This window comes from Pelophylax lessonae, assembly GCF_965119305.1.
Source record: "Pelophylax lessonae genome assembly, chromosome: 9".
Classification (NCBI taxonomy): domain Eukaryota; kingdom Metazoa; phylum Chordata; class Amphibia; order Anura; family Ranidae; genus Pelophylax; species Pelophylax lessonae.
In genome coordinates, this window is record NC_138776.1 from 21,491,750 (window position 1) to 21,599,028 (window position 107,279).

The window sequence follows — 107,279 nt, forward strand, 5'->3', positions numbered from 1 at the left end:
TCTGACGACGTAGTACTACGTCGTCAGACACTCCCCCTTCTGGGCGGCGCTTGCGCGCCGCCGGAGGCTCGCTCCCGCTGTTTTCAGTCACAGCGGGAGTCCGGCCAGGGGGGGAGCAGCGGCGATCGCCGCCGCTCTTCCCCCGATCGTCGGGGATCTAGTGTGGAGATCCGCCCGCCTGTGTAAACAGAGCGGGCGGATCTCCCTAGTGACAGGGAGTGACAGATCGGACTGTTCAGCATAGCTGGACATCCGATATGTCCATGACTCACTCAGTCCCCTCCCCCCCCCCCCACACGTCAGTAAGCACCAGGCATACATTAACCCCTCCCTCTCCAATAAAATTAACCCCTTCCCTGCCAGTGTCATTTTTACAGTAACAGTGCATATATATAGCACTGATTACTGCAGTAATGTCACTGGTACCCCCAAAAGTGTCAAAAATGTCAATCAAGGGTCCGATCTGTCCGCCGCAATGTCGCAGTCCCGCAAAAAAAATCGCAGATCGCCGCCATTACTCGTTAAAAAAAAAAACATCAAAAATGACAAATCTTTCCCTTTGTTAGTAAACGCAATAACTTTTGGGCAAACCAATCAAAATACGCTTTTTGCGATTTTTTTTTTTACCAAACCTAGGTAGCAGAAAACAAATTGGCCAAAAATTTTTAAAAAGATTGGTTTTTACATTTTTTTGGGGGGGAATTTCAAAAATGTTAAAAATATTGTTATTTTTTCAAAATAAACGCTATTTTTTTGTTTATAGCGCAAAAAGTAAAAATCGCACAGGTGATCAAATACCACCAAAAGAAAGCTCTGTTTGTGGGAAAAAAAGGACGTAAATTTCGTTTGGGTACGGCGTCGCACGACCGCGCAATTGTCAGTTAAATTCGCACAGCGCCGAATCGCAAAAAGTGGCCTGGACGGAAGACAGCAAAATCCTCCGGTGGTAAAGTGGTTAATTTTACCTACAGGTAAGCCTTATTTTAATATAGGCTTACCTGTATGAACTTTAAACCAGGGCACACGTTAATTACACAGGTTTTGTGGCTGGTTAAGGTGGTAATTAAACTCAGTGCCTTATGTGCATTATATAAGCCTGTGTAATGTGTCCTGGTTTAAAGGGATGAGGTGGCAACCCTACTGCTAAAATCTGCAGGAAAACCCAAGACTTCTGGCAGTGGTTCCTTCGCAGCGCTCTCTCCATGTCATTCCTGTATCCTGCAATGAGGAGATCTGCCGGCGCCGAGTCGGGGCTGAGATCTGCCGGCGCCGAGTCGGGGCTGAGATCTGCCGGCGCCGAGTCGGGGCTGAGATCTGCTGGCATAACGTTAAAAAAACCCTACCTCGTGAAAACTCCCTACCCTCGTCACTTCCTGTTCACATACGTCATGGAACAGCTGAGCAGCTTCCCACTGCGCATGCTCATAGCTGCGGAGGGTAGGGAATTTTCACCGGGTAGTGTTTTGTAACGTTACACTGCATCAGCTGTTGCCGTGGGTACATTAAATCATCTCTGCTCCAACCCCCTCTGACTTCCCTGATCTCAGCTCCAAAATGTAAAAGCGACGGCGGGTCTATGAAAATATAAATCACAGAGATCTCAGCTCCATTAGTTATATTTTCATAGACCCGCCGCCACCTTTTATATTTTGGAGCCGAGATCAGGAAAGTCAGAGGGGTTGGAGCGGAGATGATGTAATGTTGGAGCAGAGATGATGTACCCGCTCCAGCATCTGATGCGTTGTAACGTTAAACACTACCCCGTCAAAATTCCCTATCCTCCCGAGCTGTGAGCATGCGCAGTGGTAAGCTGCTCAGCTGTTTAATAATGTAGGTGCACAGGAAATGACGAGGGTAGGGAATTTTCACGGGTAGGGTTTTTTCACGGTACACCCGCGTGGAGTCGGGCTGAGATCTGGCGGCGCGGAGTCGGGCTGAGATCTGGCGGCGCGGAGTCGGGCTGAGATCTGGCGGCGCGGAGTCGGGCTGAGATCTGGCGGCGCGGAGTCGGGCTGAGATCTGGCGGCGCGGAGTCGGGGCTGAGATCTGCCGGCATAACGTTAAAAAAAACCCTACCTCGTGAAAACTCCCTACCCTCGTCACTTCCTGTTCACATACGTCATGGAACAGCTGAGCAGCTTCCCACTGCGCATGCTCATAGCTGCGGAGGGTAGGGAATTTTCACCGGGTAGTGTTTTGTAACGTTACACTGCATCAGCTGTTGCCGTGGGTACATTAAATCATCTCCGCTCCAACCCCCTCTGACTTCCCTGATCTCAGCTCCAAAATGTAAAAGCGACGGCGGGTCTATGAAAATATAAATCACAGAGATCTCCGCTCCATTAGTTATATTTTCATAGACCCGCCGCCACCTTTTATATTTTGGAGCCGAGATCAGGAAAGTCAGAGGGGTTGGAGCGGAGATGATGTAATGTTGGAGCAGAGATGATGTACCCGCGCCAGCATCTGATGCGTTGTAACGTTAAACATTACCCCGTCAAAATTCCCTACCCTCTCGAGCTGTGAGCATGCGCAGTGGTAAGCTGCTCAGCTGTTCAATAATGTAGGTGCACAGGAAGTGACGAGGGTAGGGAATTTTCACGGGTAGGGTTTTTTCACGGTACACCCGCGCGGAGTCGGGTTGAGATCTGGCGGCGCGGAGTCGGGTTGAGATCTGGCGGCGCGGAGTCGGGTTGAGATCTGGCGGCGCGGAGTCGGGTTGAGATCTGGCGGCGCGGAGTCGGGTTGAGATCTGGCGGCGCGGAGTCGGGGCTGAGATCTGGCGGCGCGGAGTCGGGGCTGAGATCTGGCGGCGCGGAGTCGGGGCTGAGATCTGGCGGCGCGGAGTCGGGGCTGAGATCTGGCGGCGCGGAGTCGGGGCTGAGATCTGGCGGCGCGGAGTCGGGGCTGAGATCTGGCGGCGCGGAGTCGGGGCTGAGATCTGGCGGCGCGGAGTCGGGGCTGAGATCTGGCGGCGCGGAGTCGGGGCTGAGATCTGGCGGCGCGGAGTCGGGGCTGAGATCTGGCGGCGCGGAGTCGGGGCTGAGATCTGGCGGCGCGGAGTCGGGGCTGAGATCTGGCGGCGCGGAGTCGGGGCTGAGATCTGGCGGCGCGGAGTCGGGGCTGAGATCTGGCGGCGCGGAGTCGGGGCTGAGATCTGGCGGCGCGGAGTCGGGGCTGAGATCTGGCGGCGCGGAGTCGGGGCTGAGATCTGGCGGCGCGGAGTCGGGGCTGAGATCTGGCGGCGCGGAGTCGGGGCTGAGATCTGGCGGCGCGGAGTCGGGGCTGAGATCTGGCGGCGCGGAGTCGGGGCTGAGATCTGGCGGCGCGGAGTCGGGGCTGAGATCTGGCGGCGCGGAGTCGGGGCTGAGATCTGGCGGCGCGGAGTCGGGGCTGAGATCTGGCGGCGCGGAGTCGGGGCTGAGATCTGGCGGCGCGGAGTCGGGGCTGAGATCTGGCGGCGCGGAGTCGGGGCTGAGATCTGGCGGCGCGGAGTCGGGGCTGAGATCTGGCGGCGCGGAGTCGGGGCTGAGATCTGGCGGCGCGGAGTCGGGGCTGAGATCTGGCGGCGCGGAGTCGGGGCTGAGATCTGGCGGCGCGGAGTCGGGGCTGAGATCTGGCGGCGCGGAGTCGGGGCTGAGATCTGGCGGCGCGGAGTCGGGGCTGAGATCTGGCGGCGCGGAGTCGGGGCTGAGATCTGGCGGCGCGGAGTCGGGCCTGAGATCTGGCGGCGCGGAGTCGGGCCTGAGATCTGGCGGCGCGGAGTCGGGGCTGAGATCTGGCGGCGCGGAGTCGGGGCTGAGATCTGGCGGCGCGGAGTCGGGGCTGAGATCTTCCCAGAAAAGAAGCGTCCTGGAAGTGTCAGTCTTCCTACAGATCTCTCAGGATCGGAGCAGAAAGTATCCACATTGTTCTTAATGGCCTGGCTTAGAAATATTTTTATTTTTTTTACATTTTTTTTTTTATTTTTTTTATAGCATCAGGGCTGCGTTACGTTTTTTTTTTTTTTTTTTTTTATGTCCTGTATCCTCATTATTATTAAACAGCATCAATTAGGAAGCAATTGTTTGCACCGATTTCTTTAATTGTCGTCCTAACGAGTGGCGCTGACACAGCGGTGATAAAATATTGTCTATATTTCCTCCAGGTGAGACACGTTGGGGTAATTAATATGTGAGAAGCGCGGTGGCTGGCAGCGTCTGGTGTGGAATTTGCATTCCTGAGGCCCCCGAGCGGGAGATCGATGCCGGAGCCGACTGGTGAAGTCTCGTTATAAGTCTGCTAATTACAGGTAAAATCCATCCCGCGTAGATGACTTTCTGCAGATAGGATTTTGTTAATGTGGCGTGGACGGGGGAAGGGAATGATTAGAACGTGTCTGAGATCTCCATGAAGTCGCATCCACAGCCTCTTCCGGCCTTCTATTCTAGATCCCTCATTGATGGGCACTTTGTGGGTGGATGAAGGTCTGGGTGACGTCACAGCTGCAGGTGATTTATGAATCAAATAACGATTGTGTGATCTGCGGAGTCCTGGGAAATATCGATCAGCACTGACATGAGTTGTAAATGGTCCTTCTAGTGGTCCTTGCTGTCTCGGAGAATGTGATTTGCAGCCCACCCTGCTTAACCACTTCTGTACTGGAAGGATTTGGCCCCTTAATGACCAGGCCAATATTTAAGATTCGGCACTGCGTTATTTTACCGGAAAATTGCGTAGTCGTGCGACGCTGAACCTAAATAAAATTTACGTCTTTTTTTTTTTTCCCCCCACAAATAGAGCTTTCTTTTGGTGGTATTTGATCACCTCTGCGTTTCTACAGTGGTGTAGTGGTTAGCACTTTCACCTAGCAGCAAGAGGGTCGCTGGTTCGAATCCCAACCACGACACTACCTGCCTGGAGTTTGCATGTCCTCCTTGTGCCTGTGTGGGTTTCCTCCGGGTACTCCGGTTTCCTCCCACACTCCAAAGACATGCTGGTAGGTTAATTGGATCCTGAATAAAAAATTGGCCTTACTATGTATGTATGTGAGTTAGGGACCTTAGATTGTAAACTCCTTGAGGGCAGGGACTGATGTGAATGTGCAATATATATGTAAAGCGCTGCGTAAATTGACAGCGCTATATAAGTACCTGAAATAATAATAATAATAATATATATATATATATATATATATTTTTTTTTGTACTATAAACAAAAAAAGCAACAATTCTGGAAAAAAAAATGTTCACATTCTGCTATAAAATATTCCCTGTAAAAAAAAAAAAAAAAAAAATGTAAAAATCTCTAATTTTTATTCATCCTTTTAGGCCAATTTGTATTCTGCTTCATATTTTTGGTAAAAAAAAAAAAAAAAAAATCCCAATAAGTGTATTTTGATTGGTTTGCGCAAAAGTTATCGTGCTTACAAACTAGGGGAAAGATTTATGTCATTTTCATTTTTTTTTACTAGTAATAGCGGTGATCAGCCATTTATAGTGGAACTGCGACATTGCGGCGGACAGATCGGACCCCTGACTGACATTTTTGACACTTTTGGGGGGTACCAGTGACATTACTACAGTAATCAGTGCTAAAATGATGCACTGTTACTGTAATAGTGACACTGGCAGGGAAGGGGTTAACCCAGGAGTGATCAAAGGGTTAAGTGTGAGCCTAGGGGGTGTTTTCTAACTGTATGGGGGAGATGGACTTGTGAAATGACCATAGAGACCTGTGATCCTGTATAGTGAAATGACCATAGAGACCTGTGATCCTATATAGTGAAATGACCATAGAGACCTGTGATCCTATATAGTGAAATGACCATAGAGACCTGTGATCCTATATAGTGAAATGACCATAGAGACCTGTGTTCCTATATAGAAGGATCACAGGCGCTTTGTGGTCATTCCAGAGAGAAGAACGGTCGGCTGTGTTTACGCAGCAGACCGCCGTTCTCTTTAAGCGGGGAGCGATCGCGGGTGCTCGCCCCCTAGCACCACTAACGCGACCGACGTAACCCTACGTCGTTTCACACAGCTGAGCCAGCCTACTGCAGTAAAACTGCGGCGGGCGGCAAGTGGTTAAATAGGTTGTAAATCTCCAAAAAAATAAAAAACGGAAAGACAAAGGCATAATGCGCTAGTTTGCATCGCATAGTAGCTCATTATGAAATACCTTAGAACGAAGCCCGCACACCGCTGTCACGACCGACATGTCTTCTTTCCGGTTTCGCATCCTCCGGCCATCTGATTGGCTGAAGCCGCGATGACATCACTCTCGCGCACGGGAGCCGCTGGTAACGGCACAGGGCTCTAAAGGAACAGCACGGGCGGCCGTTGCTTCAGAGCGCATGCGCCAGTGATGTCATCGGCTGCATGCAAAGTAAATATCTACTAAACAGTACATGTTTAGAAGATATTTAGAGTACCTATAGGTAACCCTTATCATAGGATCACCTATAGGTACAACTTACAGAGGAAGCTTTGCTTCCTCTTTAACCACTTCAGCTCCAGAAGATTTACCCCCCTTCCTGACCAGGCCATTTTTTGAGATACGGCACTGCGTTACTTTAACCACTTGCCGACCGCCGCACGCCGATCTACGTCGGCGGTCAGCCCCTCACAGGCAAAGTGACGTAGGGCTACGTCACTAGCTTGTGAGGGTCTAGGGAGCGAGCGCGCGCCACCGGAGGCGCGCTCCCGCGTGGTCACGGACCCCCCCGCGCGTGTGACCGGCGGACCCGATGTCCGCCGGCCACTCTGCTATCGGCGGGGGAGAGGGAGAAAGTCAGGCGGCTTATGTAAACAAGCTGCCTGTCATTCTCCCCTCTGTATGAGAGCTGATCATATGGATCTACTATGTATATCCGTTGATCACTCTGCATACAGCTGAAGCCACAGCCAATCACAGTTAGAATCACGCCCCTAGGGACACACACAGCCCCTCCCTCTCAAATAAAGTTAACCCCTTCACTACCAGTGTATTTTTACAGTAACAGTGCATATGTATAGCACTGATTACTGTAGAAATGTCACTGGTAACCCCAAAAGTGTCAAAAATGTCAGTCAAGGGTCCGATCTGTCCGCCGCAATGTCGCAGTACCGCAAAAAAAATCGCAGATCGCCGCCATTACGCGTTAAAAAAAAAAACAACAAAAATGACAAAAATCTTTCCCTTAGTCAGTAAACGCAATAACTTTTGCGCAAACCAATCAAAATACGCTTTTTGCGATTTTTTTTTTTTACCAAACATAGGTAGCATAAAACAAATTGGCCGAAAATGTTAAAAAATTTAGATTTTTACATTTTTTTTGGGGGGGAATTTCATATAAAAAAAAGGGAAAAATATTGCTATTTTTGCAAAATTGACGCTCTTTTTTTGTTTATAGCGCGTGATCCAAAAAACGCACAGGTGATAAAATACCGCCAAAAGAAAGCTCTGTTTGTGGGAAAAAAAGGACGCCAAATTCGTTTAGGTACAGCGTCGCACGACCGCGCAATTGTCCGTTAAAGTCACGCAGTGCCCAATCGCAAAATAACCCCTGGTCGTTTAGCAGCCAAATCCTCCGGGGCTTAAGTGGTTAACTGACAATTGCACAGTCGTGCCACGCGGTACATAAAATTTGTCTTTTTTTTTTTTTTTTCCTCCCCCATAAATAGAGCTTTCTTTTGGTGGTACACCTCTGCTTTTTTTTTTTTTTTTGCGCTATAAACAATAAGTGACAGTTTTGAAGAAAAAAAACAAGATTTTTAATTTTTGCTATAAAACGCATCCAATAAAAAAAGAAAAATGTAAAAAATCTTTTATTTTTTTCATAAATTTAGACCAATTCTGCGACATATTTTGGTGGAAAAAAAAAATCCCAATAAGTGTATATTGATTGCTTTGCGCAAAGGTTATTGCGTCTACAAACTATGGAATATATTTATGGAATTTTTATTTATTTTTTTTTACCAATAATGGCGGCGATCAGCAACTTATAGCTGGACTGCCATATTGTGGCAGACAAATCGGACACTTAAGTGACGCTTTTTGGGAACCGGTGACACTAAATACAGTGATCAGTGCTAAACAAATATGCACTGTCACTGTACTAATGAGATGTCAAGAAAGGGGTTAACATCAGGGGCGATCAAAGGGTTTAATGTGTGCCTAGGGAGTGTTTACTAACCATGGGGGGAGGTGCTTGTACTATGGTAAGGCAGAGATCGGTGTTCCTGCTTAGCAGAAACACAAGATCACTACTTTCCCTACTGACGGAAAGGCAATCTGCCTTGTTTACATAGGCAGACCGCCGTTTTGCTTCTCTCTCGAACGATTGCCGGGTGTCTGCGGACGTAGATTCCGCCCGGCCCCCTGATTGGCTCCCGCTGTGTCCAATCACAACGGGAGCGTGTCGTTGTGTGCCAGACCTTGAAGTGCAGAATTACCGTACCTGTGCGTGATTCAGCTTAGAGGAGCCGCCGCCCCGCAGTGAATGTACGTGGGGCGGTTGGCAAGAGTTTAAAGTGATATTAAACCGGGAAGGGCGAATTGCTATAATTCAGTCACATAAATAATAGGCACTAGATTGTCAAAAGTATTGGGACGCCTGCCTTTAAACGCACATGAACTCTAATGGCATCCCAGTCTTAGTCTGTAGGGTTCAATATTGAGTTGGCCCACCCTTTGCAGCTATAACAGCTTCAACTCTTCTGGGAAGGCTGTCCACAAGGTTTAGGAGTGTCTATGGGAATGTTTGACCATTCTTCCAGAAGCGCATTTGCGAGGTCAGGCACTGATGTTGGACTAGAAGGCCTGGCTCGCAGTCTCCGCTCTATCGGGTTGAGGTCAGGACTCTGTGCAGGCCAGTCAAGTTCCTCCACCCCAGATTCGCTCATCCATGTCTTTATGGACCTTGCTTTGTGCACTGGTGTGCAGTCATGTTGGAACAGGAAAGGGACCATCCCCAAACTGTTCCCACAAAGTTGGGAGCATGAAATTGTCCAAAATGTCTTGGTATGCTGATGCCTTAAGAGTTCTCTTCACTGAAACTAAGGGGCCAAGCCCAATCTCTGAAGTCCCCCCTTCCACCAAACTTAACACTTGGCACAATGCAGTCAGGCAAGTGCCGTTCTCCTGGCAACTGCCGAACAAGTTTTATGTTCCTATTTGTATTTTATCTCCTTATCTGTTACATTTGTGAGGAACTACTACAGAGTATTTTCCTTTTACTAAAGTCAGTACTGGACCAGTTGTAAAAATTTAGGAAAACAAAACTTAATGTTACGGTCATCTATAAAATATATATTGTATGCTGTGCCTTTTTCTTGCTTAATGTGTGTTTGTTTGATGGTGTCATCGGATAGAAGATCTGTATCATTACATACTGATTCACTTCTGTGTTTTATGTCCTCCAGAATGTGACTTTATTGCTCTCGCTGTGTACAGCACAGATGAGGAGAGCCGGTCCCCTGACAGAAGGTAACGGCCTCCTTCTGCTAAAAACCAAGATGCTTCATTTTCTGTCCTCTGTTAGATTGTTAAAATGAAGATAAAAATCAAGGTTAGCCAGACCCGACTTTACTTACAAAAACAAAAAAATAATACGGCAGTTTCTATAGTTGTCCTGCATGATTGCAGCTCCACCCAAGACTAAAATGTCCGCTTTATTGTAAATGCTGAAAATCATATTGTCCTTTTACTTCAAAGGGTAGGTTTATAACCCCCCCCCCCCCCCACACACACACACACTCTCTCTCCCTTATTTCCCTCCCTTTCTCTTCCTCTTTTTCTTTTTTCCTCCTTTTTTCATCTTGTCCTCCCTTTCATCTGCTTCCTCTCCCTTCCTCCCTTTTCCTCTGCTTCCTCTCCCTTCCTCCCTTTTCCTCTGCTTCCTCTCCCTTCCTCCCTTTCCTCTGCTTCCTCTCCCTTCCTCCCTTTTCCTTTGCTTCCTCTCCCTTCCTCCCTTTCCTCTGCTTCCTCTCCCTTCCTCCCTTTCCTCTGCTTCCTCTCACTTCCTCCCTTTCCTCTGCTTTCTCTCACTTCCTCCCTTTCCTCTGCTTTCTCTCACTTCCTCCCTTTCCTCTGCTTTCTCTCACTTCCTCCCTTTCCTCTGCTTCCTCTCCCTTCCTCCCTTTCCTCTGCTTCCTCTGCTTCCTCTCACTTCCTCCCTTTCCTCTGCTTCCTTTCACTTCCTCCCTTTCCTCTGCTTCCTCTCCCTTTCTCCCTTTCTCCCTTTCCTCTGCTTCCTCTCCCTTTCTCCCTTTCCTCTGCTTCCTCTCCCTTTCTCCCTTTCCTCTGCTTCCTCTCCCTTTCTCCCTTTCCTCTGCTTCCTCTCCCTTTCTCCCTTTCCTCTGCTTCCTCTCCCTTTCTCCCTTTCCTCTGCTTCCTCTCCCTTTCTCCCTTTCCTCTGCTTCCTTTCACTTCCTCCCTTTCCTCTGCTTCCTCTCCCTTTCTCCCTTTCTCCCTTTCCTCTGCTTCCTCTCCCTTTCTCCCTTTCCTCTGCTTCCTCTCCCTTTCTCCCTTTCCTCTGCTTCCTCTCCCTTTCTCCCTTTCCTCTGCTTCCTCTCCCTTTCTCCCTTTCCTCTGCTTCCTCTCCCTTTCTCCCTTTCCTCTGCTTCCTCTCCCTTTCTCCCTTTCCTCTGCTTCCTTTCACTTCCTCCCTTTCCTCTGCTTCCTCTCCCTTTCTCCCTTTCTCCCTTTCCTCTGCTTCCTCTCCCTTTCTCCCTTTCCTCTGCTTCCTCTCCCTTTCTCCCTTTCCTCTGCTTCCTCTCCCTTTCTCCCTTTCCTCTGCTTCCTCTCCCTTTCTCCCTTTCCTCCTTTCCTCTCCCTTTCTCCCTTTCCTCTGCTTCCTCTCCCTTTCTCCCTTTCCTCTGCTTCCTCTCCCTTTCTCCCTTTCCTCTGCTTCCTCTCCCTTCCTCCCTTTCCTCTGCTTCCTCTCCCTTCCTCCCTTTCCTCTGCTTCCTCTCCCTTTCCCCTTTCCCCTCCCTTTCTCCTTTCCTCTCCCTTCTCCCCTTTCTCCTTTCCTCTGCCTTCTCCCCTTTCTCCTTTCCTCTCCCCCCCCCCCTTTCCTTTCCCTAACTTTCAGCTTTATTGTAAATGCTGAAAATCATATTGGCATTTCTTTTTTTTTTCAAAGGGTATGTTTATAATCACTGACCCACCACCAACCGGTCATGCTGAACAATGTTACAGGCAACATAACGTTCTCAACGGCTTCTCCAGACCCTTTCACATCTGTCACATGTGCTCAGGGTGAAGCTGCTCTCATCTGTGAAAAGCACAGGGCGACAGTGGCAGACCTGCCAATTCTGGTGTTCAATGGCAAATGCCAATCAAGCTCTACAGTGCCAGGCAGTGAGCACAGGGCCTACTAGAGGAAGACGGGCCCTCAGGCCACCCTCATGAAGTCTTTTTCTGATTGTTTGCTCAGACTTTTACACCAGTGGCCTGCCGGAAGTCATTTTGTAGGACTCTTGGCAGTGCTCATCCTGTTCCTCCTTTCACAAAGGAGCAGATACCAGCTCTACTGATGGGTTAAGGACCTCTTTACGGCCCAGTCTAGTTCTCCTAGAGCAGTGATGGAAAACCTTGGCACCCCAGATGTTTTGGAACTACATTTTCCATGCTCAGCTACACTGCAGAAGGCATGAGCATCATGGGAAATATAGTTCCAAAACATCTGGGGTGCCAAGGTTTGCCATGCCTGTCTCCTGGAATCTCCTCCATGCTCTTGAGAATCTGCTGGGAGATGCAGCAAACCTTCTGGCAATGGCACGTATTGATGTGCCATCCTGGAGGAGTTGGACTGCCTGCGCAGCCTCTATAGGGTCCAGGTATGGCCTCATACTACCAGTAGTGACACTGACCCCAGCCAAATGCAAAACTAGTGAAAAACAGTCAGAAAAGATGAGTAGGGAAAAAAATGGCAGTGGTCATCACATGTAAAACCATTTCTGTTTTGGAGGTTGTCCCATTGTTGCCTATCTAGTGCACCTGATAAGTTCACAGTCAACAAAGCACCTGAAACTGATTAACAGCCCCCTCTGCTACTTAAAGTGGAGTTCCACCCATTTTCGTAACTTTAGATCTATGTAATCCCCTTTAAAACGGCTTTTACCAATGGAAACTTTTTTTTTTTTTTGCTAGTAAATACCTTAATTTCTGCTTTATTCCTCCTCTCCTCACTTCCGGGTCTGATCGGCGTTGACGTCATTCGGCGATTCGCAGTGTGTGCTGGGATGTATTCCATTCCAGAAATCTTGCAGTATTACCCAGGAGCTGATCTGTACTGTGTGGATTCAGGCCGTGACCTGCCCCGCCTCTGCCCCACCTCCTCTCATTGAGTTGTACTGTATGCATTGTATTCAGGACGTGCTCTGCCCCGCCTCCTCTCAGTGAGCTCAGTGAGGATATAATGCTTTCAGTCCTCGCTCACTGAGAGGCGGGGCAGGCACGGCTCAGTACAGCTCAGCTCCTGGGTAATACTGCGAGATTTCTGTAATGGAATACATCCCAGCACACACTGCGAATCGCCAAATGACGTCATCGCCGATCGGACCCGGAAGTGAGGAGAGGAGGAATAAAGCAGAAATTAAGGTATTTACTAGCAAAAAAAAAAAAAAAAAGTTTTAAAGGGGATTACATAATCTATGTAATCCAACCTATTTAAAATGGGTGGAACTCCGCTGTAACTGACCAGCTCAATACCCCTGGAGTTTTATTGACTTGATGCTATACTCTAATTTAAAAAGTGTTCCTTTCATTTTTTTTGAGCAGCGTATTTTGAACCTGCGGGAACTTGGCCTGTCATTTCATGAGCATTTGAAGGGTCATTGAGTCATTGCTGGGATGCTGCATTATTGTTGGTGTAAATGGCGGCATGGACCCATAGCACAAGCTGCAGTAAGTGGCCTTATCTGGTTGTGGTTGCCAAGCGTATACTTCACACTTTACAAGCTAAACACTGCGATTTCTCCTAGTTTTCCTTCATCTTCTGTTACAGCACAGCAGCTCTCTTATAAAATCCAAGGCTATATCCTAATCGTACATAGGACATTTATTATACCTTGAAGGGTGCTTTAACCAAGCCCTGAAAATTCACTGTAGTAGAATTTGGATTATTAATATCTCCTGAAGGTCCCATATTAACCGGCATCATACACCGTGCCCGAGGCTGTCTCAGCATTTCTGCAGCCTGGCGTTCACAAGCACAGCGTACGAAACTGTGAATCTGGAGCCAATGTTATCTCTAGCAGAGCTGAGTATCAGTATTCATCTACGCCTCTCAGTGGAATCCACTACATGCATCTGGATGCATCATGCTGGGTTTTTTCGCTTTTTATTATAATTAATTTTACGTGTGTCTAATATGAATTTCCAAAAGAATGGGTGAACGTGAAGGCAGTGCTTACTGTAGGTCCACTTCCATGCATGGAGCAGTAGTAAACGAGAACAGAGTATTAGTATGGAGGGAATTGTTTGTGTGTTGCTTTTTTTCTCTGCAAAAGTGGAGCTTCATTTTTATTGAAACAAAATTCAACATTTCAGACTGATCATATGTAAAAAAAAAAACAAAAAAAAAAACGTAAAGCCACCCCTGTTGCTGGATCCTGTGTTGTGAATTAAATGGGATCTATGAATGGAGGGGGGTGGATGATTGAAGGGTCCACCTCCTCCATCCATAGATTCTGTTTCATAGAGATTGTGGCACGGCGTCTTTGAATGGAGGAGGGGGGTGAAAAAGGAGAGCATAGTTGGGCACCCTTGTTTTAGAGCCTGTGACCCTTTCCCTTCCTTTCTTTTTTTTTTTTCTTCCTTTCTTTTTTTTTCTTCCTTTTTTTTTTTTCTCCCTTTCTTTTTTTTTTCTCCCTTTTTTTTTTTTTTCTCCTTTCTGTTGTTCCTCCCTAAATTGCGTCCACCTCCATTTATAGAGCCTGTTTCATTCATAGAAGCTGTAGTATGGCCTCTTTGAATCAAGGAGGGGAGTGGAAAGGCATAGTTGTTCAGAGCCTTTGACCCTTTCCTCTCTTCCTTTCCCTTTCCTCTCTTCCTTTTTTACTTTCCCTTTCCTCTTTTCCTTTTTTACTTTCTCTTTCTTTTTTACCTTTCCCTTTCCTCTCTTCCTTTTTTACCTTTCCCTTTCCTCTCTTCCCTTTTTACCTTTCCCTTTCCTCTCATCCTTTTTTTCCTTTCCCTACTTCCTCTCTTCCTTTTATCCTTTTCCCTACTTCCTCTCTTCCTTTTATCCTTTTCCCTACTTCCTCTCTTCCTTTTTTTCCTTTTCCCTACTTGCTCTCTTCCTTTTTTTCCTTTCCCTACTTCCTCTCTTCCTTTTTTTCCTTTCCCTACTTCCTCTCTTCCTTTTTTTCCTTTCCCTACTTCCTCTCTTCCTTTTTTTTCCTTTCCCTACTTCCTCTTTTTCCTTTCCTCTCCTCCTCTTTTCCTTTTCCCTTTCCTCTCTTCCTCTCTTCCTTTTTTTTCCCTTTCCTCTCCTCCTCTCTTCCTTTTTTTCCCTTTCCTCTCCTCTCTTCCTCTCTTCCTTTCCTCTCTGCCCCTTCTACCTGCCAGATCATCCTGTTAATTAGCACCCCCTACATAAATGTACCAATAGAAAGTTTAAAAATGTGGAAATGGCAAGATAAGTTAACCCCTTTTCAAGAAAGTATGGGACCCCTGGGTGAGGTACCTGTCTGGGCCTGCCTGATTGGAGGGACAACTTCTGACCCATGAGGTCGATTCGATAGGACTTCTATAATGGAGTCATGATCAAAACGTTCTGGACACCGACGCCTTCTTAACCTTTTTCTCTTTATTTCCTTTTTATCCTTTCCTATCTCTTCCTTTACCTTTTGTTACTAAATTCAGTTAGAATGGACCACTGCTGGTCCCCAGTTATTAAATTCTGTTACTTTGTTTACAGTAAGCAACTTTGTGGACTATCCGCTTAGAATTAAGAGGGTAGGTACTTTCAAAGATTGCTATGGCAATAATGGCTGGGGGTCGGGCGGGTTGCCCCCTACCTCGGGACACAGTTTGACCCCAGTGGGGTGTTGGAGGGGGGAGCGGCGTGGCCCAGGCTGGCCAGTACAGTTAGTCAGTATTGAATGGTCCTACCAACTACAAACGAAAATGTTGAAATATTGTGAATGTATGTACCATGATAGTTTCTAAAAGACATTGACTTTCTTTAACAGTCATGGATTTTGTACCTTTTTGTCTACCTTTTTTTTCTTTTGAAACCAATAATGTTGAAACATAAAAAGGGGGCCAAGCCCAACATTTACAGGAGAAAGGTTACATTTGCATATATGGAGGGTCTATACTTATCACAGGGGTAGTTTAAATGATAGAGACAGAATATCAACCAAAAATCCAGAAAAAACATGATACTAATGTTATAAATCTAGTTGCAGCTCAGTGAGTAAAAAAAAGTATTTGATCCCCAAGCAACCAACGAAAATTCTGGCTCTCAGACTGGCTACAGTATGTGGTACACAGATTAGTCCTGTCAATTTAAGAAGATGCTCTCAATGACAACTCGTTATATGTATCAAATACGCCTCTCCACAGAATCTTTCTTCCATTTAAACCTCACCCTCATGGGCAAGACCAAAGAGCTGTCAAAGGACGTCAAGGACAAGATTGTAGACCTGCACAAGGCTGGAATCGGCTCCAAGACCATCAGCAAGAAGCTTGGTGAGAAGGAGGCAACTGGTGAAGAGATTATTCGCAAATGTAAGAAATACAAAATAACAATCAATCGCCCTCAAGTTGGAGCTCCATGCAAGTTTTTACCTCATGGGGTAAGGATGATCATGAGAAAAGTGAAAGATCAGCCCAGAACTACATGGGAGGAGCGTATGGAATGATCTCAAGGCAGTTGGGACCACAGTTCTCAAACAAACCATTGGTAACACAATATGCCACTATGAATTAAAATCCTGCACCCCCTCCTTAAGGCACATGTACAGGCCCGTCTGAAGTTTGCCAATAAACATCTAAATGATTCGGAGAAGGAGAAAGTGCTGTGGTCAGATCAGACCAAAATTAAACTCTTTGGCATTAATCACTTACCGCATATCGACGTATATATACGTCGGCAGACTTTGCGGTAGTATACCGGGGATGATGCCTCTAGCTAGAGGCACCATCCCGGTACCATGGTTTACAGCCAACGGTCGGCTTTCCGTCCCTAACGACCGATGCGGCTTGGGAGCCGCTTGATCGTTACCCGGGTGAGCGGGAGGGGACGTCCCGCTGCCTTCCGTGACTTTGCACGGGGCTCCTGTCGCACCGGTAGCCCCCAGCACCCAGCCGGCACGTCCGCCGGCTGGATGGAGTCCCGATCAATGCCGGAAACGGCTTCGATCGGGTCTCCGATGACGTAACACGGAGGCGGCGTCCATGACGTCACTTCCGGGTTACTGTGCTGCAAAAAGCGGCAGATTTAAAAAATGGCTGTATGCAAAAACGCAGTTTTCGGCGTTTTGCATACATAGAAGTGTAGTGGAGGGGTTTGGGGTCTTTTAGACCCTCGATCCCTCCATAAAGTGTACCTGTCACTACATATTGGTGTAACAAGGGATGTTTACATTGCTTGTGACAGCAATAAAAGTGATCAGATTTTTTTTTTTTTTAAAAACCTGTAATAAAGTAAAAAAAAAAAAAATTTTAGCTGCCCCCGTCAGCTCGCACACAAAAAAAACGTATACGGAAGTCGAGCCACGAATGAAATCGCTGTTCAAACCACACATGTGAGGTATCGCCGCGATCGCCAGAGCGTGAGCAATAATTAAAAAAAAGAGCTACACTCTATAACTTTAAACTGGTAGCCGTTAAATAAATTTAAAGCGTCGCCTATAGAGATCTCTATTGACCGTAGTTTGTCGCCATCCCAACTCGACTTGCTGTTTGGAGGAAAAAAATACTGACCCCAAGAACACCAACCCTACAGTGAAACACAGAGGTGGAAATGTGCTTTGGGGCTGTTTTTTCTGCTAAAGGTACGGACTGACTTTGACGCATGATGGGACCATGTATTGAAAAATATTGGATGAGAACCTTCTTTCCTCAGCCCAGAACACTGAAGATGGGTCGTGGATGGGTCTTCCAGCATAATGACCCAAAACATACCACCAAGGCAAGAATGGAGTGTCTCAAAAAGAACATTAGGGCTTGGAGTGACCTTGCCAGTCTTTAGGCCTTAATTCTATAGAGAAACTGAGTTGCCAAGCGACAGCCAAGAAACCTTAAGGATTTAGAGAAGATCTGCAAAGAAGAGTGGACCAAAATCCCTCCTAAGATGTGTGCAAACCTGGTCACCAACTACAAGAAATGTGTCACCTCTGTGCTTGCCAACAAGGGTTTCTCCACCAAGTACTAAAGCCTCGTACACACGCAACCATTGTTGGCCTTGAATTTTCGGCCAACGTCTGATCGGCCGATTGTCGGCTTGTTAGTATGATGCTTCCGACTGCGACTTTTCGGCCGAACAAAATATGGTGTGCATGCTATAAAATTTTTGTTGGCCGTCAACAGAACGGCCGATTGTTCTTCAGTCAGTACAGATTTCGTCAGACAAAAATGTGATGATCAAGACTGGGCATGCTCAGAGAAGAAAAAACACACGGAAAGTAAACCAGCACATGACATCACTTCTGAAGTTGGTTTTTGTTGGACGATAAAATTTGTTTGCAGTCTAGAGCACATTTCAACCAACACAACAACACTGGACAAAAGTCGGCCGATCGGTCGGCCAACAATCGTTGCGTGTGTACGAGGCTTTAGTCATATTTTGCTTTGGGATCATATACTTATTTTATTCACTGAACTGCAACTCCATTTATAATATTTGTATCTTGTTTTTATTTCAGGGCTTTTGGTTGATATTCTGTCTTTATCATTTAAAATACACCTATGATAAAAGTTCTAAACCCTTCATTTCTTTGTAAGTGGGCAAAAAATCTGCAGGGGATAAAATAGTTTTCCCCGCTATTTTTAAATGTATTTTTCTAATACACTGATGGTTACCATTTTTTGGTTATGTATTATCATCTACTCGGTTATAATTTCCTATGTTTACGGCAGGTTCTCTCTAAAGTAAGAATGGGGGGGAAGGGGAGACATCCTCTGCTTCCATTATCTGTGTGCCCCAAATGTCAGTGGCGCTCTGGTATACATATACTGACCTAGCCTCCTAAACCTACTTACCCAGCACTGTGAAGTGTCACTGGCTGGTCACGATGCTTTTGGAGGTGGCAGGGGGTGGGGGTCACACTGTCTCCAGGAAGCTGGGTCAGGATAGTAGATCACCCTGGGGGGCTGAATTAGAAAACTGACCTGATTGCTCAGGGTTACGGATGTTTGGCTGTACATGGCTTACATTTTGATAACTCCTGCTACATCGGCCAAAATTGGGGGCTGTGGCTGGCCCTGGCGGCACCATCCAGCTCCACGAACTTCCATCTGATAATTGAAGAGGCCAGATGGAAAATTCTGAGCCAATCAGATGCTGGGCAGCCAATGTCTGTCACTGTGAGCGCCAAACACGAAAACCAAGCTCTTGAAGACCACCCTTGACTAAGGCTAAAGATTGGTAGCTGGCGGGACCAGCTTTCATCATCACATGATTGTCAATCCTTCCTGGTGTTTATAAACTGTTGTAAGAGATGAGTAAGGGGTTTAGATGGATGGGGGAAACCGTCTGATTTCTCTTGTTTAGCCAAACAGGGTTACTTCGGCATGCTTGTCTAGCCATAAGTGGCCTGATGTGCAGTGATAGATGGTCCCTCTATAAAGTGTTCAGGGTCCCAGCCGGTTCCAGAGAAAGGGGGCCCTAGCCAGTTCCAGAGAAAGAGGGGGGGGGGGCAGCCGGTTCCAGAGAAAGGGGGGGCAGCCGGTTCCAGAGAAAGGGGGGGGGGCCAGCCGGTTCCAGAGAAAGAGGGGGCAGGCCCCAGCCAGTTCCAGAGAAAGCAGAGGGGTGGGGGCCCCAGCCGGTTCCAGAGAAAGAAGGGGGTGAGGCCCCAGCCGGTTCCAGAGAAAGAAGAGGGGGAGGCCCCAGCCGGTTCCAGAGAAAGAGGGGGAGGCCCCAGCCGGTTCCAGAGAAAGAGGGGTGGGGGCCCCAGGCGGTTCCAGAGAAAGCAGAGGGGTGGGGGCCCCAGGCGGTTCCAGAGAAAGCAGAGGGGTGGGGGCCCCAGGCGGTTCCAGAGAAAGCAGAGGGGTGGGGGCCCCAGGCGGTTCCAGAGAAAGCAGAGGGGTGGGGGCCCCAGGCGGTTCCAGAGAAAGCAGAGGGGTGGGGGCCCCAGGCGGTTCCAGAGAAAGCAGAGGGGTGGGGGCCCCAGGCGGTTCCAGAGAAAGCAGAGGGGTGGGGGCCCCAGGCGGTTCCAGAGAAAGCAGCGGGTGGGGGCCCCAGGCGGTTCCAGAGAAAGCAGAGGGGTGGGGGCCCCAGGCGGTTCCAGAGAAAGCAGAGGGGTGGGGGCCCCAGCCGGTTCCAGAGAAGGGGGGGGGGCAGTCCCAGCACAGTATGAAAATCTGTCTTTGCTGAAAACTGCAGGATAAGTCATTAAAGTGGGAGAGGACGAATCACTGAATGGATCACTGCCTTTTTGATTGTGCGATTGTTTGGAGAAACGCTGAATGTTGGATCTCTCCCGATATGGTTGCAGATATGATTCCATTTATTAAGATGAGAATTGTACGGCTAGGTGAAGCTTTTGATGTGATCTTTGCAATTTCCTCCTCGGTCAGAAGCGTATGAGATGATGGGACCCCTTGCTGAGATGTTTGGTATAATATAAATTGAATGTAATTATTGGGTGAAGTCCTCTGGCAGATGATGGCTCAGCTCTGGGATCTGCAGCATTATTAATGTTTTCTACGCAGTCTAATCATTTAACTGGCCTAATAAATGAATTTATACCCCGCAGTAACCACTCTATTCTCTTCCCTGATGCTCTGCTTGCTTGTAGGAGAAAAAATAAATCTCTTGTAATTCCAGGTATGGGCAGTGTGCTCCTCTCTCCCCCCTCAGTTCAGCACTGGGTCAGGCTCTAACACTGATGTAGGACCAAGTCCTGTGTAAGCTTTGATAAAAGTGAATTTGGGGTTAAAAAAAGGTTCCCCTAACTGCCCCCACTCCCTTTTTCCCACCCCTCCCCTTTTTCCCCTTCTGCTTTTTCGCCCCTCCCCTTTTTTACCCTCCCACCCTCCCCCTTTTCCTCCCCTGTAACGGAACCACTACCCACACTGTTTGTGGGCTTCCTTCAGTCTTGAACATAGATATCAAATATTCCAGCCGCCCCCCATACAAAGCTAGCCGACAACTTAGCTTGTTCTGGAACCTTCTTTTTTTTATTGAACATTTTATATACAGCATGGGCACCCCCCCTCCTGATCAGATTACCCCCCATCAGGTCAGGGGTTGCCTGATTACATTATCATATGCAGATGAAATTGTATACAGAAATGGAAAACCTGAACTAATTATCTAGACATCTGGACAGAAACAATATGTGAGTTCATTAACAATTAACAATGGGACAGACAGGCTTGACAGAATACACATCACACCTCCATACACAGACAATAGGAAGCGACCCCCGTGACAGATTGTCTGTCTCTGGCATAGAAGTACAATACACATTATCATAAGTGTAAACACAGAACCCATTTGAAGCAATCCAAGCTATATTCTGTCTCTCACTCCCAGCAATGGTGAGCACCGTCACCCCCCCCCCCCCCATCCACCTTTATCCCCACCCCTTTTTTTTTTTTTTTTTTTTTTACAAATAGCTGGTTGTTAAGCAGCAGGCCAGGAAGCTGGCCACCGTGTCCTTAACTCATGACTCATCAGCTGTCAGCGGGCTTCCCTGTTCACAGCTGATTGTAAAGCAAGCATGAAAAAAAACAGGTCTGGTATGGAGTTTAAGGGGAACCCCACGCCATCTTTTTAAAAAAAATCTATACCAGACCCCTATCCAAGCTTGCAGCCTGGCAGGTCAGGAAAGGAGGTGGGACGAGCGAATGCCCCCTACCCCTCCTGAACCATACTAGGCCACATGCCCTCAACATGGGGGGGCGGGTGCTTTGGGGCAGGGGGAGGCTCTTGATGGGGACAGGGGCGTCTTCCCCACAACCGTGGCCGGTGGTTGTGGTTTTCGGGCGGGAGGCTTATCGGAATCTGGAAGCCCCCTTTACATCGTACTCCTACCTATTCACAGAAAGTGCCACAAAGTAAAAAAAAAAAAATCCATCGCCAATCATGACGCCTGCGCACCGCTGGAACCCGAAAAAAGCTTTGCTCCCAAGGACTGCTTTCTCCCGAATACCTCCTTCACCATTTGACAGTTCTTATATAGGTAAGGGGCGGGGTCACCTGGTGGCCCCGCTCCCTCATGATGTCAGACTGGTGCATGCGTGGTCCATGACGTCACAAGGAGTGGCCCTTACCTATATAACAACTGTCAATTTATGAAGGAGGCATTCGGCGGCCAGCCGTCCTCGGGAGCGAAGCTTTTTTCGGGTTCCGGTGGTGCGCAGGCATTATGATTTGACAATGGATTTACATCTACAAATGTAACAAAAGACTTGTCAAAAACGTTTACTTTTTTTAACTTTGACACTTTCTGTGAATGAGTAGGAGTACGATGTACCCGAAACTCATTTGCATGGGGGGGGGCTAGGGGCCCCCTTCTCAAAGGGGGGGCTTCCAGATTCTGATAAGCCCCCTGCCTGCAGACCCTTATAACCACTGGCCACGGTTATGGGAAAGAGGCCCTTCTCCCCATTAACTTGGCGTCAAGGTGCCTTGGGACGAGAACCAAAAAGCCCCCCCCCCCATGTCGAGGGCATGCGGCCTGATATGGAATAAGAAAAATAATACTGAAAGTGTTGGTCTCCTCTTAGGAAAGGGGGGGGGGGATTTTTAAGGCAATAATTACTGAAAAATTACAATAAATAAAATGTAAATTGTTTATTGTTATGATAAAAATTGACAACCCATGTCATTGATTTACAGATATGAAGGCACAATGACCGGGCATGGAAAACCACCATACATGCGGCCTGATATGGTTCAGGAAGGGTGGGGCTTGCTCGTTACCCCCCCCCCCCCCCCCTTCCTGACCTACCAGGCTGCATGTTCGGATACGGGTCTGGTATGGATTTTTTTTCTACGTTTAGCTGTCATCAGCTGATAAGGCATCGGTTGTTAACCACTTAAGCCCCGGAAGATTTTACCCCCTTCCTGACCAGGGCCTATTTTGCGATTCGGCACTGTGTGACTTTAACGGACAATTGCGCGGTCGTGCGACGCTGTACCTAAACAAATTTGGCGTCCTTTTTTTCCCACAAATGGAGCTTTCTTTTGGTGGTATTTGATCACCTGTGCGATTTTTTGATCACGCGCTATAAACAAAAAAATAGCGTAAATTTTGCAAAAATAACTATTTTTCACATTTTTTTTATATGAAATTCCCCCCAAAAAAAATGTAAAAATCAAAATTTTTTTAACATTTTCGGCCAATTTGTTTTACGCTACATATGTTTGGTAAAAAAAAATCGCAAAAAGCGTATATTGATTGGTTTGTGCAAAAGTTATCGCGTTTACTAACAAAGGGAAAGATTTTTGTTGTTTTTTTTTTTTAATGAGTAATGGCGGCGATCTGCGATTTTTTTTTTTTTTTTTTTTTTTGCGGCACTGCGACATTGCGGCGCACAGATCGGACCCTTGACTGACATTTTTGACACTTTTGGGGTTACCAGTGACATTACTGCAGTAATCAGTGCTATAAATATGCACTGTTACTGTAAAATTACACTGGCAGTGAAGGGCTTTACTTTTTTGAGAGGGAGGGGTGGTGTGTGTCCCTAGGGGCGTGATTCTAACTGTGATTGGCTGTGGCTTGAGGTGTAGGAACAGTGATCAACGGTCCTACATAGTAGAATCGTATGATCACTATTCCTACACAGGGGAGAATGACAGGCGGCTTGTTTACATCAGCAGCCTGCCTTTCTCCCTCTGCACCGACGATCGCCGAGTGACCGGCAGACATCGGGTCTGCCGGTCACACGCGTGGGGGGTCCCCGTGACCGCACCTCCGGGGCCGCGTGCTCGCTCCCTAGACCCTCACAGGCTAGCGACGTAGCCCTACATCGCTCTGCCTGTGAAGGGCTGACTGCCGACGTAAATAGTTGTGCGGCGGTCGGCAAGTGGTTAAGGACATGGCAGCCGGCTTCCCAGCCCGCTACTTAGCAACCAGCAATGTCAAAAAACATCCTGGGGGTCCACGATCCCCATGCTGTTTTTGACAAATCCTGGTTCGCTCCTTTGCAATCAGCTTAATGCGGTATAAAATATCGAACAAATAAAATCGAACAAATATCGCATTTGGTGTTTAATGGTAAATTCTTAGTGAATTGAACTTTCACAACTGATTTACCGCATGTAGTATTTTACCGCATTTTATTTGCCTTTTTTTTTTTTAACTCTAGTGAATCCTTATCAATCATTAGTGAATCAATCCCATAGTGCATTATCCTGCTGGAAGGAGCCATCAGAAGATGGGGACACTGTAGTCATAAAGGGATGGGCATGGTCAGCAACAATACTCAGGTAGGCCGTGGTGTTTAAACCATGCTCAATTGGTACTAAGGGGCCCAAAGTGTGCCAAGAAAATATTCCCCCACACCATTACACCACCACCAGCCTGAAGTATTGATACAAGGCAGGATGGATCCATGTGCCAAATTCTGACCCTACCATCTGAATGTCACAGCTGAAATCGAGACTCATCAGACCAGGCAAAGTTTTTCCAATCCTCTATTGTCTAATTTGGAGTGTGAATTGTAGCCTCAGTTTCCTGTTCTTAGCTGGCAGGAGTGACACATGGTGTGGTCTTCTACTGCTGTAGCCAATCTGCTTCTAGATTGGATGTGCTGTGTGTTCAGAGATTGTATTTTGCATACCTTGGTTGTAACGAATGGTTATTTGAGTTACTGTTGCCTTTCTATCAACTGGAACCAGTCTGCCCATTCTCCTCTGACATCAACAAGGCATTTTCCTCCACACTACTGTCACTCACTGGATATTTTCTCTTTTTACCACCATTCTCTGTAAACCCCGAGAGATGGTTGTGTGTGGGAAAATCCCAGTAGATCAGCAGTTTTTGAAATACTCAGACTGGCACCAACAACCATGCCACATTCAAAGTCCCTTAAATCCCCTTTCTTCCCCATTCTGATGCTCCGATTGAAATTCAGCAAGTTAGCTTCACCACATCTAGATGCCTAAATGCCTTGAGTTGCTGCCATGTGATTGGCTGATTAGCAATTTGTGTCACCAAGCAATTGAACAGGTGTGCCTAATAAAATGGTCGGTAAGTGTACAGTATAGGTGCAAACAAGGGTTTATTTTGGTAAATGTTGGTGATTTTATTTTGCAAAAATGTATTTAATAATATTTGAGTAGAAAAATGAATTAAATAGCGTTTCAGTTTCTGGTGCTCAGATAATGGCCCGTGTAACCTATACATCTGCACAGTTGCATAGCCCATGTGTGATTCCTCTACAAAAGACCTTTTCTAGGCAGGTACATCTCGTGCAATCCATGAGAGGACATGATGGGTTTGTTTGGGTTTTTATAGACTTTTCCCTCTGTGGTATGTTGGCCCCAAGGTCTGATCTGAGTCCACCTCCCGCTGTGGTAGGTTGGCCCCAAGGTCTGATCTGAGTCCACCTCCCGCTGTGGTAGGTTGGCCCCAAGGTCTGATCTGAGTCCACCTCCCTGAGGTATGTTGGCCACAAGGTCTGATCTGAGTCCACCTCCCACTGTGGTAGGTTGGCCCCAAGGTCTGATCTGAGTCCACCTCCCGCTGTGGTAGGTTGGCCCCAAGGTCTGATCTGAGTCCACCTCCCTCTATGGTATGTTGGCCCCAAGGTCTGATCTGAGTCCACCTCCCGCTGTGGTATGTTGGCCCCAAGGTCTGATCTGAGTCCACCTCCCTCTGTGGTATGTTGGCCCCAAGGTCTGATCTGAGTCCACCTCCCGCTTTGGTAGGTTGGCCCCAAGGTCTGATCTGAGTCCACCTACCTCTGTGGTAGGTTGGCCCCAAGGTCTGATCTGAGACCACCTCCCGCTGTGGTAGGTTGGCCCCAAGGTCTGATCTGAGTCCACCTCCCGCTGTGGTAGGTTGGCCCCAAGGTCTGATCTGAGTCCACCTCCCTGAGGTATGTTGGCCACAAGGTCTGATCTGAGTCCACCTCCCGCTGTGGTAGGTTGGCCCCAAGGTCTGATCTGAGTCCACCTCCCGCTGTGGTAGGTTGGCCCCAAGGTCTGATCTGAGTCCACCTCCCTCTATGGTATGTTGGCCCCAAGGTCTGATCTGAGTCCACCTCCCGCTGTGGTATGTTGGCCCCAAGGTCTGATCTGAGTCCACCTCCCTCTATGGTATGTTGGCCCCAAGGTCTGATCTGAGTCCACCTCCCGCTGTGGTATGTTGGCCCCAAGGTCTGATCTGAGTCCACCTCCCTCTGTGGTATGTTGGCCCCAAGGTCTGATCTGAGTCCACCTCCCGCTTTGGTAGGTTGGCCCCAAGGTCTGATCTGAGTCCACCTACCTCTGTGGTAGGTTGGCCCCAAGGTCTGATCTGAGTCCACCTCCCTCTATGGTATGTTGGCCCCATTGTCCGATTTGAGTCCACCTCCTCCTGTAGTATGTTGGTTCTGGTGTCTGATCGGACTCCACCAGATACGCCAACAGTCATCTATTATATGTAGGGATAGACCGATTATCGGCAAGGCCGATATATCGGTGGGCGATATGCACTTTCCCCGATATATCGGTATCGGCCCCGGAACTGGCTGATATTGCCTATATTTTTGTGACGTCATTCTGCCTTCTCAGTTCGCCTCCCTCGCCTTGGACAGTCTCGTCTGGAGTCGGGACTAGTCTCGCGGGAGTGTATCACAGCCATACACCCACCCACAGCAGCCTGGTGCCAGCCGGCCACCCACATCTACAGGCCCTGTACCAGCCAGCCACCCATAGGCCCTGTACCAGCAAGCCAGCCACCCACAGGCCCTGTACCAGCGAGCCAGCCACCCACAGGCCCTGTGCCAGCCAGCCACCCACCACAGGGAGCCAGACAGCCAGCCACTCAGCATTAAACAAAAATTAACATGTTCAGTACCAGATTTGTATCAAAAATTTTCTTTATTTTTCAAAACTTTAAATGTACAAAATATCGGCCCATACTGGCCAATACCGATATGTTGTGACCAAAATATCAGTATCGGGCCTGAAAAAAACATATCGGTCTATCCCTAATTATATGTGCTTAACTTTAGCCTGTAACTTACAAGCGCCACATAATTTATTTATTTATTTATTTTTTTTCCTTCACAGGCACGCCATTCTGCCCCCTGTACATACAGGTCAATATGGACAAGTGCCGCAGTCGACCTCGAAGACCTGACCAGGCCTTATATGTGCCCAAAGCCAGGCGAGGTATGGATGAGCCGCCCAGTGTAGCAGACACTGAACAGCCACCTGCTTCTATTCCCAAATCTCCCATCCAGAGGAGACACAAGAACATGAAGGCTTACTCCGTTTCTCGGCTCCATGAACATGGGAAACACAGAAGTTGTAAAAATACCAAATCCCCCGATCCAAAGAGCAACCCTCAGCACAAAGATGACAGGGAGCCGCTCTGCCACGGAACAGAGATTGCGGGAAATGATTCCTTGTGTGAGGGTGTTGGTAACCTAGTCCTCAATGAGGAAACTTTGTCATTGGGCTTAGTACAGAACTGTGTGCAGGAATCTCGCCTCGTTCCCTCTGCCGCAGCCTCCTTATCAAAGGAAGAGGAACAGTTTGATGTCCATAGCAGGTCTGCCAGTCATAGTCTAGGAGAGCAGCATGAAAATACAACACAGATGTCTGTAGAAAGAAAATTAGAGCGAGACCGGATGACGATAAAAGCAGAAGATCAGGGAAGGTGTCAGTCTAGAGAGGCATCTCCATCAGATGGACGTATAGAGAATCCCAGGCAGTCCAAACATATAGACGTGCCATCGAGCACCATAGACAAGGTGACAGGGGGCTCAGAGTTTACATGTCAGCAGGAAATTATGGATTTACCAACGAGGAACATACTTCAAAGCTGTGAACCCGAAATACAAAATATAGACAACACGACTGAAAAACAAAAAGCTGCTTTATTCCTCAGCACAAACTGCACAGAAGTCATTACTACAAGTGGCCTTGTTGGGGATCAGCTTGGACAGCTTACAATCTGCACAAGCGATGTAGAGAACATGGCCCATGTCACCCTCTATAAAAAGCCAGCAAGTATTGCTGGAGAAAAATTAGATTTCACTCCTGCAATAGCAGAGCATGTCTGGGAGCTTGCAGAGGAGAATAACCGTGTCGTATTGGATGCTATTGAGCCCAGCATTAGAGCTGCGGAGGAGGTTAACAGTGCTGTACTGGGTGCTATAGAGCCAAGCATCAGAGCTACAGATGGGGATGACTGTGCCGTACTGGGTGCTATTAAGCCCAGCATCAGAGCTGCAGAGGAGGATAATTGTGCCATACTCAGTGCAATTGGGCCCAGCATCAGAGCTGCAGATAGGGATAACTGTGCCGTACTGGGTGCTATTGAGCCCAGCATCAGAGCTGCAGATGGGGATAACTGTGCCGTACTGGGTGCTATTGAGCCCAGCATCAGAGCTGCAGAGGGGGATAATTGTGCCATACTCGGTGCAATTGGGCCCAGCATCAGAGCTGCAGAGGAGGATAACCATGCTGTATTAGGTGCTATTGGGCCCAGCATCAGAGCTGCAGATGGGGAGAACTGTGCCGTACTGGGTGCTATTGAGCCCAGCATCAAAGCTTCAGAGGAGGATAATTGTGCAATTGGGTCCAGCATCAGAGCTGCAGAGGAGGATAACCATGCTGTACTGGGTGCTATTGGGCCCAGCATCAGAGCTGCAGATGAACACATCCCTGATTCAGAAGCATGCTTGTCTGAAAGCCGCGCAGGTGGATTAGATGGCATTTATAAATCTGAATTGTCTGGACTTTGTAATGCAGCACATATTAGAGGGAAGAATCAGAGTGAAAATGCTGGAGAGGGCGAGGCTGAGAGTGAGACTGGTGGTTTTTCCCATACAGATATACAGGAGGAAGGCAGAAAGCATATAACTGGAAGCAGTGGAGTGATCTGTGATAATCCTGGAATAGAGAAACTATTTACAGAGGCTCTACCAGCTATGGTCAATGTGGAGCCAAATCTGTCTGCCACCAATGCAGGGCAATTACCAAATGGGGCAAGCATGGGGGAAGAAGGCTCTGCAAGGACTAAGCCCTCTTTGGATAGTAAGCAAATGCCCCTGGCAGTGGTAGAACGGGTTTCTTCTATGGAGACCATGGAACTGGTGGTAAGTTCTACAACTGTTGGCCCTGCAGAATTATCAAAGCAGGTGACCTTAGAGGAGCATGTGCCATCTGCCATTGAGGAAGATGGAGACTCGATGAGAATGCACAATGTGGAGTCAAAGCCTGGTGGTGGTTGTACAAACTTGAGGGAACTTATCCAAACGTCTAGTGGTCTGAAAGAAGACCCTTCAACTGGAACTGACTGTGAACTGGAGGGGAGTAAAGATGCCCCAAAGGACAACTCTATAGGAAGACAAAGTAGGATTGCTATGGAAACGTCAGAGAAGGTGGTTACTTCTGCTGCAGCTAACGATGAGGAGGAGGAGGAGAGCTGGGACGCCCTTTTCAATGATGATGGGGAATGCTTAGATCCTCAAGTTGTGGAAGAGGTAATGCTTTGTTGAAGTTCTGTCTTGATTTCTCTTTCGTTCGACGGACACAGCGCTCCATAATTTATAGCTACTGGGGTTATATTGCCTCCTCCATGAGTGTAGGACTAGGCAGAACAAAAAACACCTGGCTACGCCCATGGGCCATCCTCAGCTTGGTATATAACCCCCCCTCTCTGTTCTAGGTAATCGGTTTTATTCTGTCTAGTCAGGAGTAAGGACCTAAGCTCCCGGCTGGGGTCTCTGGTCCTAGCAATTTTTTTCTCCTTCCTTACATCTTTTTTGTTTTTTTTTTCTCTCGGGAGATCTACAATCAACTGCCGGGCTTGGCAACAGGCTGGATAATCTAGATCCAGTGGTCCCCCCTAGCCCATCCAGCGAGCATGTGCAGACCTCGGTTACGTGCTAGGTCGGCCACAACATAGCCTGGCCCGCGAGTTAAACATCTCGCATGGTCGCATACGACCGGGCTTGAGTCGCAGCGGTCCCCTGACCAACAGCTCCTCTACTTTGGTGGCGAGGATTCTCTCTGGAGCGTTACCCACACCATGGAAGGGTAAGTACAGTCCCCCCCTCTCCCCTTTTGGCGTTTTTTTATGGGGGTGGACGCAGGTAACATCCAAGGATGGTTGGACCTGAATGCAGGTTCCCTCCTCTCAAACTTAAATCCCTCTGAGATGGGCTTCCCCCCAGTCTGGACTTGGAGTCTGGTGGGGGTCCCAGGGCAGAGAATGCAGCGGAGACCCTTAGGGTCTCCCCCACTATCCCTACTCTGTAAGGTTCCTGGGATAGTGTGTGTCCTGCCCTGGTAGTCTGGAGGGGTCCCAGTGTAGAAGATCCCTAGGTGCATGCCCTACTGTTTGCAGTGTGGGTATAGTGCGGGGGGGGGGGGTCCCAGTGCACAGCAGAGTCTCCCCTAACGGGTGGGGGGGTTCCCTTGCAGAGGGTGCAGAGAAGATCCTGGCAGCATGCTTCAGCATTTATAGCTGATGATAGAGGTGTGTCTGGATCAGTGATCCCTACTATGGTGAAGGCGAGGAAGTCCTCTTCCAGCAAGATATACCATCGTACGTGGAAAGCGTATGTTTCTTGGTGTGAGTCGATTGGCGCTCATCCTTGATCCTTTTCTGTGGCTCGGATCTTAACTTTTCTTCAATAGGGCATTGTTCAGAAGTTGGCCTTGAGTACAATCAAGGGCCAGGTGTCTGCCTTGTCAATCTTCTTTCAGTGACCCCCTAGCCACGCACTCTTTAATTCATACCTTCATTCAGGGGGTTCGACATGTGGCTTCACCTGTACGGTCTTTTTTGCCGCCATGGGATTTAAGTTTAGGGTTTTTGGTTCTCCAGAAACCTCCATTTGAGAATATTCGGGAGATTCCCTTGTCTAGATTATCCCAGAAGGTGACATTCTTGTACCTCGGCCCGCAGGGTATCGTAATTGGGGGCATTATCCTGTCGCAGTGCCTATTTTGTGATCCATAGGGATAAAGGGGTTCTTCATCCCTGTCCATCATTCCTGCCCAAAGTTGTCTCTTCATTCCATTTGAATGAAGATGTGTTGCCTTCCTTGTGTCCCAAGGAATTTGCTTTGCATACCTTGGATGTGGTTCGTGCAATTCGGGTGTATCTGGCAGCTACTGAGTCCTTTTGGAGGTCAGACTCGCTTTTTGTAGTTAAGGATGGACCAAGAAAAGGGCTGGCCGCTTCTTTGGCTACGATCTCCAGATGGATCCGAGAGATAGCGTCTCAGGCCTATTCCATTAAAGGTCAGGTTCCACTTTTCCCTGTCACGGTGCATTCTACTCAGGCGCCAAGTTATTCTTGGGCCATCCGTCATCAGGCACCAATATCGCAAGTTTTCAAGGCGGCCACTTGGTCGTCGGTGCATACCTTCACAAAATTCTATAAGGTATGACTGCAAAGTTTTGCAGGCTGCTGTTTTAAGAGGGGCTGTTCCATCTTGAGGGGTGTTTTTCTTTTAAACTATTATTTTTTCAGACTGGGCTCCTGTGACCCGGTTAAGGCTCCTGTGTCCTGGTTAAGGGCTCTTATGTTTAGCCTTGGATTATTTTCCCCACCCCTCATTTTCCTTTTGGCACTGCTTTTGGACATCCCAGTAGTTATGATTTATGGAGCGCTGTGTCCATCAATGAACGAAGGAGAAAATGGGATTTTTGTACTTACTGTAAAATCCATTTCTCTGAGTTCATCGATGAACACAGCACCCACCCCTCTATGGAGTTCTGATACTTCTAATACTGCTTGCTACTAAACTGATTACCTGGAGCAGAGAGGGTGGTTATATACCAGCTGAGGACGGCCCATGGGTGTAGCCAGGTGTCTCTTTTGTTTTGCCTAGTCCTACTCCTGGAGGAGGCACTATAACCCACTAGTTATGATTTATGGAGCACTGTGTCCGTCAATTAACTCCGATAAATGAATTTTACAGGAAGTACAAAAATCACGTTTTTTTTCATCACTCTGGTCAGGAACGGTGTTAGGATTTGCTAAAACAAAATTGCAAGCAATCAACTTTTCTTTTAGATTTGGTGCCCCCGGTATATCTGTACTGATATTGCACAGCTATTCATTGATATTCACCTTTTTTATTGAGAGCTCTGGCAAGTTATATACCATTATAGTTTTGGCAAATCAAAAGCAGTGTATGTATTCTGATCCTTCAAACAAAAAGGGTGCAAATGCTTATCAAAAGCACTTTTATTGAAGAATAAGTACATACTCACAAAAGCAAATATTGTAACAATGTATCTAAACCAAGGAACCAAACGATCTTGCACACAATGGAATTCTGGTTAACAGAACATCATAATACCAGCTGACATGTTTCGGGGGACATGCACCCTTCTTCAGAGCAACACTGTATATATTTCTAAACTATGAGTTTTGTTACATAGTTACATAGTAGGTGAGGTTGAATAAAGACAATAGTCCATCCAGTTCAACCTGTGTAGGTGTGTGTGGCTGTAATAATTTCTCATACCCCTGAATGTTCTGATCCTTGAGATGTACGTCTAAGAGTCTTTTGAAAGCCACCATACTTCCCGCAGAAACCACCTCTTGTGGTAGAGAATTCCACAATCTTGTAGCCCTAACAGTAAAGAACCCCCCACGTTGCCTGAGGTTAAAACACGATTCTGTCTCTATCATTTAAAATACACCTATGATAAAAATTCTAGATCCTTCATTTCTTTGTAAGTGGGCAAACTTACAAAATCTGCAAGGGATCAAATAATGCATTTTCACACTGTAGAATCTTATGGAAACTTGTTGCAAAGAATGGTTTGTCGGCAGGGTCTTTTTAAAATACACTATTAATATACTAAACAAAATTACAAACGCAACACTTGTTTATGCCCCCATTTTTCATGAGCTGAACTCAAAGATCTAAGAAAACCGGGATTCATCTGTGAAGAGAACACCTCTCCAAAGTGCCAGACGCCATCGAATGTGAGCAGTTGCCCACTCAAGTCGGTTACGATGACGAACTACAGTCAGGTGGGGACCCCGATGAGGAGGAGGATCATGCAGATGACCTTCCCTGAGACGAATTCTGACTGTGTGCAGAAATTCTTTGGTTATGCAAACAGATTGTTGCAGCAGCTGTCCGGGTGGCCGGTCTCAGATGATCTTGGAGGTGAAGATGCTGGAAGTGGAGGTCCTGGGCTGGTGTGGATTGTGAGGCCGGTTGGCTGTACTGCCAAATTCTCTGAAATTCCTTTGGATATGGCTTTTGGTAGAGAAATGAACATTCAATTCATGGGCAACATCTCTGGAGGACATACCGCAGCTATGCCCGCCCCTCCCCTCTGCTGCCCATTCACAGAAGCCTTTGTATTTTGTGAATGAGTTCCTATCCTACAAAGGCTATAATTTTGTTCAGTGTATGTGACAAGTTTATATCACTCCCGGAGGACACACCGCAGCTATGCCCTCCCCCCCCCCCCCCCCCCGCTGCCCATTTACAGAAGCCTTTGTATTTTGTGAATGAGTTCCTATCATACAAAGGCTTCTGTGAATGGGCAGAAGGAAGAGGGGTGGGCATAGCAGTTTCAGCAACGCTGCTATTGAAGGAACTGAGAGCACAGGGAGCAGTGCTCACTAACCGATTTAGACAGATTTGTGAACAATATTTGAGAGAAATATGCCTTTTGTGTATATAGAAAGTCTTAGATCTTTGAGTTCAGCTCGAGAAAAATGGGGGCAAAAACAAAAGCGTTTTTATAATTTTGTTTAGTGTATAATAAAAATAATCCAAGTGATGTAAAAGGTGTAGAAGCAGGGATTACTATCTCGCTGCTTTGTGGGGTTCTCTTTTGGAGCCCTCCAGCATCTCCAGAGCCCCGGTCACTCAATATGTCAACTTCCTGATCTTAAGTTGGAGCTCTGCTTTGTCCTCCGCAAACTTAGACAAATCATCTTTTTTTTGGCAAAGATGATTTTGCATTGTCATTATTTTGGTAATTAAATTCATGTTTTCCTTGTGTTTCCTTTTTTATTTTATAATCCTCTGTAACCTGTTTTTAATTAGTTCAGGTTAATATTCTACATTGTGAAAATGTCATTGAGTTTTTTTTCCTTTCTTCTCTTAGCTGACAGCGAAGGGGGAGAGCCAGCAGAGCGGAGAGAAGTCTCGATATAACTATTATCACTATGAGCCCCAAGAAGAAGCCATAGATGATTCAGAACTGTCACATGTCATCGAGATCTATGACTTCCCCGCTGAGTTCAAGACGGAGGATTTACTCCGCGCATTTGCTACTTACCAGTGAGTCAGGTCTCTTAATGCCGTACCGTTCCTCGTCCTCATTAATTATGCAGCACAGAAGAATATTAAGTGTCTCTGTCAAATGGATATGATTTAAAATGGCTTATTTAAACCTTATTGGGCTAATTTAATAGCGCGAGGCATTCTACTGAATCCTCTGGCAACAAAACTTCAACTTATTACTGCAGAAAAAAAAACGTAAATACAAAAAAAATAAATTCTGCTTGATTGGTGTTGCAACGGAAATACACGTTACTTGTATATCAAGACATCGCTTGTTTATCAAGTCAAAATCTATTTAAAAAATGTCTTGTCTTGCAAAACGTTCTCAATCCAAGGTTTTACTGTAATTTTGAGTTTAGATCCACTTTAACTACTTCAGCTCCAGGAGATTTAACCCCCCCCCCCTTCATGGACCAGGCCATTTTTTGCTGTTCAGCACTGCGCTATGTTAACTGGTGTTTGCGCGGTCATGCAACACTGTACTCAAGTGGCATGTGTGTGTGTGTGTGTGTGTGTGTGTGTGTGTGTGTGTGTGTGTGTGTATATATATATATATAATATAGATTATAAAATCTCTATCTAAGTATGTCATTTTCTAGCAAGAAAAAATATTTTTACATGTAAGAGCGGAATGCCGGAATTCGCCCAGTTGAAGTTGCTGGGCAAAGTCGGTTCAACAGTCGTATGACTGTTCTGTCGAACCAGTGTGAACTGGGCCTAAAGGCGCCTGGCAAAGTCATGCTAAGTTGCGTAACTTTCAGGTTGTGGCAGTGTGATCCTTAGCCTAAGACCCCATTCACACTAGCGCGACTTGGTCGCCTGACAAGTCGCGGTGGGTCGCCTGCCATTGATTAGCACAGGACCCGCTCTAATAGGAGCGACACAAGTCGCTCCGACTTAGAAAAAGGGTCCTGTACTACTTTGGGGCGACCTGGAGGTGACTTGCATTGACTTCAGCGTGCACCGCGACTTCTCAGGTCGCCCCAGCAAGTCGTGTCGCCCCTGTGTGAATGGGCCTTTAGTGGTATTTGATCACCACTGGATATTTAATTATATAAACAGAAACATTTTGAAAAAAAAACAATATTTTTTACTTTCTGTTCTAAAACGTATCCAATCAAAAATTAAAAAAAAAAAAAAAATCAAATGTCTTTATGCTAAAATATATTCTGCTGCATTTCTTTTGTAAGAATCACATATCTCACAAAAGTGAGTACACCCCTCACATTTTTGTAAATATTTTATTCTATCTTTTCATGTGACAACACTGAAGAAATGACTTTGCTACAATGTAAAGTAGTGAGTGTACAGCTTGTATAACAGTGTAAATGTAACGCCACATAAATCTCCTCGAAGGATCACATTAAGAGGGACAAGAGAAAGAGAGGATTCCATGGTGTATAGAGGATTCCATCGCCATTTATTAAAAATATATGTAGGTTAAAACCACTTTAAAAAAAAAAAAAATATATATATATATATATACACATATACGAAAAACAGATTTGCTTCTATAAAACAAGCAGGGACGATTGTGATTGCGCTCCACTTGCATTCCAGACGCCGTAAATAACTTCATTTTAGATGGGGGGGGGGGGGGAATAGTTCCATCTACCTAATGTGGTTTTACTGTGGTGGCGACTTTGGCTCTGAGGAAGAGGGTCCTCCCTCGAAACGCGTAAGCCACATCAGGTTTTGAGGACGCCATCACGCTATCCAGCAGTAGAGAAGTGTCCTGGAAGCGAGCGGTGCCCATTTCCTATATGCTTGTTCATATGCTACGTTTGTGAGTATATTGTACGCTACCCTTCTTTGATTTTAATAAACTTTTAAGTGGTAATGCACAAGGTCGGTGCGCCCTTCTCTTGTTGTTTTCTTGTAGTGCCTTTTGGATACCCTTGGTCCTGAGGGGGGCAGCAAGACCACTTCATTTGTGTCATAAAACTGCCTAGAAGATTCACCTTCCCGCATACCACTCGAGCGTAGGAGAGATATTGTTGTTTTTTACTGTGGTGGTCCCAGTGGAGAATTTTATGCTTGTGATTTGAGGATCCTCTTAGGGTGCTTTCACACGAGCGATCCGATCAGATCCGCCTGTCAGTTTTTTAGGCGGATCTGATCGGATCCTCCATGCATCCCTATGGGGCAGCGGAGAGATCTCCGCTGACACCCGCTGCCATCCGCATCCGATCATGTCCGTGAAATCCGGACGGATGGAAACCCTTTTTTCCATCCGTCCAGGGGATCGGAACCGATGAGAGCGGACAGGTGATCCACTCTCATCCGATTCCCCCATAGAGATGCATGTGGCTCTGACACCTCCCTCTCCGCACACAGAGCGGAGAGGGAGCTGTCATCCCCCTGCTCAGCGGGGATCTGTGTATCGATCCCCCGCTGAGCAGCACGGATCCGCCTACGGAGCAGACCGTGTGAAAGAAGCCTTACTGTGATATGCAAGTTATATACCTACCTCTTCTGGTGAGTAGGTACTTCTACCGGTGGTGGATTTAGGCGCTATGTTTGACACAGCCCATGGATGGAATTTTCCGAAGAGTGATCCACAAGAGTGTGCACGTGTGATTCACATTGGTGTTTATGGACATTTATTTTTAACGATTGTGATTCACACTAATGTTTTGGACATGGCTCATATTTAGTCATATATTTTGATAGCACTTATGCACATATTGTCACTGTATGAATTAACCATTTATTAATTTATGCACTTTAATTTTGCACTTTATCACTTTATGTTTAAGTGCGGTTTGTCCGATTAATCGTTCAGTCCATTGGCTGACCGGTCTTCCTGATATTTACTATGATTCCCATACCCCTGACATGTGCGTAGCTGGGCAGGCGACACCATGATTTCCGGTTTCAGCTTCCTGTGTCACCTCTGTGACTAGTATAGATAAAGGAAGCTTGATGTGTTGTAGACATGCGATGAGAGTAAACAAAGATCTTGTGATTAGTCAGGTGACGGGTGCGTCCACTTCTAATTATGAGTACTGTTCTGTTCTTCTTTACCTACAGAGACTGCACACATCACATTGAAAGCACATCTTTAAAATTGCAGTTATCCTTTATCTTTCCAAATCAATGTAAACAACCCTTGTGCCCCCCAAGTATTTTCTTCTTTGGACTAATCATGAAATGTGTCTGATCACACTTTTTCTCTCCAGGAAGAAAGGATTTGACGTGAAATGGGTTGATGATACTCATGCCCTGGGCGTGTTCGCCAGTCCCATCCCAGGTACAGCGGGCTACGATTTTTATTAAGGACCTAAATATTATTTCTCTTTGCATTTTCTTTTGACAGAACCAAGCTTGTCCAAACTACTGGGCTGTGTATGATTCTAGTATATTCCAATATTCAGGACCTTTCTTGGTCCTTAATGGCAACCAGTCATTATTGGCCTTAAAGGATAAGTTTACTTTTTGAAAAAAAAAATGTTAATGCACATTTTTCGTTTTTTCTGTGTTTCAGCAGCGAAATGGGACTTCCCATCTCACTCCTGGGCGGAGAGCTGATCACGGTCAGGTGTCAGGGTCGGAGACCAGTAGCTATAGCAGTAGAGGGGCTCCCAGTAGAGGGGCTCCCATGACCCTGCTGGAAAAGTACAGAAGCAGGTCACCCTGGGGGATGACACGGGTTCACCTGAGGTGCGGGGTTTAAGTACTGACCAGAGTTCCTGATGGTGGGGATGGGTTTTGCTGTGTGTTAGCACCAGGTCGCAGTCCTCAGGATCGCACCACCAGGAGGTGACAACCCGGGGTCCAGTAGCAGATATAGCAGGTAGGGCTCAAGCAGAAGCATAATCAGTAAACAAGCCAAAGATCAGTAAGGAAGAGTTGCAGGTTGGGATTAATCAGAAGTGTAGTTGAGGAACAATCCAAATGTCAGTAAGGGATAGTTGCAGTTTGGGATTAAGCAGGAGTGTAGTCAGTAAGGAATAGTTGCAGGTTGGGGTTAAGCAAAAGCGTAGTTGAGAAACAAGCCAAAGGTCTGTAAGGGATAGTTGCAGATTGGGATTAAGCATTGGTTCTGTAAGGGATAGTTGCAGATTGGGATTAGGTATAAGCGTAGTCAAGGAACAAGCCAAAGGTCCGTAAAGGAATAGTTGCAGATTGGGATTAGGCATAAGCATAGTCAAGGAACAATCCATAGGTCAGTAAGGAATAGTTGCAGATTGGGATTAGGCATACACGTAGTCAAGGAACAAGCCAAAGGTCCGTAAAGGAATAGTTGCAGATTGGGGTTAGGCATAAGCATAGTCAAGGAACAAGCCAAAGGGGTCAATAAGGAATAGTTGCAGATTGTGATTAAGCAGAAGTGTAGTCAGTAAACAAGTCAAAGGTCAGTAAGGGATAGTTGCAGTTTGGGATCAAGCAAAAGTGTAGACAATAAACAAGCCAAAGGTCAGTAGGATATAGTTGCAAATTTGGATTAAGCAGAAGCGTAGTCTGTAAACAAGCCAAAGGTCGGTAAGGAATAGTTGCAATTTTGTGATCAAGCAGAAGCATAGTTGAGGAACAAGCCAAAGGTCGGCAATGAGTAAAAAGCGGGGGATATTGGCAATAGAGAGCACAATAATCTGGCAACCAGGAAGTACAGATGTATGGCTTAAATCAGGAAGTTCATGGGAGGAGCAAAGAGTTCCAGGTTCACCAGAAACAAGAGACAAGGCAAGAAGAATTGTCCAGAGGGCATCCCAGGTGGCTCAGCAAGAAGAGATACCCCCCCCCCCCAGACACCACAGAGGTTGCAGGTTAAAATCCCGGTCCCGACAGCCATTCTTTGGAAGCTCTGTATTCTATGAATAAATTCAAAGCTTCCTCTAATTGGCTGAGTTGGAGAGGTGTGCAAATTTCACAAACTCCACCTCAGCCGATGGAAGAGGAAGCTTTGTGTTCATTCATAGAATACAAAGCTTCCAATAAATGGCTGATCAGCTCTCAGCTTGACTGTCTTGTTCCTGGAGCCATACAGGAAGTCCCCGTCCCACTGCCGGAACGCAGCATTGTATACCTATATCTATATTGCTTAAGCTCCATATAGTTCTTACAGTGCGCCCAACAAGCCCACCTATTAGTGCAGTAAAAAGTTTGGGAACTTAAACATGGATTTAGGCTTTAAAGTATCCAGAATAATAACTTCTGCACCATATCCTGCCCCCACTCTTCACGTATGAGGGCAGTCCCATAATACTGGATAAAAAAAGTACTGACTACTGTATTCCCTTTTTTTCCTGTTTATTGTATTTTTAATGAGGAACAACTGACTTCAACAAGTTTCCCTCTTCCGCAGCCCGTGATGCGTTGTCATCTAAAAATCCTTTGTTGAAGGTGCGTCCGCTATCACAGGCCACCAAAGCATCCAGAGCCAAGGCCCGAGCGTGTGCAGGTAGGAGGAAATACATATATATTTCTTTGTTTTCAGTTCCTTCTGTTATGGTGTTCCTCGCCTTAAAGCAAAATTAGACCTTTCTGTGTTTTTTTGCATAGACTTAAAGTATAGTGGACATCGCTGCCCCACCTCTCCACATCCTCCAATCAGAATGCTTTGCAATGGAAAACATTTTGTGAATGGCTCTGTGGCTGAGCAGCTGACCACCTGTGCTCAGAATGCATCAGACTGGTCACTCAGCACAAGACCCAGAAGCTAATGAAGATCACTGTGGTAGTGGTGTCTAGTTTAGTTTTTTCCAGCAATCCGGGGCATCAGCCAAGTATGCTTTACCTGATTGGGGACCGCCTCATTTACATGTATGGCGGCAGCGTGGCCTCTCTGCATTGTATCACCTAGAGGAGAGGGACCTTCTGGCTTGCTATCGGCACTCCATTCAGAACCTGTCCTCCTTGATGGTATGAGGAGAGGGGGGTATTAGTGCATATGGAATGGGCAGCTTGTACATCAAGAAGGGCACCATCATTGGTAAAAGATATATATCCACGTTTTAGCGCAAAATATGATCCCATCCAGGTGACGTCTTTTCAGGGAAGGCCTTGCATATTGCAGGCCCAGCTTCTCCACATAGTGCTAAACATGGTTCCGCCTCAACTTCTCCACACTGTGCTAAACATGGCCCCCACCAACTTCACACTGCGCTAAACATGGCCCCCCACCAACTTCTCCACACTGTGCTAAAAGTGGTCCTGCACCAACTTCTCCACACTGTGCTAAACGTGGCCCTGCACCAACTTCTCCACACTGTGCTAAACGTGGCCCCACAGCAACTTCTCCACGCTGTGCAAAACGTGGCCCCCCACCAACTTATCCAAGGTGCGCTAAACATGGCCCCCACCAACTTCTCCATGCTGCGCTAAACATGGCCCCCCACCAACTTCTCCACGCTGCGCAAAACGTGGCCCCCACCAACTTATCCAAGGTGCGCTAAACATGGCCCCCACCAACTTCTCCATGCTGCGCTAAACATGGCCCCCCACCAACTTCTCCACGCTGCGCAAAACGTGCCCCCCCACCAACTTATCCAAGGTGCGCTAAACATGGCCCCACCCCAACTTCTCCAAATCATGCTAATCATAGCCCAACTTCTTCACACCGTGCTAATCATAGCCCCCCACACCAACTTCTCCAAACCGTTCTAAACACGGCCCCACCCCACGTTCTCCAGACCGTGCTAAACATGGCCCCACCCCACGTTCTGCAGACCGTGCTAAACATGGCCCCACCCCACGTTCTGCAGACCGTGCTAAACATGGCCCCACCCCACGTTCTGCAGACCGTGCTAAACATGGCCCCACCCCACGTTCTGCAGACCGTGCTAAACATGGCCCCACCCCACGTTCTGCAGACCGTGCTAAACATGGCCCTGTCCTGTCTTTTGAGACTCGTTGCTGCCATCAATTTTAGTCACCTGATTTTTTTTCTTAATGATCCGTTTTCCAAGTTTAAATATTTATAAAAAATATGCGTTTGACATTTTCAAATCATTGCATTCAGTTTTTATGTAGGTTTTACATAGCGCCCCAACTTTTCTGGAATAAGGGTTTTACTACTGCACACCCTATCTAATAATGTGTCATAACCCTAGTGGCCACTTTCTTTCAAATCCAAATGTCCTTTAGGTAATACTTCCAGGACTAGTAGTCACACTTTACACCTCTCCGTGCACAGTGTGCGTCAGGCGCAGGGCATGGAGATGCAATGACATCCAATGTCACAAGGAGCTGGCCGTCTATTTAAATAGCATTCCTCCCAGTCAGAAATTGTTTGTATCATGCTGAGCTCCCTTTGGGATGCACATTAGCAGAAGATCGCATTTTACTTTTTTTTTTTTCCATATTTCCAGGACTGAAAAATGTTCATCTTTTATCTAGTCTCCCTCTTAAACTATCCTATTTTGATTTTTTCTTTTAACTACTTGTTTACCAGAGTACGTTTTATAAACAGCGGGGTAGACAAGTGGTTGCATTAGGCTCACGGCTGCTGCTGCAGTGGTACTGGCTTTAATCCTTTCGCTGCATACAGACCTGGCAGCGGGGGGTCTCGCACACAATGCCGGGGCTTTAGCCCCTGGGTTTTATGTAAAAACTGACAGGCAGACTCCTGCCTATCAGATGAAAGCATTCAGAGGACAACGTTGCCGCCTGATGGCTCTCACACACACACTGTACCTCCCCCCCGATGTTTTCTGGGCTCCGCTTGCCCAACTGCGGCCTGAGGACCGACATGGCGGAGAGAGGGGGAATAGAGCAGACACGGCCGCTCTCTTCACCTTCTGGCCGTGTCCCGGAAAGTTGACATCTATGATGTCCCTTCCGGGTTAGCCTCTGTGTTCCCGGCTAACATAGCCGGTAAGCAATACGATCTGCATTGCAAAACATTCAGTGGCTCCCAGGGGAGACATTGGGGGTCTCATTACTTTACTTTGTCCCCTATGTGATGAAAAAAAAAAAGTTAAGTAAAATAAAATTAAAAAAAAAATAAAGTTCCACCGAAGCACATAACCCCCCCCCCCCCCCCAAAAAATGGACCCCCACATATACGCACATATGAATGTAAGCGCTTGTGTCGGGGGTGCCTATGTGTAAAAACGTTGCTTGCGAAACAATCACGCGTGCCTGCACACCTGATTGGTTCCACTGTGCCGCTACTCACGGCGCGATTGGCTTCCTGAATGTGCCATTGAAAAAACTAGGGAGGAGAGTAAGACTCACTGAATGTGTGGGGCGGGCTGCAGTGCACGAGTGAGTAATGTATGTATGCGGCTGTGCTCCTTTCCAGGCTCCTACTACCACCACTATGAGAGACTGTCTGTCACTGTATAATCTGATCGAGTCCACACTGACACTGACTGACTGTCACTGAGTAATTGATGTTACCACATTAACCCTGACCTGCCCAGTGCCCTGTATCTGCAATTAAAATTTACAAGGCTGCCTGCATGCTTCCTGATTTCCATTCCCAGCATCCTTCCCAATCCCTACAGTGTCACTAACATTAACCCTATGGTACAAGGCTGCAGTGTGCACTGAATCCCATTCCCTACAGTAACATTTAGGGAGAGAGAGAGAGAGACATGAGAGGACAAGAGAGAGAGAGAGTGAGAGGACAAGAGAGAGAGAGAGAGAGACACGAGAGGACAAGAGAGAGGACAAAAAATTGGCAAAATAAATGGAAAAAATGCGAAACACCGCGTTCGGTATTCGGCCTTCGGCCAAACATTTCATTATTATTCGGCTTCGGCCAAGAATTTCATTTCGGTGCATCCCTAGTTTTGTATCTTAATGCATTAAAATAAACCTTCTGCCTTTACAACTCCTTTAAAGTTCCATTACTTGCCTGCATGCGCACCTCGGTGTGCAAATCTAGGCAATGCTGAGATGAATGCATGAACTGCACATGCACGGGAGTGATGTTATCTTATTCTAGGCCAATGAAAAAGGTCAAAGATTGGTAATCCAAAGCCGATCTGGCTGAAGATGACATCGACTAACAGGGAACTCTGGGTGACCGCAGCCAGGGCCACTGTTAGAAATCACGAGGCCCCGTACAGCCCACCTGACGCCCCACCCCCCTCCAAGGGGGCCACAATCAAACTGTGTGTGTGAAGACTTGAATGTGATCTACAGTAAGAGCAATCCTTCCTCATGTGTTTTATAGATGGACGCTTTTCTGACAGGAGGGAGAGCACAACACAGCGCACCTCCTCCTTGCTCTTTCCTCTCTGCTCCATCCTCCCATCTCCTTGTCCCGGCTGTAAGTGCAGGGCGAGAGCGGGGGAAGGAGCTCAGCAGCAGCCAGCCAGGGGGGGGGGGGGGGGGGGCGGAATTGAGATCTGGATGGGCACAACCAACCCCAGCACCCCCTAAATCTGGCTCGCTGTGTCTCTCACCCAGCAACTGAAAGCCGGGGAGAGGGGGAGAAATCGGCTGTCAGTTGCTGGGTGAGTGACACAGCAGGCCAGATTTAGGGGGTGCTGGGGTTGGTTGTACCCACCCAGGATTTAGTTCTGCACAGAGGGCACTGTTCCCTTTCTGCTCCACGGGTCCTCTAGCTCAGTGTTCCCCAACCCCCGAGCTGTGGACCGGTACCGGTCCGTGTATCAAACGGTACCGGGCCGCCCGAGGAACTTTAAATTATTTTACTGTCTCGCCGCAGTGGCGGATGGTGCGTTGGGGGCGCCGGGGCGCCGGGGCGCAGAGCTGTGCGCCCCGAGCCCACCCATTGTGTGACAATATCGAATGAAAATTCGCTATTGTCACACGTATCCTCCTGGCCAATCAGGAAGCGGGTCCTCCCATGCCATTGGCCGAGGAGGAGGCGGGAGGACTCGAGGAGACGCCGGGGACTGAGGACTGAGGAGAAGCGGCCGCTGCCTGAGGTAAGTGCACTGGTCTCGGGGGGGCATGCTGGCATCTCTGCATTGAAAGGGGGCACGCTGGCATCTCTGCATTGAAAGGGGGCACGCTGGCATCTCTGCATTGAAAGGGGGCACAATGGCATCTCTGCATTGAAAGGGGGCACGCTGGTCTCTGTGCATTGAAAGGGGGCACGCTGGCATCTGTGCATTGAAAGGGGGAAAAAATCAAAACAAGCGGGCCACGGAAAAATTATCAAACGTTTACCGATAAAAAGGTTGGGGAGCACTGCTCTAGCTTGTGTTCCCGGACCCCTACAGGAGGACCGGTGGTTCCCCCCCCTCCCAATCAGAAGCCCTAGAGAATGCAATTATAGTTGCACTTTAACTTCCACTTCTGCTAAAATGCAAATGCATTGCGCTGTGCTATTAAAAATGAATTATGTGTTGTTCGCCCCCCATTGTGTTTTCTGTGTTGCAGTAACACCAAATTGTTAAAAAATAAATAAAATGACCATGGATTGCTCAGAGAATCACTAATTTGGGTGTTTTGAAATAAGCAAACTTTTTTTTTTTTTTAAGTCTGGTCCGATGCAGCAATTTTGTAACTTTGTAGCTTTTAGCAGCATTTTCTATCTCAGGGAGGACATGAGAGGAATTCTCTGGTGGCTCAGCATTTGTGAACTTTCTTCATCTTCTCTCTTTCAAACCGAAACTCTTTCTGTGGAACGGTGAGCTTTGACCTGACGGTGTCTTTCTATTGGGGAACACAAAATATAATTTTCTTAACAAGCCGCCTACTATCTTCAGGCTGTCTGTAGTGGGAGAAGCCGAATAAGAGAATGAGCTCCGAATATCATTTCACAAATCAGAATTTCTGCACTATGGTAAATCAGTACAGGGGCAATGTCTTGTGTGCTGCACTGCCTCCGTCCATTGGGGTGACGTATAATGCACACCACTCATTTTTAAACACTGTGTTTTAGACCTCTTGCACATAGATGGACATCATAATTTACTGACATTTATATTCTTGGCTTGGCTTGGAGACCGAAAGATCCCAAGTAAAATGTATACATACAGTACAATGTGTGTATGTATGTGTATATATGTGTGTGTATATATGTATGAATGTGTGTGTATATATGTGTATATATGTATATATGTATGTATGTATGTATATATATATATTACACACACACCTATACATGCATACATACATTATATATTTGTGTGTGTGTATATATATATTATACATGCGCACGCACACACATATAAATATTGCCAAAAGTATTGGGACACCTGCCTTTACACGCACATGAACTTTAATGGCATGCCAGTCTTAGTCCGTAGGGTTCAATATTGAGTTGGCCCACCCTTTGCAGCTATAACAGCTTCAACTCTTCAGGGAAGGCTGTCCACAAGGTTTAGGAGTGTGTCTATGGGAATGTTTCACCATTCTTCCATAAGCGCATTTGTGAGGTCAGGCACTGATGTTGGCCTGGCTCGCAGTGTCCGCTCTGATTCATCCCAAAGATGTTCTATCGGGTTGAGGTCAGGACTCTGCACAGTCAAGTTGCTTCACCCAAAACGCTCTCATCCATGTCTTTATGGACCTTGCTTTGTGCACTGGTGCGCAGTCATGTTGGAACAGGAAGGGGCCATCCCCAAACTGTTCCCAGAAGTTGGGAGCATGAAATTGTTCAAAATGTCTTGGTATACTGACGCCTTAAGTGTTCCTTTCACTGGAACTAAGGGGCCAAGCCCAACCCCTGGAAAAACACCCCCACACCATACCCCCCCCCCCCCTTCCACCAAATGATTTGGACCAGAGTCCTTACCTCAACCGATAGAACACCTTTCGGATGAATTGGAGCACAGAATGTGAGCCAGGCCTTCTCGTCCAGCATCAGTGCCTGACCTCACAAATGTGTTTCTGAAAGAATGGTGAAACATTCCCATAGACACACTCCTAATCCTTGTGGACAGCCTTCCCAGAAGAGTTGAAGCTGTTATAGCTGCAAAGGGTGGGCCAACTCAGTATTGAACCCTACAGACTAAGACTGGGATGCCATTAAAGTTCATGTGCGTGTAAAGGCAGGTGTCCCAATACTTTTGGTAATATTTTGTGTGTGTGTGTTTTTTTTATATACATACATACATACATACATACATACCTCAAAAAAATAAAGTACACTTTTTAATCAGAGTATAGAATCAAGTTAATTAAACTCCTGGGATATTTATCTGGTCAGTTAAGTAGCAGAGGGGGTTGTTAGTTTCAGCTGCTTTTGTGTTAATGACATTACCAATAGGTACACTAGATGGGCAACAATGAGACAACCTCCAAAACAGGAATGGTTTTACAGCTGAGGCCACTGACTTTTTGTTCCCTACTCATCTTTTCTGACTGTTTCTCACTAGTTTTGCATTTGGCTAGGGTCGGTGTCTCTACTGGTAGTATGAGGAGATACCTGGACCCTACAGAGGTTGCACAGGCAGTCCAACTCCTCCAGGATGGCACATCAATACGTGCCATTGCCAGAGCATGTAGGAGATTCCAGGAGACAGGCAGTTACTCTAGGAGAGATGGACAGGGCCATATAAGGTCCTTAACCCATCAGCAGGGCCGGTATCGGCTCCTTTGTGCAAGGAGGAACAGGATGAGCACTGCCAGAGCCCTACAAAATGACCTCCAGCAGGCCACTGGTGTGAATGTCTCTGACCAAACAATCAGAAACAGACTTCATGAGGGTGGCCTGAGGGCCCAACGTCCTTTAGTGGGCTCTGTGCTCAATGCCCGGCACTGTGGAGCTCGATTGGCATTTGCCATTGAACACCAGAATTGGCAGCTCCACCACTGGCACCCTGTGCTTTTCACAGATGAGAGCAGCTTCACCCTGAGCACATGTGACAGACGGAATAGGGACAGAAAGGGTCTGCAGAAGGTGTGGAGAACATTATGCTGCCTGTAACATCGTTCAGCATGACCGGTTTGGTGGGGGGTCAGTGATGGTCTGGGGTGGCATATCCATGGAGGGACACACAGACTTCTACAGGCTAGACAATGGCACCCTGACTGCCATTAGGTATTGAGATGAAATCCTTGGACCCATTGTCAGATCCTACGCTGGTCCAGTGGGTCCTGGGGTCCTCTTGGTGCATGACAATGCCCGGCCTCATGTAGGGAGAGTATGCAGCCAGTTCCTGGAGGATGGAGGAATTTATACCATTGAATCCAATAGAACACCTCTGGGACATTATGTTTCTGTCCATCTAATGCCACCAGGTTGCACCTCTGTCTGTTCAGGAGCTCAGTGATGCCCTGGTCCAGATCTGGGAGGAAATACCCCAGGACACCATCCGTTGTCTCATTAGGAGCATGCCCAGACATTGTCAGGCATGCATATAAGCATGTGGGGGCCATACAAACTACTGAGGACCATTCTGAGTTGCTGCAACTAACTTTCAGCAAAATGGACTCGCCTGCTGCATCATTTTTTCACTTTGAATTCAGCCCTCTGTAGGGTGATAATTTTAATTTCCATCAAATGATGTGGCATCCTTTTATTCCTAACACATTACCCAGTCCATACCAGTATAGATCCTAACACGTTACCCAGTCCATACCAGTATAGATCCTAACACATTACCCAGTCCATACCAGTATAGATCCTAACACGTTACCCAGTCCATACCAGTATAGATCCTAACACATTACCCAGTCCATACCAGTATAGATCCTAACACATTACCCAGCCCATACCAGTATGGATCCTAACACGTTACCCAGTCCATACCAGTATAGATCCTAACACGTTACCCAGTCCATACCAGTATAGATCCTAACACATTACCCAGCCCATACCAGTATGGATCCTAACACATTACCCAGTCCATACCAGTATAGATCCTAACACATTACCCAGCCCATACCAGTATAGATCCTAACACGTTACCCAGTCCATACCAGTATGGATCCTAACACATTACCCAGTCCATACCAGTATGGATCCTAACACATTACCCAGTCCATACCAGTATAGATCCTAACACATTACCCAGCCCATATCAGTATGGATCCTAACACATTACCCAGTCCATACCAGTATAGATCCTAACACATTACCCAGTCCATACCAGTATAGATCCTAACACATTACCCAGTCCATATCAGTATAGAACCTAACATTACCCAGCCCATACCAGTATAGATCCTAACACATTACCCAGTCCATACCAGTACAGATCCTAACACATTACCCAGTCCATACCAGTACAGATCCTAACACATTACCCAGTCCATACCAGTATAGATATCCAGCATGATATTTTTCCCAGTTGAGATCTGATTCTGATACGTTTTCAAAGTGTTCCTTTAATTATTTTGAGCACTGTAGTTAATCACCACAATAAATTTAATAAGAAAAATCCACACTAGGAGGTGCCATGGAAGGAGTAAAAAAACTGAATGAAGCAGCAGGAAGGTCAGAGAGGGAAGAGATGGGTGAAGAAAGGAAGGGAGGGAAATTTTTCACATTTTGTCATGTTACAACCAAAAACGTAAATGTATTTTATTGGGATTTTATGTGATAGTTCAACACATAATTGTGAAGTGGAAGGAAAATTATAAATGGTTTTCAAAATAGTTTTACAAATATGTGAAAAGTGTGGCTGCATTTGTATTCACCCCCCCCCCCCCCCCCCCCGGAGTCAATACTTTGTAGAACCGCCTTTCCCTGCAATTACAGCTGCAAGTCTTTTTGGGGATGTCTCTACCAGCTTTGCACATCTAGAGAAGGACATTTTTGCCCATTCTTCTTTGCAAAATATCTCAAGCTCTGTCAGATTGGATGGAGAGCGTCTGTGATCAGCAATTTTCAAGTCTTGCCACAGATTATCATTTGGATTTAGGTCTGGACTTTGACTGGGCCATTCTAACGCATATGCTTTGATCAAAACCAATCCATTGTATGGAACGGCTGTATGTTTAGGGTCGTTGTCCTGCTTGGAAGGTGAACCTCCACCCCAGTCTCAAGTCTTTTTTCTAGGTTTTTTTCTGTGATTGCCCTGTATTTGGCCCCATTATCTTCCCATCAACTCTGAGCAGCATAGATTGAAGCAGCATAGATTGAAAACAGACACAAGTCCATCTGGCTCAACCAATAAAACAGTAAAGAAAACCCAACCATACAATCCCATATACACAATCCTATACCCGCAGGTGATCCAGAGGTAGGCGAAAAAACCCCCAGCAAAGCATGATCCAATTTACTACAGCAGGGGAAAAAATTCCTTCCTAATGCCCCGAGAGGCAATCGGATATTCCCTGGATCAACTTTACATATAAATATTATTACCCAGTTATGTTATATACACCCAGGAAAGAATCCAGGCCTTTTTTTAAAGCAATCTAGTGAGCTGGTCAGAACCACCTCTGGAGGGAGTCTATTCCACATTTTCACAGCTCTTACTGTGAAGAAACCTTTCCATATTTGGAGACCAAATCGGTTTTCCTCTAGCCATAAAGAGTGTCCCCTTGTCCTCTGTGATGGCCTTAACCACTTCAATACAGGGCACTTTCGCCCCCTTCCTGCCCAGGCCAATTTTCCCCTTTTAGCGCTGTTGCAGTTTGAATGACAATTGGGCGGTCATGCAACACTGTACCTACACCAAATTTGTCATTTTCCCCCCACAAATAGAGCTTTCTTTTGGTGGTATTTGATCACCTCTGGTTTTTTCCTTTTTGCTAAACAAATAAAAAAAGACCGAAAAGTTTGAAAAAAAAAATTTTTTTTTGTTTGTTATACAATTTTGTAAATAAATACGTTTTTTTCCTGCACTGATGGGGTGGCACTGATGGGGTGGCACTGATGGGGTGGCACTGATGGGGTGGCACTGGTGGGCGGCACTGGTGGGCGGCACTGATGGGCACTAATGGGCGGCACTAATGGTGGGCAATAATGGGCACTGGTGGGCGACACTGATAGATGGCAATAATGGGCACTGGTGGGCAGCACTGATAGATGGCAATGATGGGCACTGGTGGGCAGCACTGATAGGGAGGGCACTGGCGGGCAGCACTAATGGGGAGGGCAATGGGGGCTCCCTGAGCCCTGATTGCCATCCCTGGTGGCCATAGTGGGCATCCCTGGGGCCATAGGTGGGCATCCCTGGTGGTTCTAGTGGCACCCCCCAAGGGTCTGCACTGGTAATCAATAATCTGATTACCAGTGCCAACCCACCCTCCCCCCCCCGTCAGGGGAGCCGCCGATCGGCGCTCCTTTACTCGTGCCTGTCAGGCACGAACTAAGGAAAGCCGATAAACGGCTCTTCCTGTTTACTACGGTATGTGACCAGCCGTGATTGGACATGGCTGGTCACATGGTAAAGAGCCTACGTCAGTAGGCTCTTTACCGAGAGCGGAGATGCAGGGAGTCAGGCTGACACCTCGCATCACCGATCACCGCTCTCCAGGGGGCGCGCAGAGCTGTATTATCCTGCCGCCTTCATATGACGTCAGGATAGTACAACCACAATCCCGCCGTTAATTTGCTATATTGCGGGCGGGATGTGGTTAAAGTGAATAACTCAACACTAAGTTCACTATATGGCCCCCTTATGTATTTATACATGGAGATCATATCCCCCTTATGTATTTATACATGGAGATCATATCCCCCCCTTATGTATTTATACATGGTGATCATATCCCCCCCTTATGTATTTATACATGGTGATCATATCCCCCCTTATGTATTTATACATGGTCATCATATCCCCCCCTAATCTCCTCTTCTCAAGAGAGAATACATTCAGTTCCTCTAATCTTTCCTCATAGCTGCCTCTTATCAGTTTGGTTGCCCTTCTCTGCACTTTCTCCAGTTCCCCGATATCCTTTTTAAGAACTGGTGCCCAAAACTGAACTGCATATTCCAGATGATTCCATATTCAAGGTTATAATGGGATGACGTCATTTCCCATGATGCTCAACTACACTGCATAGTGCATGAGCATCATGGGAAATGTAGTTCAAAAACCTCCGGAGTAGGGATTGACCCATTATCAGCAATGCCGTTACCGATAGTACCGATATTTTGGGAAAGTGCATTACCGAAGTGATGCCTGCAGCTAAAGGCATCACCCCGGTAGCGGCGTCCGTAGCCAAACGGTCGGCTGTCTTGTAATGACAACCGATGCGGCTGAGAAACCGCTCGGCTGTCATTACAAGGAGAGGATTTCCCCCTTCCCGCCGCCCTTCCGCGGCTGGCCCGGGTCTCCCGTCCCACCAGGAGACCCAGGCATCCTACCTGCACGGCCGCCGAAGAGAAGACCCAATCAAAGCCGCATTCGTCTCTGATGGGGTCTCCATGTAAAAACCCGGAAGCAATGTCATGACATAATTTCCGGGTACTCTGTGGCAAATTAAAAAAAACGCGAGCATTCAAAACGGCCAAACTTGGCGTTTTGAATGCTTTTAAGTGCACAGGATGGGTTTGAGTTCTTTTAGACCCCCAGATCCCTCCACCAGAGTACCTGTGAAAAATAAAAAATGTCCGAAAATATCAGCCGATACCGATATCCGATGACCAAAATATCGGTATCGGCAATAAAAAAATGATGTCGGACAATCACTATGGGGTGCCAGGGTTCACCATCCCTACTATGTAGCCACTCAGTCACTTTTACTAGTAATGAAAGGGGGTTCTCCCCTCCCGCTGTTGCCTTTCTTGGGCTTTCCCATCCCACTGGGGAACCCAGAAGAGATCTGACCGGCCGCATTGGCAGCTGTTCATAGTGGTGACGTGGAGGGGGTCCAGTGGAAGGTCATCTAAACAGATTTTCTCTAAAGGTCGACTTACACTTTATACAATCCGATCTTATTTGCTCCATTGATAATGGACTGCTAGCGATTCCCTTGTGGGTGTTTCACACTCAGCGTCTTATTTTTGTTTTACCTGTCAGATGCAGCAATTTTTTTTAAGTTGGCTTTTAGCAGCAATTTTTATCACAGGGAGGACATGAGAGGAATTCTCTGGTGGCTCAGCATTTGTGAACTTTCTTCATCTTCTCGCTTTCAAACCCGAATCTCTTTCCGCAGAACGTTGATCTTGACCTGGCGGTGTCCTTCTCTTGGGGAACGCAAAATATAATTTTCTTAACAAGCCTTCTACTATCTTTAGGCCGTCTTTGGAATGCTGTGAGAAGCAGAATATTTGCATTTTCAAAAAAACTTTCACATGAGCACAGCATAAAATTTCCCTTTAAACTTGGATAAATAGTCCAGGTGTGGAACTGGTCAAAGAACTGAAAATTTTGAGGATTCAATAAAAATGTAAAAAAAAATGGCAAAGTAACTTGATGACCCTAATCTGAGTTTTCATCTTTGGGTCAATTTTAATCAGCCGTAACCAGAGTCACTCATTGTGTGCAAACAAATAGCATCCACCCCAGCCTATAACTGGCCTTTGCAGCAAGGAGCACATGGAAAGGCGACACATATTGGTACTTTGGATTCAACCCACAATGAGTCCTCCTTCAAAGCTGATGAACAGAGAATGAGCTGTGTGGACTAAACCTTGTTCTAGGCCAGTAATGGCGAACCTTGGCACCCCAGATGTTTTGGAACTAGATTTCCTAATTCCTATGATGCTCAACTACACTGCAGGGAGCATGAGCATCATGGAAAGTGTAGTTCCAAAACATCTGGGGTGCCAAGGTTCACCATCACTGTTCTAGGCTTTGGCTGCTGCCTGTCTCATAGACTTTAAGAAGGTGTTTTGTCGACTTTTGTTTTTTTTTCAACCAGACTAACTAGAACACTTTGACACAGAGGAGGTGTCATGACATTTCAGAAATTAGTCCAAGTATTTATTGAAATAGAGCAGTGGTCTCCATACTGTGGTCTGGGGGCTAGAGGTGGTCATTTGCTTGCCTTTACTTTGCCCTCAAGGTACTATTCCACAAACTGTCACCAGTGATGGGGCACTATTCGTCCCACTAACACCAATGATGGTGCACTATTGCTCCCACTGACGCCACTGATGGTGCACTATTGCTCCCACTGACACCACTGATGGTGCTCTATTGCTCCCACTGACGCCACTGATGGTGCTCTATTGCTCCCACTGACGCCACTGATGGGGGGGGCACTGTTGCTACCACTGATGGGGGGGCACTGTTGCTGCCACTAACACCACTGATGGGGGGGCACTGTTGGTCCCACTGACGCCACTGATATGGGGAGCACTGTTGGTCCCACTGACGCCACTGATGGGGGGGCACTGTTGCTACCACTGATGGGGGGGCACTGTTGCTCCCACTAACACCACTGATGGGGGGGCACTGTTGGTCCCACTGACGCCACTGATGGGGGAGCACTGTTGCTCCCACTAACGCCATTGATGGGGGGGCACTGTTGCTCCCACTGACGCCACTGATGGGGGGGCACTGTTGCTCCCACTGACGCCACTGATGGGGGGGCACTGTTGCTCCCACTGACGCCACTGATGGGGGGGCACTGTTGCTCCCACTGACGCCACTGATGGGGGGGCACTGTTGCTCCCACTGACGCCACTGATGGGGGGGCACTGTTGCTCCCACTGACGCCACTGATGGGGGGGCACTGTTGCTCCCACTGACGCCACTGATGGGGGGCACTGTTGCTCCCACTGACGGCACTGATGGGGGGGCACTGTTGCTCCCACTGACGCCACTGATGGGGGGCACTGTTGCTCCCACTGACGCCACTGATGGGGGGGCACTGTTGCTCCCACTGACGCCACTGATGGGGGGGCACTGTTGCTCCCACTGACGCCACTGATGGGGGGGGCACTGTTGCTCCCACTGACGCCACTGATGGGGGGGCACTGTTGCTCCCACTGACGCCACTGATGGGGGGGCACTGTTGCTCCCACTGACGCCACTGATGGGGGGGCACTGTTGCTCCCACTGACGCCACTGATGGGGGGGGCACTGTTGCTCCCACTGACGCCACTGATGGGGGGGGCACTGTTGCTCCCACTGACGCCACTGATGGGGGGGGCACTGTTTCTCCCACTGACGCCACTGATGGGGGGGCACTGTTTCTCCCACTGACGCCACTGATGGGGGGGCACTGTTTCTCCCACTGACGCCACTGATGGGGGGGCACTGTTGCTCCCACTGACGCCACTGATGGGGGGGCACTGTTGCTCCCACTGACGCCACTGATGGGGGGGCACTGTTGCTCCCACTGACGCCACTGATGGGGGGGCACTGTTGCTCCCACTGACGCCACTGATGGGGGGGGCACTGTTGCTCCCACTGACGCCACTGATTGGGGGGCACTGTTGCTCTCACTGACGCCACTGATTGGGGGGCACTGTTGCTCTCACTGACGCCACTGATGGGGGGGCACTGTTGCTCCCCCTGACGCCACTGATGGGGGGCACTGTTGCTTCCACTGATCAAATATAAGTCCAAAAGGATGTGATACAATTTGTTTACAATATATCCTCTCAAATCAAAATCCGCCACTTCCAACTGTGGTCCACATTGCCACAGCGTTCCGCGACCGCCTGCCAGATTAACCACACTTACCAGAAAGATTTGACCCTCTGTAATATAGAAGTCCTATAGCACTTGATACAAATGGTTTCCCCTCAGAGTACAGTAATCCTCCAACTCAGGTTCGCTAGTCACCCTCTGGTTCTCAGTTATGCTCATGAAAAGAAACACCAAGAGTACCACATAGCGTAAAACCATCAGAACTATGTTTAATAAATTGCTGTAGCATACTGACAGAAGTTAAAAACCAACTGCGCATATGAAAAAACAGCCGGCCCCCGGAGTAAAGTGGGCCGCTTGCGGGAATGTGCCCTGACAGATGTCATTTATGATGAAACACGTTGGATGGAGCCAGTGTTTGTGACGTCATTACGCAATCAGAAGTCCAAAAGCAACAGTCTCCTCATACGCGCTGTTTATTTGTTTTTAACTTTTATGAACTTGTTTATGTGAATTGTCTTCATAAAGAGAATCTCTCACAATCGGTCACCACCCTCATAACATAAGTTAAAAACAAACAAAATATAGGAACACACACACCCCTGTAACATACAATATACGTGCATGTATAATGCAGAATTAGATGCATCGGGACGCCTCCGCAGGTTAAAGCTATAAGTAATTCTAAATGCATGCCTTTTGGTTTTAGAAAGGTTTTAAAAGCGTTTCATGTTTCCAGTTTTACATATTTTAGCATTTTCACAGTTTTTAGGCGCTCAAACTTTTAAGCCGAGATGTATTTGTTATTTATGAGCTTGCTACAGTTTTCATCTTTAATGCTTCATGGAAATTTCTGAGATTATATTGGTTTTTGTATAAGCTCAAATAAATTTTGTGTTTTCACTGAAAATTAAAGTGGTTGTGAAGTCTGAAGGTGCGTTCTTTGCATGAAGGTAAAAAACCTTCTGTGTGCAGCTCCCCCCGCAGCCACCCCCTTACAGCCACTTACCTGAGACCCCTCTCGATCCAGTGATGTGCATGGGAACATCAGCTCCCCAGGGACTCTCCTTCCTCATTGGCTAAAACAGGAGGGGGGATATGATATCAATGTACAAATACTGTACTGGTGATGACCCTAGCATAAGGAACAAACTATTCAGAGAAAGGGAATACAATAAGACACGTGGCCACTCACTAAAACTAGAGGAAAAACGGTTTAACCTTAACCTCTTGCCGACTGCCGTCAGTATATTTACTGCGGCAGTCAGCCCCTCACAGGCAAACCGACGTAGGTCTACGTCGCTAGCCTGTGAGGCTCTGGGGAGCGAGTGCACGCCACCGCTCGGTCACAACCCCCCCCCCCCCCCCCCCGCGCGTGTGACCGGCGGACCCGATCGTCCGTTACACCGGGAGAAAGGCAGGCGGCTGATGTAAACAAAGCCGCCTGTCATTCTCCCTGTGTAAGAATGGTGATCATACGGTTCTACTATGTAGGACCGTTGATCTCTGTTCTTACAGCTCAAGCCACAGCCAATCACAGTTAGAAACACGCCCCTAGGGACACACTTAACCCCTCCCTCTCAAAAAAAGTTAACCCCCTTCACTTCCAGTGTAATTTTTACAGTAACAGTGCATATGTATAGCACTGATTACTGCAGTAATGTCACTGGTAACCCCAAAAGTGTCAAAAATGTCAGTCAAGGGTCCGATCTGTCCGCCGCAATGTCGCAGTCCTGCAAAAAAAATCGCAGATCGCCGCCATTACTCGTTAAAAAAAAAAAAACAACAAAAATGACAAATCTTTCCCTTAGTTGGTAAACGCAATAACTTTTGCGCAAACCAATCAAAATACGCTTTTTTTTTTTTTTTTTTTTAAATGTTAAATTTTGATTTTTACATTTTTTTGGGGGGGAATTTCATATAAAAAAAATGTGAAAAATATTGTTGTTTTTGCAAAATTGACGCTATTTTTTTGTTTATAGTGCATGATCAAAAAATCGCACAGGTGATCAAATACCACCAAAAGAAAGCTCTGTTTGTGGGAAAAAAAGGACGTCAATTTCGTTTAGGTACAGCGTCGCACGACCGCGCAATTGTCCGTTAAAGTCACGCAGTGCCGAATCGCAAAATAGGCCCTGGTCATGAAGGGGGTAAAATCTTCCGGGGCTTAAGTGGTTAAATTACGTAAGGGGTTCTTTACTGTCAGACCAGTAAGGATGTGGAATTCTCAGTCGTATCAGCAGGGAGCATCGATAGATTCAAAAAACTATTAGATGGGCACCTTAAAGACCACAACATACAGGGGTATACAATGTACAACATACAGGGGTATACAATGTACGGTTAACAGCAAACACACACACACATCATAGGTTGAACTGGATGGACTGATGTCTTTTTTCAACCTCAGAAACGATGTAACTATGTGTGTGTTTGGGGGGGGTTTCCCTATTTCACTGGTGAGATTTCAGTTTAGAAACCGAAAGCGTAGGAAGTCTTTCCCAGGCAGTTGTCCCTGGAATGTTCCCCTCCTTTATCCGTACCGGTGACTACTCCAAGATTTTAGAATTTCCTACAATTTTAATTCTGCTGATGGTGGTCACCAGGACAAAGTGAGTAAAGTTCCCTAACTAGGTCACAGTGAAAACCTTAAAGGATTGGTGCACTTTAAAACAAGATGCACTTTTCTCCCACCCCCACACCCCCATTTGCCCTGACTCAACTGGTCCCACCCTTCCCCTTCCCAGACCAATTGGACCATTTACCAAGATCCAACGCTCAGCAACTCTGGGGTTTGTTTACATGCAGAATTGCCACAGCTGGGAGACCAAGCTAGACAAGACAGTGGCCAGGAGTGTGTGTTCTTGTATTAAAAAATATATACAGTATCCCACAAAAGTGAGTACACCCCTCACATTTTTGTGAATATTTTATCATATCTTTTCATGTGACAACACTGAAGAAATGACACTTTGCTACAATGTAAAGTAGTGAGTGTACAGCTTGTATAACAGTGTAAATTTGCTGTCCACTCAAAATAACTCAACACACAGCCATTAATGTCTAAACCACTGGCAACAAAAGTGAGTACTCCTAAGTGAAAATGTCCAAATTGGGCCCAAAGTGTCAATATTTTGTGTGGCCACCATTATTTTCCAGCACTGCCTTAACCCTCTTGGGCATGGAGTTCACCAGAGCTTCACAGGTTGCCACTGGAGTCCTCTTCCACTCCTCCATGATGACATCACGGAGCTGGTGAATGTTAGAGACCTTGCGCTCCTCCACCTTCCATTTGAGGATGCCCCACAGATGCTCAATAGGGTTTAGGTCTGGAGACATGCTTGGCCAGTCCATCACCTTTACCCTCAGCTTCTATAGCAAGGCAGTGGTTGTCTTAGAGGTGTGTTTGGGGTCGTTATCATGTTGGAATATTGCCCTGCGGCCCAGTCTCTGAAGGGAGGGGATCATGCTCTGCTTCAGTATGTCACAGTACATGTTGGCATTTATGGTTCCCTCAATGAACTGTAGCTCCCCAGTGCCGGCAGCACTCATGCATCCCCAGACCATGACACTCCCAGCACCATGCTTGACTGTAGACAAGACACACTTGTCTTTGTACTCCTCACATGGTTGCTGCCACACACGCTTGACACCATCTGAACCAAATAAGTTTATTTTGGTCTCATCAGACCACAGGACACGGTTCCAGTACTCCATGTCCTTAGTCTGCTTGTCTTCAGCAAACTGTTTGCGGGCTTTCTTGTGCATCATCTTTAGAAGAGGCTTCCTTCTGGGATGACAGCCATGCAGACCAATTTGATGCAGTGTGCGGTGTATGGTCTGAGCACTGACAGGCTGACCCCCACCCCTTCAACCTCTGCAGCAATGTTGGCAGCATTTATACTTCTATTTCCCAAAGACAACCTCTGGATATGACGCTGAGCACGTGCACTCAACTTCTTTGGTTGACCATGGAGAGGCCTGTTCTGAGTGGAATCTGTCCTGTTAAACCACTGTATGGTCTTGGCCACCGTGCTGCAGCTCAGTTTCAGGTTATTGGCAATCATCTTATAGCCTAGGCCATCTTTATGAAGAACAACCATTTTTTTTTTTTTTTTTTCGGATCCTCAGAGAGCTCTTTGCCATGAGGTGCCATGTTGAACTTCCAGTGACCAGTATGAGAGAGTGAGAGCGATAACACCAAATTTAACACATTGCTCCCCATTCAAACCTGAGACCTTGTAACACTTACGAGTCACATGACACAGAGGAGGGAAAATGGCTAATTGGGCCCAATTTGGACATTTTCACTTAGGGGTGTACTCACTTTTGTTGTCAGCAGTTTAGACATTAATGGCTGTGTGTTGAGCTATTGTGAGTGGATAGCAAATTTACACTGTTATACAAGCTGTACACTCACTACTTTACATTGTAGCAAAGTGTCATTTCTTCAGTGTTGTCACTTTATGAAAAAAATACTTTATATGAAAAGATATTATAAAATATTTACAAAAATGTGAGGTGTGTACTCACTTTTGTGAGATGCTGTACTTGGGGCAGTCGGCAAGAGGTTAAAAGCAAAAGATAAAAAAAAGTGATCTTTTGCTTTTTAAAAAAAAAAAAATATTTTATTTATATATATGTATGTATGTATGTGTGTGTGTGTGTGTGTGTGTGTGTGTGTGTGTATATATATATATATATATGTGTGTGTGTGTGTGTGTGTGTGTATATGTATGTGTATATATATATATATATATATATATATATATATATACACATCTCTCATTTACTTCCGCCCTGGACCGGAAGTGATGTCATGACATCGCTCCGGTCCTCCAAGGCGCGGGTAAGAATGGTAAGCCCAAGAAACGCTCCCCCCGCCGCTTCTGAAAGCGATCCAGCGGCCAATGAGCTGATCGGACCTCTTTTATAAGAGATCCAGCTATCGGCTGGAAAAAAAAGAAGTTCCAGGTTATGGCTGATTAGCTTCAGTCATAACTCCGGTAAACCAATTTCAAGCTGTAACACGTGTGTGTTTGTATGTATTGGGGTCGGCAAGTGGTTAAATAACAATTCCACCTCTGTATGGTTTTCCTTTTGCATGTTCCAATCTCCCCCCCCCCCCAAGAGGGCTGTCCACTAGGTCAGATACCTGCATCGCCGATCCCAAAAATTCTGTGGACACTTTTAGGGCTCATTCACAGTGGGGGGGGGGGGTGAAACCCCATGGTTGAGCTGTGCTTTTACCCCTCCAACCGTCACACCCAGCAGCGGGGGGTATACACAGTTCACAGCTGCAATGCTTTGGTTCACAAATTTTACCTTTTGTGTCTTTTGGTGGGTGGACAAACACAACTCAACTGGGCTCCTTGCAACTAAATGCAGCTGCTGCATGCTACTGCCAGGTTCAAGGGGTTAAAGCAGGCAGTGAGGAGGTGATACTGCCTGTCAAATGCTCTCTAAGAGTGATCCAAGCATGGATTGCTCTTTTGAGACCAAGGCTAGTGTGAATGAGCTCTTATATTAAGTAGCTAGGGTTTGGGATAAACCACGTATTCATTAAATCTTGCTGCGGGTCTTGTACCATGCCCCCCCCCCCCCCCCTGCGGGAGCAGCACAATGAGGTTAGTACAAGGAAGGTATTTTCTCTTCCGGATTATACAAATCTCACACGGCCTCCTGATTAGTTCCGCCTTATCTGTAGTAAGCTGTACAGAGATCCATCCTGGCAGGGCGGCCGCTGGGGCAGAATTTTATTGCTGTAATGACCTTCTGTATTGTAGAACTCTGTTCTAGGTTAAATAGTATTGCCCTTTTCATCCTTCCCAGAATCCCACTCTTCCCATTGTTCTGGATGCTTTTCTTCTTCCTAGTGCTCAGCGTGACCTCATTATCATTCACTCATCGTGGGATTTATAATTATCATTTCTGAACGAAACAAGTTTTTCATCAAGCAGTGCGTTCCATATGCAATTATCTCAAGTGTTACAATAATTGCTTCATGTTCAATGTGGTTTTTTTTAATATTGGTCACAGAGGATTAGAATGTTCCAATTTGGTCGGCTGCCAGGGAATAGAGTATAGAAGGCCTCAGTATAGACTGGAGCGTGGGAGGCCTCAGTATAGGCTGGAGCGTGGGAGGCCTCTGGTATAGACTGGAGCGTGGCAGGCCTCGGTATAGGCTGGAGCGTGGCAGGCCTCGGTATAGGCTGGAGCGTGGGAGGCCACGGTATAGGCTGGAGCGTGGGAGGCCTCGGTATAGGCTGGAGCGTGGGAGGCCTCGGTATAGGCTGGAGCGTGGGAGGCCTCGGTATAGGCTGGGGCGTGGGAGGCCTCGGTATAGGCTGGGGCGTGGGAGGCCTCGGTATAGGCTGGAGCGTGGGAGGCCTCGGTATAGGCTGGAGCGTGGGAGGCCTCGGTATAGGCTGGATCGTGGGAGTCCCCCGGTATAGACTGGATCGTGGGAGTCCCCCGGTATAGACTGGAGCGTGGGAGTCCCCCGGTATAGACTGGAGCGTGGGAGTCCCCCGGTATAGACTGGAGCGTGGGAGTCCCCCGGTATAGACTGGAGCGTGGGAGTCCCCCGGTATAGACTGGAGCGTGGGAGTCCCCCGGTATAGACTGGAGCGTGGGAGTCCCCCGGTATAGACTGGAGCGTGGGAGTCCCCGGCATGGAGGGGAGAACAGGGGGGGCCTCAGTATAGACTGGAGCGTGGGAGGCCCCAGCATGGAGGGGAGGACAGGGGGGGCCTCAGTATAGGCAGGGGCCTACCAGCTTTCCCAGGATAAAGTCTTGCCCATCCTCAATGTCCAGGGTTCGTACAGTCCTGGAAATCCTGGAAAAGTCATGGAATTTTTAGATGACACTTTCCAGGCCTGGGGAAGTCATGGAAAATTTGTAAACCCCACTAGGTTTTGGAAAAGTCATGGAATATGAGAACTGTGGAGGAGCGGGGAGCGGATGCTTAATGATTTTTTTGTTTAATTATTTTATTGCCTCATGATTTTATTGCCACATTATATTTAAATCGGTGTAAGCGTCCTTCCGGGTCCGCAGTATGCGCTTACTGTCACTGGCCAGCAGCAGCCGAGGAGATGAACCAATCAGGCAGCGGGGAGGGCCGGCCAGCAACAGCCGGGAGATTACAACCAATCAGGCAGCGGAAGCGTCACTGCAGGGCGGGCCGGCCGCATGAACGTGATGACGCGGGGGAGCGGTAACCGAAATGGTTGCACGCTAAAGGTGCAAAGCACCAGTCTGCAGCTGCGTGCTCGACAGCTTCCAATCCGATCGCTGGCTTTTTCACCCGTGCGCCTGAAGTGACACCGGCTCCCTTCTGAGGCAGCGGTGCTTCCACTCTGTATCCAGAATCGAAACCCTAACTGCAGAGGTACTGTACACTACAAAGCTTGTCATTTATTTTAGTAAAAATATGCTGGGTGTGACATGGATTTTCTTCTTATTTAACATGTATACATAGACATTTCATGAAACTTTAGGTCATGAATATTTACGTAAAGTCATGGAATTTTATTGGTGAAAATGTGTATGAACCCTGAATGTCGTCTTTGCACAGAGTCCAACACTTTTATGATTCTTTTGTTCTTTTGTGACTTAGACTTTCTGCAGCCTGCTAAAGACCGTCCAGAAACGTCTGCGGTTCTTGCAAGGAGACTGGTGATTAGTGCCTTGGGAGTGCGAAGTACCCAGAGCCGGGCTGAAAGAGAGGCAGAACGCAAGAAGCTACAGGAAGCCAGAGGTGAGAGGAAGCAATTAGATTGTAGACTCTTCTGTTCTCCAGAATTCTTGTCTTTAACAGCTGCTGAGTCTGTCAAACTGCATTAAGTGGCACAATCTTCACGCCGCATATGCACACGCCACTTATCTATCGCTCCTCCGCTGGCTGGAGATGAGCAAGGCTTTTCATCGGAACACAATTGTTTTTTTACATCCCGCTAATATAATGGGGGGGGGGGGGGGCATTTATCATAATTGTCTATCGTTTGTGCCACTGTTTATAGGAATATACCCTTCACAACTATTTAATTTTCTATTTTATATGTCTGCGTTTTTCTATATATAAATGGAGAAAACTGAATGTCGATGTTGTCTGCTGCAGGTAATCAGGTGCCTGCATTGATTTTCATTAGCAGTAGAAATTCTATACGGACACAGGTGTGGAAGTTATAAAAAAACTACTTGTCTGAGGGACTAAATCGTGGTCCCAATCTACTGGTCCCTTATGACCATCTACTTGTCCTGATCAAATATATTTTTTAACCACAACTAGTGATCAACCGATATCGGTTTTTCGTTGCCGATACCGATATTTTGGCCATTGAAAATCGGTATCGGCCGATATTGGCTGATATTTTCGTACATTTTAAAAATGTTTTATTTTTTTATTTTTAGCACTTGTCAGGTACTCTTGTGGAGGGATCTGGAGGTCTAAAAGACCCCAAACCCCTCCTCCTGCACTTTAAAGCATTCAAAACGCCATGTTTGGCTGTTTTGAATGCTGTCATTTTTTTATAATCTGGTGCCGAGTATCCGGAAGTGATGCCATGACATCACTTCCGGGTTTTTACATGGAGACCCGATCAGAGCTGAATGCGGTTTTGATCGGGTCTTCGGCAGCCGTGCAGGCTGGTTGCCCAGGTCTCCTGGTGGGACAGGAGACCCGGGCGATGCATGAAAGGTGGCGGGAGTGGGGGGTGTCCCCTCCCGCTCCTTGTAATGACAGCCGAGCGGCTTCTCAGGCACATCTGTTGTCATTACAAGACAGCCGACCGTCGGCTATGGACGCCGGTACCGGGGTGATGCCTCTAGCTGCAGGCATCACTCCGGTACAAGCACTTTCCCGAAATATCGGTAATCCCTGGGGCCAATTCCGTTATTTCGGGGAAAGTGCATGTCGGCCCCCGATATATCGGCTTTGCCGAACCGTATTTACCTGCTTCCCACCCAATTGTAAATGGGGTGGGTGGGAACCCTATTGTGCTGGGGGGGCATCATATGACGTCCTCCCAAGAATGGACCTCAGGAGACAGAACGCTCCAGCGACTGATCAGTGTACTGGCTCGCTACTGGTACCATGTGGTTTTCAGTGGTGTGGTTGGGCTGTCCACCAGCTCCAAAGCAACAAATCACATTGGGGACCCTGCTCAGCATTCCGTTATGGTTCTAGTGGATGGCCGGCCTGCACCATGGAAATGCATGCCTCAAATACAGGACCAGAGACTGGCAGGGTAAAATCTTGTAGCGGCACAGATGAAGCCCACAAGCCATAGTTCCTAGGCCCCTTGATCTAAGAGATCCAGTTGACATCCACAATGATGAACCTGAGCAACTTTTGTGTTTTGAGCAACGGTTTGTGGCGAAGACCCCCTTGTACAGTTGGCTGTTGGGAAGTTTCAGCTAGAGAGGAGAGAGACTGAAGGTAAACCGCTTCTGAGGTTCTTAGAGGAGCTGTAATGCTCTGTGAATCCTGTGTCTTGAAATCCCAACATATCTACATGTACACTATATTGTCAAAAGTATTGGGACGCCTGCCTTTACACACACATGAACTTTAATGGCATCCCAGTCTTAGTCCGTAGGGTTCAATATTGAGTTGGCCCACCCTTTGCAGCTATAACAGCTTCAACTCTTCTGGGAAGGCTGTCCACAAGGTTTAGGAGTGTGTCTAGGGGAATGTTTGACCATTCTTCCAGAAGTGCATTTGTGAGGTCGGGCACTTATGTTGGCTGACCATTCTTCCAGAAGTGTATTTGTGAGGTCAGGCACTGATGTTGGATGAGAAGGCCTGGCTCGCAGTCTCCGCTCGAATTCATCCCAAAGGTGTTCTGTCGGGTTGAGGTCAGAACTTTGTGCAAGCCAGTCAAGTTCCTCCATCCCAAACTCGCTCATCCATGTTTTTACAGACCTTGCTTTGTACACTGGTCCAAATCATATAGTGGAGAAGGGATTATGGTGTGGGGTTGTTTTTCAGGGGTTGGGATTGGCCCCTTAGTTCCAGTGATGGGAGCTCTTATGGCATCGGCATACCAAGACATTTTGGACAATTTCATGCTCCCATTTTTGTAGGAACAGTTTGGGGATGGTCCCTTTCTGTTCCAACATGACTGCACACCAGTGCACAAAGCAAGACCATAAAGATGCAGATGAGCGAGTTTGGGATGGAGGAACTTGACTGGCCTGCACAGAGTCTTGACCTCAACCCCGACAGAACACCTTTGGGATGAATTAGAGTAGAGACTGCGAGCCAGGCCTTCTTGTCCAACATCAGTACCTGACCTCACAAATGCACTTCTAGAAGAATGGTCAAACATTCCCATAGACACACTTCTAAACCTTGTGGACAGCCTTCCCAGAAGAGTTGAAGCTGTTATAGCTGCGAAGGGTGGGCCAACTTAGTATTGAACCCTACGGACTAAGACTGGGGTGCCATTAAAGTTCATGTCCATGTAAAGGCAGGTGTCCCAATACTTTTGAATATAGTGTATCTAAATGCAGTTCCGTAGTTTAGGAAAGTCTAGAGATATCAAAGGATGAACAAGAAATCAGACACCTAGAGGTAAAGCATAAGCAAGCACTAACCAAATGTTAGCGCTTGCTTATTATTTACCTCTATGTGCCATTCAAATAATTGATGTCCCCAGTAAACAAATCCTACCCACTTTGGATGTTCCCGCCCACTTCGGGGTCTTTGTATTGTTTTCACAAACCTACGCAATGAAGAAAAACTCCGGCAGGTGAGCAGAGCTGGGACCTCAGAGACTCCGATGCTGGAGACTCCGAGATTCATTACAAACCATTCTGTGGTTTCACGCTTCGGCATCTACAAAAATGAGTCTGAAGTGAAGTCAGCACAGCTTTATCTGGCAGGTATGATGTTCCAGTAATAAAATCATTGAACCTTGCAGAAATTCACCCTCCAAAACTATAACTTTTCACTCTGATCTAATAAGGCAGAGCAGAGAACGATGATGCCCTAAATTCCATAACCAGAGATGAAGAAGTAATGAAAACAATCTGCTCTGACAACAATTTTCCCCGTACTCTTTGGGCCCTTTCACACGAGTTTCCGCCCGGCGGACTCAGTTTCTCTATCGTTCATTGAGGGACGCAGTTCTCTGATCCATATCAGTAGGGTTATACTGCCCCCTACAGGAGTAGGACACTAGGCAGAAAAAAGTTCTAGCTACGCCTATGGGCAGTCCCGGAGGGTACACCCTCTCTCTTCCTGCATAGGATGTCCATTTTTAATCTGCCTAGTAAGGACCGAGTTCCTTGCTGGGATCTTTGGTCCTGGCATGAAAGTATTTTTTTAAAGAAGATTTTTTTGAGCTAGCCTTTTTCACCCTAAATTTTTTCCTGTGAGATCTTCAAGCAACTATGCCGGGCTGGGTGACGGGCTGGATCTCTATATCCAGTGGTCACCCTAGTCTGTTCAATGAGCACGTGTAGGCCTTAGCTCCGCGCTGCGGCGGGCGAGATATAGTCCCACTGGACGGGGACTGGCCCCGCGAGTTGAACGTCTCGACAGGGTCTAGGCTTATGTCGCAGCGTTCCTATTTGGCCGACAGCCCCCCCACACTTCGGTGGCGTGGGGTCCTGTCAGGAGGTGGTGTCCATCTGTGTTCCTGGTATGGTGAGTAAATGTCCCCCCCCCCCCCCATTGGCGGATTTTGGGGTCTACACGGGCCCCTCCCTTGTATGGTCGGACCCTAGCACTGCTGGGTTTCCCTCTGTCCTGCTGTGAACCCCCCCCCTTCCCACGTGGGGGACTGTTTGGGCCTAGTGTGCAGGCCGCATGGGGGGCCGGGGGGTGCGGCGCTTTGTCGATTGTGTGTGGGGGGGGCCTTGGTCGGTTCCCCCAGGGCTGGATGGTGTAGGAGGGCTGGCAGGGGGGGTTTCCCTGTGGGGTCGCCATTTTGTTGTAGCCACTTCTGTTTCTGTGGCGGCGGCGGCCGCCGCCGCCATCTTGGTACACCCGTTTCCGCCCATTTTGCAGTGAAATTTTTGCTGTGAAGGCCGGTGGAAGTGCCTGGAGGTGTTCTTTGGGTTGAGGAGTCCCTCCCTTCATCCCGGGCAGCTTCCTGGCCCACTTCCTTTCTCTGAGCCACCGCTGAGATCCTCCTAATATGATTGCTTCCTGGGGACAGTGAGTTACTGAGGGTAGTCTCTCTCTCTCTCTCTCTCTCTCTCTCTGTGTGGGGGTTAATTAGCCTGACCTCTGGGGGGGCCCTGTAGTGGTGTGGGGCCGCTTTTTTTTTTTTTTTTTATGTAATTTTTTGGCCATTTTTTGCAAATTTTTGCTGGCGGGTTCCTCAGGTTCTGTATGGATCCTGCAGGCCATGTGTCCCCACCTGACCCCCTCATGGAGGCCGTAGGGCCTTCCGGATCTCCACTGTCCATCAATGCATTTTCGGCGGTTCGGGAAGCATTTGGGCCCGGGTGGAGGTGGGAGGTGCGCTGCAACATTTCTCCACCTACCCCTGCCTCATCTGATGTCTCGGATTCTGAGTCTTAATCTCCCGCCGCAGAAGTGGGCCTCCCTGCCGGGTCTGGTACCTCGCACCTGTCTCCTCCGATAAGAGGACAACATTTCTACCTCCCCTACCGCGCATGATACAGGCACTGGTGGATGCACTGGTTGTTTTGGTGCGTGACACCCTGCAATTTGGAGGACGCAGCTGCAGCTGCGCCTAGGGCACAGGTAGCATCTGAGACTCACATGCCATCCGGAGTATTTTGCTAGCATGCTAATGTAGGATGGGTCCATTTGAGATGTTCCCCTGGGGTCAGCTGCTAGACGTTACCCTTTTGAGGAGTCTCTGGTGCAATGGACTGGTCCGCCTATGGTGGACGTATGTTCTCTAGGCTAAATAGGACTACCGTTGTTCTGGTGGAGGATTCCCTGTCCTTAAAGGACTTGGGGGGGATCGGATGGCGCGGGCTGTTGCCCGTGATCTGTACTCCCTGGCGGGGTCTGCACTGGGAACAGTGTTTATGATTGCCCTTGCCACGCAGACTCTGCCTGATGGGCAGAGTTCCAATGCTGTAACTTGGTGAGGGGCAAGTCCCTCCTGCCCTGGGGGAGCTGTTGGACCAGCTGGCAAAGGGGCTGCAATTTGTTTGCGATGCCGCGTTGGACGCGGCTCCTTTTTATTGGGTTACCTGTCAGTTCCGTGGGGTGGTTATCCGGCGTATACTTGGCTGAAGTGTTGGTCTGCGGATCACACTTCTAAGAAGGCCTTAACGGATCTCCCCTTTCAGGGGGATCAACTGTTTGGCGTGGCCCTGGATGACATTATACAAGGGTCTCACGGGGGAAAGAGTGCTTTTCTTCCACAGGCTAACAAGGGTAAAGGCCTTCGTCCTGGACGGGGTCCCTCACTTTCGGCTCACAACAGTTTATTCGTCCCTCGGGGGCAAAGTTCTTCAAGACTTCCTCTGGTGGTTCCAAACAACCCTAGTCTGGTGAACAAGAGATCTGTCTTTTCCAGACCTGTGAACAAGGCCTACTCGGCCTGAAGGTGCGTCCTCACCCATCTATGGGGTGGGGGGTCGTCCTTGCCGGTTTTCAGACCTACGGCTGGCCCGGATCCCAGGCAGCTGTGTTCAGGAGGTCATGCGGGCCAGTTGCAAGATCGAGTTTCGATCCATTTTTTCCAGTGAGGTTTTTTCTTCCAATGTACGGCTATCCACGGATCGCTTGCACGGATCTGTGGGGCAGTTCAGGCTCTGGTTCAACAAGCTGAACCTTCTGGCCCTTTGATGGTTCCGTGCGGATCAAAACTTCAAGGCGGTATCGGTTCGCACAATGGTGGCTTCCCTACATCAGGGGATTTTCTGGCCTCCATAGCATCAAGATGCCTACCTTCACATCCCATTGTGTTCAGGACACCAACGGGTTCTCCATTTTTGTCACGGGGAAGGATGTCTGTTTGTGACGTTACCCCCTTGGTCTCGTTTCTGCTACTCGGGTCTTCACAAAGGTGTTGGCTCGGGTCCTGGCGCTGTTGCGGCAGCGGGGTGTATAGGTCCGGGTTTCCTAGCCGATCTGCTTCTTCGTGTGGAGTCCCCTACGTTGCTGACAAACGGATTTGGATGTCACCATGGGAACTCTGGAGGAGTTCAGGTGGATTCTGAACCTTCAGAAGTCATCTTTGGTCCCTTCCGTGAGACTGGACTATCTGGGCCTGACTTTGGACTCGTCCTCAGTCAGGGGGTTTCTCCCTCCAGGGAAAAATCTCTTGGAACTTCAGACTGGGGTTCAACTGTTACTGTCCAGCACATGGTCGTTCCTTCGGACCTGCATGCGAGTTCTAGGAATGATGGTGTCGTCTTTCGAGACGGTTCTTTTCCCTCAATCCCTCTCGTGGATCCCCCAGAAGGCAATCCTTCTCGAATGGGACTAGAATCCAACTCTCTGGACTTTCGGATCCGGCTGAGCCAGGTGACCAGGGAGTCTTGATCTGGAATCCTTCCTCCCCTTTTTACTGGACGTTTGTCACTGCGGTTACAAGCCTGTCCGGGTAGGGAGGAGTCCTTGGCAGGCTCTCTGCTTCAGGAGTATGGTCCCTGGAAGATCCAGGTTACCGATCAATGTCCTGGAGCTGAGAGCGATACGGCTTTGCCTAGTTCATTGGATCGGGCACCTACAGCTGTCCAGTGCACATTCAACCGACTACGCCATGACTGTGGCTTATGTCATTCACCAGGGGTGTCCTTGTGGCCTTGGAAGTGACAGGCATTTTCCATTGGGCGAAGCGCCTTGTTCCAGCTCTCTCCACTGTGAAAAATTGGCAGGCGGATTGCCTCAGTCGACAGGCCTTAGATGCAGGAGAATAGTTACTTCATTCAGAGGTGTTTTAAGCAGTTTTTCCTTTTGTTGGGGCACTCCAGACATGGACCTGTTGGCGTCGTATCTACTAGGGCAGAGGTTTGTGGCCCGCTCCCGGGACCCTCTGGTGGGTGCAATGGTGGCAAGTTCAACATGAACGATGCTGATAAGTTTAGCATGGTCGTCTGCACAAGGCTGACGACTGCGTGGTCATGTGAGAGTGCTCACGGATGGGCCAAGGTCAGTATCAGTTGCTGTCTGCCTTCCCTCCTCAAGTTTCTGCCAAGAATTCTTTGCAGGATCGAGGCGGAAGGGATTCTGGTCATTCTCGTTGCTTGGGACTGGCCTCGCCGAGCTGGTACGCCGTCCTGATCAGACTAGCCACCGATGCTTCTTGGAGTCGCTGTTGGCTGTTGAAAGGCGGGTACTGAAGGACCGGGGATTGTCTGCTTCAGTGATTCCCACCCTGCTTAAAGTGTGGGAACCGACTTCTAGGATGATTTTTTTTTCTTCATACGAGAAAGTCTTATATTGCGTGGTGTGAGTCTTTGGGCTCCCCCTTTGTTCTGATGTGTCCTCTGTGGCCTGGTTGGCTGTTTAGCCTTGGGGACTTTTTCTTTTCTGCTGTTTCCACCCCTCATTTTATGGCACTGCTTTGGGATGTCCCTACTGATATGGATCAGCGAACTGCGTCCGTTAATGAATGATAGAGAAAACTGGATATTTGACTTACTGTAAAATCCTTTTCTCAAGTTTGACGGGCGCAGTACCCACCCCTCTATTTTGAGTTGGGTTGGTGCTACTTTCTGATGCTGCTTTGATACAAAACTGACATCCTATGCAGGAAGAGAGAGGGTGTACCCTCCGGGACTGTCCATAGGCATAGCCAGAACTTTTTTCTGCCTAGTGTCCTACTTCTGTAGGGGGCAGTATAACCCTACTGATATGGATCAGAGAACTGCATCCGTCAATGAACTTAAGAGAAAAGTTTTTTTTTTTTTTTTTTACGGTAAGTCAAAAATCCAGTTTTTGTTCAACTGGGATTGATCCGTCGATCCCCACTGAGCAGGCGGATGACAGGTCCATCTCTGCTTGCTTTGCAGAGACAGACATGTCAGATCCCCACTCTCGTCTATGGGAGCTCGGATGAAAACGGATCCTATCTGATCCGATCCTCCAGACGGATGGAGAATAGGGTTTCCATTCGTCTGGATTTCACAGACAGGATCGGATAGCGGCGAGTGTCAGCAGAAATGTCACCGCTGACATCCACCGCTCCCATAAGGATGCATGGAGCGTCCGATCAGGTCCGCCTAAAAAAACTGACAGGCGGACCTGATCAAAAAGCCCATATGAAAGGGTCCTTCTATGGTTTGTCTGATGGTGCCGTGCAACCTATTTTTTTTTTTTTTTTTTTTGCATATTTAGATAATCAAACAAATTTTAATATTACACAAAGATAACCCCAGTACATACAAAATACAGTTTTTATATAGTGATTTAATTTATTTAGGGATAAAAGCTGTCCAAACCTGCCTCGCCCTATGTGAGGAAGTAATCCCCCCACCCTTGCTAAATTATGAATGAACTGTAATTTACCACATTTTTTGAAAAGCAGAGTTACATTTTTACTTGCCACACCCTAGCCCCATTACTGCCAGACCCGTTGAATCAAAAAATCACTTAAATAGAAGATGTCTGGCAAAGTGAAGCACGCCAAAAGGTCTAAAAAAATCACTTAAATAGAAGCTGTCTGACAAAGTGAAGCACGCTAAAAGATCTCCAAATGCAACAAATCATTCCGCGATCTAAAATTCAAGAACAGATGAGAAACAAAGTAATTGACATGTATCAGTCCGGAAAGAGTTTCAAAGCCATTGCTAAGGCTTTGGGATGCCAGCGAACCATGGTGAGAGCCATTTTCCACAAATGGAGAAAACTTTGGAAACAGTGGTAAACCTTCCTAGGAGGGGTCAGCTTACCAAAATTGAAAAATAGAAAACGAGGTTGATAAAGTCCTATCAATACTGAAGTGCTAAAAGAAATAGTGTACCAGACCAATAGTGAAACCAGAAATTGTGTAGTTCTAAATATAAAGTGCACAAGTGACAAACAAAAATTGTCTAATTATAAATATAAAGTGCACAAGTGATGAAATTGTCCCACTCCACTGGGGAAGGTGCTCAATTCTTGTCCGGGACCAGACAATGTACCATAAATGAAGTGCTAAGTGCAATAAATAAATAAAAAACAGTGATGAATTTTATTCCAAAACAGAAATAATGTACAGTGCAGGTTCAAATGAGGGTATGGTGCTCACCGTATTTCCCAAAGTATATAAATGATATATAAAGGTGAAGATAAATAAAGACTTCTTCCTGAAAGTGCTGAGTGCAAGATAGAGAAGGAACTTTGTTGAAATTAATAGAAACAAAGTTCCAATAAGAATGGAAAAAAGAGTGCGTACCCCAGTGTAGCCACTAGGTGTCGCACCTTATATACGACCTGTTTGCTTGGTGTGGCAATATAGCAAAGCTGGAAAGAATATTCGGGGTATCCTCCAGTCCAGATGAGCAAAGTGCAGGTTATCTAGGTGCTCAAGCGAAAAAAGGAAACCCCATGATGCAAGGTATAAATGCAGTCAATAGAACAAGGACACGCAGTAACTCACAGTATCGGCTGCTATAGATCAGCGTGCTAGCCGGGAAGCTTCCGCGTTCCACGGCCCGAGCTCCAAAAACCGGAAATGACGTATGACGTATTAGACTCCACCCTACGTGTTTCGTCAGAGGACGTCTAAATCACTCCAAAGAGCATGGCGAGGACTCATCCAGGTCAAAGAAGCCAGAACAACCTCTAAGGAACCGCAGGCCTCACTTGCCTCAGGTAAGGTCAGTGTTCATGATTCAACAATACGAAAGCGATGGTTAAAAATTGTATCCATCAATCAGAGTTCCACTGCTGACCAACAAGAACACAGTCTCGTCTCAAATTTGCCAAAAAAAAACATCCTATTATCCCCAAGACTTTTGGGCAAATATTATGTGGACCCCTACCTTGTTGATAAAATCCAATGTGTTGTTGTTGGTGCCAGATGGGGCTGGTCTGAGTATTTCAAAAATTGATAATCTACTGGGATTTTCAGACACAACCATCTCTCAGGTTTATAGAGAATGGTGGGAAAAAGAGAAAATACCTGGTGAACGGCAGTTGTGTGGAGGAAAATGCCTTGTTGATGAGAATGGGCAGACTGGTTGCAGATGATATAAAGGCAACAGTATCTCGAATACAACCAAGGTATGCAGATTACCATCTCTGAATGCACAACACATTGAACCTTGATGCAGATGGGCTACAGCAGCAGAAGACCACCCTGAGTGCCTCTCCTGTCAGCTAAGAACAGGAAACCGAGGCTACATTTTCCACAGGCTCACCAAAATTGGACAATAGAAGATTGGAAAAACGTTACCTGGTCTGATGAGTCTCGATTTCAGCTGTGACATTCAGATGGGAGGGTCAGAATTTGGTGTAAACAACATGAAAGCATGGATCCATCCTGCCTTCTATCACCGGTTCAGGCTGGTGGTGGTGGTGTAATGGTGTGGGGGATATTTTCTTGGCACACTTTGGGCCCCTTAGTACAAATTAAGCATTGTTTAAACGCCACGGCCTACCTGAGTATTGTTGCTGACCATGTCCATCCCTTTATGACTACAGTGTCCCCATCTTCTGATGGCTCCTTCCAGCAGGATAATGCACCATGTCACAAAGCTCCAATCATCTCACCACTGGTTTCTTCACCATGACAATGAGGTCACTGTACTCCAATGGCCTCCACACTCACCAGATCAGGTCACTGTACTCCAATGGACTCCACACTCACCAGATCAGGTCACTGTACTCCAATGGACTCCACACTCACCAGATCAGGTCACTGTACTCCAATGGACTCCACACTCACCAGATCAGGTCACTGTACTCCAATGGCCTCCACACTCACCAGATCAGGTCACTGTCCTCCAATGGACTCCACACTCACCAGATCAGGTCACTGTCCTCCAATGGACTCCACACTCACCAGATCAGGTCACTGTACTCCAATGGCCTCCACACTCACCAGATCAGGTCACTGTACTCCAATGGCCTCCACACTCACCAGATCAGGTCACTGTCCTCCAATGGCCTGCACACTCACCAGATCAGGTCACTGTACTCCAATGGCCTCCACACTCACCAGATCAGGTCACTGTCCTCCAATGGACTCCACACTCATCAGATCAGGTCACTGTACTCCAATGGACTCCACACTCACCAGATCAGGTCACTGTACTCCAATGGACTCCACACTCACCAGATCAGGCCACTGTACTCCAATGGCTTCCACACTCACCAGATCAGGTCACTGTACTCCAATGGCCTCCACACTCACCAGATCAGGTCACTGTACTCCAATGGCCTCCACACACACCACATCTCATCCAATAGAGAACCTTTGGGATGTGGTGGAACGGGAAATTAGCATCATGGATGTGCAGCAGACAAATCTGCAGCAACTGCGTGACGCTATCATGCCACTATGGAGCAAAATCTCTGAGGAACGTTTCCAACACCTTATTGTATCTATTCCATGAAGAGTGAAGGCAAAAGGGGGTCCAACCCGGAACTAGCAAGGTGTACCTAATAAAGTGGCCGTTGAGTGTGTCTGTCATGCTGGTCTTGTATTTGTTTCAGTTAGAAAAAAAACATTAGAATCAGCTGATTGGTTGCTGTGAGTTATTGCCCTTTGCCTCATCAAATAAAGCCGTGTGTTCGATGTGAGAGTGAACGCCAGATTACGTTTATCATGGCGTTGTGTGAAATCGGAGGCGCGGCACGCTTTCCGCTCTGGCCTGGCTTTGCTCTGCCTCTGCGATGAACTTGTCACTGCGATGGTGACTCGTGCTGACAATCTGAGAGTCCTTGGCGGAATCCGTTCTTCTGAGCCATCGTAAAGGAAATACGGCTCTCCGGTGAATTCATCTTGAATGCAACATGTTTGTTGATTAATATTTAGTGAGGTAGAACAAAGCCGTTGTCATGTCTAACAGATGCTCCGACTAATGTTCTTCCCAGGTGATTACATGCATCTGTTCCTTTATTTTCCCCGGTAGTGTCCTCCGTAGATGAGACCTTTCTAGGGATGATTTACGTGTTTTTGTTTTTTTTTAAGTGTTCACCTTTACAGGGAAAATGAAAAGGTGAAGTAACATTGTACACCCTCCCTGCCCCCTCAGACAATTTCCTCCCAATCACCACTGTACTTACCTCTGTGGGTGATAAGCTGCCCTTGCCCACCCAGCCGATCCAGGGATTTGAAATCTTTGTTCTGCTCCCTCTTCTCTATGCAGTGCTTCTGGGACAGATCAGAGCGATTCTGATTGGCCAGTGCCTGCACAGTGCATTGCTCTGGTCCATCCTGGAAGCGCTGCAAAGAGAAGAGGGAGAAGAGCAGGGATTTCTCATCCGCTGGACCAGCAATGCGGGCACTCAAACTCCGGGAGGTACAGTGCATCCGGAAAGTGTGCACAGCGCTTCACTTTTTCCACATTTTGTTATGTTACAGCCTCATTCCAAAATGGATTAACCCCTTGTGGACTGGAAGATTTCCCCCCTTAATGACCAGGCCATATTTTGCGATTCGGCACTGCGTTAGTTTAACTGACAATTGCGTGGTCGTGTGACGCTGTACCCAAATAAAATTGATGTTCTTCTCCCCCCCCCCCCCCCAAGAAATAGAGCTTCCTTTTGGTGGTATTTGATTACCTCTGGTTTTTTTTTTTTTTGCACTATAAACAAAAAAAGAGCGACAATTGTGAAAAAAAAAGAACATTTTTCACTTCCTGCTATCGAACATTCTCAAAAAAAATATTTAAAAATCAACTTTTTTTAACATTTCAGGCCAATTTGTTTTCTGCTACATATTTTTGGTAAAAAAAAAAATCGCAATAAGTGTGTTTTGATTGGTTTGCGCAAAAGTTATCGCATCTACAAACTAGGGGAAAGATTTATGTCATTTTTATTGTTTTTTTTTTTTTTGTTTTTTACTAGTTACATAGTAGTTGAGGTTGAATAAAGACAATAGTCCATCCAGTTCAACCTGTGTAGGTGTGTGTGGTCGTAATCATCTCTCATACCCCTGAATGTTCTGATCCTTGAGATGTACGTACAAGAGTCTTTTGAAAGCAACCATACTTCCCACAGAAACCACCTCATGTGGTAGAGAATTCCACAATCTTGTAGCCCTAACAGTAAAGAATCCCCTGCGTTGCCTGAGGTTAAAACGCTTCTCCAATCACATTGTATGCCCTAGTAATGGCGATCAGCGATTTTTAGCAGGACTGCGACATTGCGGCGGACAGATCGGACCCCTAACTGACATTTTTTTACACTTTTGGGGACACCAGTGACATTACTACAGTAATCAGTGCTAAAAAAATATGCACTAAATATACATTACTGTAATAATGACACTGGCAGGGAAGGGGTTAACACTATGGGGGATCAAGGGGTTAAATGTGAGCCTAGGGGAGTGGGGGGGCGTGGCTTGTGAAATGATCATAGAGACCTGTGATCCTATATAGAAGGATCCCAGGGGCTCTGTGATCATTTCAGGGAGAAGAAAGGTCAGCTGTGTTTTCAACCGCTGACCGTCTTTCTCTCACAGCGGCGAGCGATCGCGGGTGTCAGGTAGCAATCTGAGCCGCCTGCCCCGTGCATCAGAGTCCTGCTGCCGAGTGGGGGCGGGAGCACGCCGGCGGCGCATGTTCGCCCCCTAGCTGCAGGCGCACGACCGATGTAGAACTACGTTGTTTTGCTCGGGAGGGCCGCACTGCCGCAGTAAAAAGGAGGCGGTCGGGAACTGGTTAAGTTCGTTATTTTCCACAACATTCTACAAACAATAACCCATAATGACCATGTGAAAGAAGTATATTTTGCAATCATTGCAAATTTATTAAAAATAAAAAACGAAAAAAAATTCCGTATATAGAAGTACTCACAGCCTTTGCCATGACCCTCAAAATTGAGCTCAGGCGCATCCTGTTTTCACTGATCATCCTTGAGATGTTTCTACAACTTTATTGGAGTCCACCTGTGGTAAATTCAGCTTGATTGGACATGATTTGGAAAGGCACACATCTGTCTATAAAAGGTCCCACAGTTTAATGTGCATGTCAAGCCATGAAGTCCAAGGAACTGTCTGTAGACCTCCGAGACAGGATTGTATCAAGACACAGATCTGGGGCAGGGGACAGAAACATTTCTGCAGCATTGAAGGTCTCCATGAGCACAGTGGCCTCCATTATCCATAAATGGAAGAGGTTTGGATCCACCAGGACTCTTCTTAGAGTGGGCCACCCGGCAAAACAGAGATCTGGAGAGAAGGGCCTTAGTCAGAGAGGTGACCAGGACCCCGATGGTCACTCTGACAGAGCTCCAGCGTTTCTCTGTGGAGAGAGGAGGACCTTTCAGAAGAACAACCATCTCTGCAGCGCTCCACCAATCAGTCCTCTATGGTAGAGTGGCCACACGGAAGCCACTCCTTAGTAAAAGGCACATGACAGCCCGCCTGGAGTTTGCCACAAGGCACCTGAAGGACTCGCAGACCATGAGAAACAAAATTCTTTGGCCTGATGAAACCAAGATTGGACTAGATGACAAGCGTCATGTCTGGAGGAAACCAGGCACCGCTCATCACTTGGCCAATACCATCCCTATAATAAAGCATGGTGGTGGCAGCATCATGCTGTGGGGATGTTTTTCAGTGGCAGGAACTGGAACTAGGATTGAGGGAAAGATGAATGCAGCAATGTACAGAGACATCCTTGATGAAAACCTGCTCCAGACCGCGCCGGTCCTCAGACTGGGGTGAAGGTTCATTTTCTAGCAGGACAACGGACCTAAGCACACAGCCAAGATAACAATGGAGTGGCTACTGGACAACTCTATGAATGTCCTTGAGTGACCCAGACTTGAACCCGATTGAACATCTCTGGAGACATCTAAAAATGGCTGTGCACTGACGCTCCCCATCCAACCTGATGGAGCTTGAGAGGTCCTGCAAAGAAGAATGAGAAATACTGCCCAAAAATAGGTGTGCCAGGCTTCTAGCATCATACTCGAAAAGACTTGAGGCTGTAATTGGTGCCAAAGAGGCTTCACCAAAGTATTGAGCAAAGGCTGCGATACTTACAGTAAGTATATGGGATTTCTTTTTTTTTTTTTTTTTAATTTTTAATACATTTGCAAAGATTTTAAATAAAATTCTTTCACATTGTCACTATGGGGGATTGTTTGTAGAATTTTGAGGAAAATAATGAATTTAATCCATTTTGGAATAAAGCTGTAACATAAGAAAATATGGAAAAAGTGAAGCACTGTGAATACTTTCCGGATGCACGGTAGGTACAGCTGCAGAAGGATGTATTGTGTTCACTCTTCAGAAAAAATGTAAAGTGAACACCTTGACTAAAGGCTGGGTTCACATATGCGGATTGGAGGCGGGTTTACCCACATCCAATTTCGCAAGACAGGTGACTGTGACCAGCTCTCAATGGTGCCAGGTCACACCGGTCTGGGGCGGCACTTCCTTAAACCGTGGTCGGCTTCTGTGCAAACATCAGTGCATAGGTCCAAGTAGCCCCGTCCCTGGTCCAACCGGTCATACCTGGCTCCGCCCCTGCCCCACCCAACTGCACTCACTTCCTTCCGGGCTTGCATTCTTTGTAAACGCCCGCTGGCTAGCTATGTCCCTTCCGGAAATGATGTAGCTAGCAAGCAAGGGACACACCCAGGACCTGAAAGAAACAGCATAACCAGAGTGGAAAAGGTCATGTGACTGGCAGGCTTTTGAACAAAAATAGGTACAAGTGTGCAAATTTTGAACTCTTTACCTAATGCGGATCTTACAAAATAGTGGATTAAGGTTGAATGGTGCTCTTTGATGGTAATGCCTTTCCTTCCACTTTAAGTAACCTTTTCATGCCAACATGAGGATTCAGATGGATTTTAAATTATTAAAGATCTTATGTTTACAAGATTCACAAAGACATTTTTCTTTGCTTGTTAGTTTCAGGCCAAAAACATAATGGGGTTGAATTACTGAAACTGGAACTACCAATCTGGTGCAATTGGGCATAGTAACCAATCGGCTTCTAACTTAAGCTTGTTCAATTAAACTGGTTGTAACCCTAAAAAAAAAAAAAAAAAAAAAAAAAACCTTTAAAGCATGTTAAACCTCATAGTTCTTCTGTGGTGTCATTTGTCCCTCTCTAGTTTAAAAACCTGGTTAATCCTGTATTATGTCGATCAGCGAAGTGGCGGCAAGTGGCGGGCGGTCATGTGACCACTTGGCTGACATCAGAGGGGAAACTCAGCCCCTCCCACTGTAATCTGTAGATCAGATTGGGGATGAAAAGCTGGCTGACATCAGAAGAGAAACTTGGCCCCTCCCATTGTAGTTCGTAGATTGTGGAAGGAGAGCTGGCTGACATCAAATGGGAAACTCAGCCCCTCCCATTGTAGTCCGTAGATCAGGGAAGGCGAGCTGGCTGACAGAATGGAAACTCAGCCCCTCCCACTGTAGTCTATAGATCGGGGATGGAAAGCTGGCTGACATCAGTCGAGAACCTTTGCCCCTCCCATTGTAGTTAGTAGATTGTGGAAGGAGAGCTGGCTGACATCAGAAGGGAAACTCAGCCCCTCCCACAGTAGTCCGTAGATCTGGCTGACAATAGAGGGGAAACTCAGCCCCTCCCACTATAGTCTGTGGATCGGGTAAGGCGAGCTGGCTGACATCAGAAGGGAAACTCAGCCCCTCCCACTGTAGTCCATAGATCAGGGAAGGAGATCTGGCTGATATCTGAAGGGAAACTCAGCCCTTCCCACTGTAGTCCGTAGATTAGGGAAGGAGAGCGGCGGGCTGTAAAGTGACTTTTTGGCTGACGTCGGAGGGAAAAGTCAGCCCCTCCCACTTTAGTCTTTAAATCGGGGAAGGAGAGCAGCGGGTGGTCATGTGACTGCCTGGCTGATGTTAGAGGGGGAACTCGGCCCCTCCCACTGTAGTCCCTAGATCAGGGCAGGAGAGTGGTGGGCAGTCATGTGATCGCACATCAGCGATATAACTAAAGGTATTTAGCTGCCGAATTTTTTTTTTTAACAAAAACACACACTGTGTAGTACATCTTGTTGCAGAGGAGCTGGCAGAAATTGGAATATATGGCTTAACAACTACTTTAAGATTTAACATTAAAACCTGGAAGCTGATTGATTTCTATGCACAGCTGCACCAGATTCTGCACTCTCCAGTTATAGAAAATCTCTCCCATTATGTATATAAGAAATGCTTCCAGCATTTTACCATTGTATGTGTTGGAGTAGATTTGCTTTCTTGCGCTCCTCCAGTTTATCAATAGTTATTGTGCTGTTTCATGCAGAGAACACCAGCAGATGGCGCTCCCAGAACCCCATGACCTCCTTGTACATAAACCAACATCAGTCTGCGGCAGGTTGCACTCCTTGACTTGTTTCAGAGAGAAAAAAAAAAAAAAAGATGCATCAGATTAAAAAAAAAAAAATCTGAATTTTCTGTATCCTGAGAATCGTGTCTTATATGAATCCAATAAAAATATAGAACAAGAAAAAAAATATGAATTTTGAAGTATCAGAATGACTGCAGACTTGCTGTAAATTCTAAGAAAATCTCCTTAGGACCAGTACAGTAGAATCTGATTTTTGCATTGGAAACCGGTTTTCTCAATTCTCTTTCCACAGTTCAACCAATTGGTGCAGTTTTACTATTCTTCCCTTGGCGCCATCTTTTCACACTGGGATTGGTATGTGGACCCCTCCTTCTGTTTCAGGCTCTTCAGGCAATGCCATGAGCCTGGGACCCACAGCAGATACTTAGGATAGTGAAAAACCTGAAAGCTGGTTTATATCCAGAACTGCGCCAGATTTTTCACTCTCCTGTTTTAGTAAATTAACCCCACAGGTCCATCTAGTTTACCCAACGGAGAAAAACTAATAGAAATCCTCCATATACAGAATCCTATACCCACGGATGATCCAGAGGAAGGCAAAAAAAAACAATAAAATATGATTAAATGTGCTCCCACCAGGGGAAAAATAAATTTCTTCCTAATCCCCTGAAGGGAATCAGAAATTCCCTGGATCAGCTACATCTGGTGTTACCTATGTTAGTGTCCAGTTATATTATGTACATTTAGGAACGAATCCAGATCTACTGAGCTGGGCAGAACTAATTCCTCAGGGAGTCTTTACCACATTTTAACAGCTGTTACTGTGAAGAAGCCTTTCCGTATGTGGAGGTTAAAATGCTCTTCCTCAACATGTAAAGAGTGCCCCCCTTGTCCTCTGTGATGACCTTAAAGTCCACTACAGGCGTCCCCGGGTTACAAACATACGACTCCTACAATAGGAAGTGAGAGGAAATCTCCCCCTAGGAAGGGAAATTCACTCCTGGAAGAGTTCTCATGGGAAAAAGGAGTCTCCACTGATGCTTTATCGCCAATGTTTGTTTCTACAACAACCCAAAATTTCGAAAAATCCGATTGTAATAGGGACAGAAAGTGAGATGAAGTCTTCTGAGCAAAACAAATGTTACAGGGGTGTTACCCCTTCCCTATGCTATCCACAAAACTTAAAAAAAAAAAACGTTTTGGGCTGGAGCTACAATGTACCTGTTCTGACTTACGAACAAATTCAACTTAACAAACCTAAAGAACCTATATTGTTTCTAACCCGGGGAACAACTGTATATGGATATGGGACTACCTGTATATGGATCACTTATGGTGATCCTATCCCCCCCCCTTATTTATCTATACATGGAGATCATATCCCCCCTTATGTCTTTATGCATGGTAATCATATCCCCCCTTATGTATTTATACATGGAGATCATATCCCCCCTTATGTCTTTATGCATGGTAGTCATATCCCCCCTTATGTATTTATACATGGTGATCATATCCCCACTTATGTATTTATACATGGTGATCATATCCCCCCTTATGTATTTATACATGGTGATCCTATCCCCCCTTATGTATTTATACATGGTGATCATATCCCCCCTTATGTATTTATACATGGTGATCATATCCCCCCTTATTTATTTATACATGGAGATCATATCTCCCCTTATGTATTTATACATGGAGATCATATCCCCCCTTATGTATTTATACATGGAGATCATATCCCCCCTTATGTATTTATACATGGAGATCATATCCCCTCTAATGTATTTATACATGGTGATCATATCCCCCCTTATTTATACATGGAGATCATATCTCCCCTTATGTATTTATACATGGAGATCATATCCCCCTTATGTATTTATACATGGTGATCATACCCCCCCCTTATGTATTTATACATGGAGATCATATCCCCCCTTATGTATTTATACATTGAGATCATATCCCCCCTTATGTATTTATATATGGAGATCATATCCCCCCCTTATGTATTTATACATGGAGATCATATCTCCCCTTATGTATTTATACATGGAGATCATATCCCCCTTATGTATTTATACATGGTGATCATACCCCCCCTTATGTATTTATACATGGAGATCATATCCCCCCTTATGTATTTATACATGGAGATCATATCCCCCCTTATGTATTTATACATGGAGATCATATCCCCCCCTTATGTATTTATACATGGAGATCATATCCCCCCCTTATGTATTTATACATGGAGATCATATCCCCCCTTATGTATTTATACATGGAGATCATATCCCCCCTTATATATTTATACATTGAGATCATATCCCCCCTTATGTATTTATACATGGTGATCATATCCCCCTTATGTATTTATACATGGAGATCATATCCCCCCTTATGTATTTATACATGGTGATCATATCCCCCCTTACTTATTTATACATGGTGATCATATCCCCCCTTACTTATTTATACATGGAGATCATATCCCCCCTTATGTATTTATACATGGAGATCATATCCCCCCCCTTATGTATTTATACATGGAGATCATATCCCCCCTTCTGTATTTATACATGGAGATCATATCCCCCTTATGTATTTATACATGGAGATCATATCCCCCCTTATGTATTTATACATGGAGATCATATCCCCCCTTATGTATTTATACATGGAGATCATATCCCCCTTATGTATTTATACATGGAGATCATATCCCCCCTTATGTATTTATACATTGAGATCATATCCCCCCTTATGTATTTATACATGGTGATCATATCCCCCTTATGTATTTATACATGGAGATCATATCCCCCCCTTATGTATTTATACATGGTGATCATATCCCCCCTTACTTATTTATACATGGAGATCAAATCCCCCTTATGTATTTATACATGGTGATCTTATCCCCCCCCCCCTTATGTATTTATACATGGTGATCATATCCCCCCTTATTTATACATGGAGATCATATCCCCCCTTATGTATATATACATGGTGATCATATCCCCCCTTATGTATATATACATGGTGATCATATCCCCCCTTATGTATATATACATGGTGATCATATCCCCCCCAATGCTCTCTTTTCAAGAGAGAATAAATTCAGTTCCTCTGATCTTTCCTCATAGCTGTGTTTGTGTGCACTAAATTAAATTGAATGTATCCTCTTCTCAAAATATGGATTTGTTCAACATTTACGCAAATGTCGTGCAACATAAAAATTTACAACTACCCACATTTTATTCTACGGGGTCTCGGCTTTCAGAAAACAAATGTTTGGGGTTTTTAGTAATATTCAGGCCAGTGGCAGTCTTCTGGCAGCAAAATGTATCCTCTAAAAAGAAAATGTATAGAGGGCGCACCAGCCTAGCGCATTACCTTTTTAAAACCGTTTAAATAAAGCCGTGTATAGATCATACTCGCAAAATGAATGTAAAGCACCAGCAAGATATACAATACCGGAAATGTCCACTGAGCCTCATCCAAAGATGCAGACCATGGTGAGATGTAAACCTCCAAAAACAGCTTACGCGTTTCAGGGGTGTCCCGCCCCCCCCCCCCTTCCTCAGAGCTCAAATTTATCCTCCTATTCTAGAAGATAGATTTATTTAAAGCGGTAGTGTACTCAATTTTTTGACTTTTACCTACAGGCTTACCTGTAGGTACAATAAATATCTCCTAAACCTGCACGGTTTTGGAGATTTTCAATCTGCATGCAACCGCTGACGTCAGCGGACCTTCAGAGCTCCTTGCCGAAAAGTGACACTGCCGCGCATGCGCGGGAGTGACGTCATGGCGTCTCCAGCCACTCACAGCGCCGGAGCCGCCGAACCCGGAAGAGACACAGAGGGAGCATGTCAGCTCCCACAGCGGTGTCCGGGCGTCCGTGTCGGGGGCTTCGTTTTAATGTAAGTATTTCATAATGAGCTAGTATGCGATGAATACTAGCTCATTATGCCTTTGTCTTGCAGGGTTTGTTTTTTTTTTTTTTTGTTTTTTTTTTCGCCAGTATACAACCGCTTTAAAAAGAAATAATGGAGGTCTTGCCTATGTCTATCACATAAAAGAAGCTGACACGGGATGGGAAGAATTACAGGCGTGTTTTCCATTTTTCATGAATATTTATGTGTATTCCTAGTTGGAGATGCACTTTAGCGCCCCCACCTCAATTGCTACTGTTTGTTATGCGAAGATTTTCTTGATAATTAAGATTACCAGAAGAAGAAAATAGTATCAGCAACACAGTGGAAGCCAGTTATAAGTTAATTGGTGAATTAGAAGAGAGTCCTTGAGCTCGTTCAGTGGAAGACGCTGATGTAAATGGTTCCGTGTGTAGGAACTTGGTGTTGTATGAATGCAGGAATTAAGAGATACAATCTTATGAGTCAGGCAGTTGCTGCTAAGAAGTCGTCAGTGTAAACGTTTTATCAGTTACCCAAAAAGTGATTAGTGGTACCTCATCTATATTTACAAAATGAGGAGTGAGAAGGCTCCACATATCTGTTACAGTCAACGCCTTTAGCGACGAGAGCCATAAGTGACCTCTATGCTGCAGTGCATACATGTAGTCATTGAACACAAACTGCTTAGCTGAGCCCTGCCAATTTCTTAGTTTCATGTGATTCCAGCTGGTTGTACAACGCTTATTCTTGATGCCATCTTTCTGCTCAGACATGGTCTTCAGATAACACGAATTACCAAAAGTATTGGGACGCCTGCCTTTACACACACATGAACTTTAATAGCATCCCAGTCTTAATCTGTAGGGTTTAATATGGAGTTGGTCCACCCTTTGCAGCTATAACAGCTTCAACTCTTCTGGGGAGGCTGTCCACAAGGTTTAGGAGTGTGCCCAGGGCAGCCATCAGAAATTTTGGGGCCCCTTACACAGCTTTAGGCTTGGGCCCCCACAGACCTGACATCGGGTTACATCTTCCTCCTCTGCGGGGGGTTGTATGAATGAATCTGATTGGGGGCCTATGAATGCATCTGATTAGGTGCTAGGATGCCAGGCAGTCCTAGCAACCAATAATTTTGACAGCCGTGGCCAGTGGCAGGGTGGGAGTCAGGAGCCAGTGCAGCGGGTGACACCAGCAGGAGTTGGGACTAGTTGTCAGTGTGTAGGGGAGGAAAGGAACAAAAGGGGAGGTGGCAACTTGGATCCCAAGGGACTGGGCCCCTCGGGAGCCCCCCCCCTCTTTCATTAGGGTCCTCAAATCCCTCCTCATCAGGGTCACAGAGTCCTCCCCCCCTTAAATCAGGATCCCCAGAGTCCCCCCTCTTCTTACATAAGAGTCCTCAGTGTCACTTTCTCTTACATTAGGGTTCCTAGAGCCCCCTCTTTAAATCGGTTTCCAGATACACCCCCTTACATCAAGGTCCCCCCTTTCATTAGGATCCCTAAAGTTCCTTCCCCCTTACATCTGAGTCCCCTCCTTTTGAATTAGGGTCCCCAAAGTCCCCCCTTACATCAGGGTACCCATTGTCACTCCTTACATCAGAGTCCCCCCCCCCCCCTCTGTCATACACAAGGGTCACAAGCTTCCCCCTCTAACAGGGTCCCCCTGTCTTTAGTGTCCGCAGAGTCTCACCCTTGCATCAGGGTCCCCAGAGTTCCCTCTTTACATCAGAGTCCAGAACCTTCACCAGGGTCCCCTAAGTTCCCCTTCCCCTCTCACATCAGGGCCTCCAGAGTTCCCCTAAATCAGGTCCCCCTTCCTTACATCGAGGTCCCCGGTGTCACCCCCCACCCCCCTACATCAGGGTCCTCCCTTCATTAGGGTCCCCTTCCTTACATCATGGTCCCCAAATTCCCCACCTCCCATCAGGATTCCCAAAGTCCCCCCCCCCCACCTTCCCTTACACCAGGGTTTCCAGATTCCCCGCCTCACATCAGAGACCCAAACGTCTCCCTTCCCTTTATATCATGGTCCCCAGAGATCCCACTTACATTACTGCAGCAGGAAGCTACAGGGCAGACAGATGGAAGCTGGGGCAATAGGACCCGGCAGGTCTGCAGGAGGAAGCTCCGCTCTCCTCCTCCTTTTGAAAGTCAGAGCCTGGAGGTGGGGCAAGCACGTGATTGGTTGCTTGGATGACTGTGGTCCAAGCAGCAACCACTAGCACTGACAGGCAATGACTGGTGGTGGTGGGGGTGGGCGGAGAGTGGGTGCTGTCAGCCGCCATATTTTACACTGTCACTGATTGCTGTGCAGCCTGTAGTGTTGCTGAGGCTGATAAGCGTGGTCACGGCCGCAGGGACCCTACCTAGCATTTGTGCAGGACACAAGGGGCGGGGGAACACCCATCTGATGCGGTGAAGAGTTTTGTGCATCCACCGGCAAAAGACTCCACCCAGGGCAAGTGCCCCTCCCCTTGTACTCCCTGCTTGAATGTATTACAATTGCTATATTGTTTCAAAAGGGCTGCTATCCATATAGAGTGCATATAATGATCTTCAAATAAACTGTTCTGTCTGTGGTAGCGTAGCTCTTAAATTCCTTAGAGAATAAAACCCGCAGTAAAAATTGGATTGCATTTAATTTGTAATTATTTTTGTTTTCAGCGCGGCGGCATCTAGAAGCAAAACAGCGTGAAGACGCCTGGGAAGGGAGGTGATGCCACCACTCTTGGATCACAGCATCTCGAAAAATGGACATTGGCTTTTAAATTCTTTTTACTTTTCGGAAGAAAATTAAAACCGTATATATCTTTTTTTTTTTTTTTTTTTTCTTTTTTTCATCTTTAAAATGAACATTGTAAGTGTGTAAGATATTGAACTCTAACAATAGACTCCACTCTTCAGGGGGGCAGGGTTTGTTCTATGGATTTTATTTTTGGTTTTGCTTCATGCCAAAGCCTTACTATTGAAACGTTACTTTTAAATTTGTAATTTAAAGGGTCAAACATGCCTGAAGCTTTATATTTCAGTAGGTCAAAACTAAAAATCTATGTAAAAAATCTATGCCCTTGCAGTGCTGATGAGCTGTCAGTGCCCAGGCAATCAATATAGTCCTCTAGGGATTTGAAATCCCCACTTTATCCCCTCTTCTCTTCTGTGCTTCTGGGATGGATCGTTCTGATTGGTCAGCGGCAGCACAGAGCCATCACTCTTATCCCTCCTGGAGACGCTGCACAGAGGAGAAGGGAGGGGAGTTTAAATCCCCAGACTGCTTCACCGGGCGCTGACAGCGCAGCATCAATAGGAGTAAGTACAGCGGGGTTCAAGGGGGCAGGGGCATACAGCGTTCAGCATCTCATTTATTCTGAAAAGGTGAACTAACACTTTAACCTTGCAGTGGGGAGGGGGTGGGGCGGCGCTCCAAGGGTTAACATTTTGTTTCCCTGAAGTTTAAGTGATTGGAGACTATAAATGTACATTTCTCTTTCGTTCATTGACGGACACAGCTCCTGTTTCTTCCTAACCATTGGGTTATACTGCCCCCTACAGGAGTAGGACACTAGGCAGATAAAAGCTTGACTACGCCAATGGGCAGTCCCAGGGGGGGTATACTCCCACTCAGCTATAGGCACTCCAGTATTGTTTTTCAGGTGAGCTCCAGTTGTTTTTGGTTGAGCTTTGTTACCTGGTTGGCTATGGTTAGCCTTAGGAACTAACACCTTAACCTTGCAGTGGGGAGGGGGTGGGGCCGCACTCCAAGGGTTAATATTTTTTTTTCCCTGAAGTTTAATTTTAAGTGATTGGAGACTATAAATTTTTATTTCTCTTTCGTTCATTGACGGACACAGCTCCTGATTCTTCTTAACCATTGGGTTATACTGCCCCCTACAGGAGTAGAACACTAGGCAGGAAAAAGCTTGACTACGCCTATGGGCAGTCCCAGGGGGGTATACTCCCACTCTCAGCTATAGGCACTCAGTATTGTTTTTCAGATGAGCTCCAGTTGTTTATGGTTGAGCTTTGTTACCTGGTTGGCTTTGGTTAGCCTGTGGGAATTTTTTTCTGATATATTTTCCCACCCCTCATGTTTAACACTGCTTTGGGATGTCCCAATGGTTAAGAAGAATCAGGAGTTGTTTCCATCAATGAACGAAACAGAAAATGGGGTTTTTGACTTACCGTAAAATCCATTTCTCTGTCCATCGACAGACGCAGCTTCATATCTTCTTAGACCATTGGGTTATGCTCCTCCAATCAGGAATAGGCACTAGGAAGGAAAAAGCTTTACCACGCCTATGGGGGTTGTCCCTGCAGGCATAACCCCACACACTCTGCTACAGCAGCCAGTTTGTTTCTGCCTAGTTTAGGAATAGGACCTAGTTCCCTGCTGGGACTTCGGTCTTCGCTAATAATAGGGAAATTGTTATATTGTGATTTTTTTATTTTCACTAGTTGGAGTTTCTGGAGAATTACAAGCAACAGCCGGCTGTGGTTTCTGAGTGGATATTCTAGATCCCTATGGTCTCCCAGCCTGGCCAACGAGCGTGAGCAGGTTATAGTCCAGGACTAGGCGCTACGACAGAGCCCCGATGGATGGGGACGATTCACGTACACAGCACCCACCCCTCTGTGGAGTTAGCTTTCTTCTGGCACTGCTTGTAACAAAACTGAGCGCCTATAGCTGAGCGCGGGAGTATACCCCCTGGGACTGCCCATAGGTGTAGTCAAGCTTTTTCCTGCCTGGTGTCCTACTCCTGTAGGGGGCAGTATAACCCAATGGTTAAGAAGAGTCAGGAGCTGTGTCTGTCAATGAACATCAGAGAAATAGATTTTACGGTAAGTCAAAAATCCCATGTTTTGGAGACCTAATTGGGAGGATTTACTGAAGAGTGCAAAATCTGGCGCAGCTCTGCATAGAAACCAATCAGCTTCCAGGTTTTATTGCCAAAGCTTAATTGAACAAACTGAAGTTTAGAAGACGATTGGCCACCCTGCACAGCTGTGCCAGATTTTGAGTGCTCCAGTTTTAGTAAATCTCCCAACGTGTCGTCCTTACATGAGGTCTTACCCTGTTGAATGCTATTTGGTATAAGAAGGCACGAGACTGACCAAGGGGTGCCAGTTTTAGGACTGGCAGGGAGAGCTAGTCTTTGGACTTGTTGAGAGATGCATACATAGGCCAGTAGGAGGGGGATTGTAAAAAGCAGAATTAAGCTGACCATAGATCCGTGATGGGGAACCTTTGCACTCCAGATATTTTGAAACTACATTTCCCATGATGCTCAAATACACTGCAGAGTGCATGAGCATCATGGAAAATGTAGTTCCAAAACATCTGGGGTGCCAAGATTCGCAATCATTGCCATAGATCGATAGAATTTCGAATGAAAAATCTTAGAAAAAGTCTAAAAAACCTCTCAGAACATTTGTGAGTGATTGGACTTTACTAAAAATCACATTTACTGTTAGAAACTCATATGCTTAAGAAAAATTATTCCCTTCCCTCTCCCTTTGAATTTTCTCATCCCTGCCTTTGAAAATGAACTTTGGTTCAATCCACCAACAATTAGAAAAATTTGCAAACTTTTTTAGAACCTCTTTTTTCCAAGAATTTTCATTCAAAACTCTTCCCATCTATGGCCAGCTTTGGCTTTGAAGGAAATTCATCTTTAGTACATATCCACTTTTGTTATGGGATTATCGAATTTTCATCCTAGGACTCCTATAGACTGTAAAAGAATTTTCTTAATTTTTATTTAGTTTTGTCAGGGTTGGACTGTTTTTGGAAAGTACAGTGGGTATAGAAAAGACTCGGGGACCCCCCCCCCCCTCTTTAAAATAATTACATTTTGCTGCTTTGCATGCTGAAATGAAGACACAGTTTTTGTTTCATCCAGCTTTATTTACTCAGTGCAGCTTACAATATCCAAGTAAAGGATATAACACCAACCTGTCAGAAAATAATAAAACAAATTCAAAGACCGAATCACTGAGTTGGAAAAAGATCACCCCCCCTTGTGTCAGTAGAGACAAATCCCAACATACTAAAGGTAGTTCAACAAAATACTAACTTTGCACATTTAGACTTTTGCAATATTTTCCCACTCTTCTTTGCGGAACTGCTAAAGTTCAGTTAAATGTGATAGTGATTGTTTGTGGACCGCTGTCTTCAAGTCATTCCAAAGATTTGAATTAGGGTTTAGGCCTGGGCTCTGACTAGGCCATGCAAGGACTTTCACCTTTTTCTCCTTCCACCACTGTGTGCTCATTGTTGCTGTGTGCTTTGGGTCATTGTCATGTTGGAAGGTAAACCTTCTTCCCATTGACCACTTTCTGGCAGAGGGCAGCAGATTTTCCTCAAATTTGCCCCATCCATTTTTCCTTCTATCCTGAGAAGTGCTCCAGTCCCTGCTGCAGAGAAAAACCCCCATAACAGGATATTACCACCCCCCCCATAACAGGACCACCTCATGCATTACTGTTTGGATGGTGAGCTGTCTTGGATTTCCGCCAGACATATCGTTTGGTGTTGAGGACAAATAATTAAATGTTTGTCTCATCTGACTATTGCATCTTTTTCCATGCGGCCTCAGAATCTTCAAGGTGCGTTTATGGCAAAGCTCAGTGGTGACGGCATGTGGCCTGCCTTGAGGAGTGGCTTTTTTGTTGCAACCCTCCCATACAAGCCATTTTTGTGGAGATTTTGTGATATTGTCACATGCACACAATTACCATTTGCATATCATAAATTACTACTTCAGAGTTGCTGTAGGCCTCTTGGTAGCCTCTCTGACCAGTTTCTTCCTGACTCTTTCATCCAGTTTGGGGCGACGTGCTGATCACGGGAGGGTCTGTGTTGTACCAAATACCTTCCACTTCCTAATAATAGACTTCACTGTGCTTCCAGGCATTGATAAAGCCTTTGAAATGTTTTTGTATCCATCTCCTGACTTCTGCCTTGCCACACATAGTTGATTGTTTGCTTCAGTTGCCCTATCCGGGACGGTAATGCTTCAGGAAAGCTCTTTTCATGCTGAGCTTAATAAATGACCACAGCTGATCAGTTGAAAGTCAAATGGCTTTCAGTGCCCTTGAGAAGGTGATTAGATACACTTGATTAAGTCATTTTAGGAGACAATGACCCAAAGCACACGGCAACAATGACCACCCAGTGGTTGAAGGGGAAAAAAAGGTGAATGTCCTTGCATGTCTTAGTCAGAGCCAAACCCCAATGAAAATCTGTGGAATGACTTGAAGACTGCAGCCACTTAATACACTTGATTAAGTCATTTTAGGAGGGGGGGGTGATCCTTTTCCAACTCAGTCATTCTATTTTTGAATTTGTTACATTTTTTTCTGACATGTTGGTGTTATATCTTTCACTTGGATGTTCTATGTTGCACTGAGTAACTACGGCTGGATAAAACAAAAACCATGTTGGTCTTCATTTCAGGCTGCAAAGCAAAAAAAATTGATTATTTTAAAGGGGGTCAATTCTTTTCTATACCCACTGTATACCCAGTAGCTCTGTGTCATCTTTTATATAAGGAATGTGTGAGGATAGACACATGGCAGCAGTTATGATGGACAAGCTGTCCACCCTTATATTACAAATCAATGAGTCACAGGTCAGAAGTGTGCAGCCTTGAAATGTCTGCTCCCATGTTTGTATCCTTTTTATTCTAGAACTGGAAGTGGAATGAACCTTTTGATATTACGGTTTTGTTGCTCATGTTTTGATTGAGATCTATAATGTGTACGGAATCGGCTGCAAAGGTCTAGAAGTTTTTCAATCTGGACCCGAGCGATGGAGAAGCTGCGCTTTTCCTAATGTTCCCATAAAATGTGTTTATAGTGGAAGGTCTGGTGTAACATTCAAGTGATAAATTACTGACTTTCCAAAGGACTTAATTATCATGAGGAAAATCACTGGAGTGAAAACAGTTCTTCATTCAGGACTGAACCCGGCACCCGCTACGTGACGTGTGCCTGACCTAAAGCAATAAGTTCAGCCGCTCATTTCTCTCCATCGCTTTTATACGCGTGAAATAACCTTTACGATGAAACATTTCATGACATGTTTGGTTGTGTGAGTACCGCAGGACAATTAGACCTGAAATGGAAGTTGATCTTTCGGCTTTCACAAATGAATATATAATGTACGGAAGGGGGGAAGGGGGGGCACACGAGGTGTATACTGGGAACTTGTCGCCTATTTGCATTTCTTCATTTTTCCCTAATGCCTTGATAAAAGGTGCCTACAAATTGGCTCCCTCTGATGTGATAATGTTTTTCCGGGATCCTGTAACTCGGGAGCTTGTTTTACGAAGAACTCTCAGCATCTCCGCTGACCACATAACATGACCCCGAGATGTTTCCAGAGATCAGACCATCTCTGAACGGAGAAACAAAGGAGAACTCATTATGTGTTCTCCCGGCTTTCTCACATGCACAGTATTTGTAAAACCTCCAAATACCCAGTGAAGTGACTCACAGAGATAAAACCTAAGTAAGTTGTATTTGTTTGTCTGCAGTATTTCCTTCTCCACAGCCATTCAAAGTACAGCATTTATAAAAAAAAAAAACAACAAAAGAAGAGAGCGCAAAGCCGCCTAAGTGTGACTGCTTTGAGGAAGCTCTGACGAAGGGAGCGTGCCTCCCGAAGCACGTCGGCCTTCCTACTAGAGGGACTTGTCCTTTTCCACATTGAGGTGGACTCATTTTATGTGATTTTTGCTCTTCTTGTTTGTGAGTAGGTTTATGGCATTTAATAAAAAATGTAAAGGTGTCCAAGGGTAATGAACTAGGTGCTTGCGCCTCCTTTCTTTTTTATTTTTAGTCTTTGGAGTTTCCCCATCTGAGGAGAGCAGCATGCCTAATTTTCCCATTGGAATGAGCGCTTGGGTCATTCAGTTTGTATGGTAAAAGTAAAAACCCTACAATGGTCAAATTCACATTAGGTGGAGATAGATACAGCATAAGGATTCCACTATGGCTGCACTCCTAAAACCCCCTCAAGATGCTCGCAGGGGAGGGGGGAGCCGTGGATGTTCAACCTAGCTGCCTGCATCCTGGCAGCACATCCAAGTCTATCAACCACCACGCTCCACTTGTAGATCCTAATGCGCATGCGCCCGGTCCAGCCGACGCTGCGCTCTGAGGACACATGAACCCACACAAGCAGGATACGGGGGGGAGAGAGTGTGGCCGTCACACAGATGCCTTGACTACTGTATGATGTCCACAACCTCTCCCCCCCCCCCCCCCCCTGTATCCTGCTTGTGTGGGTTTGTGCTGGAGCATGCGCATGTGCATTAGGATCTGCACATGGAGCGTGGTGGTGAATAACCTCGAATATGCTGCCAGGATATGGGCAGCTAGGTTGAACGTCCCCGGCTCCCCTGTCGAGATCTTGAGGTGATTTTAAGAGTGCGGTCACAGTGAAACCCTTATGCTGTATTTATCGTCACACAATGTGAGTTTGACCATAGTAGTGTTTTTAACTTTACTATATTAAAGCCGAGTTACACTAGGTTGGCTTTGCGCTCTCTTGTGTTTTTGTCTAGATGTGTTCCTGCCACCCAGAGGATCCATAAAGAGCAGCAGCGCCCTTTGACTTATCTAATTATCACCAATAGCCAGCTGGAGGGCTATACTAAACTGCCGATCAGCGCACCTCCCAGTTTTGTTTTGTTTTGGACCCTGCTTTGTGCACTGATCCAAATCATTTGGTGGAGGGGGGATTATGGTGTAGGGTTGTTTTTCAGAGGTTGGGTTTGGCCCCTTAGTTCCAGTGAAGGGAACTCTTAGTGCGTCAGCATGCCAAGACATTTTGGACAATTTCATGCTCCCAACTTTGTGGGAACAGTTTGGGGATGGTCCCTTCCTGTTCCAACATGACTGCGCACAAAGCAGGGTCCATAAAGACATGGATGAGCGAGTTTGAGGTGGAGGAACTGGACTGGCCTGCACAGATTCCAGACCTCAACCTGATAGAACACCTTCGGGATGAATTAGAGAGGAGACTGTGAGCCAGGTCTTCTCGTCTAACATCAGTGCCTGATCTCACAAATGCGCTTCTGGAAGAATAGTCAAACATTCCCATAGACACACCCCTAAACCTTGTGGGTTGGCCAACACAATATTGAAAGCAGGAAAGAGCGGCGCCAGCTTGGTGTAGCATAAATTTATTCAGCAATAATGAATGTAGCAACTTACTCTGAGGTAAGGTTAACAGGTACGATGGGTGTAGTGGGTTCATCCATCTTCTTCTCCTGGGGGGAGTGCCGTAGAGGAGGGTGGTTTAGTGCCGGTGGTGTGGGGAAGCTGCTGTTCGGCAGCCTGTCCGTAGGATGCGGAGGCGGAGCATTCGCAGCAGGGCTCCCACTGACGAAGGAGCACGGATGCTCCGAACGCGTGCAACCCCCATCTTCTTCCCACCAGGAAGTGACGTTGGTCAGACCGGAAGCAGGTAGCCGGAGCCCTGCTGCGAATGCTCCGCCGCGGCCGCTGAATCCTACGGACAGGCTGCCGAACAGCTTCCCCACACCACCGGCACTAAACCACCCTCCTCTATGGCACTTCCCCAGGAGAAGATGGATGAACCCACTACACCCATCGTACCTGTCTAACCTTACCTCTGAGTAAGTTGCTACATTCATTATTGCTGAATAAATTTATGCTACACTAAGCTGGCGCCGCTCTTTCCTGCTTTCTATTCCTCACTCCAGTTGGCAGCCGCCGAACGTGGCCCCCCCTCCCATCACCTTTTGGATCCCCCTCTTCGCTGCTCCATACCCCCTTCTCCTTCTCATCCTTGTACCACCCAGTTCTATTAGAGAGCACCATGACATCACCCACATCCAACTCCATATTAAACCCTACAGACTAAAGCCTCGTACACACGCGTCGAAAATCAGCAGGGAATTTTCGTCCGACAATCGATCTGCCGATTTTCGGCTTGTTAGAATGATGCTTCCAAAATACAAAATGAGGTTGAAGGATTGTAAGAGGTGCATGAAAGTCAGCCAGCCCCCAGTCTGATGTACTCACCTTCCAGTCTGTCACTAACCAAATAAAACCTGTCTCTTGGTACAAAGAACAGGGGTTTAGTTGACACACATTTGCAAACGCATGTGAAAGCTGCAGAGCCACTTCACGGCACCCTGTTTTATCTGCAGTCCTACACTCTTAATTTAGTGTCCTCACACTGGAGGCACATGGTTGCTAATGGGTGGATGGGGGAACAGGTGAGAGGGAGACAGCCCAACCTCCCCCAACCCACCCTCATCCACGACTGGCTGTTGTCTCAAAGACTCAAATAATTAGGTTATAACCATGGTGCAAACTAGAAAAGACCAGCTGAAAAGCATTACACCTCCATCCCCTTGGTGGATGCAGCATATAGATAGGAAGGGATTTTATGTATGGGGCATGGCTTGTAAAGCACACTGCCTTTGAAATCCCTAATTTCCTTTTGGGACTTTATGTGAGACAAGCAGGTCATGCTATTGGTCTCCATCCCTGTATACGGAAAACACTAAGGTCAAATCAAAACTGCATCCACCAAAAACGCACGAAAATCGCACGGTGGGACTTTATATGAGGCACCAAGCTGTAAGCAAGGTGTCTCCATCCCTGATTGCTTTCACATGCGTTTGCAAATGTGTGTCAACTAAACCCCTGTTCTTTGTACCAAGAGACAGGTTTTATTTGGTTGGTGACAGACTGGAAGGTGAGTACATCAGACTGGGGGCTGGCTGACTTTCATGCACCTCTTACAATCCTTCAACCTCATTTTGTATTTTGTTATAGGGATGGAGACGCCGGGCAACACCAGCTTGGGTCTCATATAAAGTCCCACCTAGTCCAATTTGTTTAAGAATGATGCTTCCGACAACCGACTCCGACTTTTCGGCCGAAAAAAATCTGGTGTGCAAGCTATAAAATTTTTGTCTGCCGTCAAAACACGGCCGATTTTCGTGCAGTCAGTACAGATTTCGACAGGGAAAAATCTAATGAGCAGACTGGGCATGCTCAGTGAAGAAAGAACACAAATGGCACTTTTCCACTGCAAGTACCGGCTAGTACCGGCTCGGCTCTACTCGGCCCTGCTTGGCCCGGTTTGCTTTTCCACTGCTGGTACCGCATGGTATAGTGTCGGAACGGTTCGGTACAGTACGGTATAGGTTTGCTTTTCCACTAAAGTAGTACTAAAGTTAAGTGGGTGGGATAACAACGGGGTGGGTGTGATTCTCTGACCAATCAGTGGCTAGTAGTGACTGCATGCAAAGGATTGTGGGATATGGTACCAGTTTGGTACCTGTTGGAACCACAATCGAGTAGGTACTGTTTTTTCAGAGCCGTACCGTACCGTACCGTTCGGTTCCATGCAGTGGAAAAGCAAACCTATACCGTACCGAACCGTTCCGACCCTATACCATGCGGTACCGCAGTGGAAAAGCACAAAAGCGTGCCGAACTGGTACGGTTCCATGCAGTGGAAAAGCGCCAAAAGAAAGCAAACCAACACATGACATCACTTCTGAAGTAGAATTTTGTTGGGCGAGAAAATTCGTGTGCAGTCTAGACACACTCCAACCAACAAAACACAACTCTGGACAAAAGACGGACGACCGGTCGGCCGATAATCGTTGCGTGTGTACGGGGCTTAAGACTGGGATGCCATTAATGTTCATGTGCGTGTAAAGGCGGGAATCCTAATGCTGTTGACAATTTAGTGTATGTGTATCTCCCTTTGTGCTGCTCCCAGTAACAGAGTTCAAGGTCTCAGTGGGAGCCCGAAATCCCGTACAAACGATCGGTACCCAGAACTCCGGATTCCAGGTCGCCCCTGATTGGCTACCACAGCAATCAGTCACTGTGAAGCCCACCCCTGTGTTTCTCTGAGATTGGAGAGGGATACATTGTGCCTCTTTCTTTCTCCATGCAGAGAGAGAAACAAACAACTGTGTGTAAAAAAAAAAAATAAAAAAAAAAAGAAAAAATAAAAAATAAAAGTGTAAAGGCAGGTGTCCCAATAATTTTGGTAATATAGTGTTTATTAATAAAGGTCAACCTTGTTAAAATAATACAGACAAACAAAAGCCTAAACTATCACTGAAGCATCCACCTACTGTACAGGCAATTTTTTTTTCCCCCCCAACCAAATGGCGCTTTTCTTTCAAAATCCTGGAGTGCGTCCTGGCTGTACGGGAGCGATGGGAGAGGAGTGACGGTACAGCACACATTGTGGTAGCGGTTTGCGTTGAGTTTTTCATCTCATCCAAGGCCAGTAAACACTTAAGCTGCAATGCTGGGTGAGGTTCAGGCAGACAAGGACATTTGTATGTAAAGCAGAGGTTTTACACAGAAATTATTTCGTTCGGAAAACAATTTACAGTCTAAGGAGAAAGTTTCCCGGTCAAGTGGGGTCACCTCTCTACTCAGCCCTGTATTGTTCTGTCCCTCCACTATACCAATAGGACTTGCTAAATGTTGGAATTCTCCTGCAGACGCGTGATCTGCCGTCCTTGGACTTTTAGTGTTGTGTGTTTGGTTTTTTCTGTTATTTCTCCAGTCACTGTGTGAATAGTAATTTTTGTTTTTTGTTTTATGTTCTTCACATGTTTAGCTTGACTTCTATAATGCATAAAACCAAAGCACAATCTGGCCATAAGTACTTGGGTGGTGCTGCTCCAGGCTGAGGTGTAGAGCCCTATAGGTGCTCAGGATAGTAGGAATAAGGGCTCTTTCACACTATCCGCTCCGTCGGCGGACTCCGTTTATCTCAGCGGGGATCAATCTGCCGATCCCCCGCTGAGCAGGAGAATGCCAGCTGTGCGGAGACACAGCTGTCAGAGCCCCATACATCTCTATGGGGGAATCGGATGGGAACGGACCGTCGGTCCGTTCTCATCCGATCCGCTGGACAGATGGAAAATAGGGTTTCCATCCGTCCAGATTTGATGGATCGGATGTCAGCGGACATGTCTCCGATGCCCCATAGGGATGCATAGGGGGACCGTTCAGATCCGCCAAAAAAACTGACAGGCGGATCTGAACGGTCCGCCTGTGTGAAAGGGGCCTAAGGCATAAGAGAAACCCATCCAGTGAGCTATGAATATTTTTAACCACTTGCCGACCGCCCGCCGCGTATATACTGAGTCAGGCTGGCCCGATTGCTTGAATCGCCGTACCTGTACAGCGCTCCTGGGGGCTAATGCTCGGCACGCTTCCGCCCCCACTAGGCAGCGGGGATGCTGATCCACAGGCCCTAGATCGCCGCTTCCCCGCTGAGAGAGAACACTGGTCAGCTGTTGTAAATGCTCCAGTTCATCTAAAAGCGCTTTTGCAGCAAAAAAAAAAAAAACGCTTTTTGGACGCCATGGTCGTTCTCTATTTTCCAGGCACAAAGAACTGGAAAAGCACAGGCAGGGCACTGGAAAAGTCACCAGGTGAAATCCTGTGGTGAAATGGGATGATACAGTGTAATCAGTTAGGATCACAGCTTTCTATCATCTCATTTGTTGTATTTACATTTTGGAATTTGCCGCCGGTTCCACCCCCCTGCGTCGCAACGCTCGCAGGGAAGAGAACCGGAAGACAGGTGCCGGCATCGACCAAGCACAGAGTGGGGAGAGAGTGCGAGGACGGCGGGGGATCGCAGGGAAGGTGAGTAACATTGTGGGGTTACTGCTTTTGGTACTGAAAATTTAACCCCTGAGCCACACTCGGAAATACCGCCAGGGAGGTTAACTCCTTGACGCCTAAGGGTAGAACAAATGTTAAAACCTAAGCACAGTCTTGCTACTTTGACATGTGTTCATAAAACAATACATATCATTAACTACTTTGTGCATACAAGTAGATTATACCTTTTTTTTTTTTTTTGGACAAATTGGGCTTTTATTTGGTGGTAAATGGTAATGGATGTCTCCCGATTATTTGTTTTATTGTCATAGGAAAACTGGCCCAAAAGAGTAAAAACAATAACATTTTTTTTTTTTTTTTTTTAATTTAGCTGTATATTTCTTGTTTCTACCATAATCTACTACTAAAGAACCGCCCAAAATAAATTCTCCTGCTCCTGACGATCGCAGTGATACCACATATGTTAGTTGTTGTTTGTACCCGTAGTACAGCCCAGAAACAATAGTGTGCACACTGACACTAATTTAAAAATGTTTTTAAAAAAAAAAATCCTGTTCAAAATACACTGACCATGACCTTTGACCCTGACCTTGACTTTTTGACCCTTACTTGACCCAAACACTAACCCAATATTACCAAAAGTATTGGGACGCCTGCCTTTACACTTTTTTTTTATTGTTTTTTTAGGCCCCTTTCACACAGGCGGACCGTTCAGATCCGCCTGTCAGTTTTTTTTGGGGGGATCTAAATGGTCACCCCATGCATCTCCAAATCTGGACGGATGGAAACCCTATTTTCCATCCGTCCAGCGGATCGGATGAGAACGGACAGACGGTCCGTTCCCATCCGATTCCCCCATAGAGATGTATGGGGAACTGACAGCTGTGTCTCCGCACACAGCACGGAGAACAGCTGTTATCCACCTGCTCAGCGGGGAATCGGTGGATCGATCCCCCGCTGAGATAAACGGAGTCTGTCTAATGGACAGACTGTGTGAAGGAGCCCTTACACACACACAGTTGTTTTTTTTTTTTTCTCTCTGCATGGAGAAAGAAAGATGCAATGTATCTTTCTCTTCCATTCACAGAGAAAGAAACACGGGGTGGGCTTCACAGTGATTGATTGCTGTGGAAGCCAATCAGGGGCGACCTGGGGCTCCCACTGAGCATGAAATTGTCCAAAATGTCTTGGTATGCTGACACCTTAGGAGTTCCCTTCACTGGAACTAATGCCTCGTACACACGCAATGATTATCGGCCGACCGCTCTAGACTGCACACGAATTTTCTCGGCCAACAAAAATCTACTTCAGAAGTGATGTCACGTGATGGTTTACTTTCCGTGTGTTTTTTCTTCTCTGAGCATGCCCAGTCTTGCTCATCCGATTTTTGTCTGCCGACATCTGTACTGACTGACGGAAAATTAGCCGTTGTGTTGACGGCCAAAAAAATTTTTATATCATGCACACCAGATTTTGTTCGGCCGAAAAGTCGGAGTCTGTTGTCGGAAGCATCATACTAACAAGCCGAAGATCGGACGTTGGCCGAAAATTCACGCCCAACAATCGTTGCGTGTGTACGAGGCATAAGGGGCCAAGCCCAACCCCTGGAAAGCAAACCCCACACTTCAATCCCCCCTCAGCCAAATGATTTGGACCAGTGCACAAAGCAAGGTCCATAGGACATGGATGAGCGAGTTTGGGGTGGAGGAACTTGACTGTCCTGACCTCAACCCCATAGAACACCTTTGGGATGAATTTGAGTGCAGACTGCGAGCCAACATCAGTGCCTGACCTCACAAATGCGCTTCTGGAAGAATGGTCAAACATTCCCATATGTCACTTTTCCACTGCAAGTACCGGCTCGGCTCCACTCGGCACTGACTGGCTCAGTTTGCTTTTCCACTGCGTGGTACCAGTCGGCACCTTTCAGCACTGTATAGGCTCTACTCGGCTCGGTTTCCTTTTCCACTGTTGTAGTACTTAGTAGTAAGTGGGTGGGATTACAACGATTCTCTGACCAATCAGTGGCTAGTAGTGACAAACAATCAATGCTGCATGCAAAGGATTGTGGGATATGGTATAGGTACGGCCCGCTTGGAACCCCAACCGAGGTGGTACTGTTTAACCACTTGCCGACTGCCTAACGCCGATCTACGTCGGCAGTCAGCCCCTCACAGGCAAAGTGACGTAGGGCTACGTCACTAGCTTGTGAGGGTCTAGGGAGTGAGCGCGTGCCCCCGCGTGGTCACGGACCCACCCGCGCGTGTGACCGGCGGACCCGATGTCCGCCGGTCACTCTGCGATCGGCGGGGGAGAGGGAGAAAGTCAGGCAGCTTGTGTAAACAAGCCACCTGTCATTCTCCCCTGTGTATGAAGGATGATCATACGGTTCTACTATGTAGAACCGTTGATCACTCCTCATACATCTGAAGCCACAGCCAATCACAGTAGAAAGCACGCCCCTAGGGACACACATAGCCCCTCCCTTTCAAAAAAGTTAACCCCTTCACTGCCAGTGTATTTTTACAGTAACAGTGCATATGTATAGCACTGATTACTGTAGAAATGTCACTGGTAACCCCAAAAGTGTCAAAAATGTCAGTCAAGGGTCTGATCGCCGCCATTACGCGTTAAAAAAAAAAACAACAAAAATGACAAAAATCTTTCCCTTTGTTAGTAATAGCGATAACTTTTGCGCAAACCAATCAAAATACGCTTTTTGCGATTTTTTTTTTTTTTTTACCAAACATAGGTAGCATAAAACAAATTGGCCGAAAATGTTAAAAAATTTTGATTTTTACATTTTTTTGGGGGGGAATTTCATATAAAAAAAATGTGAAAAATATTGCTATTTTTGCTAAATTTACGCTCTTTTTTTGTTTATAGCGTGTGATCAAAAAATCGCACAGGTGATCAAATACCACCAAAAGAAAGCTCTGTTTGTGGGAAAAAAAGGACGCCAAATTCGTTTGGATACAGCGTCGCACGACCGCGCAATTGTCCGTTAAAGTCACGCAGTGCCGAATCGCAAAATACCCCCTGGTCAGGAAGGGGGTAAAATCTTCTGGGGCTTAAGTGATTAAGCGAGCCGTACCGAGCCCGTACCATGTAGTGGAAAAGCGCCGCTGTACCAAACCGTACCGAACCGTTCTAACCCGTACCATGCAGTGGAAAAGCGCCTATAGACACACTCCTAAACCTTGTGGTCGGCCTTCCCAGAAGAGTTGAAGCTGTTATAGCTGCAAGGGGTGGGCCAACTCAATATTGAACCCTACGGACTAAAGCCCCGTACACACGCACAGATTGTTGGCCGTAAATTTTTGGCCATTGATGCTTCCGACAACCAACTGCAAATTTTCGGCCGAAAAAAATCTGGTGTGCATGCTTGGCCAACAAAAGTTCAGTGCAAGTCTAGAGCACATTTCAAAGAAGGACAAAAGACGGCCGATCGGTCGGCCAACAATCGAGGCTTAAGACTGGGATGCCATTAAAGTTCATGTGTGTGTAAAGGCAGGCGTCCCAATACTTTTGGTAATATTGTGTATGTGGGGCCCCATGGAAAAAATCTGAGTGCAGTGAGGGGGCACATTTGCATACTGTTGGTGTGAAGGGGTTAAAATATCATATCTACAAAAAATGTTTTGCGGAGGAAGAAACGACTGGTAATAATGACAGGAATAGTAAAAATGCAAATTATAGTGCAGCATAAAAGGAGCCATGAAATCCAGAGAAAAGGAAAACGAAGCCGATCGCACAACTGATCACTTTTCAAACTATTGTAACCCAGTTGATGTGGAAAACACTTTTATGGTCTCGTTTGCTTCCCCCCCCCCTTTTTTTCACTCCCCCCCCCTTTTTCCCTCTTTCCCCCCCCCCCTTTTTTTTTTTTTTTTTTTTTTTTTAACGATGCAAATGAAGTTTCTTGGACACATGTAAATTATACATCTCATTTTTGTACATGTAGATTTGTATCATTTTTTTTTTATATGTGACTAAAGTCCTGTCATTGGATAATAGAAGTAAGATGTTGATTGTGATGTATTAATAATATATATTATTATTTTTTTAAAGTCTGTTTTAAATGCGAACTTTTCATTTTGTGTTCTTTTGTAAAGGTGTTGTTGAACTTTTGTTGGAATATAGTTGATCTTTCAATGAACTTGTGAATTGTTTTCTCTCCATGCAGATAGAGAAGCCACACATTGGTGCAGCTCTGTATTTATTAAAGCGTAACTCCACTTTTGTTGAGAGAAAAAAACATTCCCCTCTGGGTGATCTCTGTACATTACAAGGATTGTAACAAACTTTGTTGCAGATTCCTAACTTTTGTTATTCTGAAGAACTCATTGTTCCTCTGTGCTGAGTGGGTCTAATGGGAGTGGTTTCATATTTATCTATCAGCTGTGGCAGCTGCAGAGCTCTAATGAGGAAATCTGCTGGGCCTGCATCCCTTTAGACGTGTTCCTATTGGGAGTATCTCACCAAAAATGACATTTTTGTTGCAGGGGATGCCAGAAATCTGACTTGTATCTTAGTGCAGACTTCTGGGAAAATTGGTGAGCCAATCACACAAGCAGGAAATTATGTTTCTGGGGGTGTGGTCAGTATACATTCTATGTACAGAACACCTCCAGGCGGCCATATTGCATTGCATTTTCAGAACATTACAACAGCTGCAGATTGAAAAGGAAAGGAAATGTTTAATAACATTCAATTACAATATGTGTATCGCAATTGTATACGCTATATTGTTGCTATTTCTTCATTTGCTGATTTTTTTTTTTTTCCCACGAAAGTGGAGCTACCCTTTAACATATCAAATATATTTTTTCAAATGGAAGCGGTGTGAGTACTTGAATTGAAATCTTAAAGTGTTACTAAATTAACAGTAAAATTAGTATGTGCAGTAAAGCATGCTTGTTATACTCACTGTGGAACCTAAGAGGTTAATCATCAGCACTGTGTAAAAAGGCTGTTTGATTCTGTCTTCTATGATCCTCCCCTTCTTCCACTGTCCCCAATCCATTTCCTGATAAAACAGAGCCTTTGGAGGCACTCTGCACATTCTCAGTTTGGTGTGTTTTGCTAGAGTTTTTTTTTTTTTCTTGGGAGGGTGCATGTGATCAGCACAGGGCCAATCAGCTCTGTCCAGACAGAGGGTCAGGGGTCCTGCAGCCTCATAGGACAATCAGAGGAGAATGAAAACTCCTTCTACAAGCTTTAACCAGACACTGATAGAAGTCACAAGACTGCTATATACTACTGATGAGAAAAGGGATTTATCAGCTTATATTTACCAAAGTAACTGCATTTCCATGTTCTGTGTACTATGGTTGACCAGATATAGTGAATTACGGGCTCCTGGGGAGACCAGATATAGTGAATGCCGGTTCCTGGGGAGACCAGATATAGGGAATGCCGGTTCCTGGGGAGACCAGATATAGGGAATGCAGGGTCCTGGGAGAGACCAGCTATAGCGAATGCAGGCTCCTGGGAGAGACCAGCTATAGTGACTGCAGGCTCCTGGGAGAGACCAGCTATAGCGAATGCAGGCTCCTGGGGAGACCAGATCTAGTGAATGCAGAGTCCTGGGGAGACCAGATATAGTGAATGCAGAGTCCTGGGGAGACCAGATATAGTGAATGCAGGCTCCTGGGGAGACCAGATATAGTGAATGCAGGCTCCTGGGTTTAGTAACACTTTAAGCCAGCCATACACAGTGATCATTTATTTCCTGCAACCACAATTTGCTTGATTTCCCCCATCAATACAGAATCCCTCCTGCTGAGCCATTGTACTCTACCAGGGGGGTAGCCGTCCCCTCCAGAAGAAGACCACGATTACTGCTAGCAGCTATACCAGCCACAAGCAATAATTGTATGTAAAACCCAGCAGGCTGGTTGTACCAAAGTTGATTGATTAATCAACTTGGTCCATTCAGCCTGCCGATACAAGGTTCGAATCTCAGCTGATTTCCTGCTGAATTGGCCGAGATTTGAACTGTGTATGGCCTGTCTTAGTCTATCATACTGCAATGCGCTGGCAAGAGGAGGGGGAAGCAGCACAAGGAGCCAGTCAGGTGTGTTGCAATGCTAGAAAAACATGTTGATAGGAGGAGAGATTAAAGTGACAGAGAGAACTCATCAGTCAGCTGCTGCTCCTTTCACTGTCCATTCACTGGGTGGCAGTGGGAGGAGACCTGTAAGTGAAAGTGAAACTGCTATAAAGAAAGATTAGGTCTCCTCCCATGCCAGACAGGCTGTGCTATAGGGAAGAGTTGTGTAAATCCTAGGACTCTGTGGGGGGAAAAAAAATACAAAATTAAGCAAAAAGCAATTGGCAACCTGCATTGATATCTGACTTGACACTGAACTCCATTCAAAAGATGAAATACTCAGTTGAAGTACACATACGTGAACTGACCTACTTCCCAGAGTATATTTATGCTGAAGACCAGTGGTCTCCAAACGGCGGCCCAGGGGGCCATATGCAGCCATTTGTTTGCTTTTATCCGGCCCTTAGGGTGCTATTTTATTTGCTGACACCAATGATGGGTCTCAATTCCTCCCAAGGACACCAATGATGGGGCACAATTCCTCCCAGTGACACCAATGGTGGGTCTCAATTCCTCCCAGTGACACCAATGGTGGGTCTCAATTCCTCCCAGTGCTACCAATGGTGGGCCTCAATTCCTCCCAGTGATACCAATAGTGGGGGATTGTTTACTCCCACTGGCCACAGTCTGGCCCCTCTGAAGTCTGGAAGACGATAAACCAGGCCTTTGTTTAGAAAGTTTGAAGACCATGCTGGACTGACTGGATCAGTCACTGGTTGTGGGTGTGTAAGGAGATGTCCCTCTAGTAGGTCATGCCCATGGTGGATACTGGCGGTGAATCCTGCTTAAGGCTTGGACTGCTGCCTTTCTCATTTGGCCTTAAGGTTGGTTCCACATGTAGACTTGGAATAATAGGAAAGGCGGAGTGTCTAATGTCCAAAATAATGCAAGTTAGATGGTAGATTAGGAGGTGTTTATTGAGAATAGCAACAAGTATATAAAGCTGTGTTTCGGTAGAAAGGGATCTCCCTCCTTCAGGGCTGTTGCACACTATTAACCACTTTACCACCGGAGGATTTTCCTGCTAAAAGACCAGGGGTTATTTCGCGATTTTTTACTGCGTGACTTTAACGGACAATCGCGCGGTCGTGCGACGCTGTACCTAAGCGAATTTCACGTCCTTTTTTTCCCACAAACAGAGCTTTCTTTTGGTGGTATTTGATCACCTGTGCGATTTTTTGATCACGCGCTATAAACAAAAAAAGAGCGTAATTTTTGCAAAAACAACAATATTTTTCACTTTTTTTTATATGAAATTCCCCCAAAAAAAATGTAAAAATCAAAATTTTTTAAAATTTTCGGCCAATTTGTTTTACGCTACCTATGTTTGGTAAAAAAAATCGCAAAAAGCGTATTTTGATTGGTTTGCGCAAAAGTTATCGCGTTTACTAACAAAGGGAAAGATTTTTGTCATTTTTGGTGTTTTTTTTTTTTAACGAGTAATGGCGGCGATCTGCGATTTTTTTTGCGGTACTGCGACATTGCGGCGGACAGATCGGACCCTTGACTGACATTTTTGACACTTTTGGGGGTACCAGTGACATTACTGCAGTAATCAGTGCTATATATATGCACTGTTACTGCAAAAATGACACTGGCAGGGAAGGGGTTAACAGTATTGGACAGGGAGGGGTTAAGTGTGTCCTAGGGGCGTGATTCTAACTGTGTAGGGACAGGTCTACTAGTGTAAAAACAAAGATCAACAGTTCTACATAGTAGAACTGTTTGATCTTCACTTTTACACAGGGAGAACTGACAGGTGGCTTGTTTACACAAGCCGCTCTGTCTTTCTCCCGCTGTACCGGCGATCGTAGTGTGACCGGCGGACATCGGGTCCGCCAGTCACACTCCCGCACTCCTCCGTGAACGAGCCGAGGCGGGCACGCGCCTCGGCGGGCGCGCGCCCGCCCGCTATTGGCTCTGGAAGGAGTGACAGGCGAGCGACGTAGACCTACGTCACTCTGCCTGGCCGGGGCCGACTGCCGCAGTAAATATACTGTGCGCAGTCGGCAAGCGGTTAAATGGGAATGAGTTCCATGCTAGTTATATACTCACCAGCCACTTTACTAGGTACACCTGTTCAATTGCTTGGTAACACAAATTGCTGATCAGCTAATCACAGGGCGGCAACTCAATGCATTTAGGCATCGAGACATGGTGAAGATGACTTTCTGAAGTTCAAACTGAATGGGGAAGAGAGAGGATTTAAGTGACTTTGAACGTGGCATGGTTGTAGGTGGCAGACAGGCTGGTCTGAGTATTTCAATTACTGGGATTTTCACACACAACCATCTCCCGGGTTTACAAATTATGGTCCTAAAAAGAGAAAATATCCAGTGAGCATCAGTTGTGTAGAGGAAAATGCCTTGTTGATGTCAGAGGAGAATGGGCAGACTGATTCCAGATGATAGAAAGGCAACAGTAACTCAAATAACCACTTGTACGTTCAGAGATGGTATTCTGCAAACCTTGGTTGGAGCAACACATCGAATCTTGAAGCAGATGGGCATCAGCAGCAGAAGACCACACCGGGTCCCACTCCTGTCAGCTAAGAACAGGAAACTGAGACTACAATTAGGCACAGGCTCGCCAAAATTGGACAATAGAACATTGGAAAAATGTTGCCTGGTCTGAAGTCTCCATTTCAGCTTCGACATTCAGATGGTAGGGTCAGAATTTGGCCTGAAAGCATGGATCTATCCTGCCTTGTATCAACAATTCAGGCTGGTGGTGGTGATGTAATGGTGTGGGGGATATTTTCTTGGCACACTTTGGGCCCCTTAGAACCAATTAATCATGGTTTAAACACCACGGCCTACCTGAGTATTGTTGGTGACCATGTCCACCCCTTTATGACTACAGTGTCCCCATCTTCTGATGGCTCCTTCCAGCAGGATAATGCACCATGTCACAAAGCTCCAATCATCTCACCACTGGTTTCTTCACCATGACAATGAGGTCACTGTCCTCCAATGGCCTCCACACTCACCAGATCAGGTCACTGTACTCCAATGGACTCCACACTCACCACATCTCAATCCAATCGAGCACCTTCGGAATGTGGTGGAATGGGAGATTGGCATCATGGATGTGCAGCTTCAGCTCCCATCATGACTGCGCTTCTTCAGTCCAGTCCCGCCAGCCTCATCCTGCTTTTTTCTCTGTGCCACCTTGCCTGTTTTCGCTATCCTGGTTCCACTACATCTCCAGGGGCTACAGCGGTCCTGCCATCTGTCCTGAGAGACCAGCTGACAGCTATCCAGTTCCGCTGTCCTGCAAGCAGCTTCCAGCAGCTCTACCTAAACGCAACCTGTGCTTC

The 107,279-nt window shown here is 46.6% G+C and overlaps 1 protein-coding gene across 1 annotated transcript; it reads left to right on the forward strand.

Annotated features, from left to right (window-relative positions):
* Nucleotides 1-26,403: 26,403 nt before the first annotated feature.
* On the forward strand, nucleotides 26,404-85,983 carry R3HCC1L (R3H domain and coiled-coil containing 1 like; the record flags this gene model as incomplete). The annotated part of the gene is made up of 6 exons (XM_082268364.1): nucleotides 26,404-28,791; nucleotides 33,404-33,579; nucleotides 36,765-36,835; nucleotides 38,891-38,986; nucleotides 61,517-61,657; nucleotides 85,859-85,983. 6 exons carry the CDS (start codon nucleotides 26,404-26,406, stop codon nucleotides 85,909-85,911), a joined length of 2,925 nt encoding a protein of 974 aa, XP_082124490.1. The 3' UTR covers nucleotides 85,912-85,983.
* Between the last annotated feature and the right edge of the window lie 21,296 nt (nucleotides 85,984-107,279).